Here is a 103,097-nt window from a genome sequence, read left to right as displayed (position 1 = left end):
TCTCTGGCCAAGCCGGAGGCTCTTTAATCTCGGGATAGATGCGAGGGGTAGGTCTGGCTCCCTCAGAAGAGGGCTTTTTTGCATTTTCGAGAGTCAGGACTCTGGAGCTTGAGTTCCTTGGTTTATTCAGCCACGGCCTGACCCATGGAGGGGTGTTGTCCATCAAATCCTTCCTGGTTGGGACAGGAGCCTGGTCCATTCTGAAAAATAATATCTTTAACAGACAGAATAGTCTCGGAATTAAAGGTTCCTTCTGATGGCCATCTGACCTTATAAGTTGGCCACTCAGAGGCACAAAACGTTTGTCAGGGTCTCTTCTTAACCTCAACTGACAAATTATGGGCCCTAGACTTAACTTCAGTGCAATGGTCAAGAGTCAAGTTAAGGGCATTTTTCATCGTCTGCCACATGACAAAAACTGTAAACAAAGACACAAAGGACAACAACACACACAACTGAGACTAACAGATTCAGACATCAGTGGCCCGTCCACGTCCTCCACAAGCAGGCAAAAGGATCTGACGGCCGCGGAGGCTCCCTCCACCTCAACAACAGAACTCGGTCCTCTGACTGACAATAGGAGACCACCAGGCGTCCCTGGTTCTCCTTACCTCCTTACCTTACAGGGTGGCAGCCTGTGATCCTCCTAGCACGTCTGCTGATCACAGTCCTCTGTTCCTTACAGCCCGAGAGGACGGCTGCAAACCGAAAACTGAAAGCGCGCATCCCAGAAAACATATTCAGACGTCCCAGAAAACAGATACTCAGAACAGAAACACTGGCCAGCACACATTCATTCCAGGGGGGGTCCCCATCACCTCCAAGTTGGTTCTCGGGTGTGAGGGGTGGTCACAAATCGCGGACGAGCTCCAAAATGTAAGACCCCCAAAACGAGGACCCCACATTCTGCCCGGATATGGCAATACCCCAAATCACTCACGAGAAGCAGTCTTGATGCAAACTGCAAGAGGATTTTATTCCAAGCACGCTGGGGCCCACAGTCGTACACCGCACAGGGGTAGAGGACTGCAGAGTCCTGAATGCAGGAACGGGACAGTTTTTATAGGGTTTCTAACAAAGCCTGTGCATTAGACCAATCATTTTTTTAATATCAGGAGCCCGCGGGGTACGAGCCAGTCAGTTTGTGCCACTCCATAGTTTCTAAGCCAATTAGTTTAATTTGTTCAAGCCCCTCGTGGACCAATCAGTCTCTTATGACCTTGGTGGTCAGCATTTGTGCAGGTCCTTGGGTGGGAGAAGCAGAGTGTGGTATCAGTCTCCTATGACCTTGGAGGTCAGCATTTGCCCAGGTCCTTGGGTAGGGGTAGCAGAGTGTGGCATCAGTCTCCTATGACCTTGGAGGTCTGAGGCAGGCTGCTACAGCTTATGGTGCAGGCTACTAAGGCTTACAGTGTGGGCTATTAAGGCTTATGGTGCAGGCTATTTACAGAAACCAAATAAGTGGTTTACTTTATTACTCATTTCCCATCCTTGAGGGCTATCTCATGCCCTTTTTACCTAGTTTTATATTAGGAGCGGGCTCTGATATAATGAGAAGAGGGATTCTTTACTTGCTTTCAACAGAGAGTAAAGCCTGGAGTTTGAGGTATGCAGGGGCCCGCTTAAGCTCCCTTTGGAGCGTGATAGTATTTCTGGGCTTCTGAATTCTTGCGCCTTTCAGAACTCATAGTAATCCTACCTACCTCTTCCTCCCAAGTGCTGGGATTAAAGACATATGCCACCGTGCCTGAGTCTTTTTTTTTCCCTTCCTCAAAGCATCTACATTTAAGCCTAAAGTAAGTGTCAGAGGGTAGGTATACTGTATGGAAAAATAACATGTACAATTATTATATTATTACTGCTTTTTGGCGTTAAGGAAATAGCCAGGTGGGGTGGCACACACTTTTAATTCCAGCACTTGGGAGGCAAAGGTAGGAGGACTGTCGTAGGTAGGAGGAGTTTGAGGCTAGCCTGGTACTACAGAGTGAGTGCCAGGTCAGCATGGGGTAGACTGAGTCCCTACCTCAAAAAAAAAAAAAAAGACTGGAGGGATGGCTTAGCGGTTAAGGAGTATGCCTACAAAACCAAAGGACCCATGTTCGATTCCCAAGGACCCACATTAGCCAGATGCACAAGGGGGTGCACAAGTCTGGAGTTCTTTTGCAGTGGTTGGAGGCTTTAGTGTGCCTATTCTCTCTCTCTCTCTCTCTCTCTCTCTCTACCTCTTTCTCTGTCAAAATAAATAAATAAATAAATTATATATTAAAAAAAAAAACAGGCTAGAGAGATGTCTTAGTGGTTCATGCGTTTGCCTGAAAAGCAAAAGACCCTGGTTCAATTCCCCAGGACACATGTAAGCCAGATGCACAAGGTGGCACATGCGTCTGGAGTTCATTTGTAGTGGGTGGAGGACCTGGGGCACCCATTCTCTTCCTCTCTCTCTCTCTCTCTCTCTCTGCTTCTTTCTCTTTAGCACTGTCAAGTAAATAAAAAGAAAATTAAAAAAAAAATTCTTATGTAAGCAAAGTTACTTAATATTCAGAACAATTTTCTTTATACACAATTATTAGCACTTTTTCATATCTCATTATCCATGTACAATAATAGGTTGGTATGTACCAGGGCCAATTATTTAGTGTTATAAATCTAGATTGAATGTACATATACTTGTGTGAATTTCAGTAAGTGATACTTGCCTTAAAGACCTTATTTTTGGCACTTGGTCTACCTACCAATTTTAGTATTCATGTCAGTCATGTGAAACAGTTTGTTTATATTACATGTGATAAGCATGGGATTTTTCTAACTTTGTTTTTAAATGGAAAGTTCCCTAATGTAGAATATCTAGATACCTTGGAATAAAAAGCAATTGGATAACAAATGCATAGTCTCCATTTCCATTAAAAAAATTCATTCCATCTTCAGGTTCCTGGGCTAGAGTGAGACCCTGCCTCAAAAGAACTCATTAGCAGAGGCCAGTAAGATAAAAAAGAGATAAAGGGAAGAGAAAGGAAGGGAGGGGGGTACTTAATAGGATGGTATTATATATATATAAGTAGAAGAATAAATTATCAGGGGTGAAAAGGCCCAAAGTGAGGTCAGGGGAAGAGATTGAGTAAAGGAAAGGTGGAGGGAGGGCTAATCAAAATCTAAGAGGATATAAATATATCATATGGAATCCTCCATTTTTGGATACTCAGGAGCCGTAGATTGTTGCTAGAAAATTTTCAGTGCCAGGGATGGGATACCTTCCAGTGAGTTGTTGGCCAGGGAGGTCTCTGATGCCCCCAAAACATTATAGGCCATTGCCGAGGCCCTTGGTTTCCCACTAGGAATTGATGGTAAGACCCTATTGCTGAAGACTCCACATATCTGGGCTACAAGGCCACTGAGAAATCCTGCTGGAAATGAGCTGAGAACCTCCTCCATGTAGACCAGCTGACAGAAAGCTGAAAGAAGATACTCAACAGTGGACACTGCAAGTCTTATATTTGGCCAGCCCGGCCAACAGAGCCAAAGGGTGCAATAGTGGCATATCTATCATGGTGGAAACCAACTGCCCTCTAATTGGACTGGAGGCCTGCTCCATGGGAGGGAATACATCCCTGATACTGAAAACTTAAAACAGAGGTAGTCATGAGCCCTAGGGGTGTAATGTCTGCTGCTGTCTGGATAAATGTATATATTATGCTTATCAAACTGCCCAGTAAGCACTTCTCTTAATGTTCATACCCTTATACTAATGCTACTTTCAGTTTTGGTAGAGAATCTTCTCTTTTCAGATGGCAGTGACCTTGGGATGAATCAGATGGTGTGGTGGTTTGATTCAGGTGTCCCCCATAAACTTAGGTGTTCTGAATGCTAGGATATTTGGGAATTAATGCCTCCTGGAGGGAGTGTATTGTTGGGGGCGGGCTTATGGGCTTTATAGCCAGTTTCCCCATGCCAGTGTTTGACACACCCTCCTGTTGCTGTGTTCCATCTTATGTTAGCCAGGGGGTGATGTCCACCCTCTGCTCATGCCATCGTTTCCCCCTGCCATCGTGAAGCTTCCCCTCAAGCCTGTAAGCCAAAATAAACCTCTTTTTCCCAGAAGCTACTCTTGGTTGGGTGATTTCTACCAGCAATGCGAACTGGACTGCAACAGTAAAGTGGTACAGAGGAGTGGGGTTGCTGCTGGACACCTGACTATGTGGCTTCAGCCTTTTGTAGCTGATTTTCAAGAGGAATGTAGAAGGAGTTGAAATCTTGGCCTAAGAGATGCCTTGCAGTACTGTAAGTATAGCCAGATGGACTAATCTGGTCAGAGCTGAAAGACCTGAAGGCAGTAAGAACTATGGACTGTGAGGTTTGGCTTATGAGGGTGAGAAAAAGCTTTGCCTGGACTGGGCTAGCAGTTTGTGTGAGAAGCTTGCTCTTGTGCCCATGTCCTGAGATGTTGTGCAGGGTTGCTTAGCGTAGAAATGAACTGGTGTGTGCAGAGGGATATGGCACAGAAAGGAAAATCTTTGGGTGAACTGCTGCCCATTCAGCTGCAACTGAGAGATAACAACCTTTGAGACTGGACTAGCTGACCTGCGCTGGGGCAACAGGAAAAATGTCAGCTCTTTTGAAGGGGTCTGGGTGCCTCAAGGAGTGCCCTGTTCTTCAAAGTCTGCTTTATTCCCCCCTGGATTAACAAATTGGCACCTACCTGGTATCGTGGAGTATAAAATGCTGGAAAGAGGGTCATTGAGTTTGCAACACAGTCTTGTGTTTTGGAAATGGCCATGGGCAGTGTGAAGCAGGTTTGCTGGTTGCCTGCATAGAGAGCCCATGGAGCCATGAGGATGAACCGTGGCTTGCAGTAGAGACCCAGTGGAGATGCCGGGACCATGAGATGGCTGCCGAGGAGCTGCCGGCCCCATGAAGTTTTCCAGGACTGTGAGTAGCCTAGCTGGAGGGGCAGAATTGGAATGCCAGAGACTTGTTGCTGGTTAGAATTATCAGACTTGAAGATTTGTCACTGGCTAGAGTTGCTGGACTTGAAGCTACAGATTTTGATATTTGCCCTGGTTGTTTTAAATCTTGTATTGGTTGAATGTTTCTTTGCTATGCCCAGTGCCATCTTTTGCAGTGTGAATATTTATTCTGTGCCATTCTGGGTTTTTTGAGGTTATATTTTGGTATTATGGCTCAGTTAAAAGATCTTGAACTATGGGGATGTATGAACATCATTGAGATTGATAAAAACTATGGGGACTTTTAAAGTCAGACTGAATGCATTGTATTTTACATCATGTATGGATATCAGTTTATGGGGGCCAGGGACGGAATGTGGTGGTTTGATTCAGGTGTCCCCCATAAACTTAGGTGTTCTGAATGCTAGGTTCCCAGCTGATGGATATTTGGGAATTAATGCCTCCTGGAGGGAGTGTATTGTTGGGGGCGGGCTTATGGGCTTTATAACCAGTTTCCCCATGCCAGTGTTTGGCACACCCTCCTGTTGCTGTGTTCCATCTTATGTTGGCCAGGGGGTGATGTCCACCCTCTGCTCATGCCATCGTTTCCCCCTGCCATCATGAAGCTTCCCCTCAAGCCTGTAAGCCAAAATAAACCTCTTTTTCCCAGAAGCTACTCTTGGTTGGGTGATTTCTACCAGCAATGAGAACTGGACTGCAACAGATGGTATCACGGTGCTGGAAAGAAGTGACTGGAGTACTGAGTAATATCTCTATCACACCTTCCAAGACACAGAGTCTAATGCGGAAGAGGTGGCAGAAAGAATGTAAGAGCCAAAGGAAGGGTAGGACTCCTTACAATGTGCTCCTCCAGACACAAAATGGCCAGTGTCTGACACTATTTACACAAGACCATCATGATAGGAGGAAAAGATCATGACATCAGAATAAGAGAGACTGATTGAGATCGGGAGGGGATATGATGGAGATTGGAGTTTCAAAGGGGAAAGTGGGGGAGGGGGGAGGGAGGGTATTACCATGGGATATTTTTTATAATCATGGAAGATGTTAATAAAAATTGAAGATTAAAAAAAAAAGAGGACAGGCTTCTGACTGCATTTCAGAGTGCTGGCTTTCTGGGTCAATCTAAACAAATCTTTATCATCAGGGTACTCCTCCTTCCTCACCTGTTCAACTGGGAATGAGGTCTCCCCTTTATCCTGAACATTTTCTGAAGTGCTACTAAGATGACAACATTCAAATATTTTTACATTGTGTACTGTTTCTAAGGTGCTATTATCACTTTAATAGATACAAAGCTCTTTTGACTTTTTGTTGCTGCTGCTGTTTTGTTTTTTTCTTTGAGATAGGGGCTCATGTAGCTTAGATTGGCATGACTTGCTAAGCCATCTCTCCAGCCCTTGACATTTTCTTGTGTGTGTATTCAGATATAATGTACGCATATATAGTGCCCCTGTGCATTCACGCACAGGCCAAAAGGGGGCACCTTCCTCTATCATGCTTATGCTTCATTTCCTTGGGACAGTGTCCAACACTGAACCTGCAGCTCACAATTGTTTTTTGATTAGACTTCCTGACCAATGAACCCCTCTGATTGTCCTGCCTCTGTTCCTCTCAGTGTTGGGGTTATAGACATTCAAGGCCACAACTGGCTGATTACATGGATGCTAGAGCTCAAACTCAGGTCCTCATGTTTGCATAGCACTCTTAGTGGCTGAGCTATCTCCCTAGACCTGACTTTTTTCAACCACATTTTAGCGGGTTGTGGTGGCGCACTCATTGCTTAAGAGGGGGAGGCAGAAGGATCAGGGGTTCGAGGCCAGCCTCGGCTAATAAGTGGCGAACTTTTTTTTACCCAGGAATATTATTGTTGTCTTTCTAATGAGATGATAGGGAAGAAAGAAAGGTTCTTAAGATATATTGAGATGGGAATGGTGAAAACTACAATCAATAGAGTTACTCTTCTCATCGAAATATGACTAAAAGACACACAACTTATTATGAAACTTTCTAAATGTAATGGATTCTTCATGTGTTATCCATTTCCTATTTTAACAGTCTCGCTGAAGATAGGAGTGTTCACCTTCGGCTGGGCTGGGCTGAGCTATGTGGTGTTCAGATCCAGCGTAGCCACTTGGTATACTACTCCTGGGTCTCAGGGGCCTCACTGAGAAAACCACAGGTTCCCGACTAAATGAAGGGCCTGAGGGAAATGCACCACACAGAATAACTTACTGAGAGCCTTAAAGGACCGGGCATACTCAAGCTTGAGCAGTAAAAGCGCGGATGGACTAGCGACCCAGGAGGCTTGAACCCAAGGTCCCGTCCTCAGAGACCTCCCTCGGGCACTGCGCCTCCGCGGTCCTCCGGTGGCCTTCTCTGGAACCGTAACGGAGCGAGCCTAGAACCCACACACTCTTCCCGCCCCCGCGTCACTGAAATGGCGGCCCCAGACCCGCCTCTCGATCGACCTCCCGCCTGAGCCCGCAAGTGCTGAGTCACGGTGAGGAGGCACGGCGCCTGGCGGGCGGGCGTCACGTGATGCGTGCCGGCCGCAACGACGGCGCGGCGAGGGCGCCCGCGCAGCTTCGCGCCCCCTGGCCCTCGGAGCAGGCGCGGCCCGCAGTCGCAAGTTCCGCCGCCGGGTTTTCCCGCCGACCCGGAGGTGGGGCACGGGAGGAGCTGGAGTGCCGACCCAGCTGGGCCGAGGTTGGGTACTGCTTGGAGTTGTTGAGGAGCTGACGGCAAGACTGAGGTCCTACTGGGTTTCAAGGAGTTAGGAGCCACTCCTCCCCGCCGCTGCGGAAAATGCACTGTACGGAAGGCAATCCAGATTTAGATTTACAGATGCAGACAACTGCCAGAGGGGAAAACCCCATGGAACTGTGGGGGTTTTTCTTTTTCTTATCTTAACATCTAAAGCACTGCAGGCAAAGACTCTGATTCTGGCGTAACTGCCCTGTGGCGCCACCATTCCAGCACCCAATTTGGAACTGGTCCGATCTCTGAGACCCTCTATTGGGAGTGCTGATTCAGAATTCAAAGATGGGTGAGAAATCATTAGGCGGATGTGAACCAGAATCTACTGCAAAGGAACGCTATTTCGAATTCTCAGTATGTTTAGTGTACTCCTGTGAGGAAGCCCAAAGGGCATGGGAAAAGTGTGATTTGCAAGGCGTAAATAAAAGCCTACATCAGCTCTTATTTTAACAGTGAAATACATACTAGGCCACATAACGTAACGCAGTTTTCAGTATCTATCTTTAAGAACTGATATAATACATATAAAACATAATAACGCTATATTTTATTTAACCCACATATCTATTTTATTAACATGTAATCAATTTAAAAGTTTTAATGAGATATAGTTTTGTACTAAATCTCTCTCTGCTGTGTGCCCTTCTCCTGAGCCATCAAATTGTCATGGGAATATTTTTCATTTAGAGGTCATAAAATTTACAGTCGAAAATTCATTTAGGTCCTATTCACAGCTTGTTCCAAATTTACATGAAAGTTTTCTAATTACCAGGTGAACTATCAATTTTGATGTTTTGTTTTTGAGGCAGGGCTCCCATTCTATTCCAGGCTGGCCTGAAGCTTGACTTCCAAATGCTGGGATTACAAGTGTGAGCCACCATTGCCAGCTGAAGTAACAATTCTTAAACATATTTAGATATTCATACATTCCAAATGCTTAATTACCACCTGTGGCTGGTGGCTAGTGTGTTGAACCATGGGGCCCATGGAAGTGTGAGGTGAGATTATGAGAATAGCCGAATTAGTTTTTGACTACTTTACCTGCAGGTGAAACAGTTTATTTCTCCCTCAGTAACTGCTTTCTATAAGGAAGATAACATATTAAGCACTAGAATTTATAGAATTAGAGGGACAAAAGGTGTACACACACACACACACACACACCACTTTCTCTCTCTCCCTCTCTCTACCACAAACCCAAAGAAAGAAAGTCAACTAGAATGGAATTTTTTGTTTTGTTTTGTTTTTTTCTAGGTAAGGTTTCACTCTAGCTCAGGCTGATCTGGAGTTCACTAGGTACTATCAGGGTGGCCTCAAACTCAAGGTGATTCTCCTACCCCGGCTTCCCAAGTGCTGGCATCAAAGGCGTGTGCTACCACACCCAGCGTAAGACCCCTACTATGACATACTTATTCAATGTTTAGTAAATGTCAAATCGAAGCCAGTGTGAGGGCTCACACCTATAATTCGAGCACTCATGAGGCTGAGGCAAGAGGACTGCTTGACCTCAAGCCCAGCTTGGGCCTTTTCTCAAAATAAATAAATGACTAAGAAATAGAAAAGCTTGCAGGCCAAGGGAAAGGGCATAATAAATATTTTCTGGCTTCAGTACATGCATGTATTATCTAGTTGCTACTTGCCAACACATTTACTGAAAAATTACTTAGAGGCAAAATGTCTCCCTCCTTCCCTTTCCCATCCAGACAGAAATGACTCCAATTCCTAGCCATTCAACACCTATGGTTAAGCTCTGTGAATATTATTCTGATCACTTATTGGATGAATCTTAGGTTTGGATAACAGATAAACTTTTGGGGAGCATTCATCCCAAAATGGAGATGTTCACAAAACCCCCTTTATCCCAACGAATAATGTCTCTACCATCCAGAGACAATGTCATCAAAAGAATTTATGGATTATGTTACATATGCACATGTCTAAAACCTTGCACATTGATTCTTTTTAATTACCAAGCCGCTTTGTTGACCATCAAGTGTATGCACATCTACATCATACACACCCTAACATTTATAAACAATAAGGTGAATCTAATTTTATACTGGTAGGTCTCCCAGTTAGTAAGGAGAGAGGCAGTTTAGAGGTGAACAGCTGCAAAAAAAAAATGTCCATATCATTTTTGCCTATCCTCGCCAGGCACGGCCCCGCCCTGTACTCCTCCCTCACCGCGCCTAGCCCTCCTGCGCACCCCACCTCCCCAGCTCTCGGCCACGCCTCCTCCCCCGCCTCCGCTCGCGTCCCGCCGCAGTCTATAAATCCCGGAGCGAGAGTCCTCTCGGAGCGGGAGCCTGGGACGAGCCACTGGGCATGCTCTGTGGTGGCGCAGGTTTGGGTCACAAGTAGGAAGCCTGTGCACGACTCCAGCAGTGAAGCGGGAGCCGCCGCCTTGGGTCGCAGCCTCCGGCTCAAGGCCGCAGCGGCGGAGCGCGCGTAGGACCAGGCCGCGGGTGAGACGCTCGGGCACCGGTCAGCCTTCGCTCCGTCGCTCGCAGTGCCTGCCGGCTCGGTCAGCTCGGCGGCGGGACGACCCGGACCTTCCCTCGGCCGACCGGAGGCGGGGCGGCTGGGTGTCCCTTCCTACAGGACCGGGCGGCCATGGGGCTGCTGTCCCAGGGCTCGCCGCTGAGCTGGGAGGAGACCCAGCGCCACGCCGACCACGTGCGGCGGCACGGCATCCTCCAGTTCCTGCACATCTACCACGCCGTCAAGGACCGGCACAAGGACGTGCTCAAGTGGGGCGACGAGGTGAGCACCCTGGGAGCCCTGTTACGACATCCGCGCCTTTGTTCGGCAAGGCCGGACCTGCGGGCGCCGGCCCCTGTCGTCACCCTTAGGGCGTCACCTGGCCATTCGGCTGTTTCTGTGGGGCTCATTCGTTCATTTGGGGAGTCCCCTTAATCCAGCAAGCACGGATTGGGTTCTGGTTGGGCAGGAGAATGAAGTGTGAGGGTGTACACGTACAGAAGTCTAGTCCGTGTATCCGCCCACCGGTCACCGTCGCATCTCGAAGTTGTTGGCTATGAATGTGTGCAGAACTAACCTTCCCTCCTAGGACTCTGCTATTAGAATACTGGTCTCCAGATGTTTGCTTGGGCATTCTCGGTCGTCTGGGTGGTGTTTTGTTTTCCCTTAAACTCCTATGAGATGTTACAACATCTCATCCCCTAGCACTTTGTGGTTACAAATCGAAACAAAACTAGCTTAAGAACGTGGAGCTGTTTTCCTAGAGGACAGGCGAACCTTCCCGATCCTATGCAATTGTAAACGGGAGTGCTCACCACTTAACAGGATTTCCATCATCTAGAGCCTGTTTCATTACCAGTCGTGTTGTGCGTAGAAATGAAATCTTTCTTGATTCTCAGTGTATGTTGGAATTATCAGGAAAGCAGTATGCTGACACTATTTTTGTGCTCCCCATGTTAAAAAAAAAAAAAAACTTGATAATACATAAGACTTCTTGAGGAATCTGCCGCCTTTTTTGTGATTTTGCCATTTGTCTTTGAGTGTCACTCCTGTAATGTATCTTTTGGTGTGTGTTCTCATTCATGGACTGAGAAAGTGTTGCTGGACCAGTACAGAATACCTTCTTCAAAAAGTTAAGTTTTTTTTCTATTAGCTCATTCTGGCATCCACAATTGAAAGAACTGTGCTCTAATTAGGAAACTATAATGACTAGTAATTTACGTATTTACAAAAAGATTGCATTTTGGACAGATACAGGAAACACAGTGTTTGAGGTTTACTCAAATTCATTCTCTGTAAGCATTGTACTTACATTTATATATTCATTTGTGTCGTGTGTCACCACACAGGGACACTATTCTTGTTTGCCTGTTTTTCTAGGGCCTGATCTTGTGTCTGGTATAGTTGTCATTATGTAATTGTAGTCCCACTTAAAGTTCCCACAGAAGAAGCTATTCTTGAGCAATTAAAAGATACTACCACCTGACGTGGTGGTGCATGCCTTTAATCTCAACTCTTGGAGGCAGAGGTAGGAGGATTTCTGTAGGTTCGAGGCCACCCAGAGACTCCATAGTGAATTCCAGGTCAGCCTGGGCTAGAGTGGGACCTCACAAAAAAAAAAAAAAAAAAAAGAGAGAGAGAAAAAGAAAAGGCAGTTAATGTTTTCAGTAATCATTGTTCCAGAAATACATCAATAGGATACCAACAGCAATGCACTCTTAAAATTCCTTCCTACTTTTGTCTCCATTTTGTCAGGACCCTGCAAGAATTCCTACTCTTCTTTTAAAAATGCTCCTGTTTTGATAGAAAAAGCATAATTTACAAGTACTTGCTCTGATGACTTGTTCTTGCTGAATAAACTGAGGTGAGAAGCTTCAGAGCAGGACTTAAGTATGCACAGCTGTTTGCGCTTTGACAGGCCTTGGTGGGTAGAGAGAGTTTATAATCGTTTTGCCCCTTATGCCCATTCCATAAGAGTAGAGAAGCGGCAATACTGGGAACTCATATTCTAAGTATTTGTTAATGCCTCTAACGCTGCAGCATTGTACCAAAGTAATCATACTTTTATGATATAGGCTATGAGGTTGCAAGTCACAATTTGCTAGTGAATTGAGAAAAAAATATTTAGAAAGTGCCAATGGGACATTTTTGGAAGGGAGGGATGATGAGACCATTTAACATGAGATTATTTCCATAACAATTCTTTTGTGTACAATATAGTATTGTTAGCTACAGGGAAAATGTACTAATCTCTAGAATTTGTTCATCTTGCATAATTGAGACTTTCTCTTCTTAGATTAGCAACTTCTTAGCCACTCTCATGTACTGTTTTCTCTGATTTGAGATGCTGTGATTTAGATGCTTCATATATATAAAATAATACAATGTTTATCCCATCACAGATTTATTTCATTAGCATAATGTCCTCTACATTCTTCCACATTGTCAAATTTTGCAGGATTTCTTTTGAAAGCTAATATGTTAAAATTTTCTTCATCTGTTCTTCCATGAAGGAACATTTAGGTTGTTGCTTCCACATCTTGGGTATTGTAAATAGTGCTGTAGTAAATGTTGGAGTGCTCATATCTTTTGTCAACCACAAACAAACTTATTGTGCGTAGTGAGAATATTATAATTTTGGAGTTACTTATTTGAGGGTATATGTGGACAATAGTGTGTTACATGTGAGTTATTTCTTACTGTGGTTCACAATTAGAGGAATTTGAAAGCCAGTCTCAAACTTGTCATGGAAGACTTCCTTAATGAAATGAGCATTATGAAAGAGACCCAAAGATTAGTAAGAGTTTTGTGCACAATAGGAACACTATTGTATACACTAAATAAAGATCTGAAAATCTCTCCAAAACCTAGCACATCAGACAAGACACATGCTTATCAAATGCAGAAGCCTTGGGAAATAAGTGAGAAACAGACTTAAGCAGATAAAAGCAGTATTTATGAATGTGGTATGCTGTATAAAGCCAGTAAAACTGAGTTGGGATTTATTAAGGGCTATTCTGTTATCTATTGAGTTTGAACTTCAAATATGCCTGGTGGGTTTTAGAGTACTTAATAGATTTTTAAAAATTGTATCACCTATTAATAGTAAGGTAGTGATTTTAAAACAAAAATAATGCACTCCTGATTGAAATTACCATGAGTCTAAGTTAACATTTTGTGGCTTAGAAAATTTGTTTTCCTCTTCTAGCCTCAGTTTTATCATCTATAAAGTAAGAAAAACTTCCTTATTTGATTGTGTTGGTATTTTTGGTATACATATGTTTAAAAGTGTAATGTCTTCTTGACAGGTTATTCCTTTGATAAGTATGAAAGCATGCAGTCCCTGTGCATCTGGCTCACATGGGTCCTAGGGAATCAAACCAGGGTCCTTAGGCTTCTGTAGGCCATTTCCCCAGCCTAAGGTGTGTATTTTTATAATTTCATTGATTTTATAGTGTTTGCTATTGTCTTAAACTTCATTTGCTTAACAGCTGTCCTTAGCATAATTTTTTTCCCCCTGAAGCCTCTTGGATGTGTTTGTCTTTCTTGTTAGTCCAAAATATTCCTTCCAGTATCCTATGTAAAGTTTGCTTACTGGTCATGAATTTCTTTAGCTTGTTTTTTCATGGAAAGTTTTTCTTTCTTCAATTATAACAGATAGTCTTACTGGATTTTACAGTTCGGGTTGATAACTATGGTCTTCTCAGTACTTGAAATTCATTACTCCAAGCTCTTCTGGCTTTTGAAGTTTCCACTGAAAAATCAAAAAAAAATTTTTTTTGTTTTTTGAGACAGTTTTTCATGTAGCCCACACTGGGCTTGAACTTGCTGTGTAGATGAGGATTGCCTTGAATTTCTGGCCCTTTTGCCTCCCTTGTGCTAGAATTAAAGGCATGTACTACCATACCTTGATTTATGCAGTGCTGGGGAATGACCAAGGACCTTGATCATGCAACTTAGCTGAAGTCCCTCAACTCTACCTTTATATTTGATTTGGCCCTTCTCTTTTGCTATATTCAATACCCTTCTTTGTTCTGTATATTTAGTATTTTATCTATAATATGACAAGGGAAATTTCTTTTTCTGGTCCTGTGTATCTGATATCCTATAAATCTCTTTTACCTGTATTGGTATCTCTTTCCCTAGATTTGGGAAACTTTATTAATATTTTCTATGCCTCTAGCATGGTGTTCTCCTTCTCTGACTATTCTTTGTAGATTTTGGTTTGTAATTACAGATTCACATTCAGGTTTCCCAGTCTCAGTGTTGTAAACCTACTCTTGGGGTGCTTACTATTTCAGTCTCTACTCCATGCTTTTCAATAGTTGAGGGTTCTTTCTGAGATTCCTGTAGCTGCATCTGCTTGAGGTTTATGTGGAGGCAGTTGATGCTCATGAATCAGTCATCCTGATAGGTGTATTGTATTTTGAATTTATATTTCCTTAAAGACCAATGATGTTGAATAACATTCTGGGTACTAATTTGGTACCTGTACCAGTTTTTTTTTGTGTGTGTGTGTGAAGTGGGTTAAAATTATCTGTCAAAATATTTAGTTTTGGGCTGGAGAGATGGCTTAGTGGTTAAGTGCTTGCCTGAGAAGCCTAAGGACCCCGGTTCGAGGCTCGGTTCCCCAGGTCCCACGTTAGCCAGATGCACAAGGGGGCACATGCATCTGAAGTTCATTTGCAGTGGCTGGAAGCCCTGGCGCGCCCGTTCTCAATCTCTCTCTCTCTCTCTGTCTCTTTCTCTCTCTCTCTGTCACTCTCAAATAAATAAATAAAAAATGAACAAAAAAAATATTTAGTTTTGAGGATTCTGTGTGTATTATGGATATGTTTGATCAGATTTATGCTTCAAAATATTTTCCCAGTCTGTTTTTAGTCTCTTTTAAAAATATTTTTGTTCATTATTTATTTATTTATTTGAGAGCAACAAACAGAAAGAGAAAGGCAGATAAAGAATGGACATGCCAGGACCTCCAGCCACTGCAAACGAATTCCAGACGCGTGTGCCCCCTTGTGCATCTGGTTAACATGGGTCCAGGGGAATTGAGCCTGGAACCGGGGTCCTTAGGCTTCACAGACAAGCGTTTAACCGCTAAGCTATCTTTCCAGCCCTGTTTTTAGTCTCTCTTTTTTTTTCATTTTTCATCTTTTTTTTCTTCAATTTTTATTAACATTTTCCATGATTATAAAAAGTATCCCATGGTAACACCCTCCCTCCCCAACCCCCACTTTCCCCTTTGAAATTCAATTCTCCATCATATCCCCTCTCCCTTGCAATCAGTCTCTCTTTTATTTTGATGTCATAGTCTTTTCTTTCTGTTATGATGGTCTTGTGTAGGTAGTATCAGTCACTATGAGGTCATGGATATCCAGGCCATTTTATGTCTGGAGAGAGCATGTTGTAAGGAGTCCTACTTGTCCTTTGGCTCTTACATTCTTTCTGCCACCTCTTCCACATTAGACCCTGAGACTTGGAAGGTGTGATCAAGATGTTACTCAGTACTCCAGTCATTTCTTTCCAGCACTATGATACCTTCTGAGTCATCCCAAGGTCACTGCCATCTGAAAAGAGAAGATTCTCTACCGAAAGTGAGAGTAGCATTAATACAAGGGTATGAATATTAAGAGAAGTGCTTACTGGGCAGTTTGATAAGCATAGTATATACATTTTTCCAGACATCAGCAGATGTTACAACCCTAGGGCTCATGACTACTCCTGTTTTAAGTTTTCAGTATCAGGGATGTGTTCCCCCCCATGGACTGGGCCTCCAGTCCAGTTGGAGGGCAGTTGGTTTCCACCATGAAGACGTGCCACTATTGCACCCATTGGCTCATTTGGCCTGGCTGGCCAATTACAAGGCTTGCAGTGTCCACTGTTGAGTATCTTCACTGATGGTATCTCTTTCACCCATTGAGCTACATGTAGAATGGCTTCTTCCAGCTTTCTGTCACCTGGTGTACATGGAGGAGGTTATCAGCTCAGTTCCAGCAGGATTTCTTAGTGGCCTTGCAACCCAAGTATGTGGCGTCTTCAGCAATAGGGTCTTACCATCGATTCCTAGTGGGAAATCAAGGACCTCCTTGGCCAACAACTCACTGGAGGTATATCCCCGGCACTGAAAATTTTCTAACAATGATCTATGGCTCCTGAGTGTTTGTCCGAAACCGGAGGATTCCATAGGATTTATTTTCATCCACTTAGATTTTGATTAGCCCTCCCTCCACCTTTCCTTTACTCAATCTCTTCCCCTGACCTCAATTTGGGCCTTTTCACACACACACACACACACACACACACACACACCCATTAATCTATTCTTTACATACAATACCAACCTACTAAGTACCCTCCTCTCTTCCTTTCTCTTCCCTTTATATCACCTTTTTAACTCACTGGCCTCTGCTACTGAGTTTTTCCCTTCTCACATAGAAGCCCAATCATCTGTAGCTAGGATCCACATATGAGGGAGAACATGTGATACTTGGCTTTCTGGGCCTGGGTTACCTCACTTAGTATAATGCTTTCCAGATCCATCCATTTTCCTGCAAATTTCCTAACTTCATTTTTCTTTACTGCTGAGTAGAACTCCATTGTATAAATGTGCCACATCTTCATTATCTACTCATCAGTTGAGGGACATCTAGGCTGGTTCCATTTCCAGCTATTATGAATTGAGCAGCAATAAACATGGTTGAGCATGTACTTCTAAGGAAATGGGATGAATCCTTAGGACATATGCCTAGGAGTGCTATAGCTAGGTCATATGGTAGATCAATTTTTAGCTGCCTTAGGAACCTCCACACTGATTTCCACAATGGCTGGACCAGATTGCATTCCCACCAACAGTGTACAGGGTTCCTATTTTTCCACATCCCCGCCAGCATTTATGATCATTTCTTTTCATGGTAGACAATCTGACAGGAGTGAGATGGAATCTCAATGTAGTTTTAATCTGCATTTCCCTGATGACTAAGGATGTAGAACATTTTTTTAGATGCGTATACGCCAACCATATTTCTTCTTTTGAGTACTCTCTATTTAGCTCCATAGCCCATTTTTTTTCTATTTGAAAGATTACAAAATTTAATTATGAGAATCAAGCAGTGGTTATTAGTCACAGCAAACTACTTTGATAACTCTGGCGTGTACAGATGCTAGTTTTTAAAGAAAGGTGACAAATAACCAATTCAACTTTGATAACACTGTTCAGGATCTATATAAACTCAATTCTAGACATAGTTCAACACACAAGGCAAAGAGGATGACTGTAATTATCACCAATAATTAAGCCAAAGGCAGAATTTTTAAAAAAAATCAGTAACAATAGATTGTGGTTTCAAATGTCAAATACTACATAAAAAAGTAATCTATTTTTCTACCTGAGACCAAAATTAAGTTTCCTTTTTCCTATCTAAATCTACTCTGTAGCATTGAGGTAAATCTGAATTCACCTGATATACTCTTCCAAAACTTCTTTAATCCTGCTTTAGAAATTCTAATGTTATACTTAGGAATTATTTACAGTTTTTCTTCAGATAATTTTATTAGCTTAACAGACCTATAATGGGCCATAAAACTACTAATAATGTGAAAATAAAAAAAGTATTGTACAAAGTTCCTGAATGTGCATTACGTAATAGGATCACAGAATCTGTGTGTGTGTGTGTGTGTGTGTGTGTGTGTATATATATATATATGTGTGTGTGTGTATGTATATATGTATATATACACATACATATATGCATATATATGAATCACTGAGATTTAAGAAAGTAAGTTTACTTTAAGAAAACCCATTCTCTTTGGAGCAGAGGTTGTAAAATAACAATTTATTACAAAAAATATTATGTATAAAAGCTCCAAAGCAAACAAAGCATTTGCCTTACGTGACAAAAATTGTAACTTAATGTAAAAAATAGCTGGGCGTGGTGATGCATGCCTTTAATTCCAGAACTCAGGAGGCCGAGGTAGAAGGATCGCTGTGAGTTAGAGGCCAGCCTGAGACTACATAGGGAATTTCAGGTCAGCCTGGGCTAGAGTGAGACCTGACATAAAAATAAAAATAAAATAAAATAAACCAACTAGATCATCATTGTGGCCATGTAACTTTGTGTTGGGGTGGGGGAGTGGGTTTTTGCTGAGGTGATAACCATCTCACTCCTTATTCTTGTCCTTTACCAAAGTAATCAGAAAGCCACTCCCAAAGCTGCCTTTCTTGTGGCTATCTTTGGCAATGCCTCCAAATCTCAAGAACAAAAGAACCTACTGAAGTGAAGAGGATGAAGACACTGTGGAGATGTACAGTAGCAGTCAAAGAGTACATGACGAGAAAGAAAATAGTCTAACGAAAGCTGAGCAGTAGTCTACCCTCAAAAGACACAGAAAATAAAAAGGTTTGGAGCTTGTTACTCCTCTGGTGCTTCTTTCACACTGTCTTCCATTAGAAGACTGTGGGAACATAAATTTCAAACTCTGAAAAGTTGATGACAGGAAGAAAAGCAAGAAAACTGAAGAACTGGTAAACCAGTACAGCAGAAGCCTTAGCTGTCAATGAGTTTCTTTGCTCTTGTATTGGCAGTGTCGATACGATCTTTGTTGGTGTTGGCCTTTTCTGTGATCCGCTGTACTTGTTGATTTTGTGCATCAGTTTCATTGCCCATATCCAGAGCCATGTTCTTTAGATTTCCAAGGATACTGCCCACTTGAGTCAGGTTTTCTTCCATCTCATCTTCTTTAGCATCATTAGTTATGCGTTTAATGTATCCACCGCTAGCTGCTCCTGTGGAGGTCTGCTGAGGTTGACCATTGGTTACTCGGCCTGGTTGCTTTGAAACAACACTGTTAGGTGAATTGCCTCCACCATCTCCCCACGTTGCCTTATAGGCCTTTCCAGATTCAAAGTTCTTTGTTCGATTACAAGGGCATATGCAGAGTCCACAGCACTTGTTGAGTTCTGTCAAAGTCTTCTCGGCCTCTCTCATGTCTTTATTTATTTGGTCCATGCCTTCTTCTATGTGGTTTAATTGTTCCCCCTGCTCATCCAGTAGAGTGATGGTCTTTTTTTTTTTTAATTTTTTTTTTAATTTATTTATTTGAGAGCAACAGACACAGACAGAAAGACAGATAGAGGGAGAGGGAGAGAATGGGCGCGCCAGGGCTTCCAGCCTCTGCAAACGAACTCCAGACGCGTGCGCCCCCTTGTGCATCTGGCTAACGTGGGACCTGGGGAACCGAGCCTCGAACTGGGGTCCTTAGGCTTCACAGGCAAGCGCTTAACCACTAAGCCATCTCTCCAGCCCATTTTTTAAATTTTTTTTTTAATTTATTTATTTGAGAGCAACAGACACAGACAGAAAGACAGATAGAGGGAGAGGGAGAGAATGGGTAGAGTGATGGTCTTGATTCCTGCATCCTGAGACTCAATGGCTAAACCCAGGATTCTCCTCGTACTTTCCAGAAACTCAGCAGTAATTTGGTGAGCCCTCAGCTGAATTTCTTCTGGTGACAGATTATCCATGATGAATCAAAACTCTACCAGACACAAAAGTGGAAATGTAGATGTTTGAGCGGTTTCTTCCGGTCACTGCTCTCCGGCTGCTGCAGCTCAGTCTCTCCGAGACCTGAGCTGACCCGGCTGCAGGGTGCTTCCATAGCCCATTTTTTAATTGGCTTGTTTGACTTCTCATTATTTAACTTTTTGAGTTCTTTGTATATCCTAGGTATTAATCCTCTATCACATATATAACTGGCAAAGATTTTTTTCCCATTCTGTAGGTTGCCTCTTTGCTTTATTCACAGTGTACTTTGCAGTACAAAATCTTTGTAATTTCATGTGGTCCAGTGGTTACTCTGTGGTTTCATTGCCTGAGCAATTGGGGTTATATTCAGAAAGTCTTTGCCAAGACCAATATGTTGAAGGGGTTCCCCTACTTTTTCCTCTAGCAATTTCAGAGTTTCAGGTCTGATGTCAAGGTCTTTAGTCCATTTGGATTTAATTCTTGTACATGGAGAGAGAGAGAGAGAGAGAGAAGAATCTATTTTCATCCTCCCAGCACCATTTGCTGAAGAGGCTGTCTTTTCTCCAATGAGTATTTTTGGCATTTTAATCGAATATCAGGTAGCTATAGCTGCCTTGACTTATATTTGGGTCCTCTATTCTTTTCCATTGATCTACATATCTGCTTTTGTACCAGTACCATGCTGTCTTTGTTACTATGGCTCTGTAGTATAGGTTAAAATCAGGTATGGTGATACCTCCCAACTTATTTTTGTTGCTCAGTATTATTTTAGATATTCAAGGTTTTTTGTGATTCCAAATGAATTTTTAGGTTGATTTTTCTATTTCTGTGAAGAATGCCTTTGGAAGTTTGATGGGGAATGCATTAAATGTGTAGATTGCTTTTTGTAAAATTGCCATTTTCAAAATATTGATTCTTTCAATCCAGGAACAAGGGATGTTTTTCCATTTCCTAGTGTCTTCTGCAATTTCTCGTTTGAGTGTTTTATAGTTTTCATTGTATAGATCCTTTACTTCCTTGGTTAGGTTTCTTCCAAGGTACTTTATTTTCTTTGATGCAATTGTGAATGGGAGTGATTCTCTGATTTCATCCTCTGTGTGTTTGTTGTTAGCATATAGCAACCTACTGATTTCTGTGTATTTATTTTGTATCCTGCTACAAGGCTGTAGGTGTTTATCAGCTTTTAACAGTTTGCTGGTAGAGTCTTTTGGGTCCTTTATATATAGAATCATGTAATCTGCAAATAATGATAATTTGATCTCTTCCTTTCCAATTTGTATCACTTTTATGTGTCTCTCTCTTGCCTTATTGCTATGGCTTAAGACTTCCAGTCCTATATTAAATAAAAGTGGGGACTGTGGACACCTTTGTCTTGTTCCTGATTTTAGTGGAAAAGCTTCCAGTATTTCCCCATTTAGTAATATGTTGGCTCTAGGCTTGTCATAAACAGCCTTTCTATTCCCAGTCTCTGTAGGACTTTTATCATGAAGGGATGTTGGATTTTTGTCAAACGCTTTCTCCTCGTCTAATGAGATGATCATATGATTTTTTGTCCTTCAGTACATTTATATAATGTATTACATTTATTGATTTGCGTATGTTGAACCACCCCTGCATCTCTTGGATAAAGTCTACTTGGTCATGGTGAATGATTTTTCTGATATATAATATTCTTGTATTCTGTTTGCCAATATTTTGTTGAGAATTTTTTTGCATCTATGATCATGAGGGAGATTGATCTGTAATTTTCTTTTTTTGTTCTATCTTTGCCTGGTTTTGGTATCAGGGTGATGCGGGCTTCATAGAAGGATTTACTCAGCGGTAAAGAGAAATGAAGTTATGAAATTTGCAGAAACATGGATGGACCTGGAAAAGATTATACTAAGTGAGGTAACCCAGGCCCAGAAAGCCAAGCGCCACATGTTCTCTCTCATATGTGGATCCTAGCTACAGATGATTGGGCTTCTGCGTGAGAATGAAAATACTTAGTAGCAGAGGCCAGTAAGTTAAAAAGGAGACATAAAGGGAAGAGAAAGGAAGGGAGGAGGGTACTTAATAGGTTGATATTGTATATATATGTAAGTACAGTGATTGTGATGGGGAGGGAATATGATGGAGAATGGAATTTCAAAGGGGAAAGTGTAGGGGGGGGGAGGAAGGGAATTACCATGGGATATTTTTTTATAATCATGGAAAATGCTAATAAAAATTTTTTAAAAAAGAAGGATTTTGTAGGATTCCTTCTGTTTCTATTTTATGGAAAAGCTTAAGAAGCAGTGGTGTTAGTTCTTCCCTGAAGGTCTGGTAAAATTTAGCAGTGAATCCATCTGGGCGTGGGCTTTTTTAGTTGGGAGATTTTTTATAACTGTTCGGATCACCATGCTTGTTATAAGTCTATTTAAGTGATTAATTTCATCTTGATTTAATTTAGGTATGTCATATAAATCAAGGAAATCATTCATTTCTTTCAGATTTTCATACTTTGTGGAGTATATGCTTTTATAGTATGTCCCTATGATTTTTTGAATTTCTCTAGCATCTGTTGTGATGTTGCCTTTTTCATCTCTAATTTTATTAATTTGTGTCTCTTCTCTTTTTCTTTTGGTCAGATTTACTAAGGATTTATCAATCTTGTTTATCCTTTCAAAGAACCAGCTCTTGGTTTCATTGATTCTTTGGATTGTTTTTCTAGTTTCTATTTCATTAATTTCTGCCCTAATCTTTATTATTTCTTCCCATCTACTAGTTTTTGGTTTGCCTTGTTCTTCTTTTTCCAAGGCTTTAAGGTGAAGCATTAGGTCGTTTACTTGCGACCTTTCTAATTTTGTAACATAGGCACTTAAAGCTATAAATTTACCACTTAAGACTGCCTTCATTGTGTCCCAGAGATTTTGATATGTTGTGTTCTCATTATCATTTGACTCTATAAATTTTTTGATTTTTTTCTTGTTTTCTTCATTGACCCATTCATCATTTAATAGTGTATTGTTTAATTTCCATGATTTTGTGTATGCTCCATAGCCTTTCTTGCTATTGATTTGTAATTTGATTCCATTGTGGTCAGATAGAATGCAAGGAATTATTTTAGTTCTCTTGTATTTGTTTATATTTGCTTTGTGTCCTAATATATGGTCTATTTTGGAGAATGTTCCATGTGCTGCTGAAAAGAAGGTATGTTCTGCAGCATTTGGCTGAAATGTCCTGTAGATAGCTGTTAGGTCCATTCCTTCTATGACCTCATTTAGTCCAGATGCCTCTCTGTTTATTTTTTCCTGGGATTACCTGTCAATTGATGAGAGAGGTATGTTGAAGTCACCCACTACCACTGCATTGTTGCTAAAAGGATTTAATAAATTTCTTTTGTTGTGGTGCTGGAGATTGAACCTAGTACCTCACATATGGCAGACAAGAGCACTAACAGCCTAAGAGTTCATTTTTATACATCTTACATGGACAGAAAATGAGTATCTGCACTAGTCTGTCTTGAGAGTTTATATGGTCATGGATGGCTGTGTTGGGTTTCTTTAGAGAACTTTCTGTATTCTTAAGTTTTTGTATCTGTTATGGTTAGGATTTTGTAGTTGAAGTAATTTAAACAATATGATTGTAAAAGAACCCCCCCCAAACAGAGACAGATCCTGATTCCATAAATATTCATGTAGATCTCTTGCTGTCTTTGCTCTCTTGCTTCAGAACTCTTTGTTGTTTAAATTTATTCAGCTCCTTTCTTTTAGAACTGAATGTTGATTTACCATAGTTAAAAACAAAAAAACTAAGGTGAGAGACTCCATGAGCCTTTTCTTGGAAATTATGAGAAACTTAAAAATCTGGGATGTGATTTTTATCTCACTTGGATTAGTCACAGGAGAACTTTGCAAAGACAAGACAGATCCTGAAGTATCTGTGAAAGCTGGCTGACACTTTCTTGTGAGTTAGGAGTGCAACAGTTACCTTAAAGCTAAGAATGTTAACATTTTTAAAAATCGTAGTAAAGTATGTTCTTAGAATTGGAACTCAGACAAATCTTTTTGAAAAAAAGTTTATTTATTTACTTATTGTGAGAGAGAGAGAGAAAGAGAGAGGGAGGGAGGGAGGGAAGGAGGGAGGGAGGGAGGGAGAATGGGCTCACCTGGAGGACCTCTAGCCATTGCAAACAAACTCCAGCCACATGGGCCACCTTGTACATCTAGTTTACATGGGTACTTGGGAGTTGAACCTGGGTCCTTAGGCTTTGCAGGCAATCACCTTAACCACTAAGCCATCTCTCCAGCCCCTAAAATACTTTAGTTATTTATTTACAAGAAAAGAGAGGGGAGGAGGGAGGGATGGAAGGGGAGAGAGAGACAGAATGAGAATGGGCATCCAGGCCTCTAGTCTCTGCCAACAAATTCCATATGCATGCACTGTCATCTTGTGGGTACTGAATACTGGGGAACTGAACTCAGGTCCTTAGACTTTGCAGGCAAGTGCCTTAACCACTAAGCAATCTCTCCAGCTCCTCAGACAAATCTTAATGAGGTGCTTAGAATGATGGTAATATTTATGCACACTTTTCATAGTATGAGCACTCTGATCTGGGATGCTAACATCTAGAGATTGTGATCTGTTGACCCTACTACTCAAATAGAACAAGAAGTAGAAAGTAAACAAAAGTCTTTCAAGCACAAAGTTCATGCACTTTACTCCTAGAAGCATGCATATTTCAAACCCTTACCCAGAGGTCACTTACTTTGTACATGGTTCTTATAAACTCATCTAGTTGCTTAGCTCAGAATTAACTATAGGAAATTGATTAAGGCAGAAATAAGGGACCAGTCTGGTGAGCACCTACAAAAGCAGGTCTAAGTTTAGCCATCCATGGACCTCTGAGCTTTGTTTTTGTGATAACTAGAGAAATAAAATTGCTAAAGAAGTTTGAGGCCTTAAAGTAAAAGTATGTTTAATAAATCACTGATAACAGAAGAGGATATGATTAATTTTAGGAAGAATCCTATTTGTGTATATGTAAGAGCCTGTGTTTTGAAGGGGTAACAAGACAATGAATAAATGAACTTTGGCAATGCATAGTAGACAAGGTATTATATTTGGTACTAGTGTGGGTGACTACCTTTAGAGGTAAGGACAAGAACAGGCCAGTGTGTGGGGTTTATAGAGGTTCCTTTGAAGAGGTGGCAGTTAAGCTTTTGGGTCTCCAGAATGGCTGAGATAAAATCATTCGGAGGCTGGGAGGCAGAGGTAAGATGATCACTGTGAGCTCAAGACTGGCCTGGGACTACACAATGAGTTCCAGGTCATCCTGGGCTAACATGAGATCCTGCCTCTGAAAAAAAAAAAAAAAAAAAAACAGGCAGAGGGAATGGAAATGCTTCCAAAGCCCTGTGGTAGTTGTGGGAGAAATAATATTATGACTGCAACACGGTGAGAGGGTCGAAATGAAGGATTGGTCATGATCCTGAAGGTTTGGTCATCATTGGTCATTATACTCTTGGGAGGATATTGGGGCTTTTGGAAAGATTCAGGGAAGAAAGGGATTGATTGACTTAGATTTTCACATCATTTAACTAAGACAGACCTAAAATAAATTCCATAAACACCATAGTCTGATACTTCTATTTTCTTTTGCAAATGCATACATATATTTCTAATATTAGTCACAACTGCTGTGGCCCATTAAGGTGTGGCTAAGGCATTATTTTCTTTTTCTTTTTTAGAGTTCATTCCTATTTATTGCTAGATAGCATTTAATCATTTGGATATATCATAACTTGTTTATCCAATCCCTCCCTCCCTCCCTCTATCTCTCTTTTTTTTCTCAGTTTTTATTAACATTTTCCATGATTATAAAAAATATCCCATGGTAATACCCCCCCCACACACTTTCCCCTTTGAAATTCCATTCTCCATCATATCCCCTCTCCCTTGCAATCAGTCTCTCTTTTATTTTGATGTCACAGTCTTTTCCTTCTGTTATGATGGTCTTGTGTAGGTAGTGTCAGGCACTATGAGGTCATGGATATCCAGGCCATTTTATGTCTGGAGGGAGCACATTGTTCTACCCTTCCTTTGGCTCTTACATTCTTTCTGCCACCTCTTCCGCATTAGACCCTGAGACTTGGAAGGTGTGATCGAGATGTTACTCAGTACTCCAGTCACTTCTTTCCAGCACTATGATACCTTCTGAGTCATCCCAAGGTCACTGCCATCTGAAAAGAGAAGATTCTCTACCCAAAGTGAGAGTAGCATTAATATAAGGGTATGAATATTAAGAGAAGTGCTTACTGGGCAGTTTGATAAGCATAGTATATACATTTTTCCAGACATCAGCAGATGTTACACCCCTAGGGCTCATGACTACCCTGTTTTAAGTTTTCAGTATCAGGGATGTGTCCTCCCCCTCCCCCCCCACCATGGAGCAGGCCTCCAGTCCAATTGGAGGGCAGTTGGTTTCTACCATGACAGACCTGCTGCTTTTGCACCCATTGGCTCATTTGGCCTGGCTGGCCAATTATAAGGCTTGCAGTGTCCCCTGTTGAGTAACTTCACTGGTGGTATCTCTTTCTCCCATTGAACTACATGTAGAATGGGTTCTTCCAGCTTTCTGTCAGCTGGTGTACATGGAGGAGGTTATCAGTTCAGTTCCAGCAGGATTTCTCAGTGGCCTTGCAATAAGGTATTATTTTCCAAAGTGATTGCCCATGTCATTAAACTTGGAGGGCCTTGGTCACTATTACTGTGTAACAGGCCTATGTGAGTACAGCAAGTGCTTTGGAATTCCAGTCCTTCTGTTTTAGCATTGCCTTAGAAAGGGTACTCCCTATGTTTATTTGTTTGGTGATTTATTAACTAAGAGTGAAAACCCCAAATTTCTAATTTTTACAAGCATACCCTGGATTTAGGACAAGCTAAAAGTACAACCAGAGGTGTCTACTCACTGGTATATATGAGGTACTATCTATCTTGGGGAGTGGATGTTCTCTCTAGCTTCCCTAAAGCCTCGGAAGTCCTTTATACCTGGAAGGAGCCACTGCAGAGATTCTGCAGTGTTCTCTCACATGCTGTGCTGGCCACCCCAGGTCACCTCTAGCTCTGCCTACTTCTAGGCAGTGTATTGAAAACAGCCTTTGTCTTTCTTGTGATTAGAACTCTGGCAGAGAAGTATGTTTTGGGAAAGAGCCAAGGAATTTATTTGTCTTAGAATCTATAAGCTAAGGTGCTAAAGTATAGGTGTTTTAGGTAAATAACTATTAATAATATTATTTTAAATTTTTTATTTATATTATCAGAGAGAGATAGAGAGGTATATATAGAGAGAGACTGGGTGTGCCAGGGCCTCTAGTCACTGCTAATGAACTCCAGACGCATGTATCGCCTTGTGCATCTGACTTTACATGGGTACTGGTGAGTCAAACATGGGTCCTTAGGCTTTGTGGGCTTTGCTTTAACTGCTGAGCCATCTCTCCAGCCCCTCATATCATTTCTTTTTTTTTTTGTTTGTTTTTTTGAGGTAGGGTCTCACTCTAGCCCAGGCTGACTGGAATTCACTATGGAGTCTCAGGGTGGCCTCGAACTCATGGCAATCCTCCTACCTCTGCCTCCCAAATACTGGGATTAAAGGCGTGCGCCACCACGCCCGGCTCCCTCATATCATTTCTTTAAGAGAAAATGTGTTCTCACTCAGGATTCTGAATTTCAGAGTGCCTGAGTGATGTTGGTAGTCAAAGAAAATGTAGCACTAACTTGAGGTGCAACAACTTTTTCAGAGGCTCTGTGAGAATACTTAGGTTCAGAAAAGGGCAGGGCTTTATACAGGTCATAAAATTAAAACTGAAGCTGGGCATGGTAGAACATGCCTTTAATCCCCAGTACTTGGGAGGCTGAGGTGAGAGGATTTTCATGAGTTTGAGACCAGCCTGAGCCTAGTTCCAAGTTAGCCAGGACTGGAGTGAAATCCCACTTTAGAAAAGAAAATTAAAAAAAAAAGAAAAGAAAAAAGAAATTAAGGGCTGGAGAGATGGTTTAGCAGTTAAGATGCTTGCCTGTGAAGCCTGAGAACCCAGGTTAGATTCCCCAGATCCTATGTAAGCCAGTTGCACATGGTGGTGGCACATGCATCTGAAGTTTGTTTGCAATGGCTGGAGGCCCTGGTGTGCCCATTCTCTCCTCCTCCCCCTTCTCTCTGTCCCTCTCTTCTAAATGAATAAAACATAAAAATAGAAAATTAAAACTGACATATACTGATAGTATAATTTAATGATTTAAAAAAAAAACATCAATTCAGAGCAAGAAAAACTGAATGTTTTATGCCATCTGTGAAAAGAGCAGGAGTTGGGGAACTGGCTCAGTGGATAAAGCACTTGCTGTGCAAGCCCGATACCCCACATAAAGTTCAGTCCCCAAGCCCCTCATAAAGAACAAGAAGCTGTGGCAGTCTTCTGTAATCCCAGAAGCTGACAGCAAAGTAGGAGGCAGAGATAAGATTTTCTATGTCTTTTCCCCTTCTCCTGTAAGTGCCATTTTCCCTTTGTGAGAGTCACAACTTCCCCTGCAAGTCCTGTTTTCATTTATCTCTTTAAGACTTGATGTTTCACATGGGCCTCATCTCACTAATCCAGGCATGTGAAGAATGTTTTCTGTGTGGGCCAACTCTACCTAATCATGAGAGATTCATTCATGCAATGTTAAAATTTTGATTAATGATTATCAGTATGTAAGTAAAAGGAAGTCTGCTTTGGAGATGAAAGTTCTAGTCTAGCATGCCAGCAGACCAGGTCAGGGAAAGCCATACCTGTTTTGATTTTAAAAAATTTAAACTTCCTCTAGAGTATATTTAATGTGATGGTATGAGTTGGCATTTTATTTTATCTTTTTATTTTATTATTTTTTATGAGAAAGAGAGAATTGGCATGCCAGGGTCTCTAGCCACTGCAATTGAACTCCAGATGCATGTGCCATCTTGTGCATGTGTATGACCCTTGTGTACTTGCATCACCTTGTGCGTCTGGCTTACATGTGATCTGGGGAGTTGAACATGAGTCCTTAGGTTTCACAGGTGTGCACCTTAACTGCTAAGCCATCTCTCTGGTCCTAAATTGGCATTTTAAAGGAAGGGTATTTACTCAAAATAAATGGAAAGCTTAAGTTTTTTTTTTTTTTTTTGTTTTTGAGGTAGGGTGACACTGTAGCCCAAACCAATCTAGAACTATCTCTGTAGCCCAGGCTGGCCTTGAACTCACAGCAGTCCTTCTACCTCAGCCTCCTGAGTGCTGAGATTAAAGGCATGCACTACCACGCCAGCTTGCTTTAAACTGCTGACACATTTTGTTGAGGCATAGGGCAGTTGTTATAGTATCATCATACAATAAAGTATCACAGATAAAAAAAAAAGCACAGTAGTTTCTACTGTGTGCTCACTGGTACTCTACTCTAAAGCTGTCCAAATCCAGAAATTTTGCTATTTGTGTTACCATTGCTAGATATGTCTTAACATGAAAGCCCACCTTGAAATCACATTCTACCTCATAGCAAATTTTAGCATATCTTTATTTGAATTTTTTTATTAGTTTTCCACCATTTTAAGCACACTGTTCTTTAGGTCTTAGCATTCAGGTTCTCCCCTTGCAATGATGGTGTGATTAAAAATTAATGACTGGCACATTGAGGTGCTCCAAATTTAGAAATCATGTTAGATATATAAACACTGCTCTCCAACTTGATAGTTAAGAATGCTCAAATGTGGTATAAATAATAGGGTTTGGGAGGGGTTCAGGAAAAGTCCTTGAACTCCAAACCCTGAATCTGTATCTGTTTTTATTTATTTATTTTTTGTTATTTGAGGTAGGCTGACCTGGAATTCACTATGTAGTCTCAGGGTAGCCTCGAACTCACAGGGATCCTTCTACTTTTGTCTCCCAAGTGCTGGGATTAAAAGCATGTACCATCATGCCCAGCTTTTGTCTGTTTTTAACCAAAGATTGGATAAATCAGACTGAGAAGGATAATTTATAAAATATCACATTTTATTCAGAAATATCAGGGGTAGGAGGGAGTGGGTTCTCTAGAATTGAGTCAGGGAAAGTAGACCCATGTGGTCCAGGGAAAAGGAGATTAGAGTTCCCTAACCAAGGGGAGGAGAATTGGGTATACCCACGTGGTCTGAGAACCCATGTGGGAGAACAAACATGAACCCTGGAAACAAATATATGAAAAGTTTTTTTCTAAAATGGTGTGCACTTTCAAAGAAATCAAGACTTCCCAGTGTGAACAGAGGGACACGTAGCACCTTGTTGCTCACTGATCATGTAGGATTTGGCAGTTGGTTCCTTTAGGTGCTTGTTGGGTCAAATTTTGAGAGGGGAAATTCCTTAGTTCTAATTCATTTATAAACTGACAAACTTTCTCAAAGTGTAATCTCCTAAAGAGAGACTAGATTAATTCCTAGTTAAGCACTGTTTTTAACCTCTAGGAAGTAGAAATGAAGAAATCAATGCTTCATAAAATCCTAGCCATACCTCAAATTCTAAGCTTCTAGAAGCCCTTTCAAGGAAGAATATATTAATTAACCTGTATAAAACTAAGAGAAAAGGAAAAGTTTTAAATTGAGCTACTGGTAAATCACACTTGAAGACTTCACATAGGTCCTGAAATTTTGTGTGTTAATACTTTTATATTAAACCTTATTACTACAAGTAGTCTATATTCAGTATTTTACCGAGTAGTTACATCACCCTCAATTAAAATCTTTATTGGTCTAGTTTCTCATGAACACCCTTGTTCAAACCTGCATCAACTAACTTAAGGATGGTTGTGTCCAGGTTGCTCCTAGCTACAAAATAACCATAGGCAAAGTACACATACTCTTTTATTTATGTCTTTGTCCTTTGATTGAACAGCTCAGAGATATCTGAGGCTAGATATTTATTCATGTTTTTGTCCTTCACTCAACTGATCAATAATAAAGCTTACCGTTTTTTAAAAGTGAAATAGTAGAACAGCAATAGGAATGTAAGAGCTTTAAATTTTAAGTTGTACAGAAAATAGTGCACAAACCCCTCAAAATTGCAAAGTGGTTGACTTTTGGGTTTGTTTGTTTGTTTGTTTGTTTTTCGAGGTATGGTCTCACTCTAGCCCAGGCTGACCTGGAATTCACTATGGAGTCTCAGGGTGGCCTTGAACTCATGGCAATCCTCCTACCTCTGCCTCCCAAGTGCTGGGATTAAAGACGTGCACCACCACACCTGGTGTGGTTAAGTTTTTATTGGACTCATTCTCCCCAGTATAAAAGGATAACTGAAAAGGATAACTAAATAACCATGTTTCAAAGTCCTCTCTAGAGAGTTGTCATCTACATACTATAGAGAATAGAGTTTGATGGTAGTGGTGATGGTAGGTTTTTGTTTCCCCTGCCACTTTCCAGATGGTAAATCTGGAACTCATTTATAATTCTTTTGGGATATATGCTTTCAAAGTTGTGTATATTTGCAATGTGCAAAAGAGATGTAACTGGAATTCTGAGATTTTAGCCTATTTTGAGTTAGAAAATGGATACAATAGTCCCCCTCCAACATCCTCAGGAGATACTAAGACTCCCATAGTACTGGGCCCTATATGTGCTGTGCTTTTGCTATACATACATATCTATAATAAAGTTTAATTTATCCATTATAGTAAGAGATTAACAATATTATTTATAATGATGTACTGTAGTTGCATGACTATGGTCTTCTCAAAAGAATAAAGATAATTATTAATAGTAATCCACAGAAAGCAAAGCCTTGTATTGATGTTACCCTCAGCACTATGTAGGTGACTTACCTAGCTAGACTTGTATTCTACCTTGTCCTTGTTTGCCTTTAAGCACAGGATGCCTGTGTCCCTCTTCACGTGGACTAATTCAGACTAGTTGTATCCAAGATGTCTGTCAAGGTGACTCTCCCCCACCACACACAGAGCCTTTAACATCATTATAATCTGATTAGATGTTAAATGACATCCTCCAGTGTCATGACATTTTACAGTAACTATGATGATGGCTAGCTATAAAGAACCATGAAAGGAGTGACAAGTGGTGTCTGAATCCCCAGAATACTTATGCCCATTCCTAGAGAAGACACAAATGTTGTACCTTTTATTAGCCCGTCTCTGAGTCGTACTTTTACTCTGTATCTATCCTGTGATAAGTTGATTTGTGAGTTTATCCCCCACTTATATTCTAAGACATCAATACAAGTTGTGACTTTAGGTATTTTGTATTGGGAAGTGCATTGTCTTACTGTATATCACCTTTTTTTTTTTTTTTAAAAAAAATCACTATTTATATAGGTTATTGAGCCAAATTCCATTTTGGCCCTGGTTTGGCTTTTAAAGATTTGGTTAACTGAGTGCTTATGTGAACTACAACTAGAAATCAACATGGGTGTGTTGAAGTGATAAGGACACTCAAGTAACAAAAAGTAACAGCAGTTCTGAAGACTGATAGAAAAAGATGAGACTGACTAGAGAATAAATATTTTAAATTTTTATACTTACTTGCATTTAAAAATATTTAGGGACCATTAAAAGGTTCCAATAGAATTTATACCTTACCATAAAGTAAAGCTTTTTCTTTTTTTTTTTTTGGTTTTTCAAGGTAGGGTCTCACTCTGATCCAGGCTGACCTGGAATGCACTATGTAGTCTCAGGGTGGCCTCGAACTCACTGTGATCCTCCTACCTCTACCTCCCAAGTGCTGGGATTAAAGGCATGCACCACCATGCCCGGCTTAAGCTTTTTATTTTTCAAGTAGCAAATAATTCTGATTTTTTTTAATTTTTAAATTTTTTAATTTAATTTTTTTTTTTTTTTTTTGAGGTAGGGTCTCACTCTAGCCCAGGCTGACCTGGAATTCACTATGTAGTCTCAGGGTAGCCTTGAACTCACAGTGATCCTCCTACCTCTTCCTCCCGAGTGCTGGGGTTAAAGGCATGTGCCACAATGTCCGGTTTAATTATGATGTTTTTCTGTTCGATTTACTTAATAAGGTAGTGTTTTTTAATATTAAAAAGAGTTTTTTAAATATTTTATTTTATTTTTATTAATTATTTAATTTTGGTTTTTTTTGAGGTACTTTTTATTTTAAAACATTTATTATAAAAGTAATACAAATAACATCTGAAAGACTGAGCAAGAACAAAGTTATCCATTTGATGCCCTGACATTCTACTATAACCACAATAATTTAGTTTACCTTTTATTATATTTTGGTGTACTGTCCTGTCATGACCACATTCATAGACTTTGTGTTTTGCGATTTATTATAGTATTGCCTCACATTTTTCTAGTATTTATTACTAACATTTGGTAAGCACATAAATATGTTTCTTGACTACCTAGACCTAGGAATGGTAGACCATGGCCCCACATTTGTGAATAAGTTTTAATGGAACACAGCCATACACATTTGTTTACATGTCTATGGCTGTTCTGCTACAAACAGCAGTGCTAGGAAATTATAACAGAGGCAAAATATGGCCTGAAAAGTCTAAGAGACTTTCTGTCTAGCCTTTAAAAGAAGTGTGCTTACTCTTTCAGTGGTTCACAAATTAGGTTATTAAAAGTAATACCGTGTGGAAAATATTTTTGCATGTAATTTTTATACTTTGGACAACTTAATTGGGAAATGTAAACAAAAGCAGAATAAATGAGTCTGGTTAACACACATCTTAGGGATGATTCAGCACTGTCTTATACCATTCTAGCTATGACATCATAAGGAAGGTAGTGATAAGAATAGAAAGAAAAGACCAGTACTTTTATAGGGAACAATCTTTTAGTCTCTATTAGCAAATCCAATCATATATATTTACATATTTCATTAGCTTATTTTTAGTTTTGATTTCAAGTCAACTAAAGAGTAAAGTAACTGTAAGCATAAGAGACAAGCAGTCAGATTTCAACCAGGACTTTAAAACATAGGCAGAAGCAAACTCAGCTGTCACAGGCTATATGAAGTGTGGCTCTGAGCTGGCCATAGTATACAGAAGGCATTGGGAGAGCCGAGTAAACAAAAGTGGTTGTTTCAACAAAGAGCTCACGGTGGCAGCTGAATGTGGGGCAACAAGGGCAGTGCACAGGATCCTTCCTCCCCTCTCAACACATTCTTGGCTCAAACTTGAATGTAGCTGTTATTATACTGTCTCTGATAAGAAAGTCACAGAGCAACTACTCTATGCTTTTCAAGCAATACAAGCTCCTCTATCTGGAAGGTTTTATTCAAAAAGAAAACTTACAAAATGTGATGAGTTCAGTGGACCCTGACTAACTCTGAGATAACACATGAAGCAGGCCCATGAGTCTCCAGATCAATCTTTCACAAATAAAAGAAGGTATTGAGAAATACAAACATCATCTTCTAAGAGAAATAGTCTGAGGCTCTGGCAGCATGAATCCATCAGTCAGCTTGTGACTATGGTGGAATCCGACTCCACTATGGCCAAAGTGAAAGACATCGGTGAGTCTGGGTCACCTAGCAGTTTTCGAGATGCCTTCAAGATTTCCCTTATCCTGTTATGGCTGAGGGAAGCAGAAACAGGTGTAGGCACCACAGTTTGTAACCCTTCCCCTTCTATCTCAGTGCCAACTAGGCAGATGAGCTGTAGTTCTGGTATTCCCACACAGTTTACTTCATGCCAACTTTTACTTTCCATGAGATCCAGGTAAACCAAGAATGCTATATAAACTTGGGTAGCATCTCCTATATCTAATTCCATCATTTCTAAATACTTAGGGTGGGTGCCCATCCACACGTCCTCGGGAGCCCACGTGTGAGCATGGCCACCACCACGGACACCGCCCGGCTCTGAGCCCCTACAGCCTGGCCTGGGCTAGGAGGCGCGGCGCTCCTCCATGCTGCCGACGCGGCGCACCGCAGCAGCCACGGTGCACCCGGGCCCGAGCCCGGCCAGAAGCTAAATTTGTTTTTTGAGGTAGGGTTTCACTCTATCCCAGGCTGGCCTAGGATTCACTGTGTAGCCTCAGGGTGGCCTCGAAGTCACAGTGACCCAACTACCTGTGCCTCCCAAGTGCTGTGATTAAAGGCATGTGCCACCATGCCTGGCTTGTTTTTTTGGTACTAAAATCCAGAATGAGTTTGAGGGTCTTTTCTTATTACTGCTTCCTGTGTTTTATGTTTACAGCTAAGGAGATAGTTCGGTGGGTAAAGTGTTTGCTGTACAAGCATGAGAACCTGAGTTCAAGTCCTCAGCACCACCTAAATGCTGGGCATGGCAGCACATGCACATGCCTGTAATCCCAGTGCTGGGGAGCAAAGACAGGATCTGTAGGATTTACTGGCCAGCTAGTTCTAGCTGAAATGTTGAACTTCAGGGCTCAGTGAGAGACCCTGATCCAAACAATAAGATGAAGAGCAACTGAAGAAGACAACCAACATTGGTCTCTGACTTCCACCTGCACATATAGCACATGTGTATATACACTGGCATAGACATTTGCACCCACACACCATGCACACATACAAAAATCTCGGGATTTCAAGTTTTTAAACTAGGAAATTAGCCAAAGTTATTGCAGGTTAGTCTGTCTCACTACAAATGTTCTTGCTCACTTTGGACATAGATAAATGATGCGGACCCAATAAGCTAGGTGATGTTGTAAGACAGTGCATTCCCACATGAGCATCTTGACCTTTCTATAGGATGTTAAGAACAATAAGGGAAAAAAGGGACTAAAGAATGAGCTATTGTCTTCAAACAACTGCACTGTTGACAACAATCTTCTGCAGGGTGTTATATTACCCAAATGAGACCTTATATGCTACAGAACAAGCAAATGACTGTCTCAAGGTTCTGTGAGTCCTTTTCAACTTGCAAATTTCCCTGTCTTTATTTCTGAAGTGATGCTGAGCTCAAGTCTCAAAAATGCTTGTGTCCTGTTTGAATTTATTCAGGATTTCATTTGTGCATTTATCTGTGTCATTTTTGAATTCTTTCTACATATTATCATTCTTTTGAGTTCTCTTTAGTTTCCTTAGGTAGCTCTCACAGGGGTTTTTTGTAATGGGACTCATATATTGGGGGCGGGGGCAGACATATTGTCTTGGTTTTTCATGTTGTATTGAGACTTAATCATCTGGAGATAGTGCATCAGACCAGGTCTTTGTGGAACATCTGTGTGGAGTACTTGAAATGGTGCTTAATGATTCTTTTGTTCACTGGTCTTTGTTCTGCTTTGTAGTGCTTGGCATTCTGTCTTGGTGGTACTTGGTACTGTTTCATTGGTGGGGTAGTGAAGTGGTCATAATTTGGTTGCAGCTGTGCTCAAACTTAAGACTTGGATCCCCACCCAAATGGTAGATTGTCAGTGCCTCTGCACGGCATGCGGTGTGTCAGAAGAGGATTGCTGAAAGGAATCCAGATCCTAGCTGGTGGTCTGCATTCATGTGGTAGAGTTGAACGGATTCCTGAGGAGATTTCAAACATTGGGACTTGAACCCAATCACAATGTCACATCGTGTGCACCCACATGAAGAGAAATCCAGACCTAATTTGGTCTGGATCACAGTGGCAAGTAGTGTGGACTAGCACAAGGTGGAGGGGAGAGGATTCACACTTGTCCCACATCTGTCCAGCTCACAATCAAGTCTAGAAGAATGCTGATATCTTGACTTCATTATTTTCCATAGGTGGAATACATGCTGGTATCTTTTGATCATGAAAATAAAAGGGTCCAGTTGGTCCTGTCTGGAGAAGATGTTCTCGAAACTCTACAAGAGAAGGGGGAAAGGACAAACCCAAAGTAAGCAGATGTACTGAAGATGGGTTTAGTGCTTCTGGAACTATTAGAATAACTTTTAGAGTCTTTTCTCAGTTTTGTAGAAGGCAGGATGACAGCAGTTAAGAGCATAGACTCAGATTCCAGGTTACTGGATTTCAAACACTGGTTACTTTGTTCTGCATTGAGTAATTTTGAGGAAGTTGCTTAACTTCTGTGCCTCAGTTTCCTTGTCTCAAAAGTATAGGTAACAATATCTACCTTGAAGGTTTAGCAAAATAGGCTACAACATACAAAGACTATTTGCTATTATTAAACATTTTCATTAAAATGCATTGCTGAAATATAATTGCTGTCCATACCTAGATGCCAGATAAAACAAGATGAAGATGGGTTTTGTTTTGTTGGCATGATGTTCTTACAATATTTCTTTACATAGGCTCACAAAGAAGGGTGGAGGACATGTAATCTCTGGTTCATTTTCCACTCACTAGTTTTTCAGAAGTTTCATTTGAGTTTGGACCCCAACATTGAACTGAAAGCCCTTAAGGCATCAGATTCCTTTGAGCCCTACAAAGTGGCCTGGCTTTGACAATAAGAAAGTGACCTGTGTCCATTTGCAGGTACTTATAAGTACTTTGGAACCAATACTTTTCAATCCTTATGTAGTTGATGAGCTATGGAACACTTATAGCTTTATTAAACACTAAAAATGAGAATAAAATTATTTTTCTATAGCCATCCAACCCTCTGGAGACCGGAGTATGGAAGTTATATGATAGAAGGGACACCCGGGCAGCCATACGGAGGAACAATGTCTGAGTTCAACACAGTTGAAGACAACATGAGAAAACGCCGGAAGGAGGCTACTTCTGTTTTAGATGAAAACCAAGCTCTTTGCACAATAACTTCATTTCCCAGGTAAGTTCTTTCATCAACATGTCTTAGCAGGTATATCAGAACAGCAGGTTATTAAGAGAGCAAATCATGACCCAAGCATTTTACCCTATAATTCTCATACTTGAAAGACAGTTCATATTTTACATACTGTATTTGGTAGACTATTCCAATAGAACTGCAACAAAAATTGCATGCCACTTTTAAAGTCACTGGGTGGTGGCTGTGCAGAGAATTGTGGTGAAAGCACTCTTTTGGGCTAGGTGGGGAAAACTCTGTGACTCCAGCAATTGACTGACAGTGTGGAGGAAGTGTACAGTTAGCCTCGTAGTTCTGACCCAGTGGGGAGGAGCCAAGTCTCCTGATGATGATTAGTGTGCTTTTATGACTGGACTATAGCAGTTGCACCTGTACACACTTTCCACAAAGGAGCATTTGCCTACAAGCATGTCTCAAAGTGTTCTGAGCCATGATTACCATGCTTTCATAATTGGACAGACATCCAGTACAGACAAAGATAAGAGCATATTAGGATGGTATTGGAGCACATAAGATCACCTTTGTCCCTGGGATCCTGTCAGTAGATACTGTGAATAAAATAAGTTTTACATTTAAATAGTGTACTAAAAAGACTTATGGGTTTTCATCAAATCTGGTTATGACAGTAAATACCTATAAGCAAATATAGTAAAATACATTCTCAGCTTAGAATGGGGTACATAAATATGTTATCTATTGAACATAATACCTGTGTATGTGAATGCAGTTTTACCCAATCATAAACCTGTTTTATCTGTGCTCGTTGTCCACCAAATTAAGAGAGTATGTTCCCCTCCCCAATGTTTGAAAGAACCGTGGACATTGGTAACCATGGCCTCATGCCCTTAAGCATTTCAAACTGTTATGTTGCTGCTGTTGCTTCTCTTCCTCCCCCTTCTCCCCTTTCGTCCCCCTTCACTCCCCCCTCCTTTTCCTTCTCCTCCCTCTTTCTCCTCCTCCTCTTTTTTTTTTTTTTCAAGGTAGAATCTTGCTATAGTAGCCCAGGCTGGCCTCAAACTCACAGCAATCCTCCTACTTCTGCCTCCCAAGTGGTGGGATTAAAGGTGTGTGCCACCATGCCAGGCCAGCCCACTTTTTCTCTTCTGATGAATGTTCATCTATAATGAACATGGACTTTAGATTCACATGATTGATTCATCTTAGAAGAACATTTAAATGGGAATTTTAGGGGTTTTTTTTTTGGTTTGTTTGTTTGTTTTTTTCGAGGTAGGGTCTCACTTTGGCTCAGGCTGACCTGGAATTCACTATGTAGTCTCAGGGTGGCCTTGAACTCTCGGCGATCCTCCTACTTCTGCCTCCCGAGTGCTGGGATTAAAGGCGTGCACCACCACGCCTGGCTGAATTTTAGTTTTTTAAATCTTCATTGTAGTATATAAATACAGTAGTTAAAACATCTTAAGTCGTACTTACCCAGCTGGGGAGACAGCATGATCATGAAGATGATTTTCCTGGGGTAGGGCTCACCCATTGCACTCCAAGTGTACTGACCCCTGTAATTGCCCCATATGAGGGAAACATGATTGCATAATTTGTGGTAGTAGGGGACTACATTAGCATTGTCCCCTGAAAACAAAAAGAAAACCTAAAAGTCAGTTATCAAACACCTAGACATAATGAGTGCCTGTTCTATACCAAGCCTGTACCAAGCATGTCATCATGAGTGAGGACAGGCTTTGCTCTATAGAGCTGAGGGGACAGCCAATACCCACACACATCATTATTGATTATTATTATTACTGAATTAGGAAAACCATGAGGAGTGGACTGGCTAGCAGATGGATTCTGGGAGTGGAGGATTATTGGCATGATGTCCAAAGCTCTAAAAGGAGGTTTATTGGAGTAGAAAGCAGAGTAACATCCTCAGGAGAGAGAGCAGCTTGTAGAAATCCTGGGATGAGCCAGGTTAGCGTAAGCCTCCATAGAACTAGATGAAGGCAAGTTAACTGGTATGATCAGGAGGCTGAGATGTGCAGGTGCTAATAGAATGAAGTTGGGCAGGCTGTTGGTAGGCCAGATGTAGTTGAGAATTTTGACCATCTAAAAGCAGTAGGAGACTTTGGGAAGTTAGGCTGGGTGGATACTATCCCATTTTTGCTTTAGAGTGGCTGTGAAGCAAGTGTCAGGGTTTGTTAGAGGAGGGAAAAGGGGATTCCTTCAGGCAACATCTTCATTACCTGGATGTGAGAGTGGGTGGAGGCAGTGTGGAAAATGGATGGATTATAGCATGACAAAATGAGCCAGTATGCTGGGAGAGAAAATGCCATGGCTACTGCTATAGTCAGTCACCAGTAAAACCTTAGAAGCCAAGAAGCAGGCTTCAGGTGTGTTTTGACAACTTTTAGTGAACTTGAAAACTTACAATCTTACCTTTTTTGTTTTTATCTAGTAAACTGAAGTGGGTAGGAGGTTATAGCACAAATCAGAACTATTTCACATTAAAAAAAAAAAGTCTAAGAATGTCTAGCATTGATAGGCAGTGGTTGTTCTTTCTGGGCCACAAAGTTTAATTTGGTTTAACTCTACTGTGGTTGTTACCTTAGTTGTGAATGCTTCTATATAGAATAGCTGTCCTTTGAAGAAAAGGCTTAGCTTCCCCATTATAAAGGAAGAATTGAAACAGAGGAATAAGTTTTATGCTAAAAATCTATGATTCTTTTTTAAAAAATATTTTATTTATTTATTTGCAAGCGAAGAAAGAGCATGCACAAGAGAGAATATGAGGCCTCTAGCTATTGCAAATGAACTCTATATGCATGTGCCACTTTGCATCTGGCTTTATATGGCTTCTAGCCACTGCAAATGAACTCTAGGAATGTGTGCCACTTTGTGCATCTGGCTCTGGGGTATCGAACACAGGCTGTTAGGTTTTGCAGGCAGGTGCCTTAACTGCTCAGCAATCTCTCCAGTCCTGCAATTCTTTTTTATTAAAGCCTAGTCATATGTAGTAGGATAGGAGGGTACTTTTGGACTTGTAAACAAAACAAGAACAATTATTATTTAGTTCTTAGCAACCTTCCCTTAAGTGATATTGTGAATGAAACTATAAATGATATTATGGGATCCAGAAAAAAGAAGTGCTATATATAAGTGTAAACAATATGATTTTTCTCTGGAGGAAAACCCTACTATAGAACTATATAGTCCAAAACAATGCATTTAGTTAACTAAACTTACATAAAAATTTTCAGCTTACTAACATGGCTTCATTTCAAGTACTCATAATTGGTTTGGACAGTACAAATATTGAAATTTCCATTACCATAGAAAGTTCTGGTGTACAGCACAGGTCTGAAACTGACACTGAGACCATCAGGATGTGAGTTCTGAGTCTCCTTCTTGCCACACAAAACATTCTTATTCTCACTTTTCCAGCTTGATTCTGGTTAGCTTGAGTTTATGTTTGTTGCGCTCCTAAGGGACTTTGAGACTACAGGCCCGGTACATGATGCACATAGTTGCAAGAATTCCCAGAAGGTATTGGAGCTGGGAATTGCTTTCCAGATAAGATCAGCAGTTTAGCTTGTTTACAAAGTAGTGGGCAGCCTGTAGGGGCTTGACTTTATAAAAAGGTAGGGATTAAAAATAAAGTCTGGGCTAGTTTTTTCCCTCAAGCCAAAAGTTTCCTGTATATGACCTAAAACCTGTCAAGATTCTTGTTTTGCTTTTACTAACCTTTTCAGCCATTGTCCTTCTCACTACAACATTTCATGTTGGTTTTCAATTTTTTTAATTTATTTGTATTTTTGTTTATTTGAGAGAGAGAGAATGAGAATGAAGATGGTCATGCCAGGGCCTCAGGCCATTGTAGACGCATGCACCACCTTGTGCATTTGGCTTACTTTATACTAGGGAATAGAACCTGGGTTCTTAGGCTTAGAAGGCAAACACCTTAATTTTTAAGCCATCTTTCTAGCGTGGCTAGAAAAACTGGTGTCCTAAAGGTGGAGGTTTGAGCTTAACACTGGGGAACAAGTCTAGAGCCTGTTTCTCTGTATGGGAACTAGAGCTGTTATATTGAGGTTTTTGGCATAAGATGGTAAGTTTGGGTTTAGAACTTCAGAATGAACTATAGGGTAGATGCTGCTGCTGAACCTTTAAAGATTCCCAAGGATATCAGTAGAAGCAACAACTAGAAGATTGAGAATGGGGAGATGGCTTAGTGGATAAAGCACTTGTAACACAAGCATGAGTACCTTAGTTTAGATACCCTAGAATCTATATTATAAAACCAGATAGTGTAGTGGCCAGCTGTAATGCTAGTATACCTGTAGCAGAAGCAGGAGAATGTGCTGACAGCTAGCTTGGAGAATAGAGCAATGAACAACAAGAGACTCCACCTCAAACAAGTTAGAAGCCAAGGACAGATACTCAAAATTTGTCCTCTGACCACACATGCACTGTGGTACATACGTGCCTACACTCACACATGAACATGCTCACAAGAAAATCTCATCCATGTTCAGACAGCACACATTAGGAGACTGTGGCAGTGGTTGAGAACAAAGTCTGAAGATAATCTGAGAGTTTATAGCTAGTGAAGGAGGACAACTTGATCCATGACAACATGTGACTAAGAGAAGTAACTTCTAAGCTATCTTTGGGAAACCCAAGTAGATGTTTATAAATGCTGACTTGAGACTGACTTGTTAAAGTGGCTGCAATCACAACAGAATCCCCTAATACAACATGATGAAGGGCTGGTCTTGTAAGACATTGGTTTCGGAAACACAGTTTATACTAGACTACCCTCTGAAGTAGGTAGTAATAGAAATCAGATGTTTTTAACAGATACAAATTATGGCAAGACTGTGGGCAATTAATTTCTGAAGACAATTCCCATCTATTTAGTTCTTCAATATGTTGCAGATTAGGCTGTCCAGGATTCACACTGCCTGAGTACAAACCCAACCCAGTGGAAGGAGGAGCATCCAAGTCCCTCTTCTTTCCAGATGAAGCCATAAATAAACACCCTCGCTTCGGGTGAGTTTGACTATGTTGAAATGCCCCTCACTCAGCTATCTGCCTTCTGAGAGATGTGTTCTGTCTTGGAATTTCTCTCAAAGACCCCTGAATTCTGACTCTTTTTTTCTCTCTCTCTTTTGTTTGTTTGTTTTTCGAGGTAGGCTCTCACTTTTAGTTCAGGCTGATCTGGAATTAGTGTCAGGGTGGCCTTGAACTCATGGCCATTCTCCTTCAAGCCTCACAAGTGCTAGGATTAAAGACATGCACCACCATACCCAGCTTCTGATTGACTCCTTTGTTAATTCACCAGAGACTGGCTCAACACAACAGCTGTTCAGACATGCTTACATTCACAGAAGCCCACAGCCTATTCATTGGGTTAGATTCATTCATTTTCCAAGTCATTAGTTGCTATCTTCCTCTTTAATGTACAGATTCTTATCAGTCCTGACTCTTCATGCATCTGTATAGGGAAGTTTTTTTAAGTTATTTCCTACCTTTTACCTTTAAGTTACCACTTCTGTCAGCCTATATACTACGAAAACAAGGTCAAGTATGTGCAGCACTTGTTACAAAATAGGTACTTCCTTCTGTTCTATTATCTTCCAGGTTTGTTACAGTTCACAGTTTAATTCTTAGCTTTTAAGTTGCTTCCGGGCTTCTACCAGTTTGGTCTTTCTAGCTTTCCACCCTGAATGCTCACTTATCCTGAGCAGAGGCTCCTGACCCAAAGTTGGGGACACAAGGACTTCTCTGTGTTTATTTCTTTTATTGGCTTCCATTTCTGCTATATGTGTAGTCTTTCAGGGAAAGACAAATATTTCTGAATGTATTTCTCCACCTCAAGTGTTACCATGTAAAGGGAAATAAAAATAATAAGCTGCAAAAGAAAAAGAGATAAACTCTGCTAAAAATCGAAAGCTAGCACCATAGTTGGTCTGAGGAGAAAGGAAGGGTACTTTGACTGATGAGGGTAGGGTTGGGGTGGTTGTAGTGGTGCTGGCATCACAGATAGCATTCTCACCTGAGTCACTGACAGGACAGCAGCAGAGAAAATCACATCATTTCTAATAGCCACGTTAAAATCAGTACATTCATCTAGTTTTGTATTTTATTTGACCTCATCCATCCAAAATGTTTTTTTAATGTGTAATAAATATTTAGAAAATTTAAAAAATTTTTCCTTTGTGTTTTTAAAATCTAGTATATATACACCCTCACAATGTGTTTGGATTAGGAGTAGTTACATCAAAGTGCTCAGGGCCACACTGTGCCCAGCAGGTCTTCAGGATAAGTATTGGTGCTGCATATTTAGAGAAGGGTGGGGCAACATACTGAGGCCTAAGAGATACCTGGGGATAATGAATACTCAAACATGACTAAACTCATTGTTTACATGGAAGTGTTAGAAACAGAGTGAGCCAGGGCCATAGCAAGCCTTGAACACCCCCCGCACTTGATTTCCAGCTAAGCAACAGGTAGCAAGGGAAGCACAGAAGAAAGAATGATTTCTACACAAGAGCCAAACAGTTGATCTTAATGCTAAAGCTTCTTTCAGCACATCCCCTTAGAGTGCCATGGCATGTCTACTATATGTAGCATTGTCTTAGAGTATTAGTTTGAGGTAGGATTTTGTTTTGTTCCTTTCTTGTGCTTAAGTTCTTTAACATGACTATATTTTGATGTTTGATTGTTTTAGTACCCTAACAAGAAATATTCGGCATAGGAGAGGAGAAAAGGTTGTCATCAATGTGCCAAGTAAGTCTGTGGGGAGAAGGGGAGGAGAACTTGTTGAATAATTGTAGTCCTTGACTCTCAAGCATTTCCTTTTTGTTTTTATTAATAATACAGTATTTAAAGACAAGAACACACCATCTCCATTTGTAGAAACATTTCCTGAAGATGAGGAAGCAGCAAAGGCTTCTAAGCCAGATCATATTTACATGGATGCCATGGGATTTGGGATGGGCAATTGCTGTCTTCAGGTATTGTGTCCATCATATGTCCTGTTCCATTTCTAGTTATTAATGTCTTTCTAGATGTATGCTTCCTGGTTTAAAAAAAATCACCTTTTAATCAGGTTAAAATAGTAGCTAGGGTATCTTTCTGAACAATGAGATTATTTTAGTGAATTCACTTGAAACCTTTTCTTGACCAAAAACATCCAGGGGAAAGATTGTTTGGGTTTTAAATTTTTATATTTGTACAAAGCCACCTAGTCCTATAAAAGAATATTTAATATCCTGGGTTTGCTTTTCCTGTGGCTAAGTTACAAGTTACACATGAGGTAAAATAGCACTTCTTATTTATTACTTTAATATTTTTTTTCTGTGCCTGATTAAAGTACTGTTGCACCTGGCTGTGATTGTGCATAGGCTCACTCAGCACCTGAGCTGGAGAGCACAGAGCCCACTGTGTGTGTAGATTGTCACTATTCAGGTATTTGGCTGCTTCCCTTCTTTGGCTCATGTGCTAACACTAGGCTACAGCCTAATGTCTAATGGCTCTCAGCAAAGGCCATGAAAGCTGCTGCTGTTCTCCCATGACTGCAACATATTCTCCTGTATATACCCCTAAACTATTGTCAAAACTATAGATAATCCAGATTGAATCCTCTTCAGATTGTTCTATTCTGACCATATCTATAATATGGCCAAGGATAAGTGGTTTTTATGTTTCCCCTGTGTAGATGGGTATTATAAAGATTTGTGGCTTCCGAATAGACATGGGCCAGTAAGTGTCCTGAGAAATGTTCACACTCGGGCTGGAGAGATGGCTTAGTGGTTAAGGTGCTTGCCTGTGAAGTGTAGGGACCATGTTCAATTCTCCAGATCCCACATAAGCCAGACACACAAGGTGACATCATGGACATAGTTGTTTTTTTCTTTTTTTTTAATTTAAGAAAATCATGTGGCTTCAAAATTGAGTTCTAAGTAAATTTTAGATTGGATTTCTAACATCTACTTTTCTTATTTTCCTCCTTTTTATCTGTTGTCAGTTTCATAGTACCGTTCCTCTTTTCTGGATGCCTTAAGGGGACAAAACATCATTTTTAAGATGTAGAGCTGTATTTTTCTTTTCCCACCAAAATCAATATCCGTTTGTATTTTGCTTGACCTGATGACATGCATTATCAGCTCTAGCATGAAGAATGTGGTTACTAAATTTACTTAAATTGATAGGCAAATTCCAGTTGCTATTTTTCTTAGGCAGACTCCTCTGGAGGTAGCTTTTTCAGGCTTTGCTATGAATCACCTGGTGTTTCTTGGGCCACTAAGACAAACTCATCAAAATCTGGGAAGGAAAATGTTCTCTATAGTATCTTTGAAAAACCAGAAAAAGTATCACACAATAACATCTAAAAGTCACAAAAAGGACCTAGATAAATTAAGAAAACAAATTCATCTTCAACAGGATTCACCAAGGAATATTAGGGTATTTTCAGTCTCAGTCCCTTGTTATTTGGCTTTCAAGTATCTCAATGTATTTTTGCCCATTTGTTCTTTTTAACCCTGTTGTCTTCATGATACTAAGCAGTAAGATACTGTTCCACATACCTGAGATAGGGAATGGCAATATAGGTCCTCCTAGGGCTCACACAGTGCTGGGACCTCAACAGATAAGCAATTTGTCTGGCTATTATCCCACAGGATACTATGCATCCTGGCGGAATGGATGACCTCACTGCTGGCCCTCCTTAATTTGTATTGTAGCCTCTGAAACTTATTTTTCCTTAACTGCTATGACACAGCTCTTCTCTCTATTGATTAATCTGTAATGGATAGTTAATTGTCCCCACTTTTAACTGAAGTAGGGTGCTGATATAAGCATTAACATGGAAACTATAGGAAAATTAGGTCAACAAATTATTTAACTGTTTTCTGTAGTTAGTTGCCACGCTAACATGAAACACAGCTATAATTCAGCAGTGGGTCTCGCAGGGAAGTTGTGTCAAAGGAAAGTGGAGATGTAGCTAAACTTGATCTTCACAGATTGAGGTTCTTAACAATAAGCATACTCATTTAGCTGCTATTAGTTCCAGGAGTACACATATGAGTTATTTCCTGCCCCAAGCTATCATTATTGACTAGCAGGGATGGAGGAATTTAGAACTGTTCCCACTTGTAGTTGCAACACTGCTGATGCAGATATAAAGGTGTTCTAGCCCTTCTGCTATCACCAACACCCATTGTCATGGAAGCAGGCATGACTTTACTTTCATGTTTTTTTGTTGTTGGTGGTGGTGTTTTGGTGGGGGTTGCAGGTTACTATTTTAGAAGACTGTGTTAACCAATTATGTAAAATTTTTTCAATTTTTCTGTATCCTCCTTGCCTTTGGCTGAGGCTTCCTGGATGGTCTTCAGAATATTATGTTATGTACTTCTCAATTTTTTTATCCAGCTCAGATTTTGCCTGTGGACTCCAGCCTTAAGAGAGCACTCACAGGTTGTTTGTTACAGTCAGGTTTGCATTGCTGGTAGAAATCACCCAACTAAGAGCAGCTTGTGGGAAAAAGAGGTTGATTTGGCTTACAGGCTTGAGGGGAAGCTCCACAATGGCAGGAAAAATGATGACATGAGCAGAGGGTGGACATCACCCCCTGGCCCGCATAAGGTGGACAAGCAGGAACAGGGGAGTGTGCCAAATACTGGCATGGGGAAACTGGCTATAACACCCATAAGCCCACCCCCAATAGACTCCCTCTAAGAGGCATTAATTCCCAAATCTCCATCAACTGGAAACCTAGCGTTCAGAACACCTGAGTTTATGGGGGACACCTGAATCAAACCACCACATTGTCCCTTGAATCTATTAGCTCATTATGTCATAGCACCTCTTTTTCCCTAACTTTTTCCTACATGTCCTAAGAACACTCAGATCTAAATTTGAGTTTTCTCACATGCTCTGTCCCACTGGCCCTGAAAGCCTGCTGCTTTGATTCTGGTAAGCCACATCTGCCAACCCTCAACTTTTCCTTCTTTATAGCTCAGTGATTTTTTCATTGCTTTTTGTCTCATCATCCCTCCTGAGCTTTTCCATATTGCCACTGGTATACTTTGAAAGCTGACTTTAGAAGATTGTGGCAGCACAGGCCTCCCATGAAATTGCTAAACAAAGGATCAGGAGTTTAAGTCCAACCTGGGATACACACTTACCTAATCCAGTTCCTTGTCCCTGACCAGAATCCTTCAAAATCAAACCCATAAACACCAGCACCCTCAAAAGCTGCCTTTAATGTCACAAAATAGCCCTTAGTTAGCTGAAACTATATGGAGTTATAAAAAGAAATAAGAGGAGGAAATGTCTAGCTGAACTTAACTGTGTCTTACTTATAAGTTGTACATATATACTAGTGCATGATTAAATACTATTTTCTGGTTAAATTCATCCAGTCACAACTCATGCATTAAGTGTTGTCATCAGTGAGGTGGTGACCTTGCTCCCTTTTTCTTTTTCCTTGTTTTTTTGTTTTGTTGTGCTTTGCTTTTCGAGGTAGGATTTCACACTAACTCAGGCTGACTTGGAATTCCCTATGTAGTCTCAGGGTGGCCTTGAACTCATGATGATCTTCCTACCTCTGCCTTCCAAATGCTGGGATTAAAGGCATGTACCACCATACCTGGCTTTTGCTCCCTTTTTCTTTGTTTACTTCCCTTCTCAGACTTTACTGCTTATGGAACCTACTAATGACTTTTTTTTTGTTAATAGTTTGCATTCTTAAACAGGTGACATTCCAAGCCTGCAGCATATCTGAGGCCAGGTACCTTTATGATCAGTTGGCCACTATTTGTCCTATTGTTGTAAGTAAAAATGACATCTTATTTACAAATATACCTTTGTAGAGAATAAGACTACATGTGCAGAGTTTGCTGAGGGTGTTCTACTTAAGTCCAGCTAGAATTTCATTGAGGAATGAACTAATTTAAATAATGTGAATGAACTCCAGATACATGTTCCACCTTGTGCATCTGGCTTACCTGGGTCCTGGGGAATTGAACCTGGGTCCTTTGGCTTTGTAGGCAAGTCCCCTAACTGCTAAGCCATCTCTCCAGCCCAAATAACTGCTGTTTTCCTTCTCCTATCATGTCCTCACATTGTAGAGGGGTGATTTAAATGAATTAAGTCCAGGAATTAGGGTTGTTTCTCATGCATTTCATTTATAGAAGTACATATGTCAGAACCCTTGTGATTGTATAACATAATTGCTTTTGACTAGAAAAATGAGTGCATGAAACACGTTTAATCATGTAAGTGACAATTTGAACTGCCACACTGACTTTTATTTTTTCATAGATGGCTTTGAGTGCTGCATCTCCGTTTTACCGAGGCTATGTGTCAGACATCGATTGTCGCTGGGGAGTGATTTCTGCATCTGTAGATGATAGAACACGGGAGGAGAGAGGACTGGAGGTGGGAATGGTTTTCCCTAGTAGCTCTTTAAATCAATCAGATAAACTGGGGTTATTTTAGCCAATTGAGATTTTGCAGTCTCCTTGAGTGGGTAGTCACATATAGAACAAAAACATTATATGCTTGTCTTCTCCTTGTTTGGGGTGGATATGTGGAGAGTGTGGTGTGGTTTGCTTTGAATTGGGAGTCAATTTTTATAATTTGTTGAAATCTGTTAGTTGTAGCTTTTTAAAATATTAGTACCCATTTTCTGTATTCTGGAAGTCACAGCTGATGCTATTTTACCAGAAGGCTTCTGGAAATAACATGAGTAGTTTGTATATGACGCTTTCTGCTGTGAAAGCATAATTTCTATCAGATACAACTTTTCCATAGAAAGGGCCAGGCTTTGCCTAGTTGAATTGTAACTCTACATCTCTCCAACCAGGAGTGTGCACCACACCATCCATTGAGCCCGTCCTACCCTTTTAAATGAGAATCTCCAAGACAAGGAACTGGCTGGACACAGATTTTTTTTTAATATTTATTTATTTATTTCAGAGAGAGAGAGAGAAGATGGGTATGCCAGGGCCTGACACATGTGCCACCTTGTATATCTGGCTTACATGGGTCCTGGGGAATTGAACCTTTGGCTTTGCAGGAAAGTGTGTTAACCACTAAGCAATCTCTCCAGCACACAGACATTTTTTTTTAATTTTTTTGTTTGTTTGTTTATTTTCGTTCATTTATTTGAGAGCGACAGAGAGAGAGAGAATGGATGTGCCAGGGCCATCAGCCACTGCAAACAAACTCCAGATGCGTGCTCCCCCTTGTGCACCTGGCTTTCGTGGGTCCTGGGGAATTAAGCCTTGAACCGGGGTCCTTAGGCTTCTCAGGCAAGCGCTTAACCACTAAGCCAACTCTCCAGCCCACACAGATATTTTAAAAGAGGCTCCTGCAAGTGATTCTGTTGACCTAAACTTTTTTTTTCTAGTCCTTGGATAATTATTCACAAAATTTGGATATATTGTCTAAATGGAAATAAACATGCTCTTATATACTAATATTATAAAGTATATTTTATAAAATCACATGGGGTGTTAATTTTAGATCTATTTATGTGGCATTCATTCATATTTTTCTATTTTAGCCTCTGAAGAACAATAGCTATAAAATTAGTAAATCCCGATATGATTCAATAGACAGCTACTTATCTAAGTGTGGTGAGAAGTACAATGACATCGACTTGACCGTAGACAAAGCAATCTATGAGCAGCTCTTGCAGGAAGGTGAGAATCCCTTCCACATTTCTAGGTTTGATTGAATGAACCCTTTTTTGTTCTTAAAAGCACTTTTAAGCTTTTTTGCTGACTCCTGGTCTGGTTTCTGTTTTTAGTGTGAAGTCTCTAACTTTTCTTATGAGGCTGCTTGTTCCTAAAGTTTCAAGTTCCAAATACTTGTGAGACCTTCTTGACTTTTAGCAAAAGGAACTTACTTTGAAGCTCTGTATCTAGGTCCACACCAGTGCCCCAGCAGACATTGGGTAAGGAGTGAGTAAACTCTGACTCTTCCCCAGTGTCCATAGGATAAAATCCTGGGCAAGGTGAGAACCCTGAATAACCCAGCCATTCCTAAGCTTCTAGATACTCTTTCTTCAAACTGTGGACTTAAAGTTCTGAGTGCTGTCTTTGCTAGTCCCATGTGGTCTGTCTTTGCAGGCATTGATCATCTTCTGGCCCAGCACGTTGCTCATCTCTTTATTAGAGACCCGCTGACCCTGTTTGAAGAGAAAATCCACCTAGATGATGCCAATGAGTCTGATCACTTTGAGGTATCTCCTCTTCTAAATGCATTTCATTTCACCAACTGCAAGGTGGAATATCAGCCATTTTATCGCTGCTGTGAACTGCAAGATGGCGTATCAGCCATTTTCTTGCTGCTGTGACCAGAAGCAACCAAGGAAGGAAAGGGCTACTTTTGGCTTCATTTATGTCTCAAGGTGAGAATAGCTCATCAGGACAGGAAGACCATGGCCTACCAGCTCCTCATTTTGTAGTTAGTAAGCAGTGAATAAGAAGGAAGTAGGGCTAGACTATAAAACCTTTATGTTCTGGGCTGGAGAGATGGCTTAGCCATTAAGGCCCTTGCCTGCAAAGCCAAAGAACCCAGATTCAATTCCTCAGGACCCATGTAAGCCAGATGCACAAGGTGGCACATGTGTCTGGAGTTCGTTTGCAGTGGCTAGAGGCCCTGGCCTGCCTATTCTCTCTCTCTCTGTCTCTCTCCCCCTCTGTCCCTCCCTCCCTCCCTCCTTCCCTCTCTCTATCTGCCTCTCTCTCTCAAGTGAATAATAAAATTTAAAAAAAGTAAAATAAAACTTTCTGTTCTGCTTTCAGTGATCTACTTTTTCCAGCAAGGCTTCCACCTCCTAAAAGTTCTACAGCTTTCCCAAACTGCACCACCATCTGGGGACTAAGTGTTCAAACTCATAAGCATATGAGAGATATTTTACATTGTAATCACAGCAGGCAGTTTTCTTTACCTGTAAGCTTAGTGACAGTAGAAATCTGCTTTATATTACCTGTGTAGTAAACAACCAATGAAAATTAAAAATTGATTTAAACTACCATTTTTAAAAATGATTCTTTACTGGTTGTATCTTTAATTTCACCTTTTTTTGTCCAGTGTTTTCTCTTATAATGATGAAAAGATTAAACACAGCCTACTCAAAAATAACCTATATATCTACTTAGTACTATCTCACTTGCTGTTTTGGTTTCCTAACAGGTCACACTCAAGAAAATCTTCAGTTTTACCATATTGTATGTTTGTTAATTGGAAAGTATTTGGCATGGAAAGTTAACATTGTTCTTCTTAAACACAAGTCATACTTTTTTTTAATGTGTGAAAAGGTGGTTTTAGCCTTTGCTTTCTTATTGTTTCAGAATATTCAGTCCACAAATTGGCAGACAATGAGATTTAAGCCCCCTCCTCCAAACTCAGATATTGGATGGAGAGTAGAGTTCCGACCCATGGAGGTGAGACATGTATATTAACAGGAAGTGATTAGAAGATCTTCTTCTGACTACCCACCACACTTCTGATGTTCTTCTCAGAAGGCTCTTAAGTTTATTATAAAGCAATATGAATCCAAAAGCCCAGGGGAGGGATCAATGTTTAAAGGCTTGCTTGCAAAGCCTGTTGGCCTTCAACTCCCCATTACTCACACAAGCTGGACATAAAAGGTAACACAAGCATCCGATGTTTGTTTGCAATAGCAATAGGCCCTGGCATGCTTACACACACACATATGTAAATAGTAATTTTTTTTAAAAGGAAGAGTTGATTTCCTGAGCATGAATATGGGTAGAGGATTTCTGACCTTAAGTGAGGAGGAAAAGATAACTTGGGAATGTCACAGTCAGAAGTGGTTGGAGTGCAAGAGCAGAGCCATGCAGCTGGTCCCTGACATCTCTGTCCTTACCTAGGTGCAGTTAACAGACTTTGAGAATTCTGCATATGTGGTGTTTGTAGTACTGCTCACCAGGGTAATCCTTTCATACAAATTGGATTTTCTCATTCCGCTGTCAAAGGTAAGGGTGGGTTTCCTAATAGCGGAGGGCAGGGTATCTGTAGATGTATTTATTTGTTCATCTCCAGTCTGTCTTTATGCAGTTATTACTCACTAGGATAAACTGCTTCTGCCTTCACCTTGGTTTTACACTTAAACCTATACTTTATTTTTAGAGGTTTTCTATTCAAGGTGATGGCAAGAGGCAGTCTCACAAACTGATATCATCTATTCAAATGTATCCCATTTGGATTACATTGTTAAAAATAGGATGGCAGGATGAAGGAGAGTACCTTGTAGAATTCAGGAAATGGTCTCAGTATAACAAAACTTGAGACATTTGTATAGGATGTAAATGGCATTAGACTTTAGGAAAAACAAATGAACTGACAGGCCCAACTTCAACAAGACTAGGGAAGAAGCTTTCTGGAAGATTGCCAGCAGTGTTTTGTATCATCTTCTCTCCCAGAGGCCACCAAGCTATTAGGCACTTGGCAGGCCTTGAGAAAGTCAAGGTGTTGGGTTGTTGGGTCATGGTCTTTTTGACACAGGATTTAGTGGGAAAGACTGATAAGTAATGTGAGGGTTCTGCTTCCCTGGGCTCCTGCTAGGGATTCAGAACAGAGAAGGCAAATTAGAGCAGCCTGTCATAGCCAAATTAGAAGGAAGCACAAAGGTGTTCATTCTAGCCTCTGTTCCTTCCCTCCCCTCCCCCACAAGTGATTTTCCATCTTGTATATGTGTCTTCTTTCATGCACACCCTTGAGGGAGTCTGACTGTTCCCTGGTCTGCCTGCTTATCACATCCAGGCTGAAAATGACCTGATTTCTTTTCTCCCTTAGGTTGATGAAAACATGAAAGCAGCACAGAAGCGTGATGCTGTCTTGCAAGGGATGTTTTATTTCAGGAAAGATATTTGTAAAGGTAGCACATTCTCTTGAGTTTATTGGGTCAGCTTATGCTGTGACGTGCTGCTAAACTCCTTTGCACTCTCATTGGCAGGTGGCAGTACTGTGGTGGATGGGTGTGGCAAGGCCCAGGCCAGCTCAGAGCTGGCCGCAGAGGAATATACCCTCATGAGCATAGACACCATCATCAATGGGAAGGTAGGGCCTGCACAGCGCCCCTGATATGTGCACCAGCTGGCAGGAAGTTTACATATGTCTACTTCTTGTAGGAAGGTGTGTTTCCTGGACTCATCCCCATTCTAAACTCTTACCTTGAAAATATGGAAGTGGATGTGGACACCAGATGTAGTATTCTGAACTACTTAAAGCTAATTAAGAAGAGAGCATCTGGTATGATAACTTTTTCCTTTTCTGATTTCTTCATCCAACTCTTACCCTATCAGTTCTGTAACCATGAAAGTATACTGTAGTCTCAGTGCAGTTTTTCTTACATTTTAATAAGTGAAATTAGATACATTTTATGATCTTTCAATCACAGTTTAAATGAGGGGAACTCTTTTTTTCTTACTAGTTTGTAAAATAGTGATGCATTAAGCTCTGTGGCATCCTGGATGAAGTGTGGTGTCTGCAGTGCCTATATGTCATTCATGTCTGTGTGTGTCCTTTGCATGTCATCATATGCTCTCCAATTGGGCTGAGTACTCCTAAGGTCACTTCAAGGAAGCGACACACCTCCCTCTATAGTGAACATACCAAGGATCCTCTTTCTATGATAGTCTTGAGGAGGCCACATTTATAGTTCCTAATTGCTACTCACACAGTAAGCCTATCATCTGTTAAGGAAAAATCACAGTAATACTATACTGACATGCTATTTGACTTGAGTCTTCTGTGAACTTCTCAAGTCACAAAGGATCATTTGTAAAACCCATTATCATCCTTAAAATGGCATGTCTGTAGTTCCCCTCTTTATTCTTACTACTTAATATTTTCTCTGCCTCTTGGATCAGAGACCATTGAGAGAACCCTACAGTCCTTTCAGGTGGTCCCATAACAGCATCATTTGTAGCCTTAGCCCTCTAGTGAATGGGGGGGAAATATGTTCTTGTCATAGGTACTGGCTTCTTCTATCCCTTAGCACTGGCAGTGCCACTATATGGGTAGCATGTAAAGAACACCATAGAAACTGAACGTGTATGTGCTCGTTGCCTGCCTGAACCTACCATTCTTCCCCAAGGGGAATTCTTGTTTTTAAACATTTATTTATATTTCTTTATTTGAGAGAGATAACCGGTGCTCCAGGGCCTCCAGCCACTGAAAATGAGTTCCAGATGCATACGCCACCATGTGCATTTGGCTTACGTGGGTTCTGGGGAATTGAACTTAGGTCCTTAGGCTTTGCAGCCTTAACCACTAAGCTCTCTCTCCAGCCCAAGGAATTCTTTTTTTCTTCTTTTTTTGCAGTACTGATTGAACCTAGGGCCTTGCACATATGAAGCAAGCACTCTGCCACTGAGCTACATCTCCAGGAGGAATTCTTTTAAACATTGTGAAAGATATGTTTCCCACCTCTTCTACATGGCTAAATTAACAAGTCCTGATTTATTTTTAGAGATGCATGTGCAAATCATCAAATACTAATTTATTTTTTTACCTACGTCTGTTGCCCTAATTTTTTTTCAGGAGAACTAATGACCGTTGCCAAATGGATGAGAGAGTTTATTGCACACCATCCTGACTATAAGCAAGACAGTATAATAACTGATGAAATAAACTACAGCCTTCTTTGGAAATGTAACCAGATTGCAAATGAATTATGTGAATGTCCAGAGTTACTTGGATCAGCATTTAGGAAAGTAAAAGACAGTGGAAGTAAAACTGACTCTTCTAAATAGACATCCTACAGAAATAAAAATGCATCACTGATTTATGGAAGAATTGACTGCAGTATTGACTCTCAAGTTGGCAAGACCAAATGATAGGTCTGCAGTATTGCCTGGATCAGTAGCCAGAAAGTGGTTAAAGGCTTCCTTGTATAGGGAAATCTCAAATTTATACAGTGCACCTGTACATAGTAAAGTATTTTTATGATTAACAGTGTATTTTAATAACATGTCTGAAGTCATTGTGAGGCTTATACATGTTTGAATTCACTCTGGAGCAACTACTGTCTAAGCAGTTTGTAAATGAGAGGTAATTGTACAATATATACATTCCAGAATTTTAAATGTTTACTGTAAATCTTCCTTTAAAGACTACTTGGGACTTGATTCACTTTACTTTAAAAACATTTTTTTCTGAATGTTTTTTGAGTCAACTCCTTTGTTGACTATGTAAAATCACTGGAATCCATTGAAGCCCTTCAAGGGTAAGGCACCTTACCTATGATGTTTCTTTTGCAATGGAGTAGCTAACCACTTGGTTACTTGCCCTGAGCTTTCACATTGAATTGAATTCTGATAGCTGTTGTCAAAGAAACTCCTTCTGTATATTTTTTAATTTGTTGATTAACTCATGAATTAGAAAGGAGACTAATGATTTTGTTTCAGCTCATTCTTCTTTTGTGCATACTAAAAGCACTGTCAACAATGGTACCTGCTCTTCTATTGTGGCCCATTACTCTGGTTGCTGCTGTATCATTAAATTGTTAAATCAAGTGCAGTTGCTGACTTTGTTTTGTTACTCTTTCTCTAATTTTCACTTTGATGGGCTATCATTGAAAAGCCATTTGTTACAAATTTTACTTGGGGAATATTCTACATTCTGTTTGCTTTGTCTATACAACTCACAAATCATGAAAAGCACTAATTTTTTTTGAATCAGGACCCTAAATTATAAATAATTTTAGTTTCAGATAATTGTTACAGCTTTATGTTGAAAATTTTCCCTGTTGGTTAACTCAGTTTTAACTGCTTCTGGAATAAATGTCTATTGTAGATTATGCAAACCATTGCAGGCATAAATACTGAAACTGTAATACTAATTTTGAGAGATTGCAATAAATCTGTTTCAGTTCAAAACTCCTTATGTCTCCTTTGCAGTTTGCTTATGCAAATCAGGCTTTAAAAAGTAAACAAATTATTGTGATATGAGGAAATAAGAGTGGAATTAGTATTAAAATTCTTGACTGTGTATGAGTTCTGCAATTAAAAAGATAATAGTTAAGTGGTTTTTTTTATTAAGTCATATTTTATAAAATTATTTCACCATTATAATGCTCAGATGCTTTTAGGTGGAAGCATAATAATGAAAAAGCACAGATGCCTTCTCTCCTTCAGCTGCTTACCTCCCCAGGTTAACAGGCCTGGAAGTATGACTGCTTTGCCTTAGAAAGTGATTTTTTTAACTTCCAACTACTGCTGTTCTGAGTATCATTGGTGACATGGAAAATGTAGCATATTTTCAGGGTTGTATACAGCTCAGCTAGGGACACCTAGACTGAATCAGCAAGCCCTGCAGAGATCTGTGTCATCCTGTGTCTATGGATCAGTATGTATGCACCCCTACCACACACATCAAGTGAAGGGTTAGTTGCCTTCCCTAAAAACTAGAGGGAATTAAACAGTTAATAACTAGCCTTCAGATTAGAAGGCCATAAAGAATGGAGACATCCAGTCTTGAAAGGCCAAATAACTGGACTGGCAGTGAGACATCCTCCCTAGGCAATCTGCACAAAAAGCCTATTCTGAACAAGGACACAAATAACTTTGATTCCTTATCTACTTTCCTTGGATCTGCAACTAATTCAGTCTGTTTATCTTAGGATCCTCCTTATAAGTTTGAACCCCCACCTGACTTAGGGCTTGAGCCTTCATTCTGTGGAAAGGCTGCTGCCCTTCGCTGTTTGTTTCAATAAACAGTCTGTCTTTAGAGATCAAGACCAGTGTTCTCTTGCTTTTCTTTCACTTTCCCTACATTTGGTGCCATGACTTGGATGGGAGCCCTCCAGGGCTTTTGGGCCACATTCCTTCCCCTTTTCTTTCCCTCTCCTTCTCCCCACCACTCTTTCCAGTGTTTCACTCCTTTTGGAGCAAAGGCACTCACCAAGCTTACTACTTTGGACTAAACAGTCACCACCCTAATCTGAGACCTCTGGTCTTTTGTGACCTTTGTCTACATGAGTGGCATAAGTTCCATTCAGTCTCAGGGCTCAGTGAGCTTTATTGGTGCTCTATGTAAACCAAGCTTGATACCTGGCAGCTTTCTTATTCCCTATCACATTTTCTTTCTCATTTCCCTGTCACTCTGACCTTTGGATTGTGAGAGTTCTGTGGCTTGTCTGTGGAGACTGAGGGATTCTGGCCAGTGCTACTGCCTGGTGAATGTACAAAATCCCTCTCAGAGCTCAGCTGAGACAGACCTTTAAAGGTAATCCATCAGGTCATCTCTCTCCTTCCTCCCCTCTCTCACCAGACTTGAACTTCAGATAAGAGGCCTCTTGCCATGTGACGTGCTGCACCACACCCTCATCAAATTATAGCTTCAGGATAAGGTATTCCTCTCTGTATGGGAGGTGCCCCACCTCAGATCTTAGTTTCTCACTTTTTGGTCAGTGGATGAACATAGACCCTGAGAGTCTCCCACATATCATTCTACCAGACACTCCTAGTATTACTAGTGCAGGGACACTCCCTCCTAATTTTTGGGTTTTGTTTGCCCTCCCTAAACCTGGGAGGCATACCTGATGGCAGGATTGGCCACTCCAAACAAGTCCTTGTCTTCCAAAATGGGCTCTAAATTACCAGTCCCAAAAGCCTATCGCAAAGCTAACTTGAGCTGGAACTTACTGAGCTCCTGCTTGCCAAATTACTCTGACTCTTCAAATTTGCCCCTAATATTCCTTAAATAATGGCCTCCACTGGGCTGAATTTGGTACTTTTTATTTTAATATTCTTATTGATATTGATAACTTCTGAAAGCAAGGCAAGTGGTCTGAGGTCCCATACTTTCAGGGCTTCTTTGCCTTCCATTCCCACCCTTCCCTTTGTACTTCTTGTTTTACCTACCAAATTCTCCTCTGTCACCAAAAACTTAAAATCCTCCCCAAACGGAAGACCTGATTGTAAGGTTCAGGAGTGACCAAGATCATGGAGACCACTCTAAGGCAAAGATGGAAGCTTTTATTCAGGGAGAGGCGGGGGAATGAGCTGTCAGGACTGACTCTCAAGAGTCTCAACTTTGAGATTAATGCGCTATGGAGAGCTATTAAATTGGGGAAAGGTGAGGAAAGGAAGGAACTTCTTTGTTCTTTACATTAGCCATAATGTGTGAGACCAGAAGTGACCTGGTGGGAGATAAAGGAGGCAGGAAACCTAGACCTGGGACATTGTTAGGCAAGGAAGAGTTAATGGCTGGGCAGTTTCTTGAGGAATGTGGATGACCCACTTCCTTAGGTCTCTTGCCCTCCTGCTGTAACTTCATTTTGTTCTGACCTAACGTCCCAGCCTTTTTTTTTTTTTAATCTTATAAAGCAAGTGTTTAATGGATTAAATAAAGGGATAAAAAACAGCCATATGAATTTCATTTCCAGAAAATTCCTCGAAATTGAAGCTGAAATGATTTTTTTACTTTGCCATTGAAATATATTTGGTTTTTAACATTAAGACAATTAGAAATCTAAATTGTAACTAAAATTTGCCTGTTTATCCCTTATAACCATTAAAAGCACGTTATGGTTTATCCATAAATTTTGCACCTTTTTGCAGGCATGTGTATGGTGTGTGTGTGTGTGTGTGTGTGTGTGTGTGTGTGTGTGTGACAGTGTTTGTCACTGAACATGGAATTCACCAATTTGGCTAGACTAGTTAGATAGTGAGCACTAGGGTTCCTACTACCTCTGTCTACCCAGAATGGGATTACAGGAATGTAGCACCATGCCTGGCTTAAATGTGGGTGCTGAATATCCAAGCTCAGGTCCTCATGCTTTCATGGTAAGCACTTTACCCACTGAGCAATCTCCTAAGCCCTGAAATGTTGCATATTTGTGTCAGAAGAGAAAAATGAGTATTTGAGCATCCATTTCAACAAGCAATCAGGGTATTTTAATCTATTATTAATCCCACTTAATTGCACCAATGAATGGGGGTGATGACTTTCCATACATTTGTAAGTCATGTGTTCATCATGCCCACCCACCTGTCTTCTACTCTTGTCCTTCTATCCTTCCTCCTCAAGCCAGTTTCGCACATTATAAAGAAAAACATGCAATACTTGTTTTATTTCCATTTTATGGCCTTATTTCACTAGCATATTGCTTTCTACTTTATTTTTTGAAAACTGACATAATTGTATTGCTCTTTATAGCTGAATAACATCCATTGTATAGGCTCACCATGTTTTCCTTATCCGCTCACATTTTGAAGGACACCTAGGCCAAATGGCTATCTTGGCTAGTATAAATAATGGTAGTTCCTTTTCTTTTTAATTTTTTTTTAATTTTAGTTATTTATTTATTTATTTGAGAGCGACATACACAGAGAGAAAGACAGATAGAGGGAGAGAGAGAGAATGGTGCACCAGGGCTTCCAGCCTCTGCAAACGAACTCCAGACACATGCGCCCCCTTGTGCATCTGGCTAACGTGGGACCTGGGGAACCGAGCCTCGAACCGGGGTCCCTAGGCTTCACAGGCAAGCGCTTAACCGCCAAGCCATCTCTCCAGCCCCCATGCATTTTTTTTTTTTAGTGTTTTTTTTTTAATTTAATTTATTAGTTTTCTTTTCAGTAAATACAGGCAGTTTGGTACCATTATTTAGGCTCATCTGTGATCTACCCCTTCCCAATAGACCCTCCTTGTTAATGAAAATGGGTCGTGCATTGTGGAGTTAGCCCCCAGTTATTGGTATGATAAATGTCTCTGTAAATCATGACCCAACATGTGACTCTGACATTCTTTCCGCCCCCTCTTCCGCAAAATTTCCCTGAGCCATGTTGGGTTCATTTTTGGTCTGCTTCAGTGCTGAGGTGTTGGGGGCCTCTGAGGCTCTGGCTCTCTGCTTTGGTAGGAGTTGATTTTTCTCTGCGTTGATCTCCTTCCCCTTTGTGCTGGTATCCGGTTCACAGGAAAACATCACCCTTGCTTATTTTGCCAGTTGTCCTTAGTTTCAGTTGGGCCCCTTTTGAGGTATGTTGGGGCAGCTCTCTTCTTAGGATCTGCATCTATCTGGAAAAGAGAAGCAGATTCTCCAACGGAAAGTAAGTTAGCACCCAGAAAATTGAGATAAGACTTACTTTTTTGATAGACAGTATGGTAGATTTAGGCCCTCTTATACCCCATGATTGATGGTAGCTTGATATTGAAGAGTGGGCTTGTGTTTGGGTATGGTTCTGACTTGTTTCCCAGCTCCAGCTATGGGTCTAGTACCACTGAGTGGATCAGTTAGCCAAATCAAGAGCAATTGATTCCTCACCATGGCTGTGTACCACTATTGCACTTGTGTGGGCATCACATCCGGTTATTTGTTGCTAATTAGGTTAAACAATGTGTTGCTTGGACAGATCTTGGTCATTTCCCCCAGTCGCCTATGTAGCGCCTTCTGGCACTAGACACGCTGACTGTCTGGGGACTGACTCTTTCCTGGCTTTCGGCCATGTCATTCCATTTTACACGTCAGCTGTGTATGGAGTCTTCAGCAATAGGGTCTTACCACTGGCCTTTGGTGGGTCATCAAGTACTCTGACAGAAGTCTGTCATTGTTTTGGGAAACCTTGTAGGTTTCTGTGATCAAAAGCTCATTATGGATGGTAGGCCCAAGCTGGAACTGGGGGTTACAGGTCAGTGTCCACTAAGAAATTGAGGAAAAAGATAACTAATATACAAGAGTTAGAGAGGATACAGATAGAGGGGAGAGGGGGAGAGGGAGGAAGGGAAGATGTAGAAGATTTAGGTCAGTTTTGATCCTACCCTCTCCAGTGTCTTGTAGTTCAGGTGTTTCCTGTAAGGGTCTAGTGAAGGTTCAGCCATTTGGTCTGTCTTTTAGGAAGTACAATTTTATGGTACCATTGCCATTTGTGTCCGGGTTACTGTTTTCCACCCTTTGATTCCCTCCCTGCCCTCCCATCCATCTTATTGTCTAGTCCATGAGGTGCTTACTGGGTATGTAAGGCATCTTGGGCAGATTCAGGTTAGGTGTTGAAAAATATGGAACGCTTCACGAATTTGCGTGTCATCCTTGCGCAGGGGCCATGCTAATCTTCTCTGTATCGTTCCAATTTTAGTATATGTGCTGCCGAAGCGAGCACCGTCCCAGCCTTTTGTTAGTGATAAAGAGACAAAGGTTAATTTTTCTTGCTGACCATAAGGGTGATGAATTCTTATGGGAGAGGCTGGATAATGTAATCGATGGGTTTCTTTCTCTTCAGGGCAGGTGATGAGGCAGTTTCATAGTGGCTAGAGGTGACAGAGTGGTGAGATCAATAGCACCAGTGTAGCGTGTTGGTCCTGAGCGAAGCAGAGATTTCTCTCATAATTCTCTCTGTATTGAGCTGGCTTCAGGGCAGTCACTGGCAGACACCTGTTATAGAGAAAGTGAGGTAGATGGGCTCAGTGTACCTTGTGGGAAGACAGAAGGGAGAATAAAGGAGCTTGTTATGCTTGTCAATAGCTATGACATGAACATGCCAGCTGCAAAGGGAGGGTGAGCATTCAGAGACGAGAGATAAGAGTGTTTGGGGCAAGAGGAGGCAGAGGGATCAAGGGAAGAGTAGGAATACACGAGAATTTAAGTTTGAGAATGCCCTTTGGGGTGGAAGTATATATATATCCTTGGATGAGATAGGGTAAGGGCTAAGGAAGAAGGGTGTGGTGGTTTGATTCAGGTGAGAGCAGAGGGATATGGCACAGAAAGAAAAATCTTTGGGTGAACTGTTGCCCTTTCAGCTGCAACTGAGAGATTACAACCTAAGAGACTGGGCTAGCTGACCTGCATTGGGGCAACAGGAAGAATGTTGATTCTTTTGAAGGGGCCTGAGTGCTCCTGTTCTTCAAAGTCTGCTCCCCCCCCCCTTAACAAATTTGGCACCCTACCTGGTATTGTGGAGTATAAGAAATGCAGGAAAGAGAGGGTGATTAAGTTTGCAACATGGTGTTTTGGAAATGGCCATGGGCAGTGTGAAGCAGGTTTGCTGGTGGCCTGCATGGAGGCCTCACGGGGCCATGAGGATGAATCATGGCTTGCATTGGAGACCCAATGGAGATGCAGAGACCATGAGATGGCTGCCAAGGAGAGCTGCTGGCCCCGATGATGTTTTCCAGGACTGTGAGTAGCCTAGCTGGAGGGGCGGAATTGGAATGCCAGAGACTTGTTGCTGGTTAGAATTATCAGCCTTGGAGATTTGTCATTGGCTAGAGTTGGACTTGAAGCTACAAAGTTTGATGCTTTCCCTGGTTGTTTTAAATCTTGTATTGGTTGAATGTTTCTTTGCTATGCACAATGCCATCTTTTGCAGTGCAAATATTTATTCTGTGCCATTATGGGTTTTTTGAGATTATTTTTTTGGTATTATGGCTCAGTTAAAAGACCTTGGATTATAGGGATGTTTAAACATCATTGGGATTAATAAAAACTATGGGGACTTTTAAAGTCAGACTGAATGCATTGCATTTTACATCATATATGGATATCAGTTTATGGGGGCCAGGGGCAGAATGTGGTGGTTTGATTCAGGTGTCCCCATAAACTTAGGTGTTCTGAATGCTAGGTTCCTAGCTGATGGATATTTGTAAATTAATGCCTCCTGGTGGGAGTATATTTTGGGGGGCAGGCTTATAGGTGTTATAGCCAGTTTCTCCATGCCACTGTTTGGCACACTCTCCTTTTGCTATGGTCCACCTTATGTTGCCCAGGGGGTGATGTCCACCCTCTGCTTATGCCATCGTTTTCCCCTGCCATCATGGAGCTTCCCCTCGAGCCTGTAAGCCAAAATAAATCTCTTTTTTCCAGAAACTGCTCTTGGTTGGGTGATTTTTACCAGCAATGCGAACCGGACTGCAACAGAGGGGGGCCAAGGAATTGCTCTGATTCTGGCTAAGGCAAGTGGAAGGAGCTGGGGTCAGAGTAGGTGAAGTTAATCAGGGACAGGCAGAGGCAGAAGACTTGAGTTAATACTAGAGTTTAATATTGTAAGTCAGCATCAGACAGGGGAACCTATTAGTCTGAATTATTTTTTATGTTGTAGTTATATTTTTCTTACTGGGTGATTAAGACCATGTAGACTGCCAGAATTAACTGTATATTTTGAAGGTCAATAATGGCACTGTAGGAGAGACTTTAAGGAATCTGTGAGGAGTTCTATGACTCAGCATTGTCATCTGCTAGGATAAGTCAAGGCTGTGCTGACCAAGTGACCCTCCCTCTTTTGGGAAGCCTGGAGGACTGTTTTACCTCTGATGTGACTCTCCTGTTGCAGATACACTGACTTGGAATTCATTTCTGGGTCTCCACATCCTCTCTGATCAAGAAGACAGGTAACTTACCAGAGGCTAGAAGTGTCCCATAATTTCATGTGGCATTTTAACCTGGGAGCAGGAACCAACATATTGGTTATGCTTTTAACTCCAACATTTCCAATTGATTTTGGCTTCTACATATGGTTATTAATCACTCAGAGATACTGTAAATATCTGATTAGCAAAACAGGTTAGTTAAAAAGGGTGCAGAACATATCTGGTTAGCAAAGCAGATCTGGTTAGAGAATGACACAGTAGTTTTAAATCATTCTGAATAATATTTAAGTTTAGTTGCTAGGTGACAGTGTAAGCTGTATCTGGGATATAGGAAGCATACACATTCTATCTTTGAAGTGTCCTATCAGTTAGAAGTATAGGCAGAACATTTTAGTAGCCCTGAAAACAATATTTTATCAATAACTTTAAAGCAATTGATTTAATCTAGAAATTGTGTGCCAGGAAAAAGACAAGACAGTATAAAAAGTTGGCATCTAAGCTGGGTGTGGTGGCACAAGCCTTTAATCCCAGCACTTGGGAGACAGAGGTAGGAGGATCACTGAGAGTTCAAGGCCTCCCAGAAACTAAAGAATGAATTCCAGGTTAGCCTCAGCTAGAGTGAGACCCTACCACGAAAAACCAAACAAACTTGGCATCTGTGTTTGAAAGCATCTTTGGCTATTCTGTATATCAATGCAAATACCAGCTACCCCCCATCTGGAAGTAGAATAGCAATTTAAGATTTTTTTTTCTTTTAAAATTTTCATTTATTTATTTTATCTTTTCACAATTTTTATTAACATTTTCCATGATTATAAAAAATATCCCATGGTAATACCCTCTCCCCCCCCACCACACTTTCCCCTTTGAAATTCCATTCTCCAAGATTATTATTATTATTTTTTTAATTATTTATTTATTTATTTGAGAGTGACGGACATAGAGAGAAAGACAGATAGAGGGAGAGAGAGAATGGGCGCACCAGGGCTTCCAGCCTCTGCAAACGAACTCCAGACGCGTGCGCCCCCTTGTGCATCTGGCTAACGTGGGACCTGGGGAACCAAGCCTCGAACCGGGGTCCTTAGGCTTCACAGGCAAGCGCTTAACCGCTAAGCCATCTCTCCAGCCCAAGATTATTTTTAATCTTAAATTTAATCTTTAATTAGGGCAGGAGACATGTTTTAAGTATTGATATCTCTATAAACCATGAATTTAAGATACCTGAAATGAGACAATTAAGTGAAACCTTGACTGAGACTGATTATACATAGTTCAAGAATAAAATAAAACTTGGTCATTGTTGAATTAAGCAAGCCCGATTTTAACATGCATTAAAGACGATATGACAGACAAAGCAATTTCTTAAATAAGTACCTTTTACCATTAAACAATTTTAAGGCTTAACTAAAGAAATATTTATGACTGTTACATAAAGCTTAGACAAACTAGATTGACATTGTTTATATACAGTGGATTTTCCTAAGACATGGGGGGCTTTTTTAGTTTCTTTTAATTTTTTTTTTTTTTTTTTTTTTGCTTATTTTTATTTATTTGAGAGCGACAGAGAGAAAGAGGCAGATAGAGATAGAGAGAGAATGAATGGGTGCTCCAGGGCTTCCAGCCACTGCAAACAAACTCCAGATGCATGCGCCCCCTTGTACATCTGGCTAACATGGGTCCTGGGGAATCGAGCCTTGAACCAGGATCCTTAGGCTTCACAGGCAAACGCTTAACTGCTAAGCCATCTCTCCAGCCCAGTTTTTTTTTTTTAAACAAAAGACATAATAAGTCACTTTGTATAAGATTTAGATTATAACTTTAGTGACAATCACCTAGCAAAATCAGCTTGAACCAGAAAAGAACCATCTTAAAATCATAGTTTTAGTCAGGCATGGTGATATAAGTTTATTGATAGCTAAACATCATGGTGTTAGTATAAACCCAATTACAATTTTCTAGCATTCTGACATCTGGAAAAGTCTAAAATTAGCAAAAAGTAGAGTTTATATATTTAAGGCACATGAGGCTACAGAGAGTAAACTATGAACAAAAGATCTGTTAACATAATTAAAAAATAAACAAGAAATTTTTGGTTTAAATATAAAGACATGAAAAATTTTATCATTTTTAAAATAAATCTTTTTGTTTTATTTTTATTTATTTACTTGTGAGCGACAGAGAGAGAAAGAGGCAGAGAGAGAGAGAGAGAGAGAGAGAATGGGCATGCCAGGGCCTCCAGCCACTGCAAACAAACTTCAGACGTGTGTGCCCCCTTGTGCATCTGGCTAACATGGGTCCTGGGGAATCCAGCCTCAAACCAGGGTCCTTAGCCTTCATAGGCAAGCACTTAACCACTAAGCCTTTTCTCTGGCCCAAGATTTTATAATTTTTTTAAGCTTATTAGAATTGAGATCCATATATATATATGTATTTTTAGAAGACTTAGCACTTTTTTTTTTTTTTTTTTTGAGGTAGGGTCTCACTCTGGTCCAGGCTGACCTGGAATTAACTCTGTAGTCTCAGGGTGGCCTTGAACTCACGGCGATCCTCCTACGTCTGCTTCCCGAGTGCTGAGACTTAGCACTTTTAAAAGCTAAATAAGATATCCATCCAATCTATAAGTCAGTTTTTGAGGTTACTTTAGCTATATTTAATATACCCAAATAGAGTAATTGGATTAAACTGCCATGGTCTAATGAAAAAAGGAGGCAAGTTTCATGGAAAAGAGAGGGAATGAGCATGCTTGGGCCACTTGCCATTGCAAACAATTTCCAAAATAAGTTCCAAATGTAAGTTCCACTATGTGCATCTGGCTTTGCAAATAAGTACCTTTAACTGCTGAGCCAAAAAATTTTTTAATATCTTAACGTACACAATTTTATAAATCTTTTTAATATATATATATATTTATATATATATATTTATATTAATATTTCATTGACACCTTCTATACAACAAACCATGGCATTTCCCTCCTCTCCCCTCCCCTATTTTCTCCTTCATAGCTCTGCTGTCTGTCATATCCCCTCCCTCTGTCCATCAGTCTCTCTTTTAATTTGATGTCATCATCTTTTTCTCCTATAATGAGGGTCTTGTGTGGGTATTGCTAGGCACTGTGAGATCTTGGATATCGAGGCCAAATTCTGTCTGGAAAGTTGTATATAGGAAGTGATAGCCTTCCTTTGGCTCTTACATTCTTTCCGCCACCTCTTCCATAATGGACCCTAAGCCTTGGAGGGTGTGAGATGTTTCAGTGCTGGACACTCTTCCATCCCCTTTTCTCAGCACCATGTTGCCTTTTGGGCCATCACAGTGGTCATTACCATGTGAAAAGAGAAGCTTCTCTAACCAGACATGAGAGTAACATTAGTGTATGAATATGAACATTAAGTGTAGTGATTTCAGGGCAATTTGATAAGAGTAATATATGCATTTATCCAGACAAGAGCAGGCTTTATACACCTAAAGCTCATGACCTCTCCTGCCATAGGCTTTTGATTAGGTTTTCAGTACCAGGCACATATTCCCTCACCTGGAGTGGGCCTTTAATCCAATTTGAGAGCAGTTGGTTTCCCCAAGAGCAGACATACCACTACTGCACTCTCTCAGACACTTGGTCTGTCTGACCAAACTTGAGGCTTCCAATGTCCACTGTTTTCACTGCTGATGACTTCTGTCTCCCATAAAACTGCATACAGTGCAGCTTTTTCCAGCTTTCAGTTTGCTGGGCTACAGGGAAAAGGTTTTCTGCTCAGCACCAGATTGATTTCTCAGTGACTTTGCGGCTCAGGCATGTGAAGTCTTAAGCAATAGGGTCTTACCATCTCTTTCTCATGGGGAATCAAGGGCCTTGACAAAAGCCTGTAATGTTTTGGAGGCAATATAGACCTCCCTGGTCAATGACTCACTGGGAGGTAGCCCATCTCAGGCACTGAAATTTTCTAGTAACAATCTATGGCTTCTGCATGTGCAATTATTTGAAAAAGGAGATTTTCATATGTCTTATTCAGAATATCATGAATTTTGATTGACCCTCCCCCCACCTTTCTTTCGTACAATCTCTTCCCCTGACTTCGCTTAGGCCTTTGCCCTCCCTGTAAGATGTTCTTCTAGTTACATATATACAATACCATCCTCTTAAGACCTTCCCTCTTGTATTAGTCAGGGTTCTCTAGAGGAACAGAATTACTAGAATGAATTATTTTATAAAGGGAATTTATTGGATTAGCTTACAGTAGTCCAATAGCAGTTGCAGGCCTGAGAATCACCGAACCTGGTAGCTGCTCAGTCCACGTGGCCAGATGCCTCAGCCGTCCCGACCCGGCACTGCAGATGATGCCGGAAAGCTTGGAGGCTTCCTGAGGAGCCACTGGGTTTCGATCCACATGGGTCTTCAGTTGATGTTGGTCTTTAGTCTGCACTGGTCTTCGATCCACGCTAGAAGGTAGGGAGCAGCTCCGGCAGCCAAGTGGAAGGAAGGAAGGAAAAAGGGGATTCTTCTACCCAGAGCTTCCTTATATCAAGTCCCTCTCTGAGCGGGCCCGCCCACTCTGGGGGAAGGGCTCACCCTGGGAGAAAGACCTCCTCCTTTAGTTGATCCTTCCTAGAAGCAGCCTGTGGATTACTAAACAGATCAAGTTGACAACACCTTAACTATCACACCTCTCCTCCCTCCATTATAGCTTTTTTCTAGATTATGGGCCTCTGCTACTGATTGGTTCCAGATCACATACAAGTCTATACATTTGTAGCTAGGATCCACATGAGAGAGAACATGCAATGTTTGGCTTTCTGGGCCTGGGTTACCTCACTTAGTATAATCCTTTCCAAATCCATCCATTTCCCTGCAAATTTCATAATTTCATTTTTAGTTACCACTGAATAGAACTCCATAGTGTAAATGTACCACATTTTTATTATCTATTCATCTGTGGATGGACATCTAGGCTGGTTCCATTTCCTAGCTATTGTAAATAGAGCAGCAATAAACATGGTTATGCAAGTATCTCTAAGGTAGTGAGAAGAGCCATTAGGATATATGCCTAGGAGTGCTATAGTTGGATCATATGGCAAATCTAGTTTTAGCTGTCTCAAGAACCTCCACACTGATTTCCACAATGGCTGTACCAGATTACATTCCCACCAACAGTGCAGAAGTGTTTGCCTTTTGCCACATCCTCGCCAACATTTATTGTCATTTGTTTTCTTGATGGTAGCCATTCTGATGGGAGAGAGAAGGAATCTCAAGGTAGTTTTAATTGGCATTTCCCTGATGGCTAAGAATGTAGAACACTTTTTTTGATGCCATCTATATTTCTTCCAATGAGAACTCTCTACTTAGTTCCATAGCCCATTTTTTGATTGGATTTTTTTGATTTCTTATTGTTCTGTATTTTTGAATTCTTTGTATATTCTGGATATTAATCCTCTGTCAGATGTGTAACTGGCAGATTTTCTCCCATTCTCTTGGTTGTCTCTTTGCTCTATTCATAGTGTCCTTTGCTGTACTAAATAAAGCTTTGTAATTTCATGAGATCCCAGTAGTTGATTAGTGGCTTTACTTTCTGAGCAATTGGGGTTATATTCAGAAAGTCACTACCTATGCCAATCTGTTGAAGGGTTTCTGCCACCTTTCCCTCTAGCAACTGCAGAGTTTAAGGTCTGACATTAAGGTCCCTGATCCACTTGGATTTGATTATTATGCATGGGGAAAGACAAGGATCTATTTTCATCTTTCTTTTTTTTTTTTTTTTATAAAGTGAGCTGGGCGTGGTGGCACACGCTTTTATTTTTATTTATTTATTTATTTATTTTTATTTTTTTTTTTATTTATTTGAGAGCAACAGACACAGAGAGAAAGGCAGATAGATAGATAGGGCTTCCAGCCTCTGCAAACGAACTCCAGACGCATGCACCCCCTTGTGCATCTGGCTAACGTGGGACCTGGGGAACCGAGCCTCGAACCAGGGTCCTTAGGCATCACAGGCAAGCGCTTAACCGCTAAGCCATCTCTCCAGCCCTATTTTCATCTTTCTACATATAGATATCCAGTTTTCCCAGCTCCACTTGCTGAAAAGGCTGTCTTTTCTCCAATGAATATTTTTGGCATTTTTGTCAAAAATCAGATGGCTGTAGCTGCCTGGATTAACTGATCTACATGTCTGTCTTTGTGTCAATACCACACTGTATTTGTTACTATGGCTTTGTAAAATCAGGTATGGTGATACCACCAGCAGTTTTTTTGTTTTTTGGGGTTTTTTTTTTGCTCAAATTCATTTTGGCTTTTTGAGGTTTTTTTGTATTCCCAAGTGAAATTTTGGATTTTTTTCTATTCCTGTGAAGAATGTCAGTGGAATTTTTATGGGAGTTGCATTAAATTTGTAGATTGCTTTTGGTAAGATTGACATTTTCACAATATTGTAGATTGCTTTGGGTAAGATTGACATTTTCACAATATTGATTCTTCCAATCCAAGAGCATCTTTCCATTTCCTTGTCTCTTCTGCAATTTCTCACTTGAATGTTTTAAAGTTCTCATTGTAGAGTTCCTTCACTTCCTTAGTTAAGTTTATTCCAAGGTACTTTATTTTTCTTCAGGCAATTGTGAATGGGAGAGATTCCCTGATTTCATTTTCTGCACATTTGTTGTTAGTATATAGCAAAGCTATTGATTTCAGTTTATTTATTTGGCATCCTGCTACATTGCTAAAAGTGTTTATCAGCTCTAACACTTTCCTGGTAGAGTTTTTAGGGTCTTTTATGTATAGAATCATATCATCTGCAAATAGTGATAATTTGATCTCTTCCCTCCCAATTTGTATCACTTTTATGAGTGTCTCTTGCCTTATTGCTATAGCTAAGACTTCCAGTACTATATTATATAAAAGTGGGGACAGTGGACACCCTTGTTTCATTCCTGAATTTAGTGGAAAAGCTTCAAGGTTTTCACCATTTAGTATTATGTTGGCTGTAGGTTTGTCATAAATAGCTTTATTATGTTGAGATATGTTCCTTTGAGTCCCAGTTTCTGTAATACTTTTACCATGAAAAGATGTTGGATTTTGTCAAATGCCTTTACAGCATCTACTGAGATGATCATGTGATTTTTTTTCCTTCCAACAATTTTTATCACATATGACATTTACTGATATGTGTATGTTGGACCATCCCTGCATCCCTAGGATAAAACCAACTTGGTCAGGGTGAATAATCTTTTTGATATATTCTTATATTCTGTATGCCAATATTTTCAGAATTTTTGCATCTATGTTCATGAGGAAGATTGGTCTGTAATTTTCTTTTTTTATTCTGTCTTTGCCTGGTTTTGGTATGAGGATGATGCTGGCTTCATAGAAGGAGTTGGGTAGAATTCCTTCCTTTTCTATCTTATGGAAAAGTTTGAGAAGCATTGGTGTTAGTTCTTCCATGAATGTCTCATAAAAATCACCAGTGAATTGATCTGGACCTGGGCTTTTTTAGTTGGGAGACTTTTTATAATTGCTTGAGTCTCTGTACTTGTTATAGGTCTATTTAAATGGTTCATCTCATCTTGATTTAATTTTGGTAGGTCATATGAATCAAGGAAATCATCCATTTCTTTCATATTTTCAAACTTAGAGGCATATATATTTATAAAGTATGTCCTTATACTTGTCTGAATTTCTTTGGTATCTGTTGTAATGGTGTCCTTTTCATCTCTAATTTTGTTAAATTTTTGTCTCTTCTCTCTTTCTTCTGGTCATTTGCTAAGGGTTTACCAATCTTGCTTATCCTTTCAAAGAAACAACTCTTTGTTTCATTGATTCTTTGTATTTTTTTGTTTTTTGTTTCTATTTCATTAATTTTTGCACTAATCTTTATGATTTCTTGTCTACTGCTTTTTGGTTTGCCTTGATCTTCTTTTTCCAAGGCCTTAAGGTGGAGCATTAAGTTTTTTAATTGTGAACTCTCTAATTTCTTAATATAGGCAGTTAGAGCTATAAATTTCCCTCTTTGGGCTGCCTTCATTGTGTCCCAAAGGTTTTGGTATATTGTATTATCATCATCATTTGATTCTATCAATTTATTGATTTCCTTTTGCTTTTTTCAGTGACCCACTTATCATTCAATAGTTCAGTGTCCATGAATTTCTGTATGCTCTGTAGCTTTTCTTGTTGCTGATTTGCAGTTTATTCCCACTGTGGTCAGAGACAGTACAAGGGATTATTTCAATTTTCTTATAATTGTGGAGATTTGCTTTGTGGCCTACTATAGGGTCTATTTTAGAGAATATTCCATGTGATGCTGAGAAAAAATATATATTCTGCAGCATTTTGATAGAATGTTCTATAGATATCAGGTAGGTCCATTTGTTCCATGACATCATGTAATTCAGTTGTCTCTCTGTATTTTTGCTGGAATGACCTATCAATTGATGAGAGTGGGGCATTGAAGTCCCCCAGTACAATTGCATTTGATGTTATTTGTGACCTTAAGTCTAATAGTGTTTGTTTGATGAAACTGGGAGCCCCCATGTTAGGTGCATATCAGTTTAGGAGTATAATGTCCTCCTGCTGGAGTGTTCCTTTAATCAGTATAAAATTACCTTTTTGAATCTTTCCTCACTAATGTTGGTTTGAAGTCTATCCTATTAGATATTAGGATAGCAACTCTTGCTTGTTTCCTAATCCCATTTGCTTGAAATACCATTTTCCATCCTTTCACCCTAAGGCAGTGTGTATCTTTTATTGAGAGATGAGTTTCCTGGAAGCAACAAATGGCAGGATCCTGCCTTTTAATCCAGTTTGCAAGCCTGTGTCTTTTTGATGGTGCATTGAGGCCATTAAGGGTTATTATTGAAAGGTATGCATTTATTCTCACCACTTTTCTTATTTTGTAGTGTATCCTGTTTTCCCTTTACTCATTTAACTTATTTAAGTGTGGTTTATTTTTTTCCTATTTCCTCCTGTGTGTGTTTTGCTTTCTCTTCAGCATTAAGAATTCCTTCAAGTATTTTCTGTAGAGCTGGTTTAGTTGTCATAAGTTCCTTTAGCCTGTTTTTGTTGTGGAATGTCCTTATTTCTCCACCAATTTGGATAGATAGCTGTGCAGTGTAAAGTAATCATTGTTGACAGTTATTATCTTTCAGAACTTGGAATATGTCATTCCAAGCCCTTCTGGCTTTAACATTTGTGTTGAGTAATCTGCAGTTATTCTGATGGGCCTGCCTTTGTAGGTGACTTGCTTCTCTGTAACTGCTTTCAGTATATTTTCTTTGGTTTGTGTGTTTTGTAGTTTAATTATTACATGGTGAGGAGAGGTTCTTTCCAGGTTTTGTCTGTTTGGTGTTCTAAAACGTTCTTGTATCTGCATTGACATTTCTTTCCCAATTTGAGAAAAATTTTCTTCTATGATTTTGTTGAAAACACCTACTAAGCCTCTGGATTGATATTCTTCTCCTTCTGTTATACTCTGAATTCTTATGCTTGATCTTTTCAAAGTGTTCCAGATATCTTGAAATTCCAATTCATACCTTGCTATTAGCTTGTCTTTCTCTTTGTTGGACTGCATTTGATTTGCCACCTGGTCTTCTAGTTTATAAATTCTGTTCTCTCCTTCATCCATTCTACTGGTGAGACTTTCCACAGAGCTTTTTTTTTTTTTTAATTTTTTTTGTTCATTTTTTATTTATTTATTTGAGAGCGACAGACACAGAGAGAAAGATAGATAGAGGGAGAGGGAGAGAATGGGTGTGCCAGGGCTTCCAGCCACTGCAAACGAACTCCAGACACGTGCGCCCCCTTGTGCATCTGGCTAACATGGGACCTGGGGAACCGAGCCTCGAACCGGGGTCCTTAGGCTTCACAGGCAAGTGCTTAACCACTAAGCCATCTCTCCAGCCCTCCACAGAGCTTTTTTATTTCATTGACTGTATTCTTCAGAGCCAGGATTTCAGCCTGGTTTTTCTTCAGTATTTCTAATTCCTTACTCATGTCTTGTAATGACCTCTTTATTTCATTCAGCTCGTTCCCTGTGTTCTCTTTCAGAAGTTTGTTTTCTTCTTTGATTTCCTTCACTTCTCCTCTGATTTATTTCACCATAGATACCATCTTTTCTTGAAATCTTTTTCAGGCATTTCATCTAAAACAGGATCATTGGTGATCATTTCTGATGGATTTATTTTGGGGGGGACTGTATTGTCTTGATTCTTTGAGTTTCTTGTATTATATTGTAGCAATTTTTGCATTCTGAATTGATTCAATGCTTGGGTTTTCTACTTATCTGTAGTGTTCTCAGATGTGGCAATCCACCTCTATGTACCCTCAGGATATGAGTTCAAGGTGCCAGGTGTAGCTCTAGTCCACCAATCAAGCTACAGAAGTAATCCTAGGTGTTGGGTTTGCTTGCTAAGCAAGTATTCTAGTGGACTAGGTGGTATAATTTACTGGAAAATTCTAAACTTCAACCAAGTAACATACAAATTCAATAAAAACCAACACAAAGTATGCAATTTTGGAGATTAAAACAAACAGATAGTCATATAAAGCCAAAAATCCCTAAGGGTATGTGTTGTTGTTCTATACCCTTAATCTTGTCAGTTGGGAGGGGGAGATTTCTGTACTGAATTGGGTTCCAGGTCAACTTGGATCTGGATCAGACCCTGCTCCCAATAATGACAGAAGCAAAAACCAAAGGCCCTATAAATACAAAAGCAACAAAGGCTATACAATTCAACCCCCAAATACAGGTTATTTGAAAATGGTAAAGCCAACCAAAAATGTATACCCTGCCATAACCTGCCCTGAAAAGAGAGATTTGCTCTTGTAGGACTGTGTACCTATTTGTTTGTTTTTTTAACTCAGTCAGCCTTGTTACCTTTTGGAGTGGCTTCCAATCTCACCAATGCTGAGTGCCCACCTCAATCCCTCCTTGTTGTGCTGGGCAGCTGTACCTCTTATCCATTCTTTTGGCTGTGCTACCACTGGGGGCTGAATGCTGAAGGTTCATGGTTCTGATGGTGGGGAATGGGAGAGTTCAGACTTCTGGAGTTGCTCGCACTTTCAATAGCTCTTTAGGTGAGCTCAACTGGTTTTCCTTCAGATTTATTAACTTTGCAAGGAGGCTGATGGAGTTGAAAAATCGGTTGCTTGGTCTCTGCTGCTGTTGCTGCCTGGCACACCTGGCGGGACTGCCCTAGGCAGGTGCATGCAGATCATGGGGCATGATTGCCTCAGTGAGACCCTGGCCATTTTCTTCCTTTTTGGTGGGTCTTGGTCTCTCTAGCTTCTCTGTTGTGTCTAAGAATAACCTATACTCCTTCACTTTCCATAAGAAGAGTGTATTTTGCTTAAATCCCTCCCTAGGCTGGTTTGGTATGACTCCTAAGCCACCATCTTACCCAGAAGTCCCACAAAATTTTATGACACAATCTTTATTCAAACCTTAACCAACTCTATAATTCTGTCTGTGGTACTTTGTTAAACTTGTTCAGTAATCATGTAAGTTAAATCTAGAGTATTAAAGAGTGATTGTTGGTTGGGCATGGTGGCACATGCTTTTAATCCCAGCACTTGGGAGGCAGAGGTGGAAAAATAAAGAATAAAAAAGACTGATTGTTGGAGGAATTGAGGAATTATATCTTAAATCATGACATAACTTTGCTTAGAATTTTTTTTTTTTTTACTGTTCACCACGAAGTAAATAGTTTTCAAGTATGTGACAGATAAATACTGTGTAATGTTCCAAATATGGTCTATTTACCTTATAAAATAGGGGGGGGGGATGAGTGAACAGTTCCTCTGTGATTTTTTTTTTTTTTTTTTTGTTCTTGTTGTTTTGCTTTTCAAGTTAGGGTCTCACTCTAGCCCAGGCTGATCTTTAATTCACTATGGAGTCTCAGGATGGCCTCTAACTCATGGCGATCCTCCTACCTCTGCCTCCTGAGTGCTGGGATTAAAGCCGTGCACCACCACACCCAGCTAGATTTTTGTATTTTTGAGGCAGGGTTTTAGATATAATAACTTTAGGAGAGAATATTAGTGAGTTAATTTTAACCTTAAGATTTAGTTAAAAGGCTGAAAAATAGAGGAACCTAGTTAATTTGGTTGGGTACTTTACATTCAGCCTTTCCTAACCACTTATTATGACCACATTAACAGCAATGAGTTAAAGTTAAGTTTACAACCTGAATACCATAGCAACCTATCAGCCAGAGCCATACTCTGTTAGTCTGATGCAAGCCCTAGGCTAATAGTCATTTTATATCCTAAGAAGTCTGTAATCTGATTAAGTACTTTGTCTTTAACCTTCCATTTAAGCTTACTCATATCTTCATTTATACTTTACTCATACCTTCATCTACATACATTAATTTACAATCCATGTAACCACTCTGTAACAATCTTATTCAAACATTTAATATTCAACATATAAAGTTTTCTCTCCAGTTTATCTTCATTAGTTCATCTCATAACTACCAACAAAATCTTTTATTGTTCTTACCATAACACTTTTATATGACCATGTTTTCCTTAAAAAGCCTTTTGAAATAACTTTTTAAAAATAGTTTGTTTTTATTTATTAATTTGACAGAGAAGGAGAGAGAGAGGGAATGGGTAGGGCCTCCAGCCACTGCAAATGAACTCCAGATGTGTGCACCCCCTTGTGCATCTGGCTAACGTGGATTCTGGGTAATCGAACTTGGGTCCTTTGGCTTTCTAGGCAAAGCCTTAACTGATAAGCCATCCCTTCAGCCCTGAACTAACTTTTTTTTTTTTTTTTTTTTTTTTTTAAAGAAAGAGTAGATCAGATTTGTCTTATGGGATTTACCCAGAATAAACATATAGATTTTGGAATTTTTTTCTTTTTTTTTTTTCTTTTTTTTTGGTTTAGTTTTATTTATTTATTTGAGAGTGACAAAGAGGCAGAGAGAGAGAGAATGAGAATGGGTGTGCCCGGGCCTCCAGACACTGCAAACAAACTCCAGATGCATGTGCCACCTTGTGCATCTGGCTAATGTGGGTCTTGGGGAATTGAGCCTCGAAATGGGGCCCTTAAGCTTCACAGACAGCTAAGCCATTTCTCCAACCTCCCTTTCTTGTTGTTTTTTTTAATTTTTATTAGCATTTTCCATGATTATAAAAAAATATCCCATGTTAATTCCCTCCCTCCCCCCTCCACACTTTCTCCTTTGAAATTCCATTCTCCATCATATTACCTCCCCATCACAATCATTGTGCCTACATATATACAATATCAACCTGTTAAGTATCCTCCTCCCTTCCTTTCTCTTCCCTTTATGTCTCCTTTGTAACCTACTGGCCTCTGCTACTAAGTATTTTCAATCTCACGCAGAAGCCCAGTCATCTGTAGCTAGGATCCACATATGAGAGAGAACATGTGGTGCTTAGCTTTCTGGGCCTGGGTTACCTCACTTAGTATAATCCTTTCCAGGGCCATCCATTTTTCTGCAAATTTCATAACTTCATTTTTCTTTACCGCTGAGTAGAACTCCATTGTATAAATGTGCCCCATCTTCATTATCCACTCATCAGTTGAGGGACATCTAGGCTTGTTCCATTTCCCAGATATTATAAATTGAGCAGCAATAAACATGGTTGAGCACGTACTTCTAAGGAAATGAGATGAGTCCTTCGGATATATGCCTAGGAGTGCTATAGATGGGTCATATGGTAGATCAATCTTTAGCTGTTTTAGGAACCTCCACACTGTTTTCCACAATGGCTGGACCAGATTGCATTCCCACCAGCAGTGTAAAAGAGTTCCTCTTTTTCCACATCCCCGCCAACATTTATGATCATTTGTTTTCATGATGGTGGCCAATCTGACAGATGTGAGATGGAATCTCAATGTAGTTTTAATCTGCATTTCCCTGATGACTAGTGATGTAGAACATTTTTTTTAGATGCTTATATGCCATTCGTATTTCTTCCTTTGAGAATGCTCTATTTAGCTCCACAGCCCATTTTTTGATTGGCTTGTTTGATTCCTTATTATTTAACTTTTTGAGTTCTTTGTATATCCTAGATATTAATCCTCTATCAGATATATAGCTGGCGAAGATTTTTTCCCATTTTGTAGGTTGCCTCTTTGCTTTTTTCATTGTGTCCTTTGCAGTGCAAAATCTTTGTAATTTCATGAGATCCCAGTGATTAATCTGTGGTTTTATTGCCTGAGCAATTGGGATTGTATTCAGAAAGTCTTTGCCAAGACCAATATGTTGAAGGGTTTCCCCTACTTTTTGGAACTTTGTTTCTTATAACTTTCCTGAAATGCATTTTTTTTAAAAATATGAAGGCAAATTTAAACATTATTAGAAATTTGTTTTTACAAATTCAGTATTGAGTACTTCTAAATTTAAACATAAATCTTGAGGCTATTGTCTGTTAGTAATTCCACAGAAGCATGGAAAGATAAAGTAAATGTAAAACAAGTACAAATTTCTTATGAGAAGTCCCCATCTGTTTATAGCGACTTGGCATTCATTCATTATCATGCTGGGGCCAGGATCCTGAGATTCCCTGTGCTTGCAGCCCCCTGGCTCTGCAAGGCAGAAAAGCTAAAAAGATCCTTTTTCTCCCCTAAATTCCAGGGAAAGTTTTGGTCTTCCCTCAGGACTACAAAGCATTTTACAACTCTTAGAGTATGAGAGTCTTGAGTCTTGTTTCTTTTTTCTTTTGTCTATCATCTTAATTACTTTTAATGTTTGAGCCTTCTGGGGGACACTCAACAATAAAACTTGGTTATGCCATCTAGTACAGTGGGCTTGGTGGAAAACATCTCCACAATGAAATGGCACTGCTCAGAACAGAAATCATTCTGCAGCCTTAGGGCTGTGAGCCACATATTCTCCCTCTCTCTCTCTCTCTCTCTCTCTCTCTCTCTCACACACACACACACACACACACACACACACACACATTGATTTCAAGTGCACTTTTCATATAGACTAGACAACCATTTCCCCTTCACACATTCATTCATTCAGAAGTTATGCATTCCCATTTAAAATTTCTATTCTATTTACAACTCAGGAGACTAAAATCAAACTTTGTTACCAGCAGGGTGTTAGGAGAGGCTGAGGGAGCTGGAGGAGTCAGAGGAGCTGTTGGGGCAAGGTGACCAGAAGGACATGTATGCAGCATGAAAAAGAGGGTATTTTAGACCATTTGCCTGTACATTGCAGAAGTTTTGTGTTGTTTTTTTTTTAATCAGTGAGAATTTAGAAATCCAAAGGATCATTTTGAGGCCATTTGGACCCATTGTCCAGCTTATGGATGTGGCCAAGCAGAATTGCAGAGAAAAATAAGATGTTGTCCAAAGATTCATAGAGTTCTTAAGAAGGCAGGGGAAGAGCAAAACAAGGGTGAGAGAAAAATAAACCAGAGCTTAAGGTAGGTTTACACAGAACACTAATATGACCCCCTGGCCTTTTAGGGTGAACAGAGCCTCCCACCTCCTACATGGGCAGAGGACACACAGGTCACAACTCTTGACTTTTTATCCTGTTAGTGGGTGAGGAGACTGTGTTCTTGATGGCAAAAGTGGCTGGCTGTGGGAGATGAAAGTGGCTGGCAATGGAAGATGAGGTCTCAGGAGGGAGAGAGGGAGGAGAAAGGGAGAGGGGTTTCCCAAGATGGTAAATGAACCAAAAGGTGCCCCTTAGGGTACAGTAGACCAGAGAGCAAGACAGTGTTGAGAGTGCATCTTTCTTGAGACCTGGGGTTGGAGCCTAGTGGCCGAGGGGTGTAGCCTGGTGTGCCAGCTGGCTTACACAAGGCGGGGTGAAACCTGAGAGCAGGCTGACCTGAGAGAGGCACTTTCTGAGAAAGAGAGAGGAGACAGAAAAAATAGTGAGGCCAAATCGTGGGTGGGGGTGTGAGAGCCTGTATCAGACAGAGATGGTCTGAGGCCTTCAGAGGGCCAAATGGCAGCTCAGTGGAAAGGCCAGGGGAAAGGAGTTCTGGCTGCCCAAGGCAGCAACCAGAAGCATTCCTTCCCAGGTCAGGGCACCAGATGTAAGGTTCAGGAGTGACCAAGGCCATGGAGACCACTCTGAGGCAAAGACGGAAACTTTTATTCAGGAAAACATGAGCTGCCAGGATTGCCTCTCAAAAGTGGAGCAAGTCAACTTTGAGATTACAGATAGTGCGCTATATAGAGCTCTTCAGTTGGGGGAAGGTGAGGAAGGGAAGGAACTCTTTTGTTCTTTACATTAGCCATAGGGTGTGAGACCAGAAGTGACCAGGTGGGAGATAAGGAGGCAGTAAATATGGCTGGGCAGTTTCTTGAGGAATGTGGATGACCCACTTCCTTATGTCTCTGTCACCCTCTTGCTGTAACTCCATTTTGTCCTGACCTAACACACATCTCAACATTTTTTGACCCAGCAGATGAACCCCCTCCATGCCATTCCCCAAACCCCATCTGCTCCTCCTGTTCTTCTAAATCAACCTCGTGAAGCTCCCCATTTTTTTACCCTCTCAACCCCCACCCAATTCCCCTCCTGCACCTGCTTTTCCCCAATCCTCTTCTGCTCCTCTAATCCCTTTACCCCAGCTCCATGAAGCTCCCAAAAAGGATGATCCTGCTAATATACACTCCCCTCCCCTCTCCTCTCTTCTCTCCTCTCCTATCTCCTCCAGATGATGGTGGAAACCAACAAGGGGCTTTGGGATGTTTCCTTTATGCCAGGTAGTGGGGGCAGATGGGCCTACTCCTGTCCATGTCCCTTTCACTGTTAATGAAATGGACTCAATTGAACAAAAATTAGGATCTTTCTCAGAAAATCTTCTCCATTATAGGATTCACTTCACTAAAATCACCCAAATCTAGTCTCTCACTTGGAGAGAGGTTTTGCACATTTTAAATTCAACCCTTTACCCCTGATTAACGGGAACACATTTGGAAGGCAACCCAGACCTGTGCTGATAGACTAAGTCAACAGGACCCCCAATTCCCTCCTGGGGCTGAGGCCATCCCTTTACAAGAACCAAACTGGGACTACCAGACAACAGGTTCAGGCTTCAAGCACATCCAACATATGGTTACCTGTCTAGCTGAAGGGATACACCAAAATGGTCATGGTAGAATTAATTTTGACAAACTGAAAGAAATTACCCAGGGCTCCACTGAAATCCCAGCTGCTTGTCTGAGGTGATAACCAAGTTTACTAATGTAGATATAAACTCTGTGAACTTGCTTATTCACCTTCACTTTCTAGGACAGTCTGCCCCTAACATGAGATGCAAATTTCAAAGACTTGAAAAGGGACCTATGACCCACCCCCCATGATTTACTTGACCTGGATTTCAAAGTCTTTTTTTGTATCTTGCTACATGGCTGTAGGTGTTTATCAGCTCTAACAGTTTGCTACTAGAGGTTTTAGGGTCCTTTATGTATAGAATCATGTCATCTGCAAATAATGATAACTTGATCTCTTCCTTTCCAATTTGTATCCCTTTTATGTGTCTCTCTCTTGCCTTATTGCTATGGCTAAGACTTCCAAAACTATATTAAATAGAAGTGGGGACAGAGGACACCCTTGTCTTGTCCTGATTTTAGTGGAAAAGCTTCCAGTTTTCCCCCATTTAGTAATATGTTGGCTGTAGGCTTGTCATAAATAGCTTTTATTATATTGAGATATGTTCCTTCTATTCCCAGTCTCTGTAGGACTTTTATCATGAAGGGATGTTGGATTTTTATCAAACGATTTCTCTGCGTCCAATGATATGATCATGTGATTTTTGTCCTTCAACCTGTTTATATAATGTATTAAGTTTATAGATTTGCGTATATTGAACCATCCCTGCATCTCTGGGATAAAGCCTACTTTGTCAGGGTGAATGATCTTTTGGATATACTCTTGTATTCTGTTTGCCAATATTTTGTTGAGAATTTTTGCATCTATGTTCATGAGGGAGATTGGTCTGTAATTTTCTTTTTTTGTTCTATCTTTGCCTGGTTTTGGTATCAGGGTGATGTTGGCCTCATAGAAGGAGTTTGGTAGAATTCCTTCTTTTTCTATTTCCTGGAGAAGCTTAAGAAGCAATGGTGTTAGCTCTTCCTTAAAGGTCTCGTAAATTCAGCAGTGAATCCATCTGGGCCTGGGCTTTTTTTCAGTTGGGAGATTATTGATAACTGTTTGGATCTCCATGTTTGTTATAGGTCTATTTAAGTGATTAATTTCATTTTGATTTAATTTAGGTAGGTCATATAAATCAAGGAAATCATCCATTTCTTTCAGATTTTCATACTTTGTGGAATATATTCTTTTATAGTATGTCCCTATGATTTTTTGAATTTCTCTGGAATCTGTTGTGATGTTACCTTGTTCATCTCTGATTTTATTAATTTGTGTCTCTTCTCTCTTTCTTTTGGTCAGATTTGCTAAGGGTTTATCAATCTTGTTTATCCTTTTAAAGAACCAACTCTTTGTTTCATTAATTGTTTGGATTCTTTTCTTTGTTTCTATTTCATTAATTTCTGCCCTAATCTTTATTATTTCTTCCTGCCTACTGATTTTTGGTTTGCCTTGTTCTTCTTTTTCCAAGGCTTTAAGGTGAAGCATTAGGTCATTTACTTGTGACCTTTCTAATTTCTTAATATAGGCACTCAAGGCTATAAATTTACCTCTTAGAACTGCCTTCATTGTGTCCCAGAGATTTTGATATGTTGTGTTCTCATTATTGTTTGACTCTATAAATTTTTTGATTTCCTTCTTGATTTCTTCATTGACCCATTCATCATTTAGTAGTGTATTGTTTAGTTTCCATGATTTTGTGTATGCTCTATAGCCTTTCTTGCTACTGATTTGTAGTTTAATTCCATTGTGGTCAGATAGAATGCAAGAAATTATTTTAATTTTCCTTTATTGGTTAAGATTTGCTTTGTGGGCTGGAGAGATGGCTTAGTGGTTAAGCACTGGCCTGTGAAGCCTAAGGACCCCGGTTTAAGGTTCAATTCCTCAGGACCCATGTTAGCCAGATGCACAAGGGGGTGCATGCATCTGGAGTTCGTTTGCAGTGGCTGGAAGCCCTAGCGTGCCCATTCTCTGTCTGCCTTTTTCTGCCTCTTTCTCTGTCGCTCTTAAATAAATAAATAAACAAAAAATTAAAAAAAAAAGATTTGCTTTGTGTCCTAATATATGGTCTATTTTAGAGAATGTTCCATGTGCTGCTGAAAAGAATGTGTATTCTGCAGTATTTAGATGAAATGCCCTGTAGATAGCTGTTAAGTCCATTTCTTTTATGACCTCATTTAGTCCAGATGCCTCTCTGTTTACTTTTTCCCGGGATGACCTGTCAATTGAACCAAAGAAAAAATATTGAAAGCAGTCAGAGAGAAAAATCAAGTTACTACAAAGGCAAGCCCATCAGGATTACAGCAGATTATTCAACACAAACTTTAAAAGCCAGAAGGGCTTGGAGTAATGTATTCCAAGTTCTGAAGATAACAACTGTCAACCAGGTTACTTTATCCTGCAAAGCTACCCATTCAAATAGATGGAGAAATAAGGACATTCCATGACAAAATCAGGCTAAAGGAGTATTTGAAGACAAAACCAGCTCTACAGAAAATACTTGAAAGAATCCTGCATGCCCAAGAGAAGGAAAAGTACACATATAAGGAAACTGGAAAAAAAGCAAAAAATACTCAAATACTAGTTAACACAAGAGACTAAAGGTAGAACTGGAACTACAAAAAAAAAAAAAAAAATGGCAAACATAAATACATACCTTTCAATAATATCTCTTAAAAAAAATAATATCTCTTAATATCAATGGCCTCAATGCCCCAACCAAAAGACATAGGTTTGCAGACTGAGTTAAAAAGCAGGATCCTACAATTTGTTGTCTCCAAGAAACTCACCTTTCTACAAAGGATGGACCTTATCTTAGGGTGAAAGGTTGAAAAAAGGTGTTTCAAGCAAATGGGCCTAGAAAACAAGCAGGGGTTGCTATCCTAATATCAGACAAGGTAGACTTCAGTCCAAGGTTAGTCAAGAAAGATAAGGAAAGTCACTTTATATTGATTAAGGGCACACTCCAACAGGAGGACATTACAATTCTAAACATATATGCACCTAACATGGGGGCTCCCAAATTCATCAAACAAACATTATTAGAACTAAGGTCACAGATAACACCAAACACAGTGGTAGTGGGAGATTTCAACACCCCACCTTAATCAATTGACAGGTCATCCCGGGAAAAAGTAAACAGAGAGGCATCTGGACTAAATGAGGTCATAAAAGAAATGGACTTAACAGCTATCTACAGGGCATTTCATCTAAATACTGCAGAATATACATTCTTTTCAGCAGCACATGGAACATTCTCTAAAATAGACCATATATTAGGACACAAAGCAAATCTTAACAAATTCAGGAAAATTGAAATAATTCCTTGCATTCTATCTGAACATGGAATTCTATCTGACAATATAATCAAACTACAAATCAATAGCAAGAAAAGCTATAGATCATACACAAAATCATGGAAACTAAACAATACGCTACTAATGATGAATGGGTCAATGAAGAAATCAAGAAGGAAATCAAAAAATTCATAGAGCCAAATGATAATGAGAACACAACATACCAAAATCTCTGGGACATAATGAAGGCAGTCCTAAGAGGTAAATTTACAACTTTAAGTGCCTATAATAAGAAATTAGAAATGTCGCAAGTAAATGACCTAATGCTTCACCTTAAAGCCTTGGAAAAAGAAGAACAAGTCAAACCAAAAATCAGTAGATGGGAAGAAATAATAAATATTAGGGCATAAATTCATGAAATAGAAACAAAAAAAAATTAAAAGAATCAAAAAAACAAAGAGTTGGTTCTATGAAAGAATAAACAAGATTGATAAACCCTTAGCAAATCTGACCAAAAGAAAGAAAGAAGAGACACAAATTAATAAAATTAGAGAACGGGGCTTTCTACAAGGGATTTATCAAAGATGTTCATGAAGATTCCCTAACAGTCGTTTTGGAAAATAATTGGCAGCCAGAACGCCAGGTTCCATTTTATGAAGTTCGATTACCACCACCACCTGATATCAAAAAAGAAATTAGTGAAGGAGATGAAGTCGAGGTTTATTCAAGAGCAAACGACCAAGAACCATGTGGATGGTGGTTAGCTAAAGATCGGATGATGAAAGGAGAATTTTATGTCATTGAATATGCTGCTTGTGATGCCACTTACAATGAAATAGTCACGTTTGAACGACTTCGGCCTGTCAATCAAAATAAAACTGTCAAAAAAAAATGCTTTCTTTAAATGCACAGTGGATGTTCCAAAAGATTTGAGAGAGGCGTGTGCTAATGAAAATGCACATAAAGACTTTAAGAAAGCAGTAGGAGCATGCAGAATTTTTTACCACCCAGAAACCACACAGCTCATGATCCTGCCGGCCAGTGAAGCAACTGTGAAGAGAGTTAATATATTAAGTGACATGCATTTGAGGAGTATTCGTACCAAATTGATGCTTATGTCCAGAAATGAAGAGGCCACTAAACATTTAGAATGCACAAAACAACTTGCAGCAGCTTTTCAAGAAGAGTTTGTAGTGAGAGAAGATTTAATGGGTCTGGCAATAGGAACACATGGTAGTAACATACAGCAAGCTAGGAAGGTTCCTGGTGTTACTGCCATTGAGCTAGATGAAGATACTGGAACATTTAGAATCTACGGCGAGAGTGCTGATGCTGTAAAAAAGGCCAGAGGCTTCTTAGAATTTGTGGAAGATTTTATTCAAGTTCCAAGGAATCTTGTTGGAAAAGTAATTGGAAAAAATGGCAAAGTTATTCAAGAAATAGTGGACAAATCTGGTGTGGTTCAGGTAAGGATTGAAGGAGACAATGAAAATAAACTACCTAGAGAAGATGGCATGGTTCCATTTGTATTTGTTGGCACTAAAGAAAGTATTGGACATGTGCAAGTTCTTTTAGAGTATCATATTGCTTACTTAAAGGAAGTGGAACAGCTAAGAATGGAACATTTGCAGATTGATGAACAACTACGACAGATTGGTTCTAGGTCTGATAGTGGAAGAGGCAGAGGTCGTCGGGGCCCTAATTACACCTCCGGTTATGGTACAAATTCTGAGCTGTCTAACCCCTCTGAAACAGAATCTGAGCGTAAAGATGAGCTGAGCGATTGGTCATTGGCAGGAGAAGATGATCGAGAGAGTCGACATCAGCGTGACAGCCGGAGATGCCCAGGTGGAAGAGGCACAAGTGTTTCAGGGGGTCGAGGTCGTGGTGGACCACATGGTGGCAAATCCTCCATCAGTTCTGTGCTTAAAGATCCAGGCAGCAATCCATACAGCTTACTTGATTATACAGAATCAGATCAGACTGCAGACACTGATGCCAGTGAATCTCATCACAGTACTAACTGTCGTAGGCGGTCTCGTAGACGAAGGACGGATGAAGATGCTGTTGTCATGGATGGGATGACGGAATCTGATACAGCCTCAGTTAATGAAAATGGGCTAGTCACAGTTGCAGATTATATTTCTAGAGCTGAGTCTCAGAGCAGACAAAGAAACCTTCCAAGGGAAACTTTGGCTAAAAACAAGAAAGAAATGGCAAAAGATGTGATTGAAGAACATGGTCCTTCAGAAAAGGCAATAAATGGTCCAACTAGTGCTTCTGGCGATGCAATTCCTAAGCTACAGCGTACTCCAGGTGAAGAAAAGATTAATAATACCTTAAAAGAAGAAAACACTCAAGAAGCAGCAGTCCTGGATGGTGTTTCATAAACTGAAGAAGTTCCTAGTTTACAGTTCTTTTCCATTACATTTACAATAGTGCTTGTACAAGCTTGCCAAAGATAGAATATGGATCGCCAGTCTTTACATCGCACTTTCAGTTCCTCCATTTGGAATTCAGAAAGGGGAGGGATCCTGAAGAAATCATATGTTAAACATACTTTGACACCTACTGTGTTAAAAATATCATCAGATGTGCCTTGAGAATAGTATATGTAACATTAAAAAAAGTTGCTGGCTATAAAAAAATAAATAAAATTAGAGATGAAAAAGGCAACATCACAACAGACACCAGAGAATTGATTCCAAAAAATCATAGGGACATACTATAAAAACATATATTCCACAAAGTATGAAAATCTGAAAGATATGGATGATTTCCTTGATTTATATGACCTACCTAAATTAAATCAAGATGGGATTAATCCCTTAAATAGACCTATAACAAGCATGGAGATCCAAGCAGTTATCAAAAATCTCCCAAATAAAAAAAATCCAGGCCAGATGGATTCACTGATGTATTTTATCAGACCTTCAGGGAAGAACTAACACCATTGCTTCTTAAGCTTTTCCATAAAATAGAAAAAGAAGGAATCCTACCAAACTCCTTCTGCTAAGCCAGCATCAACCTGATACCCAAACCAGGCAAAGATAGAACAAAAAAAAAAAAAAAGAAAATTACAGACCAATCTCCCTCATGAACATAGATGCAAAAATTCTCAACAAAATATTGGCAAACAGAATACAAGAATATATCAGAAAGATCATTTACCCTGACCAAGTAGGCTTTACCCCAGAGATGCAGGGATGGTTTAACATACACAAATCAATAAATGTAATACATTATATAAATGGACTGGAGGACAAAAATCATATGATAATCTCATTTGATGAAGAAAAGTCATTTGACAAAGTCAAACATCCCTTCATGATAAAAGTCCTACAGAGACTAGGAATAGAAGGATCATATCTCAATATAATAAAGGCTATTTATGACAAGCCTACAGCCAACATATTACTAAATGGGGGAAAACTAGAAGCTTTTCCACTAACATCAGGAATAAGACAAGGGTGTCCACTGTCCCCACTTTTATTTAATATACTTTTGGAAGTCTTAGCCATAGTAATAAGGCAAGAGACACACATAAAAGTGGTACAAATTAGAAAGGAAGAGATCAAGTTATCATTATTTGCAGATGACATGATTCTATATATAAAGGACCCTAAGCACTCTACTAGCAAACTGTTAGAGCAGATAAACCCCTACAGCAATGTAGCAGGATACAAAATAAATACACAGAATTCAGTAGCATTCCTATATGCTAACAACAAACACACAGAGAATGAAATCAAAGCATCACTCCAGTCACAATTGCATCAGAGAAAATAAAGTACCTTGTAATAAACCTAACCAAGGAAGTAAAGGATCTCTATAATGAAAACTATAAAACACTCAAACGAGAAATTACATAGGACACCAGGAAATGAAAAAACATCCCTTGTTCCTGGATCAGAAGAACCAATATTGTGGAAATGGCAATCTTACCAAAAGCAATCCACACATTTAATGCAATCCCCATCAAAATTCCAATGGCATTCTTCAAGAAAATAGATAAAACAATCCAAAAATTCATTTGGGATCACAAAAACTCTCAAAAAGGATTATACTAAGTGAAGTAACCCAGGCCCAGAAAGCCAAGTGCCGCATGTTCTCCCTCATATGTGGATCCTAGCTACAGATGATTGGGTTTCTGTGTGAGAAGGGAAAAACTCAGTAGCAGAGGCCAGTAAGTTAAAAAGGAGATACAGAGGGAAGAGAAAGGAAGGGAGGAGGGTACTTAATAAGTTGGTATTGTATGTATGTAAGTAGAAGAATAGATTAATGGGGGTGAAAAGGCCCAAAGTGAGGTCAGGGGAAGAGATTGAATAAAATAAAGGCGGAGCAAGGGCTAATCAAAATCTAAGAGGATGCAAATAAATCATATGGAATCCTCCAGTTTCAGACAATGGAACACTCAGGAGCCATAGATAGTTGTTAGAAAATGTTCAGTGCCAGGGATGGGATACCTCCAGTGAGTTGTTGGCCAGAGAGGTCCCTGATGCCCCAAAACATTATAAGCCATTGCTGAGGCCCTTGGTTTCCCACCAGGAATTGATAGTAAGACCCTATTGCTGAAGACTCCACATGCTTGGGCTGCAAGGCCCCTGAGAAATCCTGCTGGAACTGAGCTGATATCTTCCTCTATGTAGACCAGCTGACAGAAAGCTGGAAGAAGCCATTCTACATGTAGTTCAATGTGAGAAATTGATACCACCAGTGAAGATACTCAACAGTGGACACTGAAAGCCTTATAATTGGCCAGCCAGGCCAAATTAGCCAACGGGTACAATAGGCAGGTCTTTCATGGTGGAAACCAATTGCCCTCCAATTGGACTGGAGGCCCACTCCATGGGAGGGTCACATCTCTGATACTGAAAACTTAAAACAGGGGTAGTCATGAGCCCTAGTGGTGTAACATCTGCTGATGTCTGGAAAAATGTATATACTATGCTTATCAAACTGCCCAGTAAGCACTTCTCTTAATATTCATACCCTTGTATTAATGCTACTCTCACTTTGGGTAGAGAATCTTCTCTTTTCAGATGGCAGTGACCTTCGGATCACTCTGAAGGTATCACAGTGCTGGAAAAAAGTGACTGGAGTACTGAGTAGCATCTCGACCACACCTTCCAAGGCTCAGGGTGTAATGCAGATGAGGTGGCAAAAAGTATGTAAGAGCCGAAGGAAGGGTAGGACTCCTTACAACGTGCTCCCTTCAGGCATAAAATGGCCTGGATATCCATGACCTCATATTGCCTGACACTACCTACACAAGACCATCATAAGAGGAGGAAAAGATCATGACATCAAAAGTAAAAGAGAGACTGACTGAAATGGGGAGGGGTATGATGGAGAGTGGAGTTTCAAAGGGGTAAGTGGAGGGAGGGTGGGTATCATCATGGGGTATTTTTTATAATTATGGAAATTGTTAATAAAAAAATTAAAAAAAATAATTTTAAGGGCTGGAGAGATGGCTTAGCAGTTAAGCACTTGCCTGTGAAGCCTAAGGACCTCAGTTCAAGGCTTGATTCCCTAGCACCCATGTTAGCCAGATGCACAGTGGGGTGCACGCATCTGGAGTTCGTTTGCAGAGTCTGGAGGCCCTGGCACACCCATTCTCTCTCCCTATCTGCCTCTTTCTCTCTCTGTCTGTTGCTCTCAAATTAATAAATAAAAATAAACAAAAAATTTAAAAAACAATAATAATTTTAATGGGCTGGGAAATGGTTTAGCAGGTAAGACACTTGCTTTAGGTTCGATTCCCCAGGACCCATATAAGCTAGATGCACAAGGTGCGCATGCATCTGGAGTTTGTTTGTAGTGGCTGAGGGCCCTGGCATACCCATTCTCTCTCTGTCTGCCCCTCTCTCTCCCTCCTTCTCTCTCTCTCAAATAAATAAAAAATTTTTTAATCCTCATAGTTTTTATCAATCCCAGTGATGTTCAAACATCCCCATAATCCATGATCTTCTAAGTGAGCCATAATACCAAAAAATAATCTCAAAAACTCATAATGGCACAGAATAAACATTCACACTGCAGAAGATGGCATTGGGCATAGCAAATAAACATTCAGCTTATACAAGATTTAAAACAACCAGGACAAACATCAAACTGTAACTCCAAGTCCCACAACTCTAGTCAGTGACAAATCTCCAAGTCCAATAATTCTAACCAACAACAAGTCTCTGGTATTCCAATTCCACCCCTCCAGCTAGGCTATGCACAGTCCAGGAAAACTTCATCTGGGCCGGCAGCTTTCCTTAGCAGCCATCTGGTGGTCCCGACATCTCCATTGGGTTTCCACTGCAATCCATGGTTCATCCTCATGGCCCCATAGGGTCTCCATGCAGGCATGTAGCAAACCTGCTTCACACTGCCCATGGCCATTTCCAAAACACAAGACTGTGTTGCGAACCCAATGACCCTCTTTCCAGCATTTCTTATACTCCACAATACCAGGTAGGGTGCCAATTTGTTAATCCAGGGGGGAATAAAGCAGACTTTGAGGAATAGGACACTCCTTGAGCATTCAGGCCCCTTCAAAAGGGTCGACATTCTTCCTGTTGCCCCAGTAAAGCTCAGCTGGCCCAAACTCAAAGGCTGTAACATCTCAAAGAATTTTCAGGTCAATAGGCAGCAGTTTAGGCCCAAAGATTTCATCTTCTTCTGTGCTGTATCCCTCTGCTCACACCAGTTCATTTCTACGCAAAGCAACTCTGCACAACTTCTCAGGACACGAGCATAACTGCAAACTTTTCACCCAAACTGCTAGCCCAGTTCAGGCAAAGCTCTTTTTTACCATCCTAAGCCAAACCTCACAGTCCATAATTCTTACTGCATTCAGATCTTTCAACTCTGACCAGAATATCCCATCAAACTGTAGTTACAGCACTGAAAGGCATTGCTTAGGCCAAGGTTTCAAATCATTCCACATTCCTCTTGAAAATCAGCTCCAAAAGGCTAAAACCACACAGTTGGGTGTCTAGCAGCAACCCCACTACTCAGTACCACTTTACTGTTGCAGACCAGTTCTCATTGATGGTTGAAATCACCCAACCAAGAGAAGGTTCTCAGAAAAAGAGGTTTATTTTGGTTTACAGACTCAAGGGGGAAGCTCCATGATGGCAGGGGAAAACGATGGCATGAGCAGAGGGTAGACATCACCTCCTGGTCAACATAAAGTGGACCATAGCAGCAGGAGAGTGTGCCAAACACTGGCACTGGGAAACTGGCCATAACACCCATAAGCCCACCCCCAACAATACACTCCCTCCAGGAGGCATTAATTCCCAAATCTCCATCAGCTGGAAACCTAGCATTCAGAACCCTAAGTTTATGGGGGACACCTGGATCAAACTACCACAGCCATTGAATATCAACCCCTAAACATCCAACTTCAATAGAACTCCATGGGACACCCTTAGAGGTCTACTGCCCTACCCAGCAGGAAGTAGTTGAAGAAAAGCTCATCACCTCCATTCCAGCTCCCCCCTTTAAATGCCACACTCATCCCCAGTTCTCCCCAATCTTTTTTATCTTTCCGGAGTCTGGACTGAACAGTTAATAGCCTTCCCTGAAAACTAGAGGGAACTAAAGAGTGAGTAACCTTAAGATTAGAAGGCCATAAAGAATGGAGACATCCAGTTTTGAAAGGCCAAACAACTCCCCTAATTGATAATCTTTCCTTAGATCAGAAACCACCTGGTGGGACATCCTCCCTAGATGATTCTGCAAAAAAGCCTATTCTGAGCAAGGACACAAATGATTTCTATTCCTTATCTACTTCCATTGGACCTATAGCTAATTCAGTCTATCTTAGGATTCTTCTTATTAGTGTGAACCCCAGCTTGACTCAGGGCTTCAGGCTTCATTTCACAGAAAGGCTGCTGCCTCTCACTCTTTGTCTCAATAAACAGTCTGTCTGTAGAGATCAAGTCTGGTGTTCTCTAGCTTTTCTCTTACACTTTCCTTACAACAAGTTTGTATAATGTGCTTCTGTAACAACAGCTCAGCTTTTTTTTTTTTAACTTTTTTTTTTTTTTTTTTGAGAGCGACAGATACAGAGAGAAAGACAGATAGAGGGAGGGAGAGAGAATGGGCGCGCCAGAGCTTCCAGCCTCTGCAAACGAACTCCAGACGTGTGCGCCCCCTTGTGCATCTGGCTAACGTGGGACCTGGGGAACCAAGCCTCGAACCGGGGTCCTTAGGCTTCACAGGCAAGTGCTTAACCGCTAAGCCATCTCTCCAGCCCCAGCTCAGCTTTTTAAAACAAGTTTTAGCTGAAAAGGGAAAAGATACTTACAAAGTATCTTTTGAAGAAGTTTGCCCCTGAATGTGCCTGCCTTCCCTTAGCAGCTAACACTTCCTCTTGGCAATACACTTAGAGCTATAACTAGTCAGTACTGATTGCACTTATGTGCACATGCAGTGCCCAAAGGTCTTGCTCTGGATTGATATGGAGAAAGGCTCACATTTCTGCATTCTTATGTATTGCTGAGACTGACAGTCTGGATAATCACTTCACATACCTAAATTATAGACAAATCAACCGAAGGCCTTAACAACTTGTCATTAATACATATCTAGATGTTTTTTCTTGCTAAATTTTAAACCAGTCAAATTTCAATCCATGTCATGTGGTGTTTTTCACCCAAGACAGAAAGTAAGCCTCACAAACTTTCATGAGCTTTACCATATGAACACAGAGTTCAGGGCTTGGAAAGCCTAAGTACAAGTTCTTAAATTTGAATGGGAAAAGTGATTTGTTTTAGGAAACAAAATGATGGTGTCCAGACTTTCAGGACTCCACTTAGAACATACTGACTTTCTAACTTATACTATCAATATGTCTTGCATTAAGAGAATTCCAGTATGACTCTTTGTCTCTGATCAGGTAGGTGAGAGAATGTGCCCTTCCCTTGGAAGTGCATTTGTAACCTTATGGTGGTGGGCCCTGCCTTTCAGCTCAGGTGAACCAGAGGGACATCTGCTTGGTTAGAGCTATGGGCTTCTCAGAAAGAGGCTAACCCTGACACCAAGTTCCCCAGGGCTGAACTTGACCAACCACAATGTTTAAATCCTAGGAAAGACCTCCCTCTTAGGAGGGGTCCAGGTTGTTTGTGGAAAAAGAGGTCTAGGTAAGAAATATGAATTTTAGCAAGTGTAGACCATCCTGCCTGTCTTTTTACTTTTAGGGACCCAGTCACCCTGTCTACTCCCTCTCATTGCCAGGCCCAAATTCTGTGCACAGGTAAGTAATTCCCAATCTGTAGCGCCTCCTACAGACAGCAGGGTGAATGTGTGATGTTAAGCAGACACAGCCTGTTTTACCTTCTCTTGACAGACAGGAATCAAGATCCATCTCCCAAGGGCCTTCCTGTCTAACTGCCTCCCTCAGTTCTACCTATCTCCCTCTTAAGTGCACTTCCCACCCAACTTCCACAGGCTCCTGAAGCTTCTCCAGCAACTCCAGGAATTCTTCACCATGGGTAACAACCAAATGCCAAAGAAAAATTGGGCCCCTGCTTCACAAGAATCAAATCTGGGTTCAAGTAAGTGAGAAATCCAAGTGTCACTCAGAGAGATGGAGAGTTCATTTATTTACACAGGTTGGCTAAAGTAAGCTCCATGCTCTCAAATGTCTTCTGTGCCAATTAGGATAAGCCTGTGTCTAGATCTTAGCCAAAAAGTTTCTTCGAGAAGGGAAGCCCTTGTCATTTATAGGATTTTTGGCAGACAGTTTGACCTCATCTTGGGTCTTTTATATTACTAGTGGGTTAAACTAGGCTAAGTGACTATGGACACAGACAGGAAACTTCCTTTGGCAGCAAATAAGCTTGCAGAAATGGGGAGGGATCACAGCTGTATCCCTAGTCTATAGAAGTCAAATTTATCTATAGTTTATGGCCTTTTGTCCTGGTGACTCCAGCTGGAGTCTGTGCTGACCTGAGTCCCGTCTTCTGTAGTTAACCCTATAGTTTCCAGGAGCAGAGGTGCTCTTCTTCAATATCCCCGTTGAACCTGTTCTCCCCGAAACAGCACCCCAGGTAGAGGGTCTCAGAGAAAATATTTTGATCAAGGCTTCTCACTCCTCCGCCCACCACACCACAGCACTCACTGTTACAAGGGGCTGTGGCCCAAACTCTCACTCATGTCGCTGTAATATTGTTGACATCATTTTCTCCTTCCAGGTCTCAATTTTATTCATTTCAAAAGGATAAAATCTCAGCTTTACTTCAGGAATAACATTAAAAAATATTTTTCTAGCTGGGCATGGTGGCGTACACCTTTAATCCCAACACTCGGGAGGCAGAGGTAGGAGGATCGCCATGAGTTCAAGGCCGCCCAGAGATGACAGAGTTAATTCCAGGTCAGCCTGGACCAGAGTGAGACCCTACCTCAAAAAGCCAAAAAAAAAAAAAATTTTTTTTTTCTACATTAAAAGCTTTTTCTGCTAGGCATGGTGGCACACACCTTTAATCCCAGAACTGAGGAAGCAGAGGTAGGAGGATTGCTGTATGAGGCTAGCCTGAGACTACATAGTGAATCCCAGGTCAGCCTGGGCTAAGACAAGATCCTACCTTGAAAAACAAAAAAATTTTATATAGATGGAGAGATTGCTCAGTGGTTAAAGTGCTTGCCTGCAAAACCTAATGACCCAAAGTTCAATTCCCCAGTACCCATGAAAAATCAGATGTACAAAGTGACACATGCATCTGGAATTCATTTGTACCACTGGAGGCCTTGGCCCACCCATTCTCTGCCTGTCTCTCTTCTATCTCTCTCTGCAAATAAATAAATAAAAATATTGTGTTTTTTTTTTAAAAACTTTCCCCCTTTACAGTTAGATGTTAAGGCCACCTAGTGGTTTGTTCATTCAATTGGTATTTTTAAAAGTCCTTTCACTTAAGGTTTGGGGCTTTTTGTTTCAGTTCACAAATAAGCCCCAATTCAGAGACCAAGTCTGAACAAACTTAATGTAAAATAAAATTCCACACTAAGATGTATTTTAATGCTATTCTGATTTTTAGATATAAATAGGTTTGTGTTCTAATATAAGAGGCTAACTGTAGGTTTCTCTTTTATTACTGTTTTAGCTGCATTCTAGTTACTTTGTTTTCATTGTGATTTCTTCTTTGGCCAGGTGCAATTTAGTAATGTGTAGTCTCATTCAATCTAGGGGTGTTTCTAGATAACATTTTAAAAATCATTGATGTCTACCATAATTTTACTATGGTCATAAAATAATCCCTGAGTTCCCCCTCATACCAATTCTGGATGTAGGCATTGAGATTTCAGATAGTTGCTTCCACCCCTCCCTGAAATTAAACCTGAGCTTCAGTCTAGGACCCTGAAAGCAACACTTATTATGGTTAATTCTTAAACCTTCCATCACCTGGGTGGGTGGAGACAGCTAGCACCTAGGAAATTAAAACACAGATCATAAACCCACCTTACAAATATTGGGACAGTATGGCTCTAGCATGATTTCCCTCCCATCTGTCTCCTTATGAAAGAAATAGTGTCAGGACTACCCATACAGTAAGGGCTGGACACCCCTCAACACAGTGTACTAACCTTCCCCATGTCTATTTTTCCAATATCTAAAAAATCCTCTCTTCCTGGGGGCTGGAGAGATGGCTCAACAGTTAAAGGCACTTGCTTGTTTGCAAAGCCCAATGGCCTATGTTCAATTTCCCCAGTACCCATGTAAAGTCAGATGCACAAAGTGGCACATGTTATCTGAAGTTCAGCTGCAGTAGGAAAAAGACCCTGGTATGCTCATCTCTGCATTTTCTCTATCTGCTTGCAAATTTGTTTTTTCATCAAGTAGAAACTTTATAGGGACACATCATGTGTTAGTACCATCATTTCCCTCCTCCCTGCCCCCATTCTATGGAGGGCCCTCCTTCAGTGGGGTTGCTGGTATTCACCATGGGGTTCTGGGTTATGAGTTGTGAGAGCAGCAGTCAGACATTGTGTGTGTGGCAGGGGGAGACACTGTTTCTGGATATTGCCTCACACCCTATGGCCCTTACAATCTTCCCATCTCCTCTTCTGTAAAACTCCCTGAGCCATGGTTGGGTATGTTTTAAGTCTACTCTAGTGTTGTGTTCTCTGCAGATTCTAGATTTCTGCTTTGGAACATTTTGGGTATCCTGTCTGTTTTCATCACCCTAGCACAGGCTGTCAGGCTTACTATGGAAGAAGCCCTCTTGCTCATCTCACCAATTTCTCTGTGGTTTCATTTGGGCCCTAGCTGATGTGCTAGAGATGGTATATCTCCTGCCAGGGAGTCAACTGTCTTTTCTGGCCTTAACAGATTTTGGTTGTCCTCAGTTATTGCTGCCTTCTGAAAAATACAAACAGACTCTCCAACACAGAGTGAGATCAGCATAGATTAAAAGGCATAACCATTGTTAACTTAGAAAGATTTTGATGGGTGTAGCTTCCCTTTGGCCAAAACTAATGGGAGCTTCTCTTTGGAGACATAATCTCAGTCTTCATAGGATTCTGACATGGCTCCTGGCTCCAGCTATGGTATCCTTTCCATTGAGCATTTAAGATAATCATAAAGCCATTGTTTACCCGCCAAGGCTGGGTAACCACCACTGCAAAGATGTGTACATACAGAAATGGCCCCTCTTCCTCAAAACATTGTTGGCCGTTTTTCACCAGCAGCTCATGTAGTGCTTTCCAGCACTATATGGGCTAACCATCTGGGAACTCATTTCCTTCTAGATTACAGAAGGATCTCTTGATGGTCTTAGTTGGCAACATGTGGTGGCTTGGGCAATAGGGTCTTATCTTTTACCAAAGTTGGGTAATCAAGTACTTTAAGAGAAGCCTGTCTTGTTTTGGGGACCTCATAGGTATCTCAGATCAACAACTCAAAGTAGGTTGTAACTGTCCATCCCCTTTCCCTTCTCTTTCCATCTGCTTGCAAATAAGTATTTTTTAAAAGTCTAATTTGGAAGTTTGATTATAATATGGTGAGGAGAGGTTCTTTCTGGGTTTTGTCTGGCTGGGGTTCTAAAGGCTTCCTGTATCTGCATTGGCACCTCTTTCCCAATTTGGGGGAAATTTTCTTCTATGATTTTGTTGAAGATGCCTACTATGCCTCTGGAGTGGAGTTCTTCTCCTTCTACTATGCCCTGAATTCTTATATTGGATCTTTTCATAGTGTCCTGAATATCTTGAAATTCCCACTCATACTTTTCTATAAGTTTGTCTTTCTCTTTGTTGGACTGCATTAGGTCTGCCACCTGGTCTTCTAGCTTAGATATTCTGTCCTCTCCCTCATCCATCCTACTGGTGAGATTTTCTACAGAGTTTTTTATTTCATTAACTGTGTTCTTCATTGCTAGTAATTCTGCCTGGTTTTTCTTTATTATTTCTATTTCCTTATTTATGTCTTGTATTGCCTTCTTTATTTCATTAAATTGGTGTCCTACATCTTCTTTGATTCCTTTGATTTCCTCTTTGATTTCTTCTTTGATTGTTTTCATGTGTTCTTTGACCTCTTTGAACATATTTATAATTATTCTTTTGAACTGTTTCTCAGGCATTTCCTCTAACTCTTTCTCACTGGAGGACATTTCTGATGTATTAATACTTTTAGGTGGATTTATATCGTCTTGCTTTTTAGTGTTTCTTGTGTTATAATGTATATATTTTTGCATCTTGGATTAAGTTAATGCTTGGATTTTCTAGCTAGCTGTGTATTCTTAGCTGTATCAATTGATTTGATGTAATATATTTTCAGGGTAGGACCTTAAGGTATTAGTTGTGGCTCTTAAGACTCTCAGAGTATCTACAAAGATGTTCTTAGGGGTTGAGTTTCCCTGCTATAGGAGTATTCAAGCAGGCTGAGTGGAATAAAATACAGGTAGATTCTAAAATTTAACTAAACACTGTACACATCCAATCAAAAACAGCCCCGAGTATGTATGCAAGAGTAGTTATTATAATGACCAGATCCTCTATCAACAAAGAGGTTAAGATTTCTGGTCTGTTGAGGGATCCAAGTCAGCTTGCGACCAAGTGAGACCCTTCTCTGGTGCAATCCCAGTTACCTTGGATGATTTTGGTCTCAGTCAAGTTGCTGCCTGGGCCGTTGGGCTGCTGTTCTGATTTCTAGAGCTGGGCACTTGCTTTTCCTGCGGGGCAAACCGAGCCACTGCTGCTGCCTCTGCTGCTGCTGTAGCTGCCACTGCTGGAGCCACCACTGCTGCTGAAGCTGCTGCTGCTGTGTCCACTGCCGCTGCTCCCCCTGAAGCTGCTGCTGCCGAGTCTGCCGCTGCTGCCACTCCTGGGTCTGCTGCTGCTGGGGCCACTGTTACTGGTGCCGGAGCCACTGATGTTGCTGCCGAACTCTGCTCCTGCTTGGGTTCAGCTGTCAGCCCAAGTTGGTGTGGCCGGGTCCCGGGCCGCTGCTCTGTTTGCCGGTGCTGGGCTCAGGCGGTGGGGGAGGGGAGGGAGCCGCAGCTGCTCTGGTTCTCTCGCTGCTCCAAGCGTTGTTCTACCTCGCGGTCTGCTCCTCTGTTGCTCACTGCCACTCTCTCCTCACGTTTCCCGAGTTGCAGAGAGCGCGGTGTGAGGGGAAGCTCCGGCACCTGGCTTTTCCTGCGGCTCAAGCCGAGTCTGGCGGCTTTCTGGTGTGCCGTGGCCGCGGCGGTTGGCCGAGCTGCCGGAGCCACTTTTCCCGCCTGTGCAGGCTCTGGATGCTCTGGAACTCTTCTACTTCTCCGCTGCCACTTCAATTTCCTATACACCTCACTTTTTAGTAAAAGTGTGTATTTTGCTGAGTTTTTTTGGTCTTTTTCCCCCCTAGGCTGCTTTGGCGTGGTACCTACGCCGCCATCTTAACCGGAAGTCCAGAAAAGTCTAATTTGGGCTGGAGAGATGGCTTAGCAGCTAAGCACTTGCCTGTGAAGCAAGGACCCTAGTTAGAGGCTCGATTCCCCAGGATCCACATTAGCAAGATGCACAAGAGGACGCATGCATCTGGAGTTCATTTGCAGTGGCTGGAGGCCCTGGCGTGCCCATTCTCTCTCTTTCTGCTTCTTTCTCTCTGTTGCTCTCAAATAAATAAATAGATAAATAAATAAAAAGAAACAAAAAAATTAAAAGTATAATTTTTTTGTCTTCCTGACAAATATTCCTTGTACACTTACTACTTATGCATCTTTGCTGAGTTTTCTTAGTTTCTCTTTCTGCTTTGTTCTTTCAGACACTAAGAGGAGAGTGTTAATTAACATTTTATGTTGTGACTGGGAGTCTACACCATTTGAGTGGTGTTGCCTCACATACCTTAAAGCTCTGTAAGTAGTTACCTATACTTCTAGGATTTGTAAATCTTCTTAAAATTTTACTGTAGTTTATTGTAATAATGTGTTCTTTTATCTCTGGTAGTCCTCTTGCTTTGGACATTACTTTGTTATGCTTTGACTACTTTAATGTAGTCACATAACTTTCTTCTGATTGATGGATACATAATATGCTTTGCATTTATTTACAGCCTGTGATTTTCTAAATGGAGGCAGGTAGTATTTTTTAATATTCTCTTGATTGAATTTTTCTTTGAAACCTTTTTAATTGAGTTAGTCTGTGGACATTTATATAATAGATATAATATAATATGACATAATATATGTAATTGATATAATAATAATTGCTTTGCTTGGGCTTAAGTTCCTCAATGCTGTTTTCTGTTTGTTTGCACTGTTCCACTGTTCTCTGTTTTTTTAAACCCAACTTTCTTCCCTTTTTTTTTTCTTTTTTAAAATTTATTTATTTGCCAGGCGTGGTGGTGCACACCTTTAATCCCAGCACTTGGGAGGCAGAGGTAGGAGGATTGCCATGAGTTCAAGGCCACCCTGAGACTACAGAGTTAATTCCAGGTCAGCCTGGACCAGATTAAGACCCTACCTCAAAAAAAAAACAAAAAAAAAATTATTTATTTATGTGTGTGTGTGTGTGCGCGCGCGCACGCACGCGCGCGTACTTCAGGGCCTCACAACTGCAAAGGAACTCCAAATGTATGTGCCACTTTTTGCAACTGGCTTTACATGGGTATTAGGAATTCAACCCGGGTTCTTGCAGACTTTGCAAGCTTTGCATGCAAGCTTTAACCTCTGAGCTGTGTTCTTAGCCCTTTTTCTTGTATTACTTTTTATCTTTTCTATTGGCTTAGTTATGTTACTATGATTCCTTTCAATATGTAATGGAAGTTTTGACGCTTCTGTCAATATGCTAACACACCAGTAAATTTGGGGTGTGTGGAGATCAAGCTAATTGGAAAAGGCTAATCTTTGCACAGGCTAATCCTGGGGACATGAAGGACTATGTACCTTTATTTTTAGTTATTTTTATTGACAACTTCCATAACTAAAGAAAATAAACCATAAGCATTCCCTCCCTTCTTCCTTTCCCCCTTGCAACTTCACTCTCCATCATATTTCCTCCCTCTCTCAATCATTCTTTCATTTTGACGTCATATCTTTTCCTTCTATTAGGATGGTCTTGTGTAGGCAGCACCAGGCACTGCAAGGTCATAGATATCCAGGCCATTTTGTGTTTGGAAGAGTGCATTGTAATGAATCCTACCCTTTCCTTGGCTCTTACATTCTTTCCACCACATCTTCCACAAAGGACCCTGAGCATTGGAGGGTGTGATAGAGATGTTTCAGTGTTGAACACTCCTCTGTCACTTCATCTCAGCACTCTGATGTGTTTTGAGTCATCCCAGTCATCACCACCATTTGGAAAGAGAAGCTTTTCTAAACCCAAAGTGAGAGTAGCAATAATATATGTGTATGAACATTAAGAGAAGTGCCTACCTAGGCAGTTTGGCAAGCATAATATATGAATTTAGCCAGATACAAGCAGATGTTATACCACTAGGGCTCATGACTACCCCTGGTATAGGTTTTCAGTATCAGGCATGTATTCCCTCCCATGGAATGGGCCTCCCTTCCAATTAAAGAGTGGTTGGTTTCCCCCTTAAAAGACATGCACTTGTTGCCTCGTTTGGCCTGGGTGGCCAAATATAAGGCTTGCAGTGTCCACTGTTGTTTATCTCCACTGGTGACTTCATTTTGTCCATAGAGTTGCATGTAGTGTAGCTTTTCCCAGGTTTCTGTCAGCTGGCATACAGGAAGGAGGTTTATAGCTCAGCTCCAGGAAGATTTCTCAGTGACTCTGAAGCTCAAGCATGTGGAATCTTCAGCAATAGGGTCTTGTCATCTATTCAGGGTGGGAAACCAAGAGCCTTGGCAATAGCCTGTAATGTTTGGGGGATATCAGGGACTTCCCTGGCCAACGACACACTGGAAGGTGGCCCATCCTTGGCACTGAAATTTTTCTAGTAACAATTTATGGCTTTTGGGTGTGCCATTGTCCAAAAAGGTAGGTTACCATATAGCTTGTTTGTGCCCACTTAGATTTAAAATATATATATAATGTATATATACTTATTGACAACTTCCATACTTGGTTTCCCCCAGAGCAGACATGCCACTATTGCACTCATTTAGTCATTTGGCCTGTCTGGCCAAACTTGAGACTTTGAGTGTCCAATGATTTCATTGCTGATGACATCTGTCTCCCACAAGGCTTTTTCCAGCTTTCAGTGGGCTGGGATACAGGGAGAAGGTTTTCTGCTTAGCACCAGCTTGGTTTCTCAGTGGCTTTGCTGCTCAGGCATGTGAAGTCTTCAGCAATAGTGTCTTACCTTCTCTTTCTCATGGGAAACCAAGAGCCTTGGCAATAGCCTATAATGTTTTGGAGGCAACAGGGTCATCCCTGGCCAACAACTCACTGGAAGGTATCCCATCCCTGGCACTGAGAATTTTCTGGTAACAATCTATGGCTTCTGGATGTGCTGTTAAAGCAGATTATTATATGTCTTATTCATAATATCTTGAATTTTGATTGACCCTCCCCTCAACCATCTTTTATACAATCTCTTCCCCTGACCTCGCTTAGGCCTTTTCTCTCCCTGTAATCTGTTCTACTTGCCTATATACAATACCATCCCCTTAGGACCTTCCCTCTTCTCCCTCCCTTATAGCCTTTTTCTAGCTTATGGGCCTCTGCTACTGATTTTTGGTTCCAGCTCACACACAAGTCCATACATTTGTAGCTAGGATCCACATATGAGAGAGATCATGCAACATTTGGATATCTGGGCCTGGGTTACCTCACTTAATATAATCCTTTCCAGATCCATCCATTTCCCTGTGAATTTCATGTTTCTTTACTGCTGAATAGAGTACCATTGTGTAAATGTGCCACATCTTCATTATCCACTCAACAGTCAAGGGACAGCTAGGCTGATTCCATTTCCTAGCTATTGTGACTTCAGCAGCAGTAAACATGGTTCTGCAAGTATCTAAAGTAGTGAGAAGAGTCATTAGGATATATGCATAGGAGTGCTATAACTGGATTATATGGTAAATTTATTTATTTATAGCTGTCTCAGGAAACTCCACACTGATTTCCACAATAGCTGTATTAGATGACATTCCCACCAACAATGTAGAAGGATTCTCCTTTTATGGCATCCTTGCCAACATTTATTGTCGTTTGTTTTCTTCATGGTAGCCATTCTGACAGGAGGGAGAAGGAATCTCAAGGTAGTTTTTTTTTTAATTTTTATTAAACTTTTCCATGATTACAAAATATATCCCATGGTAATTCCCTCCCTCCCCACCCCCACCCACTTTCCCATTTGAAATTCCATTCTCCATCATATTACCTCCCCATTACAATCATTGTAATTACATATATACAATATCAACCTATTAAGTATCCTCCTCCCATCCTTTCTCTTCCATTTATGTCTCCTTTTCAACTTACTGGCCTCTGCTACTAAGTATTTTCTTTTTTTTTTTAATTTTTATTAACATTTTCCATGATTATAAAATATATCCCATGGTAATTCCCTCCCTCCCCACCCCCACACTTTCCCGTTTGAAATTCCATTCTCCATCATA

General features: G+C 40.6%; 3 protein-coding genes, 2 non-coding genes and 1 pseudogene across 7 annotated transcripts; 3 read left to right on the top strand and 3 right to left on the bottom strand.

Moving 5' to 3' along the window:
* The first annotated feature begins 10,256 nt into the window (after nucleotides 1-10,256).
* Nucleotides 10,257-56,301, top strand: Gclc (glutamate-cysteine ligase catalytic subunit). 2 transcript variants are annotated; one of them, XM_045160295.1, is made up of 16 exons: nucleotides 10,257-10,484; nucleotides 36,402-36,514; nucleotides 37,229-37,411; nucleotides 42,314-42,427; nucleotides 44,109-44,167; nucleotides 44,261-44,394; nucleotides 48,136-48,210; nucleotides 48,704-48,820; nucleotides 49,950-50,088; nucleotides 50,518-50,630; nucleotides 51,745-51,837; nucleotides 52,288-52,392; nucleotides 53,213-53,261; nucleotides 53,373-53,476; nucleotides 53,548-53,668; nucleotides 54,962-56,301. In XM_045160295.1, the coding sequence occupies exons 1-16, from the start codon at nucleotides 10,335-10,337 to the stop codon at nucleotides 55,171-55,173; spliced, it is 1,881 nt and encodes a 626-aa protein (XP_045016230.1). In that variant the 5' UTR covers nucleotides 10,257-10,334; the 3' UTR covers nucleotides 55,174-56,301. The 2 variants fall into 2 exon arrangements, with proteins under 2 accessions (XP_045016230.1, XP_004660557.1); XM_004660500.3 differs by having other exon boundaries at nucleotides 10,258-10,484; nucleotides 53,213-53,294.
* On the bottom strand, nucleotides 18,749-19,740 carry LOC123464016 (synaptosomal-associated protein 23-like). 2 transcript variants are annotated; one of them, XM_045160297.1, is made up of 3 exons: nucleotides 19,610-19,740; nucleotides 19,121-19,268; nucleotides 18,749-18,961 (listed from the first exon to the last, which is right to left on the bottom strand). In XM_045160297.1, the coding sequence occupies exons 1-3, from the start codon at nucleotides 19,723-19,725 to the stop codon at nucleotides 18,749-18,751; spliced, it is 477 nt and encodes a 158-aa protein (XP_045016232.1). In that variant the 5' UTR covers nucleotides 19,726-19,740. The 2 variants fall into 2 exon arrangements, with proteins under 2 accessions (XP_045016232.1, XP_045016231.1); XM_045160296.1 differs by having other exon boundaries at nucleotides 18,749-19,267; nucleotides 19,609-19,740.
* On the bottom strand, nucleotides 33,956-34,608 carry LOC101610242 (annotated as a pseudogene).
* Nucleotides 38,850-39,013, top strand: LOC123464318. Its single transcript, XR_006639543.1, has one exon. It is a non-coding gene; the product is annotated as a U1 spliceosomal RNA (small nuclear RNA).
* A 5,110-nt stretch (nucleotides 56,302-61,411) lies between the features above and the next one.
* On the bottom strand, nucleotides 61,412-61,518 carry LOC123464149. Its single transcript, XR_006639390.1, has one exon. It is a non-coding gene; the product is annotated as a U6 spliceosomal RNA (small nuclear RNA).
* A 23,137-nt stretch (nucleotides 61,519-84,655) lies between these two features.
* LOC123464025 (fragile X mental retardation syndrome-related protein 1-like) lies at nucleotides 84,656-86,732 on the top strand. The gene is given in 2 exon segments (XM_045160410.1): nucleotides 84,656-84,979; nucleotides 84,981-86,732. Coding segments are annotated over 2 exon segments (1,614 nt in total). The 5' UTR covers nucleotides 84,656-84,871; the 3' UTR covers nucleotides 86,487-86,732.
* Nucleotides 86,733-103,097: the final 16,365 nt, after the last annotated feature.

Source organism: Jaculus jaculus, chromosome 10, assembly GCF_020740685.1.
Source record: "Jaculus jaculus isolate mJacJac1 chromosome 10, mJacJac1.mat.Y.cur, whole genome shotgun sequence".
In the NCBI taxonomy this organism is placed as follows: Eukaryota; Metazoa; Chordata; class Mammalia; order Rodentia; family Dipodidae; genus Jaculus; species Jaculus jaculus.
The sequence above is the reverse complement of the archived record's forward strand: the minus strand, read 5'-3'. Positions and strand labels throughout refer to the sequence as shown.

Excerpts from the sequence above, each read along its gene's own strand:
- Gclc (XM_004660500.3), top strand. The coding sequence starts at position 10,335 with ATGGGGCTGCTGTCCCAGGGCTCGCCGCTGAGCTGGGAGGAGACCCAG. Across the intron at positions 48,211-48,703 it reads CCACTATTTGTCCTATTGTT|ATGGCTTTGAGTGCTGCATC; the intron begins GTAAGTAAAAAT and ends ATTTTTTCATAG. Across the intron at positions 53,295-53,372 it reads CAGGAAAGATATTTGTAAAG|GTGGCAGTACTGTGGTGGAT; the intron begins GTAGCACATTCT and ends TCTCATTGGCAG.
- LOC123464016 (XM_045160296.1), bottom strand. The coding sequence starts at position 19,725 with ATGGATAATCTGTCACCAGAAGAAATTCAGCTGAGGGCTCACCAAATT. Across the intron at positions 19,268-19,608 it reads AGTCTCAGGATGCAGGAATC|AAGACCATCACTCTACTGGA; the intron begins AAGACCATCACT and ends TTAAAAAAAAAA.